The sequence below is a fragment of the Ostrea edulis genome, chromosome 9 (genome assembly GCF_947568905.1).
Source record: "Ostrea edulis chromosome 9, xbOstEdul1.1, whole genome shotgun sequence".
Classification (NCBI taxonomy): Eukaryota; Metazoa; Mollusca; class Bivalvia; order Ostreida; family Ostreidae; genus Ostrea; species Ostrea edulis.
Window position 1 is genome coordinate 62900327 of NC_079172.1, and position 144179 is coordinate 63044505.

The 144179-nt window shown below is 36.2% G+C and overlaps 9 protein-coding genes and 1 pseudogene across 13 annotated transcripts; 5 read left to right on the forward strand and 5 right to left on the reverse strand.

The window, feature by feature from the left end:
- The first annotated feature begins 3717 nt into the window (after positions 1-3717).
- Positions 3718-5491, forward strand: LOC125658786 (uncharacterized). The gene is made up of 2 exons (XM_048890205.2): positions 3718-4077; positions 4742-5491. Exons 1-2 carry the CDS (start codon positions 3931-3933, stop codon positions 5429-5431), a joined length of 837 nt encoding a protein of 278 aa, XP_048746162.2. The 5' UTR covers positions 3718-3930; the 3' UTR covers positions 5432-5491.
- Positions 5492-6569: 1078 nt separating this feature from the next.
- LOC125659174 (extracellular tyrosine-protein kinase PKDCC-like) lies at positions 6570-8254 on the reverse strand. The gene has a single exon (XM_048890763.2). The coding sequence runs from the start codon at positions 7949-7951 to the stop codon at positions 6815-6817; it is 1137 nt and encodes a 378-aa protein (XP_048746720.1). The 5' UTR covers positions 7952-8254; the 3' UTR covers positions 6570-6814.
- A 5397-nt stretch (positions 8255-13651) lies between these two features.
- LOC125658518 (uncharacterized protein CXorf58-like) lies at positions 13652-26735 on the reverse strand. 3 transcript variants are annotated; one of them, XM_048889795.2, is made up of 12 exons: positions 26568-26735; positions 25484-25510; positions 22259-22558; positions 22015-22114; positions 20794-20888; positions 19831-19942; positions 18200-18331; positions 17776-17851; positions 17457-17610; positions 16541-16685; positions 16399-16419; positions 13652-14118 (listed from the first exon to the last, which is right to left on the reverse strand). In XM_048889795.2, exons 3-12 carry the CDS (start codon positions 22528-22530, stop codon positions 13912-13914), a joined length of 1314 nt encoding a protein of 437 aa, XP_048745752.2. In that variant the 5' UTR covers positions 22531-22558; positions 25484-25510; positions 26568-26735; the 3' UTR covers positions 13652-13911. The 3 variants fall into 3 exon arrangements, with proteins under 3 accessions (XP_048745752.2, XP_056005828.1, XP_056005829.1); XM_056149853.1 differs by lacking the exons at positions 25484-25510; positions 26568-26735 and adding an exon at positions 24193-24432; XM_056149854.1 differs by lacking the exons at positions 16399-16419; positions 25484-25510; positions 26568-26735 and adding an exon at positions 24193-24428.
- A 37-nt stretch (positions 26736-26772) lies between these two features.
- Positions 26773-40963, forward strand: LOC125658517 (intraflagellar transport protein 80 homolog). Its single transcript, XM_056149852.1, has 19 exons — positions 26773-26856; positions 27235-27464; positions 28428-28538; positions 28993-29061; positions 29382-29491; positions 29754-29843; positions 31321-31458; positions 31623-31747; positions 31856-32029; positions 32399-32473; positions 33070-33233; positions 33564-33628; positions 35406-35541; positions 36106-36253; positions 37927-38098; positions 38672-38761; positions 39291-39463; positions 39963-40086; positions 40564-40963. Exons 1-19 carry the CDS (start codon positions 26822-26824, stop codon positions 40723-40725), a joined length of 2391 nt encoding a protein of 796 aa, XP_056005827.1. The 5' UTR covers positions 26773-26821; the 3' UTR covers positions 40726-40963.
- A 4696-nt stretch (positions 40964-45659) lies between these two features.
- On the reverse strand, positions 45660-55683 carry LOC125658457 (S-formylglutathione hydrolase-like). The gene is made up of 10 exons (XM_048889722.2): positions 55530-55683; positions 54463-54537; positions 53889-53977; positions 52603-52701; positions 52136-52260; positions 50358-50422; positions 47545-47698; positions 47370-47435; positions 46835-46936; positions 45660-46259 (listed from the first exon to the last, which is right to left on the reverse strand). Exons 1-10 carry the CDS (start codon positions 55583-55585, stop codon positions 46182-46184), a joined length of 909 nt encoding a protein of 302 aa, XP_048745679.1. The 5' UTR covers positions 55586-55683; the 3' UTR covers positions 45660-46181.
- A 95-nt stretch (positions 55684-55778) lies between these two features.
- On the forward strand, positions 55779-74999 carry LOC125658456 (uncharacterized). Of its 2 annotated transcripts, XM_048889719.2 has the most exons (17): positions 55779-55927; positions 56294-56335; positions 56441-56514; positions 58040-58108; positions 59638-59713; positions 61235-61367; positions 62565-62630; positions 64143-64266; positions 65287-65386; positions 65757-65880; positions 67545-67658; positions 67807-67849; positions 69540-69654; positions 70715-70802; positions 71223-71292; positions 72426-72529; positions 72714-74999. In XM_048889719.2, the coding sequence occupies exons 1-17, from the start codon at positions 55876-55878 to the stop codon at positions 73006-73008; spliced, it is 1689 nt and encodes a 562-aa protein (XP_048745676.2). In that variant the 5' UTR covers positions 55779-55875; the 3' UTR covers positions 73009-74999. The 2 variants fall into 2 exon arrangements, with proteins under 2 accessions (XP_048745676.2, XP_048745678.2); XM_048889721.2 differs by lacking the exons at positions 55779-55927; positions 56294-56335; positions 56441-56514 and having other exon boundaries at positions 58041-58108; positions 59638-59747.
- Positions 75000-81683: 6684 nt separating this feature from the next.
- On the forward strand, positions 81684-84174 carry LOC125658306 (zinc finger and SCAN domain-containing protein 12-like). The gene is made up of 2 exons (XM_048889529.2): positions 81684-83565; positions 83685-84174. Exons 1-2 carry the CDS (start codon positions 81718-81720, stop codon positions 84117-84119), a joined length of 2283 nt encoding a protein of 760 aa, XP_048745486.2. The 5' UTR covers positions 81684-81717; the 3' UTR covers positions 84120-84174.
- Positions 84175-85120: 946 nt separating this feature from the next.
- LOC125658309 (leucine carboxyl methyltransferase 1-like) lies at positions 85121-90516 on the reverse strand. The gene is made up of 6 exons (XM_048889533.2): positions 90224-90516; positions 89963-90146; positions 88223-88464; positions 87841-87950; positions 86771-86854; positions 85121-85492 (listed from the first exon to the last, which is right to left on the reverse strand). Exons 1-6 carry the CDS (start codon positions 90422-90424, stop codon positions 85369-85371), a joined length of 945 nt encoding a protein of 314 aa, XP_048745490.1. The 5' UTR covers positions 90425-90516; the 3' UTR covers positions 85121-85368.
- LOC125658307 (DNA polymerase delta subunit 3-like) lies at positions 90510-108205 on the forward strand. 2 transcript variants are annotated; one of them, XM_056149856.1, is made up of 14 exons: positions 90510-90745; positions 92225-92280; positions 93560-93659; positions 95071-95178; positions 96052-96116; positions 96226-96310; positions 99780-99956; positions 100040-100085; positions 101864-101951; positions 102254-102300; positions 102437-102619; positions 104284-104481; positions 107579-107688; positions 107990-108205. In XM_056149856.1, exons 1-14 carry the CDS (start codon positions 90632-90634, stop codon positions 108080-108082), a joined length of 1470 nt encoding a protein of 489 aa, XP_056005831.1. In that variant the 5' UTR covers positions 90510-90631; the 3' UTR covers positions 108083-108205. The 2 variants fall into 2 exon arrangements, with proteins under 2 accessions (XP_056005831.1, XP_048745487.2); XM_048889530.2 differs by having other exon boundaries at positions 102437-102502.
- A 13367-nt stretch (positions 108206-121572) lies between these two features.
- Positions 121573-136313, reverse strand: LOC130050580 (uncharacterized; annotated as a pseudogene).
- Between the last annotated feature and the right edge of the window lie 7866 nt (positions 136314-144179).

Below are 144179 nucleotides of genomic sequence, written 5' to 3' on the forward strand. Positions count from 1 at the left end.
GTAAGTGGGGTCACTTAAAAATCTTCTCGAGAACCATTGGACCAGAAAAGTTGAAATTCAAATGAAAGATTCCTTACAAAATACACAGTGTAGATTCAAATTTCCTCAGAATCGTGGCTCCCGGGAGTATAGGGGTGGGCCATAGTAGGGGATTAAAGTTTTACCTGGTTACAGCCGATGTGACACGATAAAGATTCCTCCCTGCTTAAAGACAGTAAGAGCCGAGCAATTGATTTTGCAGCCCTTCACCGGTAATGGTGACGGTTCCATATGCAGAAAATTCTCGAGAGGGACGTTAAACATGCAATATAAAATCAATCAATCGTGAAAACGCCTAAAAATCCTGTTGTCTAACCTTCTGACCTGGAAATGTACTTAATGATAATGAACATCACTATATCAATGCTGTAATCCCCCTCCCGTTTCATTTCGCAAATTCGATTAAAATTTGTCCGATTTTTATACTGATTAAGTTGCTCAGATTTAAAAGATGGTAAAACTTGAATTTGCTTAAGTCTCTATAACTCTTTGTTTTATTAATTCGTTTGTTCTCGGCTTTCCGCGATATTTTTCTGAAAAGTATGAAAGAGAGCACGCGCATGAAATGAAATAAGAGTCAACACAGAGACTACAGGTCATACAATTCAAACCAATCTCTGCTCGTCATCGTGAACACTAGCCTAGACATGTAACCTGTTATTAAAGTACTTTAAAGTTTAAATTCAACACTTCTCATTTTTCTCTTAGATAAAATAATTACGGTATGAAATAAACCTACTTTAAAAATGAAAGTTATAAATGCACAAGTTTTCAAACAAATTCAGAATTTTCCTATTAAAAGAACAATGCTTCCTAATCCTCGCAATGCTGTATTTTTTATAAGGTGTAAACACAGTCCTGAAATGTAAGCCATGGATTGGGGAAAATTGAGACGATTCGAGATTTGTCGAATGCGAGTTTGATTCGACATAAATGAGAACAACTTAAAGGCTGACCTTCCCAGCATGCATGTCTACAGACGGTCGGACGGACATACTGACGAATGAGATATTGTCTAAATTTTGGAAACACAGGGTAAAATGGATACAGAGTGATATTTGTTTACTAGATATCCATCTCCCGATGCTTGGTAAGGGTCCGGGGTCCCAGTCATCGGCAAATGTACTTGTAGATATGGAAAAATTGAAAAATACACGTAAAAATTTTATGATCTTGTCTAAATGTATCTATGATTAATACCCCCCCCCCCCCTCTCTCTCTCTCCAAAAACAAAATATGCTGTAAACAATTTATATTTTGTTGAGGCATATAATTTATGACGTCATGGTGACATGACCATTCAGGGAAATTGCAAAAATCACTTTTTATCCCGCATAAAATGTTCATAGTTTCAACCACCAGGAAGGAATTAGTTTAAAATTGATTTATTCTAAAAAGAACAAGCAATACTTTATGACAGTAAAGATAATATTGAAAATGTAACACGAGATAATTGCTTTTCTGATATTTTAGTGATCTAGTATTCTAGCTGCGCTCAATAAAAATGTCACTTTAGAAATTTACGGAGTTATGAAAACTTCACAGACCTCAAAAGCATTTACACATAAATTACGTCTCGGTATAGCGCATGCGTTCAGTTCTGTGTATATGCGAGTCCATAAAACTACGGTAATCGATGAATTGTTATTTTAGAAAAGATACTTGGCATTTAGATAAAATAGTAAAGCATGCAAATGACCTCTGGACTTCGTGTTTCCAAATGTGTATGAGAGAGAGAACGAGAGAGAGAGATGAGAGAGAGAGAATCTAATAGTAGACACGATGTCCAATAATTAATAAGGATATATAGCACTAAAACTGACCAACGACACGAACAATATGTAATGTAAAATTTTACATTTACATATTGTTCGTGTCGTTGGTCAGTTTTAGTAATAAGGATATATAGCACTAAAACTGACCAACGACACGAACAATATGTAAATGTAAAATTTTACATTTACATATTGTTCGTACTGACCAACGACACGAACAATATGTAAATGTAAAATTTTACATTTACATATTGTTCGTGTCGTTGGTCAGTTTTAGTGCTATATATCCTTATTAATTATTGGACATGCATGGTTCGTCAATTTAGCAAATCTTAAACGTAAAATTGCCTCTTGCATGTAAGATCTCTTAAAAAAGAAAATTCATAATTAATATTTTGAAGAAAAAAATTAAACATAATGAACAAAATGATACAGAAATTGATATAATTTAATATAAAGAAAATTCAACCTAGGATTTTGGATATTTAATTTCAACAAAATATATCCTAATTGATTTATTTGGATACACCACGATGTACAATATAAAATGCATGGTTCGTCAATTTAGCAAATCTTAAACGTAAAATTGCCTCTAGCATGCTAAGATCTCTTATAAAAGAAAACTCATGATATTTTGAAGAAGAAAATCAACGTAATGAACAAAATGATACAGAAATTGATATATTTTGAAATATTTAAAGAAAATTCAACCTAGGATTTTGGATATTTTGGACTTTTTAGAAAAGATTAAAAAACAAAAAATTACACTTTCAGCAAACGACTTCATCATATTTGACCTTTATCCTTAATATATCACCTTGACCTTCATTATAAGTTTTAATACATTAGACTGTTTATGGAGTGTCCAAATATCAGGTCTCTACTAGCGATACAAGAAAACTTACATCAGGTCTCTACTAGTCAATCAAGAAAACTTACATCAGGTCTCTACTAGTCAATCAAGAAAACTTACATCAGGTCTCTACTAGTCAATCAAGAAAACTTACATCAGGTCTCTACTAGCTATACAAGAAAACTTATATCAGGTCTCTACTAGTCAATCAAGAAAACTTACATCAGGTCTCTACTAGTCAATCAAGAAAACTTACATCAGGTCTCTACTAGTCAATCAAGAAAACTTACATCAGGTCTCTACTAGCTACACAAGAAAAGTTACCCGTTACTTTATGATAGACAGTTAAATCTCACAAAGATGAAATAAATGCATTCAAGATTTAGACTCTCAGTCCTCATATATATTGGATGCATGTCTCCCATACACACAGTGGAATATATTAGTTTGTTCAAAACGCCATTGAATATTAGTGTTAAGGAGATTTCATTTATCAAATTATTGAATTCAAGAAGATATAAGAGAAAACTAATTTTACAGGTGTTTGGTACTACCTTTAATAACTGTTCAGAGGAATTTAGAGATATATACTTTAAGAAATCGATTTCATTTTTTGAGACTACATGAGGTTATGGACTATATAACTCTTCACACCGTCATACTTTATGAAGTGCGTCAAAAACTAAGTTTATATCTAATACTTACAGTCTACCCTGTCGGAATTACCAGCCGTTAAAACAAAGGTGCTATATTTATCAATATTCATACGCGCATTGTTTACAAAGTTCTGCAGCGCATTCATGAGGAAATGGCTATCATTACAATTTGCAAAGATATCAAAGGCAAAAACATGGGAAATGTAAATGTATGTTTTCCCCGGACCACTTGCCTCTGTCACGTGATTCGTTTCCAACCACCACTGCCCTTCTACAAAGTTTGACTATGTACTCTTTTTCGACTGAGAGGTTTAAAGCCATACGGGGACCTAAAAAACCGGAAGTATGTGTTTGAGTACTATTGATGGGTGCTTTACATTATTCTCATCGGACTTTCCACTATTTACTTTTCGTTCACAAACAATATTAAGAACGTACAATACAGTCCACAGAACAGAGAGAGTTTTCAGAATGTCTTATATCGAACAGCACAACCTTCCTACAACTGCCAGTTTTCAAAACTTGTAAACGAAAACCATCCAATAATTTTTCACCTGAAGCGGCAAAATTCTCGCGAAGTGGCAGTGTTTGCACCAGCGTGTGAAATATGTCGCTGGAAAACCGTATTATTCATGCCGTTCTGGACAAACATGAAGGATTTCTTCGCCGTCACCTCGTCCTCTCATCAGCTGCCATAGACAAGCTCAGACAAAGGGTCATTATCACAAACAGCACCAGAGATAGACTGGTCAAGGTATAAAGAGTGATTCAATAACTCTCTCTCTCTCTCTCTCTCTCTCTCTCTCTCTCTCTCTCTTAGCGGTATAAATTCCATTCATTGTATTTGGTCTTTTGCTTGATGTGTGCTATTCAAAAAATATTTTTCTTTCATTGTTAAATTCATATACTTATACTACTGTTTTAACCTTCGATATCTTGACCAATTGAAATGATAGCCATTTTCTCATGAAATGTGCGTATGAATCTTGATAAATGTAGTACAACTATTTTAACAGCTGTGAATATTCCGACAGAAATTGAAAGTAAATGTAAATATAAAAAAAATGAATTTCAGTTTTGAAAATAGATAAGGGCATGAACAGCTAGCAACGCTTCACACCAGCATATTTTTCACAAGGCGCGTTACTTTTCAAGAAGCGCCAATTTCATGAAAACAAAAGTATGCTGGCGTCAAACATCATGCGCGTGCTCTCTTTCATACTTTTCAGAAAAATATCGCATTTCATGCCCTCATGAAATTTACTTCTTAAGTGAATCACATTGAAATGTACATTAAAGGTCAACTGAATCATATCGTTTTAGTCGACAAAACAAGTAAAATATAGGAAATTGCTCCGATGCATGCAATAGGAATATCGGAACATCTCGGACTGACCAATTAGTGATTTTTTCTACAGGTTTCCCCCGACATTCAGATCACGCTTCTGATGGACATCCTTCGTCGTCGGGGAATCCGGACGCTGGCCAAATTTTTATCCATCCTTAAGGAGTCGCTGGACGGGTGGATTGCAGACAAGATATTGTGTACAGATTTACGGTTCCTAGGCGGGTACATCCCAGCAGACGACAGGACACTCGCTGATTACATCATCAGGGTGTGTGGACCTCCAACTCCGGAACCGGAAGTAGAACCGAAAGAAGACCCACCAACTCAGCAGACGACAAAACCCATAGAGAAATATCACACGAAAAGACCCGAAACACCACGAAGGCAACCAAGAGATGACGACAAAATCATATATTTCCTTCCGCCCAGGCCTACACAAATAGCAGAGATCCCGGGCCAGGTTGAACATTTACACCATGTGTTTGAGGACCGAAGACAACAGAATAGCGACACTTTGTCCATTCTGAAGCAAGAGGAACACGCCATAAAAACTATTCTGGAGAAAAACGTCTCAGAGCAGCGCCACCTCAACAAGAATCAGCAGGCTATCCACGACATTAGCAGACGACTTCAGTCCATTCATCACGAGGCGGGGCAACTTCTGAAACCAGCGCCCAATGACGTCATAGTCAGAAACAGACTGGACTATTTACATGATGTTCCTAGGAACGCGAGTAAGACTAGACATAAAAGGATTTGAAAACTCTGAATTTAGTGAGAAATTACAGCTTTCCCTCAGGAGATCTTAGTTTGAATCTCAGTAGTACGTGTTGTTTTCCATCAGTGTGAGGCAAATGTAGAGGTTTTTTTGTTGTTTTTTTTAATTTCCGACTTAAAATGGTTAAAAACAAACGTGAATGTTCTTTTCGTCAACACGGGGTTCTAGTTTAGATTAGAACTTCTCAATGGGATTGTGGTATATGGGGTTCACCGTTTTCTGAAGGGGATAAAAGGTTTAGGTGCCTTTTTTCTACCTTTTTGGCCTATTGAAAGAAATTCAACAATTTTCAGTCAATATACCTTTTTAATACATATTTTTAATCATATGAATATTTGCACATTTGATTGCGTCCGCCGTAAAATGCTAGTAGTCTCCTTGCTTTTACAATGTGGATTTTTAGGCCTAAATATTTACATTTCCAATGTTTTTCTCTTCGATGTGTTTGCCCACTGAAATGATGGCCATTTCCTCGTGAACGTGAGTAATGTGCGTATGAATGTTCATAGATATAATACGATTATTTTTAACGACTGGAAATAAGAGTAAATTTTAATTTAGAAAATACATGAGGGTATGAACAGCAACGCTTGACGCCAGCATACACGTACTTTTCATGAAGTAGATAACATTTTATGACGTATTGTTGGCATAAAGCATCGCAGTTCATTCTTCATGTCTATTTTCAAAATTCAGCTCTCATATATCCTGGGTCTGTTCTACAAAACAACTTACGACAAAGTCGCTAGTCTTAAATTGTATTGCACAATTATTCCTTTAAATGAATGAAGTAAAACTTTTCTGAAGCTTAATTTTTAATATTTTAAAAGAATATTTTGCATTTGGAGTGAATGATCTTACAATAAACTGGAAAGTATGTAATGCTGGTTGTAAGTCATAAGTTCTTTTGTAAAACGCGCCCCCGAGTACTGTCTATAGAATTGATAGAAAACACACACACACACACACACAAATTGAAGTAATTTTGCCTGTATCTGTTTTTAAACTACTGTTGCAATTCTCTAACCAAAAATCGATTCTTTAACCTACAAGTAGATTAAGTAATAAAAAATCCTCCTTACAAGCTTTAAAACTGCTTGTTCAGAATTACAAGACAAAGAGCAAGATGTTTTTTTTATCAAATCTATCATATGGTTCAGGCATTTAGTGACACGCAATTTCCAACTGCCGTCTGTCGATTCACCATTGTGAGATAGGATTTGGGTTTTTTGTTTTTTTTGGTAGAGACAGTACAGGAATTTCAGCTTATAAAACCATGCATTAGGGTAAACTTAAAACATGGAGGTCAATAAATGGAATGAATAATGGGATTTACTCCATAAAACGGGCCCCTGAAAGCAGCCGTTAATGCAGATTAATGACAGAGTTCAATAATTTCGTCAGTGATCTTCGTATACCGTTATAATTCAATGACAATTCGCGCAGACTCTGATTAATGTCCTGTAGCAGTTGAAAACACTTTCTTGGAAAGGCATCAGGGGAGAGGAGATGCCTGAAGAATAATTCGCTCGCCCGCTCCAAGTTGCGTTTGGCGTTGTGACCTTGACATAACCCCATCTCACAGCTGATCCCGTATCTGCAGGGATGTCGCCGCGTGTTGCTCTCCACGGAGTACGCGTCACACGATGGTTCTAAGTTGTCTACGTCATCTAAATCAATCATCTTTATAGTAGAATTCACCATCAGAAAATGGTCTATTTTGAAGTCTCTTATCCTCAATGACCCTAGCGGTGAATTTGCCAAATACTGAAAAAATGAAATCAGATGCAGAGATTGGAGAATTTTATCCCGCACGGGGAGGTCTGTTAATTTTGCTACAGAGATACTCGTTCCTTTTTCATACACTGCGACCACACCGTGTTCTGTCAGGTCCGTGCTGTCCGACTCCTCGCTCCGTACACAGTATCCCAGTAATCTCAGAAATCCTTCATGTTGTAGTTGTTGAAGTAATAGAATTTCTTTCATTAATTTCATTGTTGGAAATATAAAGCACCTTGACCGTTTAAACCCGTCTGATCGAGCACTACCCGACAACCCATCCAAACACTCCCGAGCCTCTTTCTGGTGACGTGTCACCATTTTAACTACCACATTCTCTCCTCTGTAAAACCCGAGAAACGCCTGCTTTGTGACACCGTGTCCTATTTTCTCACGGAGTTCAATCTGATTGATATTTTCGCACGTGAAAAGTGCATTCTTGTATAGACATTTCGTTTTATATCCCTCACAAGGGTTCACAGAATCACTGTCATTTCTACGTTGATATCGTAACGTTTTTTCACGAAAACTTGTGTCAACCGGTTTAGTCTTTCGGAAATAAGAAATAGTCGTTTTGGAGGCGAGAGCTGTGTGTGTTATCTCTTTGTGAACAGCGTCCTCCTCCGACACATTGGCCATGAGCTCGAACACTACGGAAAAGTACAAGTAGAGAACGAGCGGCAGAAATAGCATCGTACATCGCACGAGTCCTCGCCGTGTCATCGTAACTGCATAACTAGTAACTCGTTTTGAATCTGGCTTTTAATGCACATCAATCTTACTTACTTCATAAATCAATTTGCATCGCTGTTTCTTTTCCGATAGTATCCTCTTCAGACATTGTTATGGGGTTTTTCTTGCGAAATCCAACTCCAGTGGGAAGATATTATTTAATAAGAATATGTTGTCCAAAAAGAAACACACTGAGATAAATTTTTTTGTAATTTCCAAATTCTCACATTGTTTAATAACTGTGTCTCAATATAAATACAGGAATGCGATGCTTTATCAAGTTCTCCAAACGCAATCGCCAGGATCCCCCGTGTGACAAACGCCGGCCATTTGTCTGACTGTGGATATCAATGTTTCATTGCAAGCCTTGATTAACTTGAAGAAGGAAAGTCGCGGACTGAACTTAATATAATTATAAGCCCCTCACTCACGATGGCGCTAACGGATCGGTGTCGAGGTGTCCACGGAAATAAGGAAATCGATCTGCAATTACATTTAGTAGCATTTTTCCTTTTACCAAAAAACAATTTAATAAAGTCTATCGTATTTATAGATAATTATTATTGCCAATGCTCACGAGATTACCGTGACTTTTGAGGCAATGAAGAGCGACAGGTCTTATGTCATTTTGGCTTTTAGAGGTGTATCATAATTATATAATTTTGTCAAGTGCTTAGTAAAATTTTCAAAATTGAATCATCTGTCAGAAATTTTAGTTCATGGGACGACATGATGGCGTCAAGAGACTTAAAGAAATGTCTCAAGCCATTGTTTTTCTTTATTCATGAAAGCCTTTCCTTATTTTCCATTAGGAAATTTTGAAATACACTGCATATTTTACAATGTATTTTCAGAAATTCTTATCCATTGCTAAGTTAAGCGATAAGTAGTTTGATTCATTAAGTCATAATCACATATTTAATGCCGTCTGCATTAAACTTTACTATTAATTTCCATGATGATCTCAATAAAAGCTCCAAAGATTTGAGAAATCCTCCAAATTTACAAGATAAATGGTAATAAGGCTTGTCTCGCCGATGTCGCACATCGTGTTTCCGTGTCCACCAGCCCTCTCTGGTGAGGGAGAGAATCGATCAGGAACACCCATGGGCTTCCGATGGTGTGCTAATGTGTTTTATTGAATTCACCTGTATGCAGAAATAAATGACAATGATTAAAGGGGCATGGACGCGATTTGAAATGAAAAATTTCAAATTCTATTTTTCCAGTTTTAATGTTTACAGTGCTTAACTAAACTATTTCTAATGGTCAACCAAAATTTGAATATCAGTTGTTGAGTTACAAGTGAGATACAGCACTCACAATTCTTTGCTATGTAAACAAGACTCGTGCGATGTTTTTGTTTACATATAGATCGCTCAATAGAAAATATAATGTTTAAAACAAAATGAGATGTTCTACATACTAGAAACTATTTAGTTGTGTTCAAAATTAACTTGTAAATTGAAAAACTCTGTTAAACGAAACTTTAACTAGTATATCTAACCCAAGTAAACAAAAACATGGCACGAACCTTGTTTACATTACAAAGAATTCTGAGCTCTGTATCCCCCATGTACCTTGACAACTAGCATTCAAATTTTGTTGACCATTAGAAATACGTTAGTTGAGCATTCTAAACATTAAAAATGGAAAAATAAAATTTGAAATTTTCAGCTCAAATTGTGTCCATGTCCCTTAAAAAAAAGTTAGTTTAAAAGATATCAGCATCATTCTCATTTTACCATCTTTATGTTTACCTCTCTCTTTCTCTCTCTCTCTCTAAACCGATGTTTTATTTTTAACGTTCACTTATATGTCAATTCGATATATTCCTGTGGACTAAAAAATAAAAGATACCACAGGTCTTCCACATCTGCTTCATATTTCGATATTTTATTGAAAATAGATTTTAACAGCAAACTAACAACTCAACTATATGACAACGGGATGGCTTCAGCTAGCTTCTACATCGTCAACTTCCCATATTTATGTAGCAATATTCCATTATCAACTGCACGCGGTGCTTATGTCTCCCAACTGATTCGATACGATAGAGTATGTTCTGCGTATGATCAATTTTTAATTGGGACAAGCTACTAACAAATCAGTTGATGCTACTGGGGTTTCAACGGTTTCGTTTGAATCCAGCATTAAAAATAAACTGCAACTTTAAAAAAATCCTTTTTCTCGAAAGGAAAAGGGTCATGATTAGTCACATTATTATGCAAGTATCCTCAAGTCTTGCAGAGTTAAGTGTGGCTCCCAGAGGCTGTATGAGGTACATGGGTATATGCAATAAAGTCTTTAAGGAGGTACTCTATAACGTCATAATGACTGACTTCCTTTTAAGACATGGATGGAAACATAAATTTCAGCAATATTTGTCTATTCATTTAAAAAATCATTGCCTAGCTGAGTAGATCAGCACGTCGACGGGTTGGAGTCCAGCAGGGATTTTGAATTTTCTACTAAAACTGCATTTCTTTTACTAAAGTAAATTTGAAAGTTTTCAAATTCGTGATATTACTGTACATAGCCTCCACATTTCATCTATATTAAATTTCTTTAGTGTAGCAAATCTCCTTAAACATCTTTTGTATGTTTACATCCATTAAGCCTGATTAGTCATAGATGCAGGCAGTGAAGATTCCGGTTTTTTCCCCTTAAATTAATGCCCCAGGAGTAAATAAAACGAGGATATCATTTAGCCCAATATTTGGGAGAGTAATTGACATGCAGTGTTTCAAAAAATACCAAATCATTTCCACGGAGATAATTGGAAAAATAATTTTTGGACACATTTCTCTGCTATAATGGCACTTTACTAGAGGCTAAAATTTTATTGATGAAAGTGCTAGCTTGAAATCAAGTGCAAACTTTACATTATTTAGCTTCCAGGCAAAGATCAAGTATACTTTAATTCTCCCACTCCTCGTCATTTTAAACTATACAGTCTGAGGCTAGATACAACCTGCTCCGGCGCGTACCGTATCTTTAATTAAGTGCGTATGGGTTGAAATGATTATCAAAGGGAAACTTTCAGTACTGTAATTTTTCGGCAAACGAACATTTACACGAGCGGATCCAAGATTTTTTTTTAATGGGGGGATTCAACAAGTGGGTGTTTGGGACCGCCTAGGGACGCTCCCGTTTTCTGGGAAGTTTGAACTTTAAATCCTGATTTTTTAAGATGACACATATTTTTAAGGGAGTGTACTTTCATTATTTTCAATTACACGTCGCTGGAGGGTGCCCTCGTGGCGGGGGGTTGGGGGGGGGGGGGTGTTACGTGTTGAGAGGGGTTCCCGGAAGCCAAGTGTCTTTCATGGGATGGAAGTCCAGGGTGGGTGGAGATGGCGAGCGTCTGGGGTGGTCACAGGCACCTGAAGTGTGGATAGCTTGTATAGATCGTATGTACATACCCCCCCCCACCCCTTCTAAAAAGAAATTATTTTTATACAGAACCAATAATTTATCCAAAATATGTTATTTCTCCACCGATCACCCTCATCAGTCGTTCTGAAGAGTCAGTTTGTACCTTCTGTAAGCTTTAGAGATGACCACTTGTGAGATACTAATATCCTCAACCGGTTTCAAGACCGACCGACGCCGAGGACGACCATTTTGTCACCTCAAGAGGGTCGGTCGGGCTACTCCCGTCGGTACATATATTAGTATCTCACAAGTGGTCATCTCTGTATACATTACATGCCATAAGACCGTGCATCTACAAAACCATTATGCACAGTGAGGGGTTGCATGAAGAAGAGGGGGGGGGGGGGGGGGTATTTGCATTTTGTAACTTTCAAGATTTCAAATACGATAAGAGTCAATCTCAAAGCAACTGAAGCACTCCACAAATGTTGCATCTTTGATGTTGAAAACCATTATGCACAGTGAGGGGTTGCATGAAGAAGAGGAGGGGGGGGGGGGTATTTGCATCTTTGATGTTGAAAATTTGTTGCAAGTTCAAGAATGGAACACGTTTCAGTTTCAACAATGAATTATGGTTTGTTCAATGTTTCAACCTAAATTTAACGCATTTACAAAGTTATGTGCTCTTTCAATGAGATGATGAAAGACAACGAACAGCGATCAATCTCACAAATCCCAGAAGCAACGAAAAGTAGGCAGCTGGGCAAACAAGGACCTCTGGACATACCAGAGGTGGGATCAGGTGCCTAGGAGGAGTAAGCATCCCCTGTCGACCGGTCCCCCCCCCCCCCCCCCCGTGAGTCCTATATCTTGATCAGGTAAACAGAGTTATCCGTAGTCAAATAGCAGTGGAACCATCATGGAATTCCTTCATTGGCTATTAAGCAGATATTGCAGGAAATAGCAGTGGTACGACAGCTCATGATGGATTTCCTTTTGTCATTTTTTTTCTTTTTATCTTTTTTCTGTTTAACAAAATGATTTTGTTTCTCCAATACAGCTTAAGGAGGTACTCTACATCATCATAATGGCTGACTTTCTTTAAAAACATGGAAGAAAAAATCAATATCAGCAATATTTGACTTTTCCTTTTCAATTTAAATACCTAGCGGTGAAGCTCAGTAAGTCAGCATACTGATTGCTGAACTGAAGGTCGCAGGTTCAAGTCCAGCAGGGGTTTTAAATTTTTTTTCAGATTATCTTCTACTAAAACTGTATTTTTTGACAAAATAAAGTAAATTTGAAAAATTTCAACTTCAAAATATTGTTGTACATATCCTCCACTTTTCATCTACATCAAATTTCTCTGGCGTAGCATACCTCCTTAAGAATTCTATCATAAGACTATGATTGCTATGTAACATCACATTGTCAAATTAATTCGTCACATTCAAATTAACCAGTCACATTCAAATCAATCCGTCACATTCAAATTAATCTGTCACATTCAAATTAACCAGTCACATTCAAATCAATCTGTCACATTCAAATTAATCTGTCACATTCAAATAAAATAGTCACATTCAAATTAATCTGTCACATTCAAATAAAATAGTCACATTCAAATTAATCTGTCACATTCATATAAATCCGTCACATTCAAATTAATCCGTCACATTCATATAAATCCGTCACATTCAAATTAATCTGTCACATTCAAATTAATCTGTCACATTCAAATTAACCAGTCACATTCAAATTAATCTGTCACATTCAAATCAATCAGTCACATTCAAATTAACCAGTCACATTCAAATTAATCTGTCACATTCAAATTAATCAGTCACATTCAAATAAAATAGTCACATTCAAATTAATCTGTCACATTCAAATTAACCAGTCACATTCAAATTAATCAATCACATTTTCTTCAAAAAAATCCTGTACTAGAATAAAATGGTCCACAATGAGCAGACCAATTTTCATAATGAATTATCTCGAGAGTTATTCACTTGTCTGTCTGTCTGTCAGGGTGACATTCAAACTTTGTACAGGGAATTATTTGCCCCCCCCCCCTTTATTCTCGCACCTTTTGCCCTTGTCAATGGGCAAATTAAAGACAAGGCAAACTGTTTTCTTTCTTATTGCTCTTTTAACACAGCTGTGTCTGGGCGAATTTAAAACGGGACAAAACCGTCAGCAAGTGTAGAAAGGCGAAAATAACATGGGGCGAAAATAACGGGGCGAAAATAACCCAGTATACAGTACTAGCATAATTCTAAAATAAAAATCATTCCATCATAAAAACAGAAATTTCTTTCTATAGTTTTATGTAAATTGTAAAAAATAGATCAGATAACCATGGAAACACATTTTGTAAATACATGTACACAGAAAAACAAAAGTACAAACAAATCTGTACAAGTACATGTATATTCATATTTCAAATATTGTGTAACAAATAATAAATGCACAATTGCTTAAAGCATTGTGTCACAATGAATATTATCCATGTGCTCCGACAGTGCTTCACACATGTAACAACAACTTTTGTGCGACCTTTGACCTAAAGGTCACGTTTGTATAGGCAGCCTGGGTGTGGCTATCAAGTCATCGTTGAAGGACAGCTCTTGAGTCCACTCATAAAGCTTGCTGGCTTCTCTCTCCCACTCCTCTGGATCCTCCCCATCGTCTCCTGTGATCCCATACTTATCGAAATAGTCATCGGGTTCCTCCGACACTGCCGTGGGCTCCCGTGAATCCAGCAGTTTGCTTCCCTCCTACCAAACAGAGAAGTACAAAAACTGAAAATATCATTTGTATCAAGAACGTTTTGTGGTTCAATGTTGCGAAGAAAAATATCATAATTTAGGACGCATAACACAATGAAGTAAATCATATTATTAAAAATTGGAAAATGTTCACAACTATATAAAGATACATTACATAATATTGTAGGTATTTTTTTTTTTTATAGGTATCTAGTATTAGATTACATATATTGCAGGTAATTTTTATAGGTAGCTAGTATTAATACATTACATATACTGTAGGCAATTTTTATAGGTATAGCTAGTATTAAATACATTACATATACTGTAGGTAATTTTTATAGGTATAGCTAGTATTAAATACATTACATATACTGTAGGTAATTTTTATAGGTATAGCTAGTATTAAATACATTACATATACTGTAGGTAATTTTTATAGGTATAGCTAGTATTAAATACATTACATATACTGTAGGTAATTTTTATAGGTATAGCTAGTATTAAATACATTACATAATTATATTGTTGGTCCTTTTTATATATATATATATCTAGTATTTAGATACATACTGTAAATTACATAATTATATTGCAGGTACTTTTTATAGGTATAGCTAGTATTTAATACATTATACATATTCATTGTAGGTACTTTTTTTCATAGGTAACTAAGTATGTAATGTATTTAATACTAGATATACCTATAAAATGTACCTACAGTATGTGTAATATATTAAACTACCTATAAAAAAGTACCTATAATATGAAAGTTGTAGAAAACGATATCATAGTTGAAATGTTCACTTTCTTACATTATATGTATAAAAATTATCAACATTTAAAATATCATAATTGTGAACTTGTAATCTTTATATATGTGAATGTATGATCTTTCAATTTCGTTTTTAATGACTTTGTAAACTTCATTGTTCTTCTTTAATTACAATCTACCTGTGCTTTACTCTCAGAGAATACTACTGAGGAATGGCTGTAAAATTGACCATTTTCCCGTGGATTTCAATTTTTCTGTAGAATGAATTCACCAAAAAATTCAAAATGAACTAAAATAACCAATAAGAAATTCTCAACCAATGATGAAATCCCCACACATGGTGTTTTTTTTCTCTCAAACGACAAAAATTTGACCTCGTGAAAATAATTAATTTTACAGTAACAAATGTAGCATGTATAATGTTCACTAAAATACGAGTTCTATTTAAATCATTATTATACTAGAAAATACTTCTCTAGTATAATCCAATACCACGTGAAATAAATGAAACAATGAAAGTCACGTATAGAATGATCATACACTACTGAAGCAGAAACTGTACACTCAACGATACAATCATAAACAGAATCCATGCAGTATCTAAATTTATTATATACCCCCAATAAGCTGTGTTTTTATACTTTTTAATTCACAGAATGTGATCCAGATTTCCACACTGTGGTGATCTGAATCCAGATCATGTCTCTCTGAAAGTGATGATGTCACATATATGAACGTGCTTTTGTGGAAAATTATCGACTGCATCGCAAACAAGTCTGCACACACAAAAAATAATTTTGCCGTATGTTTGTCTTTTTGATAACTAGGGATACATTCATTGTCTGCCTATAAAACTTGTATTTAAAAATATATAGAGGGTTATATAATAAATTTGTCATTTCTACAGTGTTATCCGAAGAGTTGGATCATGTTAAGTTGACAGGCACTGGGGCTAAGTGTCGAATTTGATCTGATGATCCGCACCTATTTAATGTGATCCAACTCTTTGGATCAGGTTACTGTAGTAAAAATATATATACATCTACAAATACATAAAATGAACTAGGAAGATAAAAGTTCTAAGACAGAGTCAGGTTCTCATGAAATGTTCATCCCTTATTTCTTAAATATATTATGTACTCAGAATGAATACATTTTGTAAATTCAATGGTTCTCTAATAGTCTACATGTAAATTTCATGAAGGAAAGAGTGGACATGCTGCAGGTGTTCTGGCAGAGAAGTTGAATTTGTCTCAGCCAATCAAAAGCCGTGAAATCAGATCACTCCAAAAAGTAAGATACAATGTAATTTGAGTAAATATGGTCTATGTGAATGCAACTTTGATCAATAAATAAATTTCATGTTTTAGTCTCATAACTTTTACCATCCCTTGTATAGACTAAAATGTTGATATAACTATAGTACAACTTTACACAGATGAGAAAGTCGATATAACTCTAGTACATCTAATTACACAGAGGAGAAAGTCGATATAACTTTAGTACATCCTTACCGAGTTGGAGGAGGAGGCATTCTAGAAGTATTACATTCACATTTTGATAATCATTGACGGCATGTTTAAACAGCAGATTAATTTACATCACAGGTAGATAGGAAGCAGTCTCTGCTATGTATTGATAAAACAGCCCACTCACCCTATCTAACCCATACATCTTCCGCAATTTGGAGGCCCTTGCCTTGGCCTGCCGGGAGCGTCGACTGGAGACAGGCTGACTGACAAACCCGGACATCTTGGACTTGGGCGTGGTTAAAGGGGCTCCCATGGGTATAGACTCGGACCTGTCAAAATGAAATTCACGTATCTTATACAATCATGCATAACCCTTATCAAAAAGGAAACATTGGTTATGTGTACAGAAATGTTTAACAATGAAATGAATATTGATTACATTTACATGATTTACAGAAATGTTTTATGAGGAAGTGAATAATCCTTTTGCTTTCCTTTGCCTAATTAGCTGCCATAAATTTCACAATAAAGAAATCTGAGATTTTGTGTACGTTTGATTGAGAACCTGGACATCATATCACACTGCCATTGAAGTCTTAAAACCTGCCTGAGGATGAAGATGAATACTGTAGTCTGAGGGTGAAGATGTGAGGGTGAAGATGTGAGGGTGAAGATGTGAGGGAGAAGATGTGAGGGTGAAGATGTGAGGGTGAAGATGTGAGGGTGAAGATGTGGGGGTGAAGATGAATACTAATCATGTGACTAAGGGTGGAGATGAATATTGATTACACTGAGGGTGAAGATGAATACTAATTACGTGCCCGAGGGTGAAGATGAATACTAATTACGTGCCTGAGGGTGAAGATGAATACTGATTACATGTCTGAGGGTGAAGATGAATACTGATTACATGTCTGAGGGTGAAGATGAATATTGCTTACATGTTTGAGGGTGGAGATGAATACTGATTACATGTCTGAGGGTGAAAATGAATATTGATTACATGTCTGAGGGTGGAGATGAATACTGATTACATGTCTGAGGGTGAAGATGAATACTAATTACATGTCTGAGGGTGAAGATGAATACAGTTTACGTACCTGAGAGTAGAAATGGCCCTGATGTGCTGCACTTTAATTTCCTGTGACACTGGTCTCTGGACTAAGATCGGAATTTCCTGTCGCAGTCTGGGAGTTATTCTCTGGTTGTACAGGTAGTCAATCACATCATAGAAAATGGTTCGTCTGGACAGAACTGCAAAGAAATTCAGTCATAATATCATAACTTGTAAAAGGTGAAGGTGTTTCTCCAAATGCAATAACTATCACGATATCTTTATGTACTGTATGTTTATGATTCCTGCAGAAATAAAGGAACAGTGTTAAAACAAAAGTGAAGCGTTCATAAAACTGAATTTACCATCCAGTGTCAGCTTCCTCCAGTAGTTTTCTTTGCCACCCTGTGATGCTGGAGCCTCATCCACATTGGCCAGGTACTGAAACATGGTAGTATACTGTTAGTTTTAGACACATGGTGAGAGTTTGTCTACATTGGACGATACTAAAACATGATACTTCGGATTGTAGATCACATATCGATACGGGGTCTACATGAGTTCATCTGTGAATCCAGTAAAGGGCTGTACTCTGGATACACCTCCTTTACACAGTTTACATTAACACAGTCTTCAGGAGGACCCGCCTCCCCGATTATACCAAGGGAGATCCGAGGGTCGATTGACCACAAATGAAGAATTCATGTATTTCCTTATTGTATGTTCTCCTCATCCTATATACACCAGCTTGTATCTCAACATCCAATACAATTTCAAATCTATACACACCTGCATGTAATCCTTTAGGGTCGTAACGTCGATTTCGTCCGTGATTTTATACTGCTGGTTGTACATGGCATCTTGCAGCATTTGATCATAGAACTTCCTGTTTCCCATATTCCTTAAAGAATCTTCTGAGGCCTGTAAATGTAGACACTTACTGAAATACACTGAATCATACTGAACTACTGAAAACCATATACAATATACTAAATTACTGAAAACCATATACAATATACTGAATACCATATACAATATACTGAATACCGTATGCAATATACTGAATACCATATACAATACACTAAATTACTGAAAACCATATAATTACAATATACTGAATTATTGAATACCATATACAATACACTAAATTACTGAAAACCATATAATTACAATATACTGAATTATTGAATACCATATACAATATACTGAATAAGTTATTTAAAGTATCAGAATAACTAATTACCATTCTGCCAGATTTTATATGCTAGCATTTGTTTTAGTGTTTTTATTTTGGTTTTTCTCTATTGGAGGAGTAGGAGGGAGCTAATGAAGATTAATTTACCGGGGTGAAGGAGCAGACGAGGGCTAATGAAGATTAATTTACCAGAGTGAAGTAGCAGGAGAGGTGGCTAATGAAGATTGATTAACCAGAGTGAAGGAGTAGGAGAAAGTTAATGAAGATTAATTTACCAGGGTGAAGGAGAAGGAGAGGTGGCTAATGAAGATTGCTTAACCAGAATGAAGGAGTAGGAGGAAGTTAATGAAGATTAATTTACCAGGGTGAAGGAGCAGGAGGAAGCTAATGAAGATTAATTTACCAGGGTGAAGGAGCAGGAGGAAGTCAATGAAGAGTAATTTAACAGGGTGAAGGAGTAGGAGGAAATTAATGCAGATTAATTTACCAGGGTGAAGGAGCAGGAGGAAGTTAATGAAGATTAATTTACCAGAGTGAAGGATTAGGAGGGAGGTAATGAAGATTAATTTACCAGAGTGAAGGAGCAGGAGAGGGCTAATGAAGATTAATTTACCAGGGTGAACGAACAGGAGAGGGCTAATGAAGATTAATTTACCAGGGTGAAGTAGTAAGAGAGGGCTAATGAAGATTAATTTACCAGAGTGAAGGATTAGGAGGGAGGTAATGAAGATTAATTTACCAGGGCGAAGGAGCAGGAGAGGGCTAATGAAGATTAATTTAGCAGGGTGAAGGAGCAGGAGAGAGCTAATGAAGATTAATTTACCAGGGTGAAGTAGTAAGAGAGGGCTAATGAAGATTGATTTACCAGAGTGTAGGAGTAGGAGGAAGTTAATGAAGATTAATTTACCAGGATGAAGTAGTAAGAGAGGGCTAATGAAGATTAATTTACCAGGGTGAAGTAGTAAGAGAGGACTAATGAAGATTAATTTACCAGAGTGAAGGAGCAGGAGAGGGCTAATGAAGATTAATTTACCAGGATGAAGTAGTAAGAGAGGGCTAATGAAGATTAATTTACCAGGGTGAAGGAGCAGGAGAGGGCTAATGAAGATTAGTTTACCAGGGTGAAGGATTAGGGGGAGCTTATGACAATGTAGTTCAATATAAGTGAGTTCAGTATAAGCGGAGTATACTGTATACAGATTGTGTTGGGACTTTTGTTGCCTACCTCAGTGGCTGGTTTTATCACACGTCTCCCGCTCAGATACTTCACACCTTTCCCCTCTGTGTGAATAAAAATCTTGAAGAAAATCATAGGAGGGAATTCCTGACCACCGAACCTATTTAGAAAAAACAGAACCTATTGTTAGTTTTACACCTCAGCTCCAACTACTGAAAGTTCCACCAGTACAATTACATGTATCTGATGTAAATAAGCACTGTGTTCCTTCATTATATTCTAATCAATAATGGATCACAGAATGAACACCTGGATCAAAATTATTCTCAGTAGAAAGCATCAAAAAACTATTCATAAATAATTCATTATCATCAGGCTATCAGTTTTATCATACAAACAATTTCTTTTTCCTAAGTACCATAGAATCACTTAAATTTTTGTGGTGATCAGTTTTCGTGAATTGTCAACATTAACATCTGTACATTGAAACAACATCTGAATAAGATGAATTGCATATTTCATTGTGGTATAAATTCATGGGAAATGGGTACCTACGAAATCCACATACTTTGAGCCCCTACAAAATGGAGGAATCTGACAGTGAATGTTACCTGAACCGAACTCGGACTGGAGGAATCTGAGAGTGAATGTTACCCAATCTAATTAAAATTAGATGTTGGATCCACTCGCATACTCGCTACACACACATCTAAAAACATCCCATAGAGGGTCACGTCAGAGGTCAAATTCGGTATCACTCTAGACTTATCGGCTTCAACAAACATTCAATGATTTTGCCAGCGGTGATTTTATTGGTCAATCGAATTTGACCTCTGACGTGACCCTCTACGGAATGTTGTTAGATGTTTGTGTAGCGAGTATGCAAGCGGATCTAACATCTAATTTCAATTAGATTGAATGTTACCTGAACTGGACTCGGACTGGAAGAATCTGACAGTGAATGTTACCTGAACCGGACTCATACTGGAGGAATCTGACAGTGAATGTTACCTGAACCGGACTCTGACTTGGTTAACTTTGTCATTGAGGAGCTCGGCTTCTTTTGGACAAACTTTCCTCAAGATTTCTTTCGACAGAGAATTTTCCTAACAGAAAAAAACATTTCATCAAACAGGTTTTCTGATTTCAGAGCCACAGTGTACGTTAATTTACTGTATGTACAACATATCTCCATCTCATCCACACATTAGGGGACTCCACCTTGTTTTGTGATTTCCTCATAATTTACAAGTAATCGCCCCTACAAGAAATGTGGTTTTCTTGAGAAAAACTGAACATAATCCACACTGAGATTATCAAATAAAACACATTGCCAGAGTAACGCCATGCTGTATAATCAACCATCACTGACATATTCAGATTTCCAGTGCATAAGATAAAATTAACATATTCGGATGTGCAGTGTATAAGTTGAATATTGACATATCTGGACTTGTGGTGTATAAGACAGATATTGACATATTCAGACTTGTGGTGTATAAGACAGATATTGACATATCTGGACTTGTGGTGTATATAAGACAGATATTGACATATCTGGACTTGTGGTGTATAAGACAGATATTAACATGTCTGGACTTGTGGTGTATAAGACAGATATTAACATGTCTGGACTTGTGGTGTACAAAACAGATATAAACATATCTGGACTTGTGGTGTACATAATTAAGACAGATAAAACATATCTGGACTTGTGGTGTGTGGTGTATAAGACAGATATTAACATATCTGGACTTGTGGTGTATAAGACAGATATTGACATATTCAGACTTGTGGTGTATATAAGACAGATATTGACATATCTGGACTTGTGGTGTATAAGACAGATATTGACATATTCAGACTTGTGGTGTATAAGACAGATATTGACATATCTGGACTTGTGGTGTATATATGACAGATAAAACATATCTGGACTTGTGGTGTATAAGACAGATATTGACATATCTGGACTTGTGGTGTATATGACAGATATTAATTGACATATCTGGACTTGTGGTGTATAAGACAGATATTAATTGACATATCTGGACTTGTGGTGTATAAGACAGATATTATATTATCTGGACTTGTGGTGTATAAGACAGATATTATATTATCTGGACTTGTGGTGTATAAGACAGATATTATATTATCTGGACTTGTGATGTGTAAGACAGATATTATATTATCTGGACTTGTGATGTATAAGACAGATATTGACATACTTACAGCTGCACACACTGCATGCTTCAGTAAACGAAACATCTGCTTATCTCTGAATGCAATCCACTGTCTCTCAATGATAGAAGCCGCAGCTTGCCTGATCAATCTAAAATAAAAATTAGGAGATTAATCATTATAATTACTAATTATAATTCTGTAGAAAACCATACATGTAATCATTCTGATTTCATGTCTTGTAACAGTAAGATTTACGTTAATTAGGATTTCTAGTCACTGTATAATATCTTACTCTCTCTCCGATTTCTGTGGCTGACGAAGACCTTTGTTGGAATTCTGATTTAAATTGGAGCGTGTCCCGGCATGGTAATCCTTGGAACTAACTGGAGTGGTGGTTAAAGCCCTGGTTCCAAATTCATCGGGTCCCAGGGCGTCGAGTCCTGGACTCTTCGATGGCGTAGCACCTCTTTTACTTGCAGCTGAGGGAATTTTAACATTTATAGACGTCTTGCTTCCTATACTTTTTGCATCAGGGCTTTTCGTCTCACTTCCTGATTCAGACATCTTTGTAATGTTTGTATGATATTGTTGTCTTGAAACAAACAAAAAAAAAATAAATCAGAAAATGTAGACACAGAGACAGAATAAAAGTATTCAGAGACAATTTTTTTTGCTATATTATTCTATACAAAATGAATTTCTTGTAAACATTGGTAGTTCCATCAACTTTTGTTGTATTAATATAAAATTTCTCCACAGGGTGCAGGTTTGCGTAGAATTTCTTGTAGTTCAGTAATCTGCATGTACATCATTTATTCTTGCATTGTATTCTATAGAACGGTATGAGGTGTTTTTTATATTTTTGCAAATCTTACTTTCCATACTTTTTAATGTAATCAAGTAAATGCAATGTGGGGAAAATTGTTTTGACTTAAAAATTGTATAGTATGAATATACATGTATCTGAATGTTATTAAAATGACCTGGAAAGAAAATTGCAATGATTTATTGAAAATATGACATTCTGTATGAAATATTTATAAGATATTTTCAATAACTTAGTATTGAAACTTCCCAGTTGTATGCAATTAGGCTTGAACTTTAGAAATGGAGATTTTCTGTGGAATTTATGGTAATAAAAATCTTAAAAACTGTAAAAAATATATTAACAGGGCATCTTATCTATTAATAAAAAAAAAAATGGATTTTAGAAATTGTGCTGCTATCACATTTCAACAGAAATAAGATGCAATTCAATTGGTGTTAGAAACACTTAACAATAAATCTTTACAGCTTCATTCGTTGTTATGGTTAGGGTGAACCATCATACAATTTGAAATGTTTATTATGAAAACATAACCTTTTGTGACAGACAAGCAGTTCTCTAATTCTTACTTCCAGAATTAATATGTTGCACTAATGTAAACTATACCTGACATTTCTTACTTCCAGATTTAATATGGTGCACTAATGTAAACTACATGACATTTCTTACTTCCAGATTTAATATGTTATGCACTAATTAATATAAACTGCCTGACAATTCTTACTTCCAGATTTAATATGTTGCACTAATGTAAATTACCTGACATTTCTTTCCAGTGTTTAGTAGAACTTTTTTTCCCAATTGCATTTTGGTCTGCAATATTATTTTTGACAGTTGTATTGTATAAGATACTGTCTTTGATCGAACTTCATCAGAATTTTTTTTGGACACCTCAAAAGTTTTCATCTTTCTTTATTTGAGTATTTACAGTTTGTACAAAAAATAAACTAATTTTTTATCCCTCAGTGATGATGGACAAAGAATATTTCAATATTCCTGGATCCACCCCTGAATATGACCTGCTAGCCTCACCCTAAGGTGTTAAGATTTTATATATATCTGTGTACATCCTTATTGGGCACAACAGTCACTTGCAATCATAAGAAATTGTTTGGGATGTTTTCAGGTGTTTTATTGCTTAATATATCTAACAAAGAACAGGCATCAGATGGAAGTTTATCAACCAGCTAGAAGACCTTGATTACGCTGATGATAGTGCCCTCTTATCTAGTAAGCACCAACACATGCAGGAAAAGACCGAAAGACTATGTACACATGCTGAAAGTATTGGTCTCTGGATCAACACGAACAAGACCAAGGTGTTGAGAATTAACAACAAGGAAACCAATCCTATCACAATCAAGGGAAGAAACGTTGAGGATGTGGACACTTTCACATACCTTGGTGCTATTGTCAACAAGACAGGAGGGACAACAGAAGACATCAAGCACAGACTGAGTTTAGCCAGGAATGCATTTGCAATGCTTAATCCTCTTTGGAAGTCCACCAAATACAGCAGAGCAGCAAAGATCAGAGTAATTAACAGCAATGTGATGTCTGTGCTACTCTATGGAGCAGAAATGTGGAAACTAAATGAAAGTGATATCACCAGATTGGAAACTTTTCAGAGAAAATGTCTACGAAGGGAACTCCGCATCTTCTGGCCCATGAAAGTCAGTAACGATGAACTATACTGTAGAACAAGGACATGCCCAGTAGGTGAAGTTGTTAAATGCCGAAGATGGAGATGGATAGGACATACTCTGAGGAAACCACATGACAACAACTCCAGAGTAGCCCTGACATGGGTCCCAGAAGGTAAAAGAAAGAGAGGTCGCCCAAAAATAACATGGCGAAGAAGTGCAGAGGGAGAACGCGAACAACTAGGATGGCAAACTTGGAGCGAAGCAGTTACAGTAGCAAATGACAGAGTGAGATGGCGGAAGATACTGTCAAGCCTTTAATGGGCCGACCATGGCTCAAAGAGGATAGGTAGGTAGGTATATCTAACAATTGTAAAATGAAATATATGACTTAAAATAATTAAATCAAAATAGGTCAGCTTTTCAATTTCAACAGGAAATAATAAATTCCATCTTTTAGTCTCAAGTCTTTGACATGATAAAGATTACAAGACATACCAAATTTAAAGGGGCATTAGCTGTAGTCATTTTGTCACCAAAAATTAAATTCAATGAAAATTGTTAGAACTATATTTTATATTTCAGTAATAACACCAGTAACTGTATTTAGTTATTTCAAATACTTTTTAACCTCAAAACAGGCACATGAATGCACAGGGTTTTGACACAATCGATGCAAACTGGTATATACAGTATATTTCTATATATATATACCAGTTTGCTTAGATTGTGTCAAAACCCTGTGCATGAAATTCAATGTGTAATTCTGCATGGTGATTAAATAATCATTGTCTTGCAAGACAATAATTCTTCTTTATATATTTCTTTACATTGGAAGCAGTTATCCAATGTAGTTTTATTGGGTTTCTCTTCTTTTTGTACAGAATAAATGTTTTTCTTAGTCATTAATATATATTCCTATGGCATTGAGAGATTTTGAAAAAAAAAGGTAAATGAATTCAATTTTATGGAGCACTAAATTAACACATACTCAAATAATTGAAGATATCATCAATTCAATTATTGTGTGTGATATATGTTGACTTACGATTTGAGCGGGAGTTAGGCCTTTCATCTGAAGAAGAGGTATCAAGGTAAAGGTATGAAACAAAATGATGTAAACAAACGATGAATTTCTGCAAATGTCTCGTCAAGCTAATATAATTCTACTTATGTCTAAATTTCATCCAAAGCCCTCCTTTAAGGCTGCCTATGGCCGTAAAGGCTTGAGTTGGTAAAATAAATGGCAGAATATGACAATTAAAACTGATGGCAATTCAGAATTGTAACCAGGATTTCGATGAAAGACATAAATGGAACTACATTAGCCTGACAAGGTATTTGCAGACATTCCTTCAGTAAATTTGTATATACCCTGTGAATTGGTCTCAAAGTGGGTAGCCCCCTGTTTGTTTACATTAATATTTTGTTGCGCACCATTACATATATATTAGTAGCGAGCAAAGCTCATGTCGCAATGAGTTTGCTCCAATGATTACACATGAGTCACATGATTTGCTCTTCATCAGCTGAAAAAAGATAAGTATTAATCCCCATAATGCTTCTGGAAAAATGTTACCATCATTGCAGTATACATCATTGACAACCCCATTAATAAAATAAATAAAATGTTTAAAAAGTACAAAACGTTTTTAAATTCCAGACAAGCTTTCTCATAGCTTTGTACGTTTTGTTTTTGTTGATAATTGCTTGGTTTGAAATAGAAAACAAAACAAAAAAACATAGCAGCGACAGTAATATATATGATATCACAATGCAACTGTTTCCATCCACGGCACTACATTTCTTGCATTAAATGAAGAGGCAGATTAAATGTCTGCAAGTCATTTTGAAAGACGTTAATCAGGGCTTCGCTTGTCTCAACAGTCACACCATACAACATATTATCTCACTTTATAAACGCTATCCAAACTTCAAGTGTCTGTGGTATGTACGTAAGTTCGACTCTCTCACAATTCCTTATGTAAAAGTATTACTGATTGACAAAAGGAAAATACTAAATATATCACAAAAAAGGGGTGGAAAGCGTGTGTGTTATACACAAATGCTATTCTTTATCAATGCCCCAGTTCTATAAAGTTGTACTGAGGAAATTCGGCTTTAATACTTACCACTACAAAATACGATTCTTTGTGATTTCTTACACCAAATCTAAAATTAAACTTCCACTTCACATCATCATTAGCTACACTGATCAGTTATCAAAATGTTGATCTATTAACGTCGTAAATAAGCAAAATTGTACGTCTCTATCACAAACATTTGGAGATAGCTTCCGTAGAAACCCATCCCACAATGCAACAGATTTACGCTGTGCGCATGCGTAGATGCGGAATTCCATACGGTGAATGTTTTGATGTGAAAAATGAGATTGAAAACTTCATTACAGAAGGAGGCTAAACATATCCTTTATGAGCATTGGTACAAATGAAGAATAATAAGGAAGTTAATGGAGGTTTCTGTCACACAAAGAATCAGGACAGCACTCTGTAGTTATTATCAGATTATGTTGTCGATCGCACTTTTATTAAAAACTGGGCTACTATTTAATATTTCAGTATTTGTAATGCAGTCGGTCGTTTGTGATCTGATGATGAAGGGGCCCTTATTCGGAAATTATCGATTCTATTCTCTGTATTTGTTACAAAGTATTCCTGTACAGAGTCTACTTTCATCAATTCATGCAATTATCCCCACTGATTTGGTTTGTATATATTTTCATGATTTTGTTATTGCAGTTTTGTATTTATTATTGAGACAAATTCCTTAACTCAGAACACATTCAGAACTGGTTAGCTGTGTCGGCTGGACCACACCAGAAGAATGTTACTCCGGAGCAGACGACCATCTGGTCCTTAAGTGGAATCTGAATTCTAATGAGACAACTACACTAGTCAAACTACCAGATGATGTGTTCCCCACAGACATGCACTGGTTTCCCAAATCTGCTGTCGGGGGCGGGGCAGGAAAAAAGGGATCAGACCTCTTTGTTCTCACATCAACAGATGGTACAGTCCATATTTCTGACGCTACGGCTTTGTTTACACAGTCATATATATGCCTTAAATTTTTGTTGCTGAGAAGACCCAAGCTTTCTGTTTAGCCAGTGATTACCAATGTATGCCAGACTTTTCAGTAATCTGATTAAAGTTAGACTTGTAATTAGGAATCTCCACTCCTGTACAACATGCTACAATGCAATACAGTTGTAGCATATTGTAGACGAGATGAATTACACTTCCAATACAATGACTAAGACATACAGGACTATTAAAGTATTAATAGAATAGTACGAGTGTGGGATAGGGAAATTCCACCGAGGGGACAAGATTCGCAGTCAAGGGCAAGGCTTTGCCTAGACAGCGAATCTTGTTCCAGAGGTGGAATTTTCCAATCCCACGCGAGTAAATAATAAAGGATTATTTTTCTCACATTTTACCAACAGTTTAGTGCATAAATTCAAGAGCATCAAGAGAATTCAAAATTATTGAAATCTTGCATTTCAAATTAAATGGAAAAACAGCCAGAAAGAGCATATCCGAAAATGTTTTACACTAAATGCATGGGTAAACTAAAAAACCCAAGGCTGTCCACCTGAAAGCTATATCAAAATGAAATTCTAAAAAAACAATAAAAATATTTTCTTCACTGTGTAACATAAATCATAGAAAATATATGACGTCGCAGCAGTGTGAGACAAAAAAAAAATCTCATATGGCTGTCTCCCATGGGTAATTCAGTTTCACACTGGTGATAATGTGCGAAATTTTGATATATCATTTTACACAAGGAAGACTTCTTTAGACCATATATATTTTCCAGTCGGACCTAGTGTGAATTTATTTTTCTTCTGGATTACTACTGTTATTCTCAAACGTCGTTTTTCTTATGATTAAATATCATCTATACGTGCAGGAATACTTCTAGAAATATATACCTCATGTTTTATTATTTAATATTTTTCTTGACAGGAAAGTTACATTTGATTAGCAAGTCCGGGAGAGTAGAGAAGAGCATAGATGCCCACAAGGGGGCAGTTCTGTCTGGTCGCTGGAGCTGGGACGGCTCAGCTCTGGTTACTGGTTAGTATATACAAAACATCCAGGATGAATATTCCAAACCCCAACAATTTCAAATCAGAAAAACTTTTATTTTGATAGAGAAATTATTCAAATATGATTTATTTAGAGTAATGTATTATGTTAGAATAATGACTAGTGATGTGTTATATTTTGTGCACACAGTGTTTAAAATTATACAAATTATTTAATAGCTATTTGCTTTATTTTAAACTTTGGATATATCGAAAATAATAGGTGGTCAGTTGAATTTCAGTTCAGTGAAGTAGACTGATGACATATTTAAATGAATGCATTCAGAATTATTTACTGTAAATTTGGAGATAAGTAGGAATAAATGGTTTGATGTGAATCTGAAATGATACTTAATCATTTTTCAATTCATCTGAGTCAAAATTTGCGATCATACAATGGGCCATTGTTTGATGTGTGATTTGTTTTTTCTTTTCTTGATTAGCGGGTGAAGATGGACAAGTGAAAATCTGGTCCAGGAGTGGAATGTTGAGGTCTACATTGACACAAAACAGTAAGTGGATTTTGTTTCATTCAATTAATAGAAGAGATAGATTTATACATATGTACATCCTTGTAGTAAACAATGCATACCATTAAGCTGAGGTGTTGTGATGTGATTAAGCTGAGGTGTTGGGATGTGATTAAGCTGAGGTGTTGTGATGTGATTAAGCTGAGGTGTTGTGATGTGATTAAGCTGAGGTGTTGTGATGTGATTAAGCTGAGGTGTTGTGATGTGATGAAGCTGAGGTGTTGTGATGTGATGAAGCTGAGGTGTTGTGATGTGATTAAGCTGAGGTGTTGTCATGTAACCCGTTCATTTATTCTTTGTAGGTAACACAGTGTACGGAGTGGCATGGGGCCCAGATTCAGACCAGGTTTTGTTTACAAATGGCAGACAACTAGTAATCAAATCACTCCAGGCTAACGCCAAACCCACCATGGTAAGTTCATTAAATCACTCCAGTCTATAATGCCAAATGGTAAGTTCACTAGCTGGTTAGTATATCAGCACATAGTAATCACAATTAGTTGTATTCAATGCCCCCCAAAAATGGATATAAAAGAAAAGTGAAATAAAAAAAAAATATGTACATGTGTATTGAATTTGGTTATCAGACTTTGGAGTTTGATCAAATTCTTTTCTAGAGGTACGGTTTATTTCCCGTTGATTTTGGTAACAGAATTAAATAATTTTTTTTTCAGTGGAAAGCTCATGATGGTGTGATATTGAACGTGGATTGGAACCCAGTAAATAATCTCATTCTGTCTGGGGGAGAGGATTGTCGTTACAAGGTTTGTCACAGTACAGTGAAACACACATTATACATTAGCTGCAATAATGTAGCCCTATCCAATTTTTTTTATTCTGACGTTTTCGGGATAGGGCTACAATTCCATAGGATCTCCGTAATGGTGCAAAATAATTTTATGAATAACCGATAATAAAATCTGTGTATTAGTTCCAAATGTTGTTTACACCAAAAGGAGTACCAACTTTGTGCTCGGGCATGTCAAATAAAGGTGTTTTTCATTAAATATAATGTACAGCATGCAAAATTCCTCGTCTGCTCCGCCATGCTTGTTATCGCGAGATCTCGTAGGTGGATCTAATGAAAAACCTAAATGTTGACAATCGGCGCGAAAATGTAGTTACTCGAGCCACTTCGACAAAGAAAGGAAAATCATATTGTTGCAGAAAGAATTTACACTCTGCTGTTCGGTTTTTAACTTGATATTAAATTCAAACCTTTTCAATACCGACGAAATAGCTTTCGCCTCCATACTTGTCCATTGATGTAACTACTACCTTATATGGCATATGCAAATGACTTGACAATCGGAAGTTGAAACTTCAGTACATCAAACATGGCGCACAAATATGAATCGAGAAATTTATCGAAATTGTTGAAAACGGTAGAATAGAGCCTCACAAATCTTAAGTTGCAGGTTGTAAACTTATATATTGACTAAGAAACATAGAATATCATTTTATTTACGTAAAGAAAGTCAGGAAATGTTTAGAATGAGCGCAAATGTTGCGGGAGTGAATCACTCCTGCATTTGCACCTTTACGAGATCCTAAGGAGTTGTAGCCCTCTCCCTAAAAAAAAAAAAAAATCAGAGAGGGCTACATTATTGCAGCTAATTATACATAGTCAAACATGGATATAGAAAACCTCCAGAGCCAGTGAAAAACAATGCCTTATAACCAAACTTCATTATACAGTAAAACACTGTTTTAACAAACCTCCAGGGCCAGCGAAAAACAGTTCATTATAACTGAACTTCATTATACAGTAAAACACTGTTTAAGTAAACCTCCAGTGCCATTTCCTTATATCCATTAAGGTCCTCATAGGGGAATAAATATCGCTTCACAATTGGGGAGAATTCGTTATAAGCATGTTCATTTTCAGCGTGTTTTACTGTAATGCCTATCATTTTAGATACCATCAATGCTACATGTACATGTATATTGATCAATCTAGAAGAGTGGTGGTCTAGAAAGACATTTCTTTAAGACAGGGTCATTTGTGAAATGATGGGAACAGTACAGAAGAATTCCTAAACTTCTATTTATATACTTCATTTAAATATGTGCAGTAACTACATACACTTGCTCTTATTGATACATTTCAACTATTGTATTTAAATCTTCTTAGAAGAAATATCACAGAAATTATTCAAAGGTAAAATTCAATATTCAAAATAAAAGTCACATCGCTATATTTTGGCCATACTTGATGACTTTTTTCTTTTTGTAATAAAGGTATGGGACACGTATGGTCGCATTATGTACAGCAGTTCTGTCCATGATTACCCCATCACCTCTGTGGCATGGACACCGAACGGTGAACTGTTTGCTGTCGGCTCATTCAACACGCTCCGACTCTGCGATCAAGCTGGGGTAAGCACTGGACCTCCGGTTCTACATGAAACATTTCAATTTCTGAAATGGTGCCAAACAGTAAAATCCGAGAAGAAATAATAAGTGTCTTTATTTTGAATAATATCGGTACTTCTCGGATGTCTTAGGGAGTATTGATTGTAGCTTGTTTTTAATTACTTCAGTGGTCCTATTCCCTTGAGAAACCCAACACAGGTAGCTTATTCAAGCTGGCCTGGTCCAGTGATGGAACGCAAGTGGCAGGTGCTTGTGGAAATGGTCAGGTGCTGATAGCTCATGTCATTGAAAAGTAAGTCCTTACAAACACGTTAGTATGACCTACTGTGGGAGGAATGATACTGATTTAGCAGTAAGATATACCATGAACTGGTAAAATCTTGGTTTTTTTTATTCACAGGAGACTAGAATGGAGGAACTTTGAGGCAGTTGTGGTGGGCGGCAAACAGATCCATGTTAGGAACGTTATGAATGAAGCGGTAGAAAAGCTGGACTTTAGGGACCGAGTGATCAAAGTTTCTCTGTGTTTCAATCATCTCGTAGTCGCCACCGCATCACAGTGTTATATCTACAAGTGTGTATTTCAATCAATTAATTAGTTATAATCGTTAATAAATCTCAACTGTTAATGAATCTCTCAGTCTGTTGATCTGTTTTGGGTCATCAGATTTTGAGTGCATTGATCTAACTTGGGAGTTTATAACATGTGGATTTTATTATTTGAAATATTTTCAAAAATTCAGTCTGAAGATTTGCTTACCTCAGATATGTCTTTGTCGTTGATACCTTTGAAGTTGTTGTTTGTCATGAAGAAAAGATTGATGTCGTTGATGCCTTTCAAATTGTTTGTTGATGTCGTTGATATCATTGAAGTTGTTTGTCGTAAGGAAAAGATTTATCAACAATACAGCAAAATCAATCCTTTTATTTTTTTACTTTTCAGTACCAAGAACTGGAATACGCCGATGATATTCGATATGAAGGAGGGCAACATTTCATTGATTCTTCAAGCAGAGAAGTAATTACCTCTTATTATCTAGATAGAAAAGGTTTTCATAATTTGACGTATATTTTGTACATATGATTTTTTCAGACACTTCATGCTCGTGGACAGTTCTAAGACCAATTCAACTTAATTGATAGATTATCATCCCCGCCCACCCCTCAAAAAATGGCCTGCTCCGAATTTATTTATTTTGCGAAACTTGCGATTTTCGGAATATTTTCATGTCCGACTCCGGTATTTACACTTCTTGTTTACATTTCCGGTATAGGAACGTGAAAATTCATGTGAAGAAAGTAGATTTATATGGTTTTCTTAATTTCTTGTGTTCTTACAGACATAAATCTTGAAGAAGTTAGGTATATTTCTGTTATATCCTTAAATTATAGCTTAACCTTGAATTAGTGTATGAAAATAGCATAGATTGATATCCATCTGCCATTAAATGATGCGGATCTGTTGGGGGAAAAAAATCGTTTGTTTTTAATATTTTTCTCAGAAAATAAAATTTAAAAAATAAAATCCTCCCACCCGCCCCATACTTTTTGTTGACCCAGGATGGTAATCTACTAATTAAGTTGAATTGGCCTAATGTTTACAACTTTTTTCAGACACTTCATGCTCGTGGACAGTTCTAATGTTTACATCTACTCCTATGATGGTCGATTGGTGTGCTCTCCCAAGTATCCGGGAATGCGGGCAGACATTTTGAATTATCAGACGGTTGCTCTCAGCAATGACACAGTGGCCATAAGGGACAAAACAGACGAGAAAGGTAGTGTGGAGTCTGGACATTCGACCTATGTAATCTTATTTAGCCAACAGATTTGACCACTAGAATTTCATTTAGCCTAAAGATTTGACCTCTTTAATTTCGTTTAGCCTAGAGATATGACCATTATTTGACTCTATAATTTTATTTAACCTAGAGATTTGACCAATGTAAGGGACATATTGACCTCATACAAGATATGAACTTCATTTTGAAACTTACACTGTTGAAAGAAAATGGCATTTTACTGTTCAGAGAGACATTACATTTAACATGTTTAATTTTTTTTTATTGAAGGTGAGTGTAAATATGTCTCTTTCTTTGCTTTTGTAGTTATCTATGTCTTTGATGCCCAAAATGGAAAACCACTGGGAGATGGGAAACCAATCACACACAAGGTACACCTACAAGTTCTGGAATTCTTGTCTTGTTTTACATTTAATATCTCCTCGCAGTTCAGTGTGAGAGAGGATATACATGTAGTAATGGGCTCATTCAGGTGTCGTTTAGTGGATGTGTGTAACACTGAGTGTGTAGACACTCTACAGACCACATTTTATGCTCTACAGATTTCGTACTTCATGTGTAGTTTTTTTTTAATTAGAGAGTAGAGCCCTATTGATTTTGGAGTCAAAAGTCAAGGTCATTATGGGACTTCGTAGAAAAAGCTTGTAGATACCAGGGCTTTCAACAAATTTAAAAGTAGGAGGCTGAAATGAAAAAGTAGAAGGCGATCCAATGCTTGGCGCCCTTACGGCCGGGGGTCTGGGGGCCGCTCAAGGCCCCCAGAAGCTCTGGGGTAAATGACGCAAAATCCTGCATTCTGGCGGTTTCCTGGCACTTAAATGCAGCTTTGAAATTGTCATTTTTTTGCCTGAAATTTTTACTTTTGCCATGAATTTATTGTTTCATATGTGAAATTTTCTGTTCATGCAAAGACTTAAAAAATTCAACATTGCAAAGTACCAATTTTGATGCAAAATGAAAAATAAAGTGCATCAAGATAACTACATGTAATTATTTTTTGCAATGCTGTATCAATTAATTTTTAAGTGTCTTTGCTTGAACAGAAACTTTCACTTTTATTTCTATATTTGTACTGGAAGTTTATAAGACTGAATTGTTTTGTAAGAAAGTTTCTACATGCAGAAAGTATTGTTGAAATGAACTAAACTGCATGTTTTGCTCACCCCAATATTTTTTTTAATAAAACCCAAACAATCTTTATTACAAATTAATAAGTATATAACATTTAAATGACCTATAATTTTATTTTTCCACAAATTCAAGTTAACAGCTACAGATTTGTTGGTAACATAGCGAATTTGTGCTGAAAAATTCTACTTTCGTTTTTATTTAATACCACATGGGCATTTGCAAATTAAAAAGAATAGCAAGTCTGAAATCTTTCCTGATTAAATTCTGTTTTCGCTTTAAAATTGTTGATTGATATTATACTCGTGTCACTTTCACTTCTGGCCTTTTTAAACCGAAACTGAACAGGGTATTTGTTCTCTTCATTCCGTCAACATCATTGATTTTTACGTTCAGGACTTGTTGTTATCTTTCGGAACTTCTCGTCTGTGTTGTCACGAATTGGGTAAATCCGAGGCTTTCCGACTATTGCAATTGACGTATTATTTTCTACACCAACAGACGACCAATCAGGTGCCGGTATTTACCTGAACTAAATTTAGCGCAAGTAAACACATTTTTACATCCTGGTTGATACGGCCGCGATTTCTGAGTCTACTAAAGTTTGGAAGATGTTTAAAGTTTTATAAAAGTTTTTTTCATTGGACATACATTTTTGTCACTAAAGTAGCCGGCACCTAATGTTACTATAGGCGGCGGAAATCCGCCGGCTACCGGCTACTTTTGAAAGCCCTGAGATACTCATTGCGAGGGGATATGCCCTGCCTTGCTGAGCTCTTGTTTGGTCTATATCCTTGTGATGCAATATCGCAGTGATTCATTTCTTTACCTCAAATTTCCCACATATCTGCAGTTAATACTTTGTTTTGTTGATGTATACTTAATATGTAAACAAAAATAAGATCATTAAGAAAATGATTCTCAGTGCAGTCATGGGTTTGATAACATAACAGATAATTATGTGTTTGCTGCCTGGCCAAATCTGATATCAGAATTGTAATTATTGTATTGTTTCCACAGCTGGAGGTAATGGAAATAGCCTTGGACCAGTGTGGGCCCGCCACAGAAAGAAGACTGGCCATTATAGACAAGAATCGTGACCTTTATCTAACCTCAGTCCGGGTGTTTGGTACAGAGAGGAAGTCCAATAAGCTAGGTAAGCAGATTTGAATTATTCTGGTTTTGAGTATGAAAGACTGAATTTGAAGAGGTTGTGAGATTTCCACATCATAGTTTAGGGATTTTTCTGCACACACTGAGAAACAAATGATTTCATTTCAATTGTTAGATGTTTTAAGTCACAACAAGAACTGCTATTCTTCAATTCAAACTATTCAATAAGAACAGCACTTCATTGCAAGAGGGGGGGGGGGTGTGTGTGTCATAATGGGATGTTTATGAATGCGTGTGTAACACTGAGCTTGTAGACACTCCACAGACCACAATTTTTGCTCGATTGACTCGATGCTTCACAGGAAGCTTTGTTATCAAGAGAGGAAGAACACTACTGATTTCGGGGCCAATAGGTCAAGGTCATTACTGGACTTCATAGAGAGGAAGAAATCTATTGAGTTTGGGATACAAAGGTCAAGGTCACAATGGGACTTCATAGCAAAAGCTTGTAAACACTCATAGTGAGGGAGTATGCCCTGCCTTGTGTAACTTGGGTTGGTTTCATGTTTTGAGACTACTTGTTTAACTATGGTTGGTTTTGTTACAGGAAACATGATCCAGTCGCTGTGCTGGAATGATGCTGCCAACATGTTAGCGGCTCTGGCAGACGGAAAGTTTACCGTCTGGTACTACCCCAACACAATTTACGTCGACCGAGACTTGGCTAGCAGGACGGTGTTTGAAAAGGAAGCAAGGTAGGGCCATCTCAGCTGATAAAGAAAAAGTTCTCAGATTGTTTGTCTAATACAGAAAAAGTTCTCAGATTGTTTGTCTAATACAGAAAAAGTTCCATCATGTAATCTGGTTATACGTGTAATCTGGTTACTGTGTATTTATACATTCAATGCTAACCCTGTGTTAATGTTTGCATTTATTCGTCATTAGTAAAAGGTAAGTTTTTTCACACGCAGTTGCCTATCACTTAATTCTTAGTTCTGTAGCTGCTCATTTATATATAGGAGGGTCTCATGAACACAGTTTTTATAAACTGTTCCTCTTCTCAATATCCAACACATCAGGAACTGTGGGCCCAGTTTTCTGCATTTGTAAGGCACTCGGTGACTGGAAACAATTTTCTATTTATAACTAAATTGTCTCTGTGGTTCCTGGTATAACTTTCCTAATGATAATCTGGGCTATCATGGGATTGTTTGATAATATATATATATATATATGTATTGATATAGAATATTTGGTTACAGTTTTGAAATATAATATTTGGCCATGGCTTAATAAACAGGGACACATGATGAACATTGTAGAGCCCTCTTCATGTTTTCAGTACGGATTCAATTATGACATTTTTCAAACCAGTTATGATGGACACTGTACAAGTTCTGTTATCCTGTAATACATCACGTCATACAAGGATCACATAAAATTAAAAGTAAAAATGTAACACAAACATTGCAATGTAAACTTTGAAAAACATGAGCATTTCACTGTAAAACTCAACGCATGAGGATATATCGGGGCATTGACTGAATCTAGCTCAGATTTATTGAATCTTTATTGGTATACACAGGTAAAATTGCAACATATGTTTAACATATGTTTGGATATTCATATGTTAAACATATGTTATACATATGATTTTATCATCATATGGCGAACATATGTTTTGAACATATGTTTAACGTATGTTTGAAACATATGTTGAACATACTGCAAACTCCAAACATATGATTAACACAAGGTGAAAAATTTATATGTTTAACATATGTTAAACATATGTTTGAAAACACGTTGACCTTTAAGTGCTCCTTTTATATGATTAACATATGTTTGAAAACATGTTAATCATATGTTTAACATATGTTGCAATTTTACCAGTGTAGTAAAGAGTAGCAGGATATACTTTTATGTAGCTTGCTGTATAATTTTCAGAGTTTGATTTTTATATTTATAAGTCAGTCTGTAATGACAAGTTTTATTTATTTGCTTATAGTTTTTTTTCCCTACTGGATACATATTTAAGTTGATAGTTTTAATTCCATCATGTTTAGAAATTGCTTTGCATGACACATGTAGGATAAAAATTATATACATTTTGATTTTGATTTGTTTTTCCCCATCAGAAATTGTTTTAGACTATTCTTAAAATATAAAATCTGTAATATGATTAGATCTATGATTGAATGAACAAATGTAAATTTTTGTTGAAAATCTTTTTAAAGAAATACTGTCGATTTTTGTATTTGAGAGATTTACATGAATCTGAATTTACGATGGCAAACTACTATAAACCTGTCTCTGACAACATGAATATTAATTCGACAACATTCTCAGTCTGTGTATTACTTAAACTGGTACTATTACATAAACTGGTACTTGTATTACGTAAACTGGTACTTGTATTACATTGTAGCGAGTTTGGTAAAAATCCTCAGTTGCTGAACTTTGTTGGTAACCACATCATCATTCGTCGAGCGGAGGGTTCCCTGGTAGGGACGGGTATTTCTCCGTATCCAGCCATTCTCCATAACTACGTTCAGAACTCTCGCTGGGAAGACGCTGTTCGACTCTGTCGATTCGTTAAGGTAACATACCCAGAATCCTCCATAACTACATTGTATGTTTAGAACTCCCGCTGTTCGACTGTCGATTTGATAAGGCAAAATATCTTAAATGTGGACGGATCATTTCTTATGAAACACAGATTAATAATATGATATACATGTAGTTCAGATGGCACTTATTGATACACATTGTTGTTTAAATAGATATACAATGTCTATAATCTGCTATGTGTAATGGATGTTTACTAAAGTTTAGCTGTTAGTTTTGTTTCTCTGAGAATTAGATGTTGCCAGCCTGACAGTTACAGAGTAATAGTAATTTATGTACATGTACTTCTGTGATAGGGATCAAACAGCTGTAGAAACAACAACAAAAAACCCGGATGTATTCGTCTCAGTAGTCTATTTACGAAGCGTATAAACAATGATGTTGTCACATGTTTATGCTAATTCTTAGCTTTTTGTAAAATCCATGACAGTAGCAGAAATATTAGATAATTGTTAACCAAGAGTTGGTGATGGAATCTGGGCGTATTACTACTAGATTAACAGACATTGATTCACTGCACTGAATGGAATCTGTTTATTTCGTAGGATGATGTTTTATGGTGTTGTTTGGCGGCCATGTCTGCGTACGCCAAGGAGCTGAATACGGCAGAGATTGCTTATGCTTCCATCAAGGAGGTAATTTCCGTGGTTATCCCCCTCTCCTCCCCCGCAATTCATTGTGAATGGGAATATAGTCACGGGACTGTTCATGTGAATGTGTAACACAGGTGTTATAGGCACTGTACAGACTACAGTTTTTTGCTCCATTGGTTTGATACTTCACATGTAGTTTTGTTATCAAGGGAAAAAGAACCTTATTGATTTGGGGTCAAAGGTAAAGGTCACTGGGACTTTATAGAAGAGCTAGTAGACACTAATTGTGAGAAGATATGCCCTGCCTCGTGGAACTTTTCTTAATAACTGTAAATTATACACATATATACAAAAGTTCTTCTTTTTAAACCTATTATCTATTAACAAGGGTGTTAATACATGTTAACTACCAAGAAGAAATTGTTGAATGAGATGTTTTATATTTTTTGTTGTTTTTGAATCAATTGTGCACATGAAATGTATATTTGTTTTTGTTTTTTAATCAATTGTACGCATCAAATGTATATTTGTTTTTCTTTTTAATCAAATATATATTTTTTGTTGTGTGCAGGCGGAGAAGGTGCAGTTTATAGTGAACATCAAGGACATCCCTGTTAAGGAGGCTCGCAATGCTGAGATGGCGCTTCTGTGTGGCAGTCCTCAGGACGCAGAGGCTATCTTACTGACGGCCGGTCTCATCTTCAGGGCTATCATGTTAAATATACATCTCTATAATTGGGACAGGTAATTATAAACTAGGTTTTGTATCTCAAAATAGGAATCCAGCTGAATTAAATTAAAAACATACTGTATTCTTGAGATGTTTTCAATACATTCAACAATTAAAAGTTCGGCAAAATGTTTTTTCGGTGTGTTTCAATTAAAAAAGGATCCGGTCCAAATCTTACACAAAATTGTACTTAACTCGATATAACGTGTCAGCAACTTTAACGTGCTACAGATACTGTTTCAGTGTTAGGAAGTATTTCTTAGAGCAACATGCATTAAAATCATGAAAGAACATTTAATCAAATCAGATAAAGCAATGTTGAATGTAGATGGAAATTGTGGGGTTCTAAATTTTTCTACTTTCACTTTGTAAAACTTGCAAGAAATGCGTACAGATGTGAAAGCGTATATACACTTTAAATACATACAATTGATATAGTAAAGTCTGGAAATCTCTTGTCAGATTTGCGGGTGTGTAATCGTTTTGCAGTAAGTGCTGGTATTTCTTTTACAGAGCTCTAGAGTTGGCTGTGAAACACAAAACTCACGTTGACACAGTGCTGGGACACAGACAAAGATACCTGGAGAGATTCGAGAAAAAGGAGAAAAACAAACGCTTCCTGCAGTACAGTGAAGGGGTAAGTGTAAGGAGTAATCTCTGTTATCTATGGATTGACTGTCTAGTTCGTATGAGTGAGGGAATTTCTCAATCCCTTAATTCAAACAAACTAGAGAGTGAAAGTCAAATTGGACCTACATGTAGTTTTCAATTTCCTTATGCTTTGAAATGTTAATCTATCAATGATCTATCCATGCATTTTTTTTATTATGCTTTAAACAGATAGAGGTGTATGCTTTCCTCCAATGATTATTTTCTATATTGATTTTTAGAGCATTTTTTTATGCCTCTGCTATTGGAGATTTGCAAGCATATAATTTTTGGTTGGTCAGTCTGTCTGTTTATCTGCAGCAAAATCTAACCTTGGCTATAATTGTTTAATGCTTAGTGATGGAGATTACATATTTCACATTTATTTCTTTTGACAAGACCATACTTACATGTACTTTGCGGTCATATGGAGGCATGAATGTTTCACAAACACATCTTATTGTAGATTGAAATAGACTGGGAGAAGATTGATGCGAAGATAGAAATGGAATATCAGAAGGAGAGAGAAAGACCAGAGAGAACCCCCGCCCCCTCAACAGCCGGGATTAGTGATCGCCCAGAAAGGTCGGACAGACCCAGGGGCCGGTCACAAGTTTCTGGACACTGACCAGTTGTGAATCTCTAGTTCTAAGTCTGTGATACATCAATTTTTTAACTATTATTATATGTTGGTTTCCATATCAACGGTTAGCATGACAACAGGTACAGCTAGTGCTTACGTGCTGTGACAGATTACAATCTCTCATGTTGACTAATTTTTCTTTATTCCGTCCAGGTCTGCCTTCATGTTGTACTGCAATGATATACATGTATGTATATTATGAAAATTAAAAGAAGAACATGAATTTTGTCTTTTAAATTCTCTTCATTGCTACTTACCCAGAATATTCTCACCAGTAAATTGTCTAAACTCAATGTTTTCATCTCCTTGTGTTGCATGAGGCATACCAGAGATTTTGTCAGTATATGCAAATAATTAATATTTGAGCTTCTCTTGCAAAGTAAAAAATATCGCATTATCTTTTTATTAGCTCAAAGGTTTTCTGATGGAAATCTGTCTGTTGTTGTCATCATAAACTCTTCTCCAAAATCAATGGGTGGATTTCAAACAAATTGTTGCCGAGTATCTCGAGGTGAAAAGGATTCAATTTTGTTGAAATAAATGAAAATCTGCTCCCCTTTCAAGGGGAGATACTCTAGAAAGAGCAAAAAATAGGGTGATGCTACTTAAAATTTCAAAAAACCATTGGACCAGAAATATGAAACTTGCATGAAAGCTTCCTGATCAAGTGAAGTTTCAAATTTGTCCAAATCATGATTCAGGGGTAGGTTTGGTACTATAGTAAAGGAGCAAAGTTTTACTAGGGGTAGGAGATTTTTTTTTCTCAAGAACTGTGGGGCCTTGATTAGTCATACATGTAGTAAAAGGCAAGCATTCTCAGGTATGGCAGATTCCAATTTATTCAAATCATGGCCACAGGGGGTAAGGTGGGGCACAATAGGGAATCATATGGCAATGTTTTTAAAACAACAAGGCCATGGTTAGCATAAAACTCGGGTAGTGTAGATTCAAGTTTGTTGGAATCATAGTCCTGGAAGGTAGGATGGAGTCACTATAGGGGATCAAAATTTTACCTAGAAAATTAATATAAAGCAAATTTTCTTGAGACCTCTGGCAAAGATTAGTCATATTTAGACCCACACTTTTTAGCTCACCTGAGCTGAAAGCTCAAGTGAGCTTTTCTGATCACCCGTACTCCGGCGTCCGTCCGTCCGTCTGTCCGTCCGTCTGTAAACTTTTCACATTTTCAACTTCTCAACAACCACTGGGCCAATTTCAACCAAAGTTGGCACAAAACATCCTTAGGTAAAGGGAATTCTAAATTGTTAAAATAAAGGGCCAGGCCACCTTCCAAGGGGAGATAATCAAGAAAAGGTAAAAATAGGGTAGGGTCATTAAAAAATCTTCTTCTCAAGAACCACTGGGCCAGAAAAGATGAAATTTATAGATAAGCTTTATTAGGTAGTGTAGATTCTAAATTGTTAAAATCATGGCCCCCGGGGGTCGGATGGGGCCACAATAGGGGGTCAAAGTTTTACATACAAATATATAGGGAAAATCTTTAAAAATCTTCTTCTCAAGAACCACTGAGCCAGAAAAGCTGAGATTTATATGAAAGCTTCCTTATATAATGCAGATTCTAAATTGTTAAAATCATGGCCCCCGGGGGTCGGATGGGGCCACAATAGGGGGTCAAAGTTTTACATACAAATATATAGGGAAAATCTTTAAAAATCTTCTTCTCAAGAACCACTGAGCCAGAAAAGCTGAGATTTATATGAAAGCTTCCTTATATAATGCAGATTCTAAATTATTAAAATCATGGCCCCCAGGGGTCGGATGGGGCCACAATAGGGGGTCAAAGTTGTTTTTTTTTTTTGTTGTTTTTTTTTTATATAGTGCAGATTCAAGTTCGTTAAAATCATGGACCCCGGAGATTGAATGGGGCCTCAAGGGGGGCATAAAAGTTTTACATACAAATTTATAGGAAAAATCTTTTAAAATCAACTTCTGAAGAACCACTGAGCCAGAAAAGCTGAGATTTATATGAAAGCTTCCTGATATAATGCAGATTCTAAATTGTTAAAATCACGGCCCCCGGGGGTCGGATGGGGCCACAATAGGGGGTCAAAGTTTTACATACAAATATATAGGGAAAATCTTTAAAAATCTTCTTCTCAAGAACCACTGAGCCAGAATAACTGAGATTTATATGAAAGCTTCCTTATATAATGCAGATTCTAAATTATTAAAATCTTGGCCCCCGGGGGTCGGATGGGGCCACAATAGGGGGTCAAAGTTTGTTTTTGTTTTTGTTGTTTTTTTTTTGATATAGTGCAGATTCAAGTTCGTTAAAATCATGGACCCCGGAGATTGAATGGGGCCTCAAGGGGGGCATAAAAGTTTTACATAAAAATTTATAGGAAAAATCTTTAAAATCAACTTCTCAAGAACCACTGAGCCAGAAAAGCTGAGATTTATATGAAAGCTTCCTTATATAGTGCAGATTATAAATTGCTAAGCTCATGGCCCCCCGGGGGTCGGATGGGGCCACAATAGGGGGTCAAAGTTTTACATACAAATATATAGGAAAAATCTTTAAAAATCTTCTTCCCAGAACCACTAAGCCAGAAAAGCTGAGATTTATATGAAAGCTTTCTGATATAGTGCAGATTCAGGTTTGTTGAAATCATGCCCCCCTGGAGTAGGATGGGGCCACAATAGGGGATCAAAGTTTTACATACAAATATATAGGGAAAATCTTTAAAAATCTTCTTCTCAAGAACCATTGGGCCAAAGAAGTTCATATTTACATGAAAGCTTTCTGACATAGTGTAGATTCAAGTTTGCAAAAACCATGGCCTCCAGGGGTAGGTTTGGGGCCATAATAGGGACTACGGTTTTACATGCAAATAGATATGGAAAATCTTCTGATATGGACCAAGGTGACTCAGGTGAGCGATGTGGCCCATGGGCCTCTTGTTTAAAAGAAAGTTTTGAGTATATTCTACCCTGGTCCACCTGTCCGTCTCACTTTCTTCCTCAAACTCCTCTTTCATTTTAAGTAGCAACCAATTCATCTTTATCAGTATGATGGGTGGTAAGTTGAAATTTACCCTGGGGGTAAAAAAAAAACCAAATGATTTTTCTAAACAAACCTGGTTCCCAAAACTCCTCTTACATTTTACGCACTAGCCTAATCATCTTTTGGAAGATGATTGTTGGTGTTCTGTAGATGTGCAATAAGATTTTGGTATTTTCATTTCCACCCTGGGGACCAAATAGGGATAGAAAACAATGTTTTTCTACAAAATTCCTCATACATTAAAAAGTTGATTTGATAATCTTTACCATAAGGATCCTTTTTGCATTTATTGCAGTAGCCAAATCATCTTTTGCAAGACTATTGGTGGTGTCCATTAGATTTGCATTAAGTTTTTGGAATTTTCTTTCACCTTGAGGGGCAAATGAGGTGGAAAATGACAAAGTCCCAGTGCTCATTGCATTGTGTCATGTGCAACAAGAATATTGAAGGTTGGGAATATCAACCATTTTAAAGATATTTGAACGATCAAAAAACAAGAGTACCGCCAACGGTACATAATACACCCGTGAAAAGCTAATGCTTGTATAGGGCGTTTTTCTTACACCATTTATAGAACTTGGCTTCCAGTAGTATCAGCAATCATCAGGGTTGTGACTTGCTGTTTGCATCGTAAAAACGGACAAATCATGTACTCTCTATGAATGCAATATCCGGGAGCTTAAAGTTTGGTTTGTATCCTGTCTACAAGGTTCTCCTATGACCTAATAAGTAATACTGCGACCTTGAACTTTGACTTCTGACCTTGAAAAACAATAGGCATCTTCCTCTCAACATGGTGATCAACTGTATCAAGTTGTAATATCTTGGAGCTTACGGTTCGGTCTGTATCCTGCCAATAAGGTTTTCCTACCAAGTAATACTACGACCTTGACCTTTGATCTTAAAAAATAATAGGCATCTTTCTCTCATCATGGTGATCAAATGTACCAAGTTGTAAAATCCTGGAGCTTATGGTTCGGTCTGTACCCTACCCAAAAGGTCCGGACAGATGACGCCAACCATAATACGTCCCGTCTTCGACGGTGTATAATGATGGAAGATGGGATGACCCCAAGAAACTTACTGCACAATGAGTATATAATTTCAAAGCATCCCAATGAAGAACAGCTAGGCTAAGGTGACTCTGGTGAGATAGGCCCTGTGTCTCGGATTTGATGTGAATGAAGTAACGGCAATCAGTGACCTACACTTTACTTTTAATAACGCAGGCTTTTGTTGTAATTATACCCCCCGCAACAAGTTGTGGGGGGGGGGGGGTATACTGGAATCGGGTTGTCCGTCTGTCCGTCCGTCCGTCTGTAGACGCAATGGTTTCCGGGCTCTAAAGCATTATCCTTTCCACCTACCGTCACCTTATCATACATATGGACTACCCATGGGATGAAGATGTTCCCTATCGATTTTGGGGTCAAAAGGTCAAAGGTCAAGCGCACTGGACATTGAAGTAGCAATATGGTTTCCGGCCTCTAAAGCGTTATCCTTTCCACCTACAGTCACCATATCATACATATGGACTTACTCATGGGATGAAGATGATCCCTATCGATTTTGGGGTCAAAAGGTCATGCGCACTGGACATCGAAGTAGCAACACTCAGAAAAGAGGTAGTTTATACCTATTAACAACACCCTTTGGGAGATTGGGATAAGCAGGGGGTATTCTTAGTGAGCATTGCTCACAGTACCTCTTGTTTTCACCTAGAATACCCCTCTAATGCACTTCATGAGGTATGTCAGCGTGAAGCATCACATTTCATACCCTCGTGCATTTTCAAAACAGAAATTTATATCTTTATAGTAAAGTTTTATACTTTTTTGGTGAAGCTTGAACGTGCTACTGGTGCTGCATGTTGTACATACAGAACACAAAAAGCTAAGTTTACAATTAGGTTTTATTAGTAGGTACAATTCGGAAATCTGATTGCATCCAACAATTTTCATAACTACAGTATCATTTAATATTATATGTTAATTCATCATCGTAAGTCCTCAAACCGAGAACAAGGTAATAATCATACATGATCAACAAATATAATATTCTCACTCTTACAAGAAGTTCAATTATTCGGAATTCACAATGAATCTCCATACAAAAGTAAAGTTTTCTAGAATTCATTAAGAAAAAAAGAACAAAATTTGTTTTGTACAACAGTTGCTATCAAACTTGGTAAAAAGAGCTGAGGGCAGTGCATGGTGTCTTTCATAACACATTGGTAGTAATGGCAGTTCATTGAATTTCCTCTTGTGGAAGTCTTGTCAGTATTAAATCATCTGAATCAATTTAATCACACAACCCTGGACAGACGGAATCCCTCTAAGTCCATGGACAGACGGAATCCCTCTCAGTCCATGGACAGACGGAATCCCTCTCAGTCCATGGACAGACAGAATCCCTCTCACTTCAGGAACTTGGCGTGGTGTCTCAAGTGGTCCTCCATAAACGTCGCCATGAAGTAATAACTGTGGTCATACCCCTGAAACAGACAAGGACCAATCATCTTCTGTTAGTAACTAATCAACCAATCATCTTCTAGTAACTTATCAACCAATCATCTTCTCTTGGTAAGTAATCAACCAATCATTTTCTAGTAACTTATCAACCAATCATCTTCTGCTATTATGTTTAACAGTGACCAATCATAAATGTTATTTGTTCCCAAATGGCAAAGCCAGAAGGGGACTAATAGTTTTCAATCCATCCATCCATCTATCCTGATACAACTTAGTGTTCAAGATTTCTGTTATCTTAACAGTGACCCATCCTCTTCTGGCATTGTCTTTACAATCAACCAATCATCTTCTGTTACTATCATAACAGTGACCAATCATCTTCTGTTATTATCCTAACAGTGACTAATCATCTTCCATTATTATCTTAACAGTGACCAATCAACCAATCATCTTCTGTCATTATCTTAACAATCAACCAATCATCTTCTGTCATGATCTTAACAATGACCAATCATCTTCTATCATTATTTTAAAACAACAATCAGTTCCATGACTTTTTTTGGGGTTATATTTGGAGAAGTGTAAAAACATGAAGTACCTCTTGCATTCTCATGACCAGCTCCATTTTCGCCTCAGCACATGCGGTGACAAAGTTATCTGGCAGTAGCTGTCCTGAGGGTAAGAAGTTGTCTGCTTTCCCCTGAGATCAAGTATACAATAGATACAGGGAATATTTACATCACTGAGTTATACAGAAACATGCACACACTTGGTACACAGTATTTGAAATGGTACAATCATTTTCCTGTATGATAGTACATTTATGGAAATTCTATTTTAGCAGGGGTTATCATATTAACACCTTTGACCCTGTAGCAAAGTGCAGGGTAAATTTAGATGGGGGGGGGGGGGGGGGGGGGGAGCATTTGGAGTGTTTCTTCTTGAAAGTTTTCACTACGGATCAATCAAAATATCCTGTCAGTTTTTTAATGCAAAAAAATATCTCAGGGGTTTTGGGGGAATTAGGTGTTTGGAAATTACAATCAATGCAGTTTTTTTTCCCAGATATATTAATTTAAAAAATAATGATTGCATTGTACAATATTTCATACTTATGGTATTTAAGACTGTACCTGATCAACCAGAATTTTAAGAGGTGGGCCATTGTACTTCTTGACAAGACAACAGGCATCATACTCCTGAAACAGAAATTTACTCATACATGTAGTATTCAAATGATTATGAGAAATTTCATACAGGCTTCCATGTCAGAACATATTTGTGACGACCTTTGTACTTGTGCAATACCTTCCAGCTCTCCTGGTCGTCTCCTAGGTAACCAGAGAAAGCCTTCTTTCCCCAGGGACAGTTGACGGGATTACAGATGGGTGCGAAGGCACTGACACTCAGATATTTCCCAGGGTTCCTCAGTGCACAGATCAGTGCTCCATGTCCACCCATACTACAGAACAATCAGAAAAACATGTCAAGAGTTCCATGTCCACCCATACTACAGAACAATCAGTGCTCCATGTCCACCCATACTACAGAACAATCAGAAAAACATGTCCACCATACCACAGAACAAGAAGAAAAACATGTCTGTTGATGTGATGAAGTCTATCGGTGGCAGAATTAAAACAAGAGGCCCATGGGCCACATCGCTCACCTGAGTCACCTTGGCCCATATCTGAAGACTTTCCATATATATTTGCATGTAAAACCTTGGTCCCTATTATGGCCCAAACTACCCTTTGCAAACTTGAATCTACACTATGTCAGAAAGCTTGCATGTAAATGTCAACTTCTTTGGCCCAATGGTTCTTTTAAAGCTTTTTTCTATATTTGTATGTAAAACTTTGAACCCCCCCCCCACTTGTGGACCCATCCTACCCCCCGGGGACCATGATTTGAACAAACTTGAATCTGCACTATGTCAGAAAGTTTTCTTGTAAATATCAGCTTTTCTGACTCAGTGGTTATTGAGAAAAAGATTTTAACTATATATTTGTATGTAAAACTTTGATCCCCTATTGTGGCCCCATCCTACCCCCGGAGCCCATGATTTGAAGAAACTTGAATCTGCACTATGTCAGAAAGTTTTCTTGTAAATATCAGCTTTTCTGACTCAGTGGTTATTGAGAAAAAGATTTTAACTATATATTTGTATGTAAAACTTTGATCCCCTATTGTGGCCCCATCCTACCCCCGGAGCCCATGATTTGAAGAAACTTGAATCTGCACTACGTCAGAAAGTTTTCATGTAAAAATCAGCTTTTCTGGCTCAGTGGTTCTTGAGAAGAAGATTTTTCCTACATATTTGTATGTAAAACTTTGATCCCCTATTGTGGCCCCATCCAACCCCCGGAGCCCATGATTTGAACAAACTTGAATCTGCATTATGTCAGGAAGCTTTCATGTAAATCTCAGCTTTTCTGGCTTAGTGGTTCTTGAGAAGAAGATTTTTAAAGTTTTTCCCTATATATTTGTGTGTAAAACTTTGATCCCCCCTTGGGGCCCCATCTTATCCCCGGGGGCCATGATTTGAACAAACTTGAATCTTCACTATGTCAGAAAGCTTTCATGTAAAAATCAGCTTTTCTGGCTTAGTGGTTCTTGAGAAGAAGATTTTTAAAGTTTTTCCCTATATATTTGTGTGTAAAACTTTGATCCCCCCTTGGGGCCCCATCTTATCCCCGGGGGCCATGATTTGAGCAAACTTGAATCTGCACTATGTCAGGAAGATTTCATGTAAATCTCAGCTTTTCTGGCTTAGTGGTTCTTGAGAAGAAGATTTTTAAAGTTTTTCCCTATATATTTGTGTGTAAAACTTTGATCCCCCCCTTGGGGCCCCATCTTATCCCCGGGGGCCATGATTTGAACAAACTTGAATCTGCACTATGTCAGGAAGATTTCATGTAAATCTCAGCTTATCTGGCTTAGTGGTTCTTGAGAAGAAGATTTTTAAAGTTTTTCCCTATATATTTGTGTGTAAAACTTTGATCCCCCCTTGGGGCCCCATCTTATTCCCGGGGGCCATGATTTGAACAAACTAAATTAACAATGTTTATTATATCGTATGAACAAAGTTGCCATTAATTTGTGGCATAAGATGTCTTACAATTGACTTCACAATGCATTTGGCTCCTGTTTCCATTTTGTTGCTATGACAATATTGCTCCACATCATAAATAAACCTATATTTTCTATCTTGATCAAATTACACCTATTTTTTTTTATTATTACAATTTTCTAAATCAAATTGAATAAGAAATCAGAGTAGTTTTATATGATATAAAATATGTAGGGACAGTCGAGCTAATTAAAACCAGATCCTAAGATACGCTCACAATCGCTACAATACCCAAAAGGGGGTTACGTCTGCATGAATTTTCTCTTCGAATATTCATCAGCCAGTCAGATTGCACCATACAGACAATTATGGCTTGTTAGGTAGTTCCCGGCAATTCATAAACAAGTTGCAGTAATCTCTCTCCCAGGAAGTTTATACCACATTATAGAATTGTATATTCTCACATTAGGAATTTTAAACTTTCGCAATAATGCCTAATCTATCCTGTTCATACTAACAATAAAAAGTACCATATAAAATACACCCAAATTACATTAATTGTGAATTGCGATTTATGTACTGTATGAATAGGGATGGGTATGGATATAATTTGAATAGTTTTCAAGATGGTCATTTAATTAACGCGAGGAATATAACGCCAGTCAATGTAATCAATGCATTGTGACGTCACATCTAGCTGCAAAGTGTTTGCTTTCAAACCAAACAATTGCAGTCATTTTCCTTGAAGTGTGAACACCGACGATTTCATAGGTGACGCGCTGATTGGCTAACACAAAGTTCACATGACATGACCCCTAGTTGGGTTTTGTCAGATCTTCTTACACAGGGTATACAGCGCGGATTTGAGAAGTCTGATTGATATTAATTAGATTGTAGGGACTGTTCACACTCTGTTATTTGCAATTTACAATTGAATGCGTAAACTGTCCAAACATCATATCACATAAAATAAGTACAAATTACTTTCATTACTTAAATGAATTGTATTTTAATAAAATAAAAACAAGTACATGTACAGTTCACTCACCTGTGACCAAATATACCCTGCTTATCAGGAAGGGTGGGGAAGTTGGCGTTCACCAATGCTGGGAGCTGTAAGTGTTACAGAGCTATAATAAGCAATGTTAGCTACTTTTACCAATGTTTACTGCATTAAATAATTATCAATAAACAGTTGATCTAATTTTTTAAAAGAATGATAAAATTAACGAGATTTGTTTGTAAAACACTTATGCCCTCCGATTATAACAAAATGGAACTGTAAGACATGATATTTTTGTTTTGAAAATTCCCAAAAAACTAAGTCAATGTCAAGGTCAACAAATCTGGTATCATTGGAAAGACCATCTCATAAAAAGTGCACATGCTTAATATAAAAACAGTACCTCTTTCGATTTGAAAGATATGGCTTATATTGAAATTTTATAAAAGTTGGTCTAAGGTCAATGTTAAGGTCACCAGGTCAAAGAACAAAGACTTCTGGACTTTTAAGCCTCCACTCACTACACTCTCCTTTCAATTACAAGTTAACAGAAATTACAACTTTCATTGTTTCAATAAAATAATGTCAATTAACAAAATGACACATTTGGTTGATTGATTGATTGAATATTGCTTAACGTCCCTCTCGAGAATATTTCACTCATATGGAGATGTCACCATTGCCAGTGAAGGGCTGCAAAATTTAGGCCTATACTCAGCGCTTATGGCCTTTGAGCAGGGAGGGATCTTTATCGTGCCACACCTGCTGTGATACGAGACCTCGGTTTTTGAGGTCTCATCCGAAGGACTGCCCCATGTCGCATCTTACGACAAGCAAGGGGTACTGAGGACCTAGTCTAACCCGGATCCCCACAGGAATACACATTTGGCAAGCTAACATAAAATGAGCCATTTCTAGCAAAAAAGGCCCTTATCTTATCCAACAATGTTTTTCAAAAAAAAAAAACCCATAATCAAAAAACATAACGTCATTTTTTGCATACTCGTAAAGAAAAAGGTCATGATTACCAATCACGAGTTGGTCGTCATCGTTGATTGACTGTAATATTTTAACGACAATCAACATTGCTATAATATTTTGAGAGATGTTCTCTGTAGTTCACACTTTAGCACTAACTTAAGGGCCCTTTTTGTTAGGAACGGCTCAAATGCTTCAATCAGTACATGCTTAAGATGGCTAAGGCACTAGGTACTGTTCTGTAATCTGTGTCCATTCATATGCCATAATACAAATTTTAATCATAGTAACTGTTGAGATAATAATCATTGAAATAGAAATACAAACTACACTGGCCTACTGTAACATTATACATGTACATTTGAGTACAGATGTTAGAACATGGGACAGCTTCATCTGCAGGACTGTTTGACTTCCCGCAAGGAAGAAAAACAAATCCAGCAGGTAAAGCTGGAATAGCTGGGCTGGGCAGGGTCACAAGGAATACACGTGTGAAATATGAAAAGCCCAAGCACCAAGTGTTAAAAAAGTCATGACCAAGGTTAAAGCTTTTGCAGACAAACAGACCAAAAACTATATGCCCCCGAATCTCCGATTTCAGGGGCAAATAAAATCAAAATGCCGGCTAGATTTGTATCACAATCACCAGTTGACAAGTTAACCGACTGAGCTACCTAGCTAAGCAATTTAAATTAAAACTAAGGATATATATACAGATATTGCTGATATGTATATTTTCATTCATGTTTAAAGAGGAAGTCAGCCATTATTGCAATGTAGGATGTATCATTCCTTCTTAAACGGAAAACAGTTTTCACCGCCCACAATGTCCGCTGCCCACTCACCTCCTCTGTGACATAAGCATACATCCTGTAGTTGTTTTTCCATTTGTCCTGGGTTGCATTTACATAAAACCCCGCCCCCGTTCCAAAGTCCCAACCATCCTCCTCTCCTTCAATGTCACAACCTCCTACAAGGAGAAAATATCAACAAAGTTAGAACTGAATTATTTAGTGTATTGTTGGTAACCTTTACATCAATCTTCTTGTTATATACACATTATGTACAGTTGAAGTTCTTTAGAAGATTCTTTTTCTTTGGCTTACAAGGACTGGTGTCACCCCCCCCCCCCCCCCCCCCCCCCCCCCACCCCCCTCCTCTGACTTACTTGGACTAGTGTCTGGTGCTACAACAATAAATCTGCCACCCTCTGAGCTCCAGCCTTTGTGACTTACTTGGACTAGTGTCTGGTGCTACAACAATAAATCCAAGCTCTGCTGCCACCCTCTGAGCTCCAGCCTTTGTGACTTACTTGGACTAGTGTCTGGTGCTACAACAATAAATCCAAGCTCTGCTGCCACCCTCTGAGCTCCAGCCTTTGTGACAAAATTCTGTTCAGTACACGTCAGTCCTAAAAATAATATTTACAAGTTTACAGGTATGCTTTAGTGACACTATACAATTATTATAGACAGTTGTGGAAGGTAGTACTAAATGTAATCTCACTAAAATAAGATTTGTCATGCATTCTGAATGCTGATCTATCCCTACATGACCTGATGAAAGCATCTAATTAATTAGACAGTAATTAAATATTGAGCGACACTGAAAGACAAGCTACCAAGCACATCCTATTACAACCACAAAAAGGGGGTGCTACAAAAAAAAAAGGGGGTGCCACAAAAAAAGGGGGGTGCCACAAAAAAAGGGGGGTGCCACAAAATGAAGCACCACAAAATAAGGGCAACTTGGAATTCCAACAGGAATGAAAGTAAAATGTGATATTAAAAAAAATCATCTGTGTTAGCGATTCGTTAAAAGTATATCGCTGTGAAGCAGTGCAGTTCACACCCTCATGTATTTTCAACAAGAGTACCAGAAACGGTTCATAATACGCCCAAAACAGGATGTACCAGAAATGATTCATAATATGCCCGTCACAAGCTGTACCAGAAACAGTTCATAATACTCCTGTCACAAGCTGTACCAGAAACGATTCATAATATGTCCGTCACAAGCTGTACCAGAAATGATTCATAATACGCCTGTCACAAGCTGTAACAGAAACAGCACATACATATTAATATGCCCATCACAAGACTATGTAGGGTGTTTTTCTCAAGCCACAACTTGTAGAAATTAATCAGCCATCATAAGCTACGCCATACTTTTATGGGTTGTAGAAATTAACTGAGGGTAGTATCAGCCATCATAAGCTACGCCATACTTTCGTGGGTTATACATTATTTCTGCAAGGTATGCGACCTTCATATCTAATTCAAGAAACCAAAAGGAAGCATTTTATTATCAAAGTAACTGAGAAAACATAAAAACAACAAGAGGCCCAGGGTCCACATCGCTCATCCGAGTCACAGAAAACCCTGGATGGACAGCCAGCCAGACAGAAGAACAGACATCGCTGTACAATAATACATCCCGTCTAAAAATGAGCATATAAAAACTGGTCAATATTAATGTTTTTCTTAATTTTGTGAGTAGAAGACCTAAAAATGGGCGTATAAAAACTGGTCAATATTAATTTTGTGAGTAGAAGACCTATGAGTTTATTCTGTACATCCTTTGAATTCAGTAGATTACCTGACAACCAATAGAGGACAGGACATTTTCCACTCTCTGCCTGGGGAGGTAGAAAAATGCCAAACTTCATGGCACACTTTACCTCAGTGCTGAAAAGACAGGTTTCAAACATTAAAAGAACCGAATCACAAACTCTCTTCTAAGTGAATTCTCCTCTTTACAGGGCTCGAAATTAACATTTGCCCGTCAGTCTGTGACTGGTTAAAAGTCTGGCGGACAGACTGACATTTGTTTTAGTCAGTCCGATGGGACTGGTTAATTTTCTAAAGCATCATTTTGGAAAATATACTTATGAAATTTTACATACACATTTGACATGCTTCGATCTGTAGATATCAGAGGTACATGTAATATAAAAATTCCACATCTAAGTGAACATTGCAATATTGTCTGAGGCATATTGAGTTAAATTTCATTTTAATAACATTAAGGAAATATGCTTAATTATTTCTGGAAAACTCTGTTGGACTGGTAATTTTTTCTGCGGACTGGTTGAAATTATACCCTATCAGTTCGGCTGGACTGGTGACATAAAAAGTTAGCTTCAAGCCCTGCTTTAAGCTATGATCCATACCTCTCATGACTGAAAACCTTCTGCTGACCTCCAAACATTTTGTTGTTTGATACTTCTGTCAAAGCCATGGTTGAACTTAAAAAGAGAAAGTATAATATGATTTAATTATCACAAAGGATATTGTAACAAATTCTGGTTTAGTTGTTGTCATTTTTTACCCTTCAAAATTAGACACTTCACAAAAGTTTGAAAGCGATCCCTTTAGCTAAGTGTGTGGTACTGCATCACCTTTAATTCACACAATGCGTTCCACAGACCTAGATATTTAGCCTGCTGTCTAGTTGCTGGGCTAACTGCCATAATCTTAAACAGGTTGGGAACACTTCCCCCTATAGCAAGATATTCTCGCTAAAACGCGATTATCCCTCTCAAGCGAGAGTAAATATAACCTGTACAACCGAGAAAAACACTTGCTTCGTGTTTCACGTGAAAAGAAGAAAAAGTGCTAAAATGTCCGATACTTCTGCAAATATATTAATCAAAACAAAAACACTCACAATGTGTATTGGATTTCAGACTGCTTCCCTCTTACGCATCAATTTTGATATGCAATTTCTTGACTATGTTGTCAATTTCATAGAAACTGTTCGCATCATGTTGAGTGTGTCGCACTTATTCAGCGTTGCACAAGATTTGCCATTATTTTAAATAAAGACGCCAAAACACCTGTTTATGGTAATGTTTATTTCTCGCTAGAGAGGGATAATCGTGTTTTAGCGAGAATATATCTGAGTCACTATAGTGTTCACAACACAGATGACCTCAGATTGCTAATCCAGCATAGTCAAAGTCCGTCATAGAAAATTGTTTCAAAAGTCATAAAATGTACGACTCTTCTCAGCATGTATGTATAGGAGGGTCTGTGACTGTACGACCCGATATTTCGTCCTGTTGTATGTTTGAGGAAATTCGAGCTTAACTGATTAATGCAACGCGTTGGTAATTTTCTGGACTACAAAGAATTTTCTTATCGAATCATTCAAGCTATTCCTTGTGCAACATATCCAAAACATAATGCACCGTTAGAGAAAACCTGGCATATGACATGTCAAATAAATTTTACTCACAAACAATGCCGAAACTCCCACTGCAATCTCTTCAAGCACCGGCAAACGAACAACATATAGGTCAAATATCACTATACGAAGAAAAATAGTTCTCATTTTAAACTGTTCTTTTTCAATCTTAAAGGAATATTCACAGTATTATTTTGATAGAATAATAAATATTATATTGAATTAATTATGAAATTCTTCTTGAATGTAAATTTTTCCAATTGAAAATTAGGGATCACCGAAGCGTATGAATACGTTCCGCCAAATGTTTACTTTCACTTTCGACCCAACTGACGTGGACGAGGTTCTGAATTTTGCAAAATGTAAACACATGATTCTTTAAAGACATCGGTTCAGAATGAGAGAGACACTAAAAAAAGGAGGAAAAATTTTGGTGTATTTACAATGTTGTAAGTAATGGAAATATAATTCTTTAAATCAGCATGTTTATATGTTTCAAATAGAAGACTATGATTTTTTTTATTTTTGGTGGTATGAAAAAAATTGAAGTTTAGGGTGATTTGTATGGAACCGATTATGCAGAAATCACCCGTATGCTTTCATTGTTTTTATACCCCCATGATACAGACAACCCAGATATTTATTCCTTTTATCATTTTTTTCTTTAAAAAATTAAAAATTTGATCACGTCAAATTGAAAGGTTGACCATTGATGCTTTTATTAAGAATTATAATACATTGAAATGTACAGCTATCACCAAAAAAAGCCATTAGTAGATGTAAATATAAATCTTTTAAACCATCCTTGATTGTAGATTTCGTGACCATAGCCACCATATTGGGCACTGGAATACTAGGTATTATTCTCTTTGTAAATCAGCACTTCGTTTTTTGTAGTTTGTCTATCATGTCTATATTTTATATACTTTTGTGAATGTCACTTTCTTCCTTGTTTAACTCAGGTCTTCCTGTGACATTGAGTGAATCGGGAATCTACCCTTTCTTGGTGTCTTTCCTTATCGGTGCCGTAATGCAGGTAATGAAGTCATATTACATTAAACATATGATTTAACTATATCTCTCTTGTGTAACATGAAGGGAGAAAATTCAACAGACCAGACCAGGGTTTGAACCTGGGACCCCTGAATCTCCAGTCAGGTGCTCTACCGAGTTATCTTGCCACTGGTGATCAAACCCACCTGACTACCACATTCCTCCCTTCTTAAATGTCTTCACACTTCAAGTTATCAATGCAGGATCTTTATACCATGGCAAGCATTTTCACCTGTCACTTCCAGGGGCTGATCTACGGCACCAAATGTAACAGAGAGGGGGAAATGCAATAGAACAAACCAGGATTGAAGCCTTGCTCTGTCAGGTACTCTACCAGGGGCTGAGCTATCTGGCCACTGGCAATTGAACCTGTTTGAGTCTTTGCAAAAGGTCAGACAAGTTCATTTGCTGGTGGCCAGATAGCTCAGTTGGTAGAGCACCTGACTGGAGTTTGGGGGGGGGGGGGGGTCGAATTCCAGTCTGGTCCATTGCATTTTCTCCTTTCCTGCTATATTTGTTTCCATTGACCAGCCCCTGGAACTGACAGATAGATATTTCTGTTGGGGGGGGGGGGGGGGGGGGGGTACAGATCCTGGGTTGATGTCTTCTAGGTGTGAAGACATTAAAGTAGAGAGAAATGTGGTGGTCAGGCAGGTTCGATCGCAGGTGGCTAGATAGTTCAGTTAGTAGAGCACCTGACTAGAGATTCAGGGGACCCGGGTTCAAATGCTAGTCTGGTCAGTTGCATTTTCTCCATTCCTGTTATACTTGTATTAAAAATGGCTTAAAATTCTTTGAGGTCAAATTTTACCTGAAGAATGAAATGGATCAAATCTAGAGCAGAAAGTATTTCAACATAAGTTAGCTTAGCTATTCACGTACTAGTAATGTATAACCAAGTCAGGTATTTAGTTTACATGCAAACCATATATCATTGAAAAAAATGAAATAACATGTAGCTTCTAATCCAGTCAAATTTTGTAAATTACAACTTAAAATGTTTAATTTGATTTAGAAGTAGAAGACATTTTCTTACATATTTTGATCATAGCAAACTGCCGTTTATGATAAGCTATAACGCTATATGTTCAAGTTACTGGGTTTATAGAAGGGAATTTTGAAATTGTGATTTATATACTTACTCCTATGACTAATATGTCTCTCATACAAATGTGGTAGACATAAAAACTGCACAAAAGCTTAATCGAAAAACTGAATCTTTGAAGTCCTCAGACAAACTATCAGAGCAAACAACCCAATCAGTGTTTACAAGAATTATAGCATAGAGTGATGGAAATCAATCTTACTCTATCATTTTCAGTTTTTACCACTTTGGAATGGAAATTTTAAAAACTTGTCATTCAGAACTGGATGATTTAACATTGTTAAGTTTTTACAGTTTAAGTGACTGAATTAGCCCTGGTATTATATTATGTGCTGTATAATCACGTAATTTTTTCCCAGTTACTTATGCTGCACACATGTTTATTGGAAGTTTTTTTTTAAAGGTTCTAACAGTTTACTTTTTTACGGAGCTCCTCCAGTTGGCACATGCAACTCAACTTCAGTCTCAAAAGGTAAAAACAAAATTATTCTAAAAGGTGATTATTAATTTCATTGTCAGGTTACATTTTACAAATTTTATTAAAGCACAAAATCAAACTTTTATTTGATAGTTTTGACTATCCAAAATGTTAGATTTGTTCATAATGTTGATTTAAAGATTTATGCTCGTTTCCGAATATTACCGAGGTCATTCCGGAAAACACCGAGCTCTCGAGCTCAATTGTACATCAGATACCTTAATTGACTTTAATAGTTTAAGATTTCATGATTTAAAAACTAACTCTAACATGTTGACTAACAGTCACACATTAGAAGGAGTCTGGTAAATACTTCTGAGCATGTGTCTGTAGATAGAATATTAGTTTCTATAGATAGAGTATTAGTTTCTGTAGACAGAGTGTAAGAGTATTAGTTTCTGTAGACAGAGTGTAAGAGTATTAGTTTCTGTAGATAGAGTATTAGTTTCTGTAGATAGAGTATTAGTTTCTGTAGACAGAGTGTAAGAGTATTAATTTCTGTAGACAGAGTGTAAGAGTATTAGTTTCTGTAGATAGAGTATAAGAGTATTAGTTTCTGTAGACAGAGTGTAAGAGTATTAGTTTCTGTAGATAGAGTATTAGTTTCTGTAGATAGAGTATTAGTTTCTGTAGACAGAGTGTAAGAGTATTAGTTTCTGTAGATAGAGTATAAGAGTATTAGTTTCTGTAGATAGAGTATTAGTTTCTGTAGACAGAGTGTAAGAGTATTAGTGTCTGTAGACAGAGTATAAGAGTATTAGTTTCTGTAGACAGTGTGTAAGAGTATTAGTTTCTGTAGACAGAGTATAAGAGTATTAGTTTCTGTAGATAGAGTGTAAGAGTATTAGTATCTAGATAGAGTGTAAGAGTATTAGTTTCTGTAGACAGAGTGTAAGAGTATTAGTTTCTGTAGATAGAGTGTAAGAGTATTAGTTTCTGTTGATTGAGTATAAGAGTATTAGTTTCTGTAGACAGAGTGTAAGAGTATTAGTTTCTGTAGATAGAGTGTAAGAGTATTAGTTTCTGTAGACAGAGTGTAAGAGTATTAGTTTCTGTAGATTGAGTACTAGTTTCTGTATACAGAGTGTAAGAGTATTAGTGTCTGTAGACAGAGTATAAGAGTATTAGTTTCTGTAGACAGAGTGTAAGAGTATTAGTTTCTGTAGATAGAGTGTAAGAGTATTAGTATCTGTAGATAGAGTATTAGTTTCTGTAGATAGAGTGTAAGAGTATTAGATCATGAGTAGCGATGCCACAGGTCTTTAAAACTTGATTTTGTTTACTACCTACTCCACACACACAGACTTCATGTTTATAATGATCATAATTATTATAACCGTTAGTTCCTACAGTTAACTCCCTTTGTCATTGAATTCATTAAACTGTGAGGTACTCTCATCTGTTTTATAATTCAGAATGCTGGACTTTGGAGTATGTATATGTAAATCATGAGAATAATTTTAGAGACTTGGAAAGTTAATTTTTACAAAGATTATATTTCTTTTATATTTTTTCTTAATTAGGAGGAGTTAGTTCCCCTGAATGATCTGTTGGCGGATGAAACATGTGATGAATTGGAAGAGGAGGATGAAAACAGTGGTGAGGATTGTTACCATGGTAACATATATAACAGGTGTGGGTTGTAACCTTTGTAAGTTATTGTCAATGTGTTCATACAGAATTCCATTGTTTTCAGATTCACGAGGAAAGAGAGTAAGAAAAATGTTGTTTTTCTTTTTTTCTTTTTTTTTAGTTTTGTTTGACAATACTAGCAATTATGAAAAGTGATCTAGCTTAAAATTCATAGCAGCTAGTACATTTACATGACTGTGAATATTACCTTATCACTGATAGTCCAGAAGACACACAGATTCGAATTTTTAAACAGTGTCCTCTAACGGGAGATTGTAACCACACAGATTTTCATTAGATGGCAATTAAAGTAGTAATATTAATGATCCGTTCCTAGCAAAAAAGACCCTTATCTTACCCAACAATGTTTTTCAAAAAAACGTCATATTTTACCTCTCCTAAACATATACTTGTATAATGTGAGACTGCAGTTCAATCAGAATAAGAAGAGGTGTTATAATGAATGTGCAGGTCCTATGGACACTGATCCACAAAAAAACTAGGAAAATTAAAATAAATAACTTTTGTCCGCTATTTTCAATATTGTGTGATAAAGCCAGGCCTGGATTTCTCGAAATAAACTCAAGTCGAAACTTGGACTGAAGTCGGAAGACTTTATTGACTGCTGAAATAAAATAAAACTCGAACTTAAGTTTGAGAATTTTTCGAAAAATCCAGACCTAAGCTGCAGTGCACACGTCCCACACTTCTCAAGTTATTTGTCTCTCGTTTCACTTTACTGTTCTTGGGTAACTTATATTGATCCGAATCATTATTTAAAATAATTTCTAAGTAACTATTCTTTCTAAATACTCTTTCTTATATCTTTGGCAACTAAGATTTGAATTCAGGCAAGTCAAAATTTGCCAGGGTTCAAAGGGCATGTGAATTTAAAAGTTAAAATGTATCCCTGGTGTACAAATTGAACTCTTGATTAAATGATATTGTTTATATTGAACTCTTAACTGAATGATGTTGTTTATATTGAACTCTTGACTGAATGATATTGTTTATATTGAACTCTTGACTAAATGATATTGTTTATATTGAACTCTTGACTGAATGATATTGTTTATATTGAACTCTTGACTGAATGATATTGTTTATATTGAACTCTTGACAGAATGATGTTGTAAATATTGAACTCTTGACTGAATGATGTTGTAAATATTGAACTCTTGACTGAATGATATTGTAAATATTGAACTCTTGACTGAATGATATTGTTTATATTGAACTCTTGATAGATCTTTAACCAAGAGAAAATAAACAACTACAAACAAATTGTTAGATCATTAACCATGAGAAAATAAACTACCACAAACAAATTGTCAGATCATTAACCATGAGAAAATAAACTACCACAAACAAATTGATAGATCTTAATTTATGAAATAAAAATCATGATCATGAAACATAAAAATTTTACTCAATTAAAATAAATGACTTCACATTGCACACACATAACATTTGTTGTATTTTTTGTAGGATCTGTGTTGGCTGGTCATGTGATCTTAGCCAAACAAGACCACGCCCAGCCCCCCAATCTGCACCTCCTGGGAGAGCTCTTCCTTGGCTGTGGACTCTTGCAGGCCTTTGATATTACTCTCGTCCTACAGTTGTATGTGGGTTTTTTCTACTTATCTCCTTGTAATTTTTATTGTACACTTCCATATGAAACCTATACTGCTTTCAGCACCTCTTGATCGTAGTGCATCATTTGTCATTAACTTTGAATTTTTAACATTTCCGGCTTCCTAGAAACTTCTGGACCGTTTGTCATGAGTATCTTTAGGGGAAGACAAGTTGGTCTGACTAGCATATTATTGAAGGGGGGGGGGGGGTAAGGGAACAGATCTTGTAATGTGATGTTATGCCCACTGCCTCCTTTGGGGCAAAAACTTAAAAGCTAAAAAATCATTACTCCAGAATAAGACAGGGTATCTAGTTATAATGAGCCGGGGGCGTCGACCAAATCTGGGAAATTAATGGCTGCAGGGCCGGAGATTCAGGCCCCAGAGTGTCTAGACTAAATAGTTGTAAATGTGTAGTTTATCGTAAAGGTCTTTATTCTAGAACCTTGGCATACAAGCTGGGTGTATTGTAAACCAACTTGTATTTGGGACTACTTTAATTTGTTATTTACCAGTGATGAAATATTTAACGGCGACTAATTTTCGTGACTGAGATGATCTGAAACAAATACAAGAGACATTAATAGAGTGCGTGGTTCACAGTGAGACAGGTTCACGATAATTAGGTTCTCGATATTCTAGTGAAAATTTCTCGCTCACAAAAACAGTTCGTTTATATTATGTAGCCGTAGCTTGAGGGACACTTGATACAAATAAAAAGTGATTGCAGTGGTTGATATATATTTTTTGGTTTTGTTTGGTTGTAATACAAATATAGAATTCCTAAAAAGATAAAAAGACTTGTGAATTTTCTATGATGTTCAGAAGCTGATTCAGAAATACATTAAGCCTCCCTATATAACTCTATGCACAATTTGTGCTGACTGTTTTGGACTTCATTGAGAAATCATGGGAATAAATTACATTCCATATGGTAAATTGTATTCATTTTGCTTATAAAAACATACACTTGTAAATTTAATTTTCGTCATTTTGGAAAAAAAAATAACATGTAGCAAGTGTCATTAATAGATATTGTATTTTACAAACTAAATTTAGAGATTATATTTTACTGTAAATGTGTAACATTTGGCTGTGTAACAGGAGATTCAGTTGAGTCGACAATATGAACTGTTATTTAATGTGTATATCTATATATATTAACCAGATTTTTTTCTTTGCAGTGTAGCACTGTTGATCAGCTATTCGCTGGCAGGAAGTGAAGCATACGCTCAAGTTCTTGGAATTAAGTAAGTTCAATACGTGTAATTCAATATATATTTAAAATGTGTAATACTACAATATATTCATACATGTAATAAAATATATTCATACGTGTAATTAAATAAATTTATTACGTGTAATGCCACTGTACAATATATTCATACTTGTAATAAAATATATAACATGAGTTTATTCAAACTTTTTGTCTAAATTAGATATTGTGTGTTTCCCCTTTTTTCAATTTTCTAAGTGCCCGGGGCACTCAAGAGAATGCATGAATACAGTAATGATTTATTTGATTCAAGTTTATTTAATTCCTGATCCCAGGAGTCATGAAATGGCTATAAAAGGTATTAAGGTAGCTCATTACACCAAGACTTACACTCTTATGACACTTCGTCACAAGAAGGCGATTTGAATGTTATATGAAATTATTTGTATTGATCCATTTGTTTGTCTATCATAGTAGCTCAGTGGATAAAGTATCGGATTACTGACCCACAGATTGCGAGCTCAAATCCGCCACAGAGTCTTTTGTTCATACTTATTGAAATAAATGTTTGAAAATCATGGGTTTTTTTTCTATCTCCAAAATTGCATATTTTCTGCCTTTCTTACATATGCACTTATTTACATACCATCATATCTGAATCATAATTAATTTTGTGCTGATTTGATAAACTCTATGAAGGTGTAGTGAGCAACTTTAATGTTTGGAATGTATTGTCTTTTTCTTGATTGTCTTCTTAAGAACCACAGAAACATGATTTTTTTTTGTCAAATCAATATGCAAGTACATCACAAACTGTAAATTCAGTTTGTTCACATGACATGAAGGGCCAGGGGGTCACCATGGAGGCTTTAAATTTTACATCTCATGATGGGGAAAATTACAGCTATTCAGGTGAATGATGCGACTCATACCATTAAACATCCCAGAATTCCTTGCATAAAGACCAGCTTCCCTATTTCAAGTTTAAATGTAAAAAGTTGAAGGTTGCTGATGGGAAATCTCAAGATATAGCAAAGAGGGGATGATCCACTTTGTGAACCCTTTCTTTAGATTGCATCCTGTTCTTTGGTTGGTTGTATATTGTTCAATGTTCCACTCGAGATTTTTTTACTCATATGGAGACGTCATTGTTGCCGGTAAAGGGCTGCAAAATTTTGGCCTATGCTCGGCACTTATGGCCTTCGAGCAGGGAGGGATCTTTATTGTGCCACACCTGCTGTGACATGGGGTTTGGTTTTTGCTGTCTCATCAGAAGAACTGCCCCATTTAGTCGCCTATTAGCAAGGGGTACTGAGAACCTATTCTAACCCTGATCTTCACGGGACTCCTTATCTTTGGGATAGCTACTTTTATTCATTATTCATGTTATATTTGCTTTTGATGAGGGTTTACTGTGATTTCAATAACAGTTACCTGTATGTACTTTTAGTACTTTGATTATCATAGTTACCTGTATGTGATTTCGGTCTGTGTGATTTTTTATTACTGTTACCTGTGTGTACTTTCAGTACTTTGATTATTACAGTTACCTGTATGTGATTCCGGTCTTTGTGTGGGTCCTGTCCTTTCTCATTGTTTTCGCGCTCCAGCTGGTCCAGCCCGTCGTTTCCATCCTCACGTTCTTCAAAGGTTCACTTCTCCTGGGAACAGTAAGTCAGAGAAGTTCAGTAATATGTGTATGTAACATCAAAAGTTCACTTCTCCTAGGGACAGTAAGTCAGAGAAGTTTATATGTGTTGTAACATCAAAGGTTCACTTCTCTGGGAACAGTAAGTCATGGAAGTTTATACGTGTAACATCAAAAGGCACGTTTGATTGAGCAACTCAAGTAACGTGTGAATTGCAGGAGTTGTAAATAAAATGTGTGTTTCATAGCTCTAGTGTTAAACACGGGTTTGAAACGTTTACTTCTGACTTTAGCGGAAGCATCGAGTGTTCAACATGGCAGAGAATGAAGAGAAATATTGAGTTTGACACGTAAAATCAATATTTTTGAGATAATGCAAAATTACCATGTAAAATGATACAAAGTTTAATTAACTGATTTTTTGTTTTTAATAATTGATATGAATACTTCTACGCATTGTTAGATGTACATGTATGTTTTGATTTCAATATATTGTAGATAAAATCAATTTTTGGGGTGATTGAATTATATATGCATGGTCTACATTTGGTTTAATTTAGACGATATATGCGTGTACATGCATATTCATGTAATAGGAATGAAATACTGCTTGGTATCAAAATGAACTACCAGATATAAATAAATTGTCATTGATACAATTTTCATATCAAATGCCATTTTTCAAAACAATGCTAAAGCAACAGTTGTTGTTTTATTCACATTCAAGGAGTCTAGCTTCTGTGCATGCACAGGCATTACTCTAAGAGTTACCCGAGTCTTCCCAATCAAACGTGTCCAAAGATTTCCTGTCAGAACATCACTCAGCCTTATCTATCAAGTCGACTTGAAGAAAAAGGCCAAATGGTGTTCTGATAGTGCAAGTTTTCTGTCTCTAACTGTGTTAACAAATGACTTCAGACACAAATCTTGCAAACTGCCAAAGGAAATAAAAGAATTTTGTGTTGAAAGAGTTAAATTCATTTAAAGTTTCTTATTTTCTTTGGGTTTATCGTGCATGCTCTAAATTGAACTTTTGTTGAAGGTAGCAGTGACATTTTACGTTGGAGCAGAAATACATCGAGACATTCATAACGACTTTTCAGCGTTCGGCGGACCGTTTCTGATGGGAACTGTTGCATTGGGTAGGTAATAGAGCATGAAGCTTTGTGATTTTTGTATGTCACTGTAAATATCCATCCCCCCCAACCCCCAATAGTTGATTGTTTGTTTGCTCAAAGTAAATGGAGATCATTGTTGTATTTAAAGGAAACACAGACAAAAAAATGTAAAGCGATTGATTGATGTATTTTTGGTTGTTGTTCTAATTCGTTAACTTTGCAAACACTTTGAAAAACATATTTTGAATGTTTGAGAAAATCATGCAGCTGAAAAGTTTTTTTTTAATGATTTTCTATATCTGTATAATTCTCTGTCACAGTGTTTTCATGTAGTTTATAAACTGATTTTGTGTATTTGTAAACATTTATAACAAGCTTTTTCGTTTACCTGTAGGTGGCGTTGCGAACACTATGCCGCTAATGTACAGCAAGATCAGTCCTGTAAAGGACCAGATTCAGAACTTCCGACTCTCCGTAAACTTAGGCCTGATCACGTGTACAGTTCTAAATATACTATGGTAAGTACTGACTATCTCAATTAAAGGTATATAGGCCTGATCACGTGTACAGTTCTAAATATACTATGGTAAGTACTGACCATCTCAGTTAAAGTCTTAGAAGTTATCAGGAAACGAAAAATTGTCTAATGGGGACAACAGCATAAATGATCAGAACAAGCCTTGACTAACAGCATCCTATTTCAATTACAGTAAAACACGCTTATAGCAAAGTGATGGAGATGAACAATTTTGATTTGTTATAATTTAAATTTGTTGTATTCAACAAGTTCATGATATGTTAAAACTTTAGGGATTGAAAATCACTTCACTGTACAAGCATGAATTCATTTAAGTGTGTTTACTATAACCATGTTTTACTGTAAGTGTGAATTCATTATAAGCATGTTCGCTGTAACTGTGTTTACTGCAAGCATGAATTCATTATAAATGTGTTCACTGTTACCGTGTTTTACTGAAAGCATGTTCCCTGTAACCGTGTTTTACTGTAAGTATGAATTCATTGTAAATGTGTTTCACTGTAACCATGTTTTACTGTAAGTGTGAATTCATTACACATGTGTTTGCTGTAACCCTGTTTTCCTGTAAGTGTGAATTCATGATAAGTGTGTTTACTGTAACCATGTTTTACTCTAAGCATGAATTCATTATAAATGTGTTTCACTGTAACCATGTTTTACTGTAAGTGTGAATTCATTACACATGTGTTTGCTGTAACCCTGTTTTACTGTAAGTGTGAATTCATGATAAGTGTGTTTACTGTAACCGTGTTTTACTGTAAGCATGAATTCATTATAAGTGTGTTCACTGTAACCATGTTTTACTATAAGCATGAATTCATTATAAGTGTGTTCGCTGTAACCCTGTTTTACTACATGTAAGCATGAATTCATTATAAGTGTGTTCACTGTAACCATGTTTCACTGTAAACATGAATTCATTATAAGTGTGTTTACTGTAACCATGTTTCACTGTAAGCATGAATTCATTATAAGTGTGTTCACTGTAACCATGTTTCACTGTAAGCATGAATTCATTATAAGTGTGTTCGCTGTAACCATGTTTCACTGTACTACAATGATAAGAGTTACCCTACTGGGTTGCAGTGCAGGAGAAAACTCTGTAGTAATATTCTCCCAAACATCAAGAACAAAGGAATATTCAAGTGTGCGTATGAAACAAGGTGCTAGGAATTCAAGTTCCTCTGAGCTATTAACCCCCAGGGTGAACAGTATTTGTCCAATTTGAAAGTCTTCCTGGCAGGAATGAAATAAAACTTTTATAGGCTACATATTGATTGTAGTTTATTAAGAGACAATTTCTAGGCTCCTTGAGGGGTGTAAAGTACAGGTGTTCAGTAATGGTCTTGGTTGAATACAGGGGCACAATTAGGGTAGTACAGGTGTTCAGTAATGGTCTTGGTTGAATACAGGGGCACAATTAGGGTTCCCAAAGCTTATTAGTCGTATTTATGTCAGAACTTGGTGACTCTGGTGAGCATCATGGCTCGTGGGCCTCTTGTTTTGTAAATGCTCCACTCTGCAATGCTGCTGTGCTATGGACTATTGTTGTACAATCTTTTTGATGTTGTATTTTATCAGGTGCTGGACATCTTTCCGCGGTGTTGTGTACGATCATTGTCAAGTGATATTGTATTTTATCAGGTGCTGGGCGGTGCTGGACATCGTTCCACAGCTATCCTCGTTTCCATGTCCCACTGATAAACACTCCACTGACTCGGAGGGAACACTGTGTTACAGGAACATTTCATTACAAAGGTAACAGTATTTTATGCCAAGCTCCCAAAAGTTTTACCATTTTGAAATCTGACTGAAGTGTTGTTGTTTTTTTCGTACAATGTCTGTGCTCTAATTATGAAATTAAGTTTCTCGGATTTTTATGGGAATATTTCACTTTTGTTTTCAGATCCGCAAGTGAAGGAGAAATCTCCACCATTCCACTAACTAAGGTATGCTTCTTTACGTCAACATTTAGGATACCTGTATTGATTTATGTACGACAAGTAAGGGTCAACTGTCTGTTGAACCTTGTAGACATGGAGAAAGTGCTAACAGTGAATTACGATTGTTTGTCATTCTGATTTTTATTAAGTGTTTATTTCTGTACTGAATTAACACTGTATAAATCAGTACAGCTGGAACCAAATCTCCTAGCAGCATATGACCATCACGTTAGACTGCTCAATAAATGAGTAAAAAAAAACTTTGCTTTTGATGACAATGGAATTCTTGCCATGCTGCTCTAAGATTTGGTTCCGCCGGTCATGAGTTCAGCTCTCACAGGTAGGGGCAAAAGTGAGTATCCATGTAAAAGTGCTTTATATTAAAATATTTCTTCGCTTAGGGCAATTATTTTTATTTAAGGGTTCATTGCAATCTTTGTGCTTTATACAAAATATTTCAAATGCAATGTGTATCTTGTATGATTGTCTTAAATTTCGATAAAGAACTGTTAGTATCCTATTTCCATTCTCAATGACCGTGTAGCATGTGGACTTTTTTTAATTTGCCTAAATGGTCAAGCAGTCTAGTGTGTTGGTCACACGATACTAGGAAATTTGTAACTGCAGAACTGTAGCTCTCTGAAAAAATATTTTGACATCTCTGTTATGTCAAAATATTTTTTCAGAGAGCTACAGTTCTGCAGCAAGGAGATTTGGTTCTGCAGGGCATCAGTTCAACCCCATGCAAGCAAGGGAGGAAATGGGTATCCATATAATTGTGAACTGTATACATGCAATCATACATACATTATGCACTGCGAGAAGATGGCACCTAAAATTATGCTTGGTATTGATTATCTTCTTAGCTCACCTGAGCTGAAAGCTCAAGTGACCTTTTCTGATCACCCATTGTGCGTTGTCTGTCCATCTGTCCATAAACTTTTCATTCTTTCGACTTCTTCTCCAGAACCACTCGGCCAATTTCAACCAAACTTGGTGTATATCATCCCTAGGTGAAGGGGATTCTAGCTTGTTCAAATGAAGGACCATGCCCCCATCAAAGGGGACATAATCACAAAAATGGGAATATTTAGGGAAAATCTTTAAAAGTCTTCTTCTCAAGAACCACTGAGCCATAAAAGTGGAGATTTACCTGAAAGCTTCCTGGTATAAAGTAGATTCAAGTTTGTTCAAATCGTGGTTCCTTGGAGTAGGATAGGGCCACAATAAGGGATATATTTTTTACATAGAAATATTTAGGGAAAGTCTTTAAAAATCTTCTTAAGAACCGCTTGGCCAGAAAAGTTGACATTTACATGAAAGCTTCCTGACATAGTGCAGATTGACGTTTGTTCAAATCATGACCCCAGGGGGTAGGTTGGGACCATAATAGGAATCAAAGTTTTATACATGTGAACATGTAGGGAAAATCTTTAAATATGGACTCAGGTTAGTGATGTAGCCCATGGGCCTCCCTTTTTCCCCATCTCTGTAGATTATAAAGGAGAAATACCTAACCTATTCTTGTTTTTTTTATCCCTGTAGATTATAAAGGAGAAATACCCAACTTATTCTTGTTTTATCTATCCTTGTAGATTATAAAGGAGAAATACCCAACTTATTCTTATTTTATTTTATCCCTGTAGATTATAAAGGAGAAATACCCAACTTATTCTTGTTTTTTCTATCCTTGTAGATTATAAAGGAGAAATACCCAACCTATTCTTGGGTTGCCTTTCTTGTGGAACTCTTCATCATGGTCAGCATCACTGTCTCGTTTCTCACGGTGGGAGCAGTTCTTCATCATACACGTAAGTAGTCTATCAAGGGACCATATCTTACGTAAAGGGGCCATGCATAATGTATGGTCCCTTGGGGTAAAATGCTGATAATGTATGGTCCCTCGAGGTAAAACACTGATAAAGTATGGTCCCTTGAGGTAAAAAACCCACTGATAATGTATGGTCCCTCAAAGTAAAACAAAGATAATATCCCTTGAGGTAAAACAATGATAATGTATGGTCCCTCAAAGTAAAACACTGATAATGTATGGTCCCTCAAGGTAAAACACTGATAATGTATGATCCCTCGAGGTAAAACAATGATAATGTATGGTCCCTAGAGGTAAAACAATGATATTGTATGGTACCTCAAGGTAAGACACTGATAATGTTGGTCCCTCTGGGTAAAACACTGATAATGTATGCTCCCTCAAGGTAAAACACTGATACTGTATGGTCCCTCAAGGTAAAACAATGATACACTACAGTATCTTCATTTTAATTTGAGGGATCATATATGGTAATTAGGGTTGAGTCACTCAGGTGACCAATTGCAATTTGTCTGCGTCTGTCGTCTGTTAACAATTGAACATTTTAACTTCTTTTTGATAAGTATTGTACCATTCCAATTCTTTTAAAATTTGGTATGCAGTATCTTTGGGACAAGAGGGACATAAATTGTAAAATTTAGGACTCCTGCACCCCTTTGGCCTTATGGGTAGGGCAAAACCTGTCAAGATTGACTAATTTTCAGAAATCTTCTCCACAACCAGGAGACATTAATGTTTTATCTTGTTTTATGCTGTTGCTGAATGTTAGAATTAGATATTCAGAACAGGGATTTTTTCTTCTAAATTTCATCTTGTTCATTATAGTGACTAGTGATACTTTTAACTAAATGAATACTCAGCTGGCCGATAAGACCTGTGGGACTCTTGTTATAGCCCCTGTGACTAGTGATACTTATAACTAAATGAATACTCAGCTGGCCAATAAGGCCTGTGTCTTGTTTACAGTAGTTGAAACATTACATACACTGTGTAATCTGAACACTGATTGATGAATTTTCTTCTTTTTTTGTATTCTTCAGTGTTGGGTTGGTTACAGTCTGCTTGGAAGAAAGATAAACTGGCAGAATACCGGAATCAGAATAAAGTCTCGTGTTTCAATACTAAGTGGTGAGTACTGTGATGTATTGTCAGAATAAAGTCTCGTGTTTCAATACTAAGTGGTGAGTACTGTCGTATTGTCAGAATAATGTCGCAGGTTTCAATACTAAGTGGTGAGTACTATATATTGTATTGTTTGTATTAAGTAGGGAGATGACGAAAATATGACAAAAACAAAAGCACCAAATTTTACATTCAACTTTCATATGAATCATTATTGCATATCAAAAATAAAAACCCACAAAAAAAGGTGTCAATATTACAAACAATTTAAAAAAAAATACTACTATTTCCAATGCCAAACTTATTCAGAATAGACAAGGCCTATTACCATGTTAGTAAACACTAAATTTTTAGGGAGCAATTTCTAATTAACCTACTCTGGCTGAGGATTCCTACTAATAGTTTTCTATTGTTCTGTATTTACAGTTTCTGCAGCTCAGTTGTCTCCCTTGTGGTGTTCTCCATTGTGTTTGGTGTGTCGATGTTAGATCCTCAGGTAAACATCAAAATGATTGCTCACTCAATGCATGTATTTATGCCCCCTTCATAGAAGAGGGGCATATTACTTTGCACCTGTCTGTCAGTCTGTCTGTTGGTAGGTCAATCGGTCGGTAGACCACAGGTCCGCTCAATATCTTGTGAGCCAATCACTTGATTGTAGTGATATTTCAGATGTGGGTTGGTTATGAGTAGAAGAGGACCCCTATTGATTTTCAGGTCAAAAGGTCAAGGGTCAATCTACTCTGAACATTGGAAGACACTGTCTGCTCAATATCCTGAGAATCCTTTGCTTGACAGACTATCAAACTTGGTACACTGGTACATGCTTGAGGAGTAGATGATCCCTGTTGATTTTAAGTTCTCAAGGTCAAAGGCCAAGTGTCAATCTACTCTGGACATAAAAAGATATTGCCTGCTAAATATTTTGAATTATTTTGGCACTACTATGAATTAAATGATGCACTTTTACAAACATTTAATGTTCTATATCTCTGATTGTAGTCATTCTGCTATGTGAGATTGTTCTGTCTTGCACTGCTGTGACATCATAGATGGTGATGTCATACAAATTTTCTATGATTTACATTACGATGAAGTGAAATATTTTGTATTGTTTTCTCTAAATTTCAATTTTATATAGCTTTCTGGTGGACAACCTTGGGTTTTGTAGTTTACACTCAACGTGTAAATCATTTTCAGATATGCTCTTTCTGACTGTCTGATTAGTTTTTGCATTTGAGTTGATTGAAATGGATTTTGATGATTTTAAATGTACTAAACTATAATTAAAATGTGAGAAAAATAATCCGTCATTATTTACTGGAAGACGATGAGGAAATTCCATCCGGAGGACAAAGCAAAGCCTCATCCTACACTGCAAATCTTGTCCCCACAGTGGAATTTCCCAACCTCATGCTCTACTAATGAAGGAGTCTAATAATCCTACTCTCTGTGAGGCTCCTTCATTTTACAGAATAATTTACTTCTATGTGTAACGTAAATCATGGAAAATAATGTGACGTCATAATCAATGATGTCGTAGCAGTGCAAGATGGAAAAATCTCACATGGGTCAAGTCAATCTTACACAGGTGATAATGCACAATATAATTTTCTCTTTCTGATTCAGGGTTTTGTTGAAATATTGGAGAAATTTTCATCATTTACCATCAACATAGAAGTGGCTGTTTTCATTTTCTTGATGTGCTTAAATGCCAGGAAAAAAGAACATCTGTATGTATACGCGAGCAATTTGTGTTTTTGGTTTTTTTGTTTGTTTGTTTTTAACAATTTATTGAACATTCAAGAGCAATTTTTTTTTTTTTAAATTCATTTTACAACTCATTGAACATTACAGATCCTATGAAAATTCATGAATTAAACATTTAACCTCCATTTAAATGTTGTGATTTTCTAGGAAACATCGGATCCCTCTACCCATTCCATCCATATTTGGAAAGCTTTTGTACTTGATTCCATTGTACTTTGGATTTGCTGTGATATATGATGTAGGATTGACTATATATATTATAGTAGAAGAACATGTAAGCAGAGAGAACTATCCAAGCTCAAGTTTGACTTCTCCGCTCCCTGTGACATCATCAGTGACTACGGCGGCCATGCTCAATAATGTGTCGACAGTGACGTACGCAGAAACTTCCACAAGCATTGAGGAATACATCACAAATGTGTTCAATAAATCTGGAAGATGAGTTGCTGATATGTTGCCGTGAATGATTCATTTTCTCTAGTCAACGTTTTAGTAACTTATGGATGGAATTTTTACTCAGATTTGTATTTGGTACTGGAGGGATTCGTTTTTAGTTTATTGTACAATAGCTCATTTCTGGGGGTGTAATTTCTGTGGTTTGCTATGTTACGTTTATATCCAGTCTGATGTAACAACAAATTTCATTCAAATTCTCCATGACCTCAAAAAACCAGTGAACAACCAGCGAAAAAACTCCGACAACTCCCTTATCTTGTGAACATGCTGTTTTCTTCTCAAACCATGAACACTTCGTGAAAATTTAAACTTCATGAAATAAAAAGTCATTTGTACAGTTTTATATTAAATTTTACATGTATCAGTAGACAACTTTTAAAAAAAAAATTTGAAACAACTATTCTATTGTTTGAACGAGAAGACCCACAAACCAAAGTTTTTATATGCTGTACATGTATAAACATTATAAAGATGTGCTGACTTAAAAGGTTGTCTGTCACTAGTTTGACAATTTCCACTTCTAGAAAAGAAACATTCCACTTCTAACTTTGAGCCAGGAAAAATGTCCACTCCTTTTATTGGCAGCAGTAGAAATAATTTATTTTGTTATAGAAGTCGTATGTACTTACAGTGCCTTGACAATTCATTTTAGCTTCACTATTTCACATTTTAGCTTCACTATTTCACATTTTAGCTTCACTGTTTCACATTTTAGCTTCACTATTTCACATTTTAGCTTCACTATTTCACATTTTAGCTTCACTATTTCACAATTTAGCTTTACTATTTCACATTTTAGCTTCACTGTTTCACATTTTAGCTTCACTGTTTCACAATTTTAAGGCCCCACTAAAATAGTGGGTGCCCTACAGTAATTACTCTGTCTGTCTTGCAACACTTTCTTTGACATGCGATAACTTAAGTTTCGGAGGAAGATTTTCATATATTTTACACACAATACTTAAATTGGGCAGAGGAAGTTTCCTTTCCAGAGTTATGGGACTTAGATTTTTTTTTTTATATCAATAATAGCATTTTTCTACGGCACTCAGTTATTTGAGATTACAAGAGAAACTTTTCGTAAATCCTATATGTACTACTCCAATTTCACGAGGTAGATCCCTTCACATTTCTGTTTGTATTGTTTCACATTCTAAGTTTGTTATTTCCAACTGATATTTTTTATTTTCTGTAATGTTAATATCTGGTCTTTTTCTCTCTGGGGCTACTTACTTACTTGTTTACATAATCTCTAACCTCACATTTGTTTTGACATAGAACATCATTAAGACACACATTTATCCCCCGCAGTGAAATACACCTTTTCTTCAGTATCACTCCAACAACAGAACTCCTCCTCAATAAAGTTATTGATTGGCAAACACAGCAATTTTTGTTTGGCATGCTTTTTATACGTTGATATAACAATTAACACAACTTCCCCCCCCCCCCCCCCTCAAAAAGTTCTCCCCTATAGATCTTTTATTTGGATACCCTGAACTGATCCTTTGTCTGCATAAAAAAGACAAAATGCATGTAATATTGTATACTTTGAAAACATGAGATGTGTCCTTTAAGACTGATTTGTCAATAGAGTGAATTAATTAATGCAGTCTTCAAGTCGGTTACACACTTTTTAACATTATAGTTCAGTTATTTGTCTTCACTTACATGACTCGGGCTTTAGAAAATATCACCAACAAAATAAACAGTTCAAAATGAAGTGTTAAATCTGTTATGATTTGAGACATGAAATATAGAGTGTTATAAAATTTCGTATTTTTCTTGTTGTTGGTCTATACTACATCTGATGTATAGAACATGAAATTTTGGTTAGACTAATTGGGAATTAAAGTGAATTTCACACAGAGGGTAGATCTAATGAAATTTCAAAATACATGATTATATGCAAAAGATATTTTGATATTTGTTGATTTATTTACAGATATGATTGAAATAAATTAATTCATCATTTAATATAGCAGTCCCTTCTTTTTTTTTTTCCTGATTAAAATACAGATCTCTCAACTCTCAGATAGTGCTATTTGAGAGATCTGTATTTTATGGAAGCCGGTGTTATATAGTGAGACACCCCCCCCCCCCCCCCCCAGAAGACTGGCTATATAGTGAGCAGCCACCCCCACCCCCCAAGAGAACTAGCTAGATAGTGAGACTCCCCCCCCCCCAGAAGATTGGCGATATAGTGAGACACCCCCCCCCCCCCCCCCAGAAGACTGGCTATATAGTGAGACACCCCCCAGAAGACTGGTTATATAGTGAGACTCCCCTAGAAGACTGGCTGTATAGTGAGACTCCCCCCCCCCCCCCCCCCCAAGAAGACTGGCTATATAGTGAGACCCCCCCCCCCCCCCAGAAGACTGGCTATATAGTTAGACTCCCAGAAAAACTAGCTATATAGTGAGACACCCCTCCCCAGGAGACTTGCCATATTGTGAGCACACACACACCCAGAACACTGGCAATATAGTGAGACAGACTGGCTATATTGTGAGGACTTCACCCCCCCCCCCCCCCCATTACACTGGCAATATAGTGAGACACCCCACCCCCCAGAAGACTGGCTATATAGCAAGACACCCCCTTACACCACAAATCGTTGCTCCATCCCAAATTGTCGCCGGCGACGAATTGGGACAAGATTGCACTATCATTACAGGCGACGATTTGGGATGTACTTTTATACACCCCAAATCGTCGCCCGTCCAAAATCGTCGCCTGCTAATATTTTATTGACGTTTTTAGGATAGATTACACAGAAGTTATTTTATTGTACCCCCTCTTATATGGGGGTACATAGGTTTCACTTGATCTGTCTGTCCGCACCCATATCTCTGGTGTTTGTCGACCTATTGGAATGCAATTTTGTATGCAGATTACAAGTGACCCTCTGACATGCCTCCCCAAAAATGAGAATTCTGGAATGAGAGCTTAAAGCGCCGCGAGCTCTGCACAATTTTCAGCAACTCTGCAATGTCTCTGGTGTTCGTGAACCGATATGTGGGTTACATGTGTTCCTGGAAAGTAGAAGAAAGAGGAGGAGAGGAGAAGGAGTTAACAAACAGGGCCAGTTTGTATGTAAATGATGTTTCCAAATAGTTGCAGCAAGGGGGACGACAATTTGAGGGATGAGGTTATGCCCAAATCGTCGCCGGCGACGATTTGGGACGGGCGACTATTTGGGGTGTTACATAAGAAACCTCAAATCGTCGCCCATCCGACGACGATTTGGGGTGTAACCCCCCCCCCCCCACCCAGAAGACTACCTTCCGGAAGTCTGGCTATATAGTGAGACACCCACCCCCCTCTGGAAGTCTGGCTATATAGTGAGACACCCACCCCCCACTGGAAGTCTGGCTATATAGTGAGACACCCCAGCCCCTCTGGAAGTCTGGCTATATAGTGAGACACCCCCCCCCCCCTCCCTTGGAAGTCTGGCTATATAGTGAGACACCCCCCCCCCCCCCCCTTGGAAGTCTGGCTATATAGTGAGACACCCCCCCCCCCCCCCTTGGAAGTCTGGCTATATAGTGAGAGACCCCCCCCCCCCCCCTTGGAAGTCTGGCTATATAGTGAGACACGCACACACCCTCCGTAAGTCTGGCTATAGAGTAAGCCTCCCGAGGAAGTGTTACCATGTAACCAGACTTACAGAGAGGAAATCTCGCTACATCTACATACCCGGTAGCCAGTCTTCCCTCTTTATAGTGACCCCCCATCCCCTTTACTTTAGTATCCGGAATAGCCCTTATACCTATAACTTAAATGTGCTTATTGAACTTTTATGCAGTGTTTTAATTAATTAAGTTTTCCATAACATAATGTCCGGAAATTAGGTACCTATAAAAAGGGCGATTTTATATCAGTCGATATGGCTTCCCGGAAAGAGCATGAGGTGTTAGCAATGAATATATTCCTTATTTTAACTTGACTCCTTTGACATCCGAATTAAGGACGCCCTCAAATTGAAAGGTCACAATATAACCAATCTGTATGAAAAGAATCTATAATTATGGTTCGCAATCGGGAGTGGTTGCAATGTTTCAGCTTGCGGGAGGGGGAGTGGACTCATCCTCGGGGGCAATGACTTACGCTTCCAGTGTGGCAATGGTTAACCCCTTGGGGAGGAGCATGGGATGAAGCACCTGGTGTTATAGAGTAAATCCTCCTCAGTAGATTCCCCCTCCGGAAAGTCTACTTAAGGCCTGTCATTTATTATTACTTTAAGAGAATTTCGGATAATGGAGGATCCAGAGGGGTATTTACGACATATGTTGAAAATTCAAATGTTATTCTCTATTCACCATTTCATTAATCATCTATCACCCTATGAGAGTCCCGTTACATTTACATTAAACTAAATGTTAATGTTTTTAGTGTAAAAGCAAGAAAAACTCCTCCTATTTTCCCCTCTGGGTGTTAGGTTGCAATACAACTTTACACGTTAGGCTCAAACTCTGAAAAAGAATTGATGTGGTGTATTTTTAATTGTTAAAAAACAATGGAAAAAAGAGAAAAACCCGCAAAAGGTCACTCAGGTGACTTACAAAGGTGAAAATATCAAAATAAAACAATGATGGCAACATTTTTTTGTATGAAACAAAGACAAATACTACCGCCACAAAATGTACCTGATTAAATATGTTACTCATTCATTTTGTTTTTCACTTTAGTCTATAACCACTTGGAAGCGAATGAAGGCCTAGCCAAAACATGGACTCTAATATTTCATTTCTATCTGTTTCTTTCAAATAATCGTATGGTCTGGTGTACTAGATTTTCCCGCTGTATCTCCCATTGAATTCCAGTTTACAAACAACAGCCCCATATTCCTGAATCAACGTAACGTGTTCTGGGGTAATTTCCAGGTATGTAAATATAATCAGAAATCAAAAAAAAAAAAAAAAAAAAAATAATTTTCAAAATCTTCAAAAGACATTGGATTGACAATCTCAGTAAATATTTCCAAGATATTACATGTGTATTCATCAATAGCAAATATAACAAAACAAAAGACTCGTATGGAGCTAAATGATTGATTGATTAAATATTGTTTAACGTCTCTCTCGAGAATATTTCACTCGTGGAGACGTCACCATTGCCGGTGAAGGGCTGCAAAATTTAGGCCTATGCTCGGCGCTTACGGCCTTTTAGCAGGGAGGGATCTTTATCGTGCCACACCTGCTGTGACAAGGGGCCTCAGTTTTTTGCGGTCTCATCCGAAAGATCGCGGACCTAAGATCACCGAGTGCTACGTACAACTACTGGTGAGGAAGCCTCGGACCTGCTTATGGAAGGCAGCCATACTCTCATGCCTTTACCAACCTAAGTTTGATTTGCAGCTTCCATTTTTTTTTTTAACTATGTACATGTATTCAGATTTAATGTTTGCTCACCTGAGCATCATTATCAATAATCAGCAATGAATGAAAATTATATTCCTCTGAATCTGAGGGAAAAAAATAAAATAAACTTTGCAAAGTCTGGTACTGTTTGGTCAAATGGTTTTCGATAAAATAGTAACCGCTGAATATAACTTAGTTTGCGATTATCTCCCCTTGAATTGGAGAGAGCAATAATTGAATTAATGCGCGCATTAAATCAAATATTGCTCTCATTAATTCAATTGATGTGCGCATTAATTCAATTGATGAGAGCAATAATTGAATTGATGATATCTTCAAATAATTAAAGATATCTTCAATTATTTGAATTTATGTTAATTTGGCGCTCCATACTGGTGAGCTAAAAACTGAGTCAAGTACGGAGAAGGAAACCAGAATTTTTAAATGCTTCCTGTATGGTCTAAAGGGCTCTAAAATAAATTGACTATTGTTAAAAACAAAAAGATAAGATAGTCCAATGTTGTTTTTCAGCTGGGGTCAGTCGCTCAGAGAATATTAAAGTCTCAGCTTATAATCTGTAAATTACGGCAGTTCTGAATAGTTCATGCACGTACACGAAATGGATCAATATCAAATAATGTTCTTACAGTCTGCTTGCAAATAATTCCAAGTGATACATTAGGAAATGCTATATATCAGATGACTCTAGTAGGAGTTCTCTTGTATGCTGTCCTAGTACGTCTTCATTTAAAGCTATATTTATCTTAAAAAAAAAAAAAAAATGTCTGCTTTTTCCATTAGTTTTGTCAATTCTGGTTTTATCTATAGGTAAGTATCATAAATGGGTTAATGAAATAAATAAAACATTATCTAAAAACCGAGACCCGCGTGTGGCACGATAAAGATAAAGATCCCCCTGATCAAAGGCCACAAGGGCCGAGCATAGGCCTTAATTTTGCGGCCTTTCACCGGCAGTGGTGACGTCTCCATTTGAGTGAATGACATTTTATTGAAATTTGTCTTACAGAACTGAACTTCACAACAACTCTGACCAACAAATCACTGTTAAACTATACTGCTAGGTTGTTTGTCCTTACAAATAAAGATACATTGCTGGATCCAGTAAATGTTCTATCAAGCCACTGTCTTTGCTCCTCACGAAGATATTAGCAGCTCTGAAGGAGAAACTTCATACTAATGTGTCACAATTTGACATAAGGTGTAAATTGAACGTGGATTCTAAAACATTCTAAAGAACTTTTAGTAGATAAATGACAAAACTTTCCTCAAATTAACAACATCAAAATGTATGACTTTTCAACACTTTACTCGATCATTCCTCACGATAAATCAAAGACTAGAATTTTTGACATCATACGCAATTGCTTCTTCAAAAATGGAAAAAGGAAATATTCATACATAGTGATCATTCACTCAAAGAATTACTTTGTTAAACACCACTCCGAATTTAGAGTAAAGTTGATATTAAAAATATATGGCATGCCAAATTCACAAAAATGAGCTAAACATAGTTTCACAGTTGATAAACTAGGTTTATCGACTGTAAACTATAGTTTACGAACTGTAAACTATAGTTAACGATTCGTTAACTATAGTTTTCATCCGTAAAACCATATTTAACGGTTGTAAACTATAGTTTACAAATGCTAATCCAAGTTTATCTGTCTTTAAATAAACGTTAACAATAGATTTTGCTGATAAATACAGATTCACATTTGTAAACTATAATTTACATTCGTTAACTATAGTTCACAATTGTTAATCCTAGTTTCACAAATTGTGATACTATATTTATCAGATAAACTTAAAAATAGTTTAGACTTGTAAACCGTAGTTTACAATCGTGAAACCGTATTTATCAGATAAACTGTGTTTTGCAATCGCTAATGATTGTTTTCATTGTTAATTATAGTTTACGCTTGTGAAACATAGATTATCTGTTAACTATGGTTTACAGATGTGAAATATAGATTAACGTCGTTAACTATAGTTTACGATCCGTAAACTATAGTTTACAGTCGATAAACCTAGTTTATCAACTGTGAAACTATGTTTAGCTCATTTTTGTGAATTTGGCGTGCCATAAAAATATGCTGGATTTCCTCATTGACAATGTTTTCGTAGTCTTTAGTGATCAGGTCTTCTAACAGTTTGTTGGAATCCCATGGGCACAAATTGTGCTCCTTTTTTAGCTGACCTGTTTTTATCTTCTTAGGAGGCAGAATTTATTCAAAAACTTCTACACAAGAAGAAAAACCCGCTAGCTGTGACCTTCAATTCGACATAAATATAATGTTATATATATCAACGGTTTATCTATTAGGAATAAAAAATTTCATTCAGATGTTGATCAGATATACACCAATGAACTCAAAATACAATACATCTCGGAGTATTCAACATCTGCTTCGTACTTAGATATTTTATTGAACATAGATGTTAGCGACAAACTAAAAACTCAACTTTATGGCAATTAAACTGTATGACTTCAGCTTCTCCATCGTCAACCTTCCATATAGATCTTTCCATTATCACCTGCATATGATGTTTATGAGTCTCAGCTAATTCGATGCGCAAGAACTTGGTCTGCGTATGATCAGGTTTTTTTCTTTCAAAAATGGAGGTAGGCTATACTGACAAATAATTAAGCTGATGTTACAGGGATTTCAACAGTCTTGTTTAAATTAAGCCAGCATTTCGCAACTTCTATGTCGTTATAGCGACCCAATTAACCGATATAAACCTTTCACTGGGTCAAATGCTGTCTGACGTGTTTCATACCGCTCTTTACACACTGATTTTGACTACGGAGTACACCGTTTATCGGATGAAAATATAGGGCTCAAATTACGGTGGGTGTGATCTTTTGACAGTGGATGTTTACTCCTCCTGGGCACCTGATCCCATCGCTGATATATCCAGGAGTACGTGTGTGTCCTAAGTACTATTAATTTTGTATTCTATATAAATAGGAGATATGAGATTGATCACTGTTCACTATCTTCACCTACTCAAGATCCAGGAACAGGTATCTGAATTTTAACCAATAAATAGAAAGAAAGAAAAACTCAACTGTATAAATAGAGTTTTTCCTTTTATTTATTGATAAAAATTCAGATACCTGTGATCCAGGCCACGGGGTGTTGACACAATCTGAGCAAACTGGTATATATAGTATACCAGTTTGCTCAGATTGTGTCAAGACCCTGTGATCCAGGCTAGTTTATTTAAAGTCGGGATTGATATTCACACACGTTATACACCTGTATGCAACTTCCGTTTACTTTCGATTTTGATGTAAACAATGTTGCATGATGGATTCTGAAGGAATAGAAATTTCGTTGCCCGTGAATTTCCTCCACGAGGCATTGAAATCCGAGTCCAGTGATAGAATTCGAACATGTCTTTTTAATACTCATTTGTGTGATATTAAATCGAGAATACAGATCGCAGACACCAACGAAGCTGCGTTATGTTTGTTCGTATGCAAAACAGGACAGAAGGTCGAATGGTCGAATGCTTTAAAGATACATATTACCAACGTCTGTCTGGACGGAAATGAAATAAATGAAAAACAGGGATGTCAATTTGACTTTGGGGTGTCGAATACTTTATCAAGCGCCGTTGTTAAACCTAACCTGTCGTTTACCCAGAACCCGGGTGTAAAAGTGCCAAACAGAAAACGAGGTAGGCCAAAGAAGTCATGTGCTTCAAATGAAACAAAGCAGAAAATGCCGACATTGCAAACAGATGGGAAAAGATATAGTTTACGTGGAGTTCAGATTTCAGAGTCCATCATGAATGCAGAAAAGGGGATCGAATGTGATAATAAAGAGGAAGAGTATGAAAGTAAAGGTGAAGAATGTGAAAGTAAACGCGGAGACGAGATTTCTTCAGTGTCCAGAGAGAGTGAAGACGGAATGAATGCTTCAGATTATTGTGGTATTGATGGCAAAATCGTAGATGATTTAGAAATTTTTGAAGGCGAGGGCGAATTAAAGGTGACAGAAAGTAAAGGCCAATCAAAGCTCATGACACAAGAAAGCAATGGACAAGAATCAGATAAACGTCAACAGATTGATACCAATCAAAGTAATTCAGTTTTGCAGGAATTTACAGCTGAATGTTTCAGCAAACTTTCAAAGAAAATGGTGAACAAACTAAAAGACAACAAATATGTTGAGGTCAAACAACAAAGTGAAAGTAATAAACAAAATCTAGACCAATCTTCTACATGTCCTCGTTGTGGAAAGTCTTATAAGAACTTTCAGACCCTGCGAAATCACATCAGATATGTGCACAAGACTACAGGCCAACAAAATCAGTGCACACTTTGTCCCGCTAAGTTCAAACATATGTCCGTGTTAAAGCAGCACTTTGATGAAATTCACAACAAGAAAGTGAACTATACGTGTACCGTCTGCAAGAAAGACTTCAGCAGGAAGAATCAGTTCAACAGGCACATGCTCTCTCACGGAGTGGATAAATCTAAACATTTAAAATGCCCACAATGTGACAAAGGTTTCTGGTTCAAGTACAATCTAACTAGACACATGGAACTGGTTCATAAACCAACAACAGAAAACTTCCATTGCTCATATTGTGGGAAAGGGTTCAATCTTAAGGCTGCCATGGTTTCTCATGTGCAACAGGTACATTTCAACATTTTCCCATTTCCGTGCAGTGTGGAAGGCTGCAAACTGGTGTTCTCTCGACAGAAGCAGCTTCTTGATCACATGAGGCAGACGCACTCCGATGTGAATTTTGAACCTCCCAAACACTTCCGGGGAAGATACAAGTATGGGAGAAGTGACGAGGACCTGTTCTTCTGTTCTCACTGTAGAGTTAGCTTCTGTTACAAGGCCAAACTGGTGGAACACATGCACTTTGCTCACAATGACTCCTTTCCTTTTGTGTGTGATCACTGTTCTCAGGGATTTGTTGAAAAATCCTTCTTGCTACATCATCTCAAATATGCCCACAAACAAGATATAGACAGCAAAGCAATTCAAGAAGCAAGTAAAGGGAGTGATGAAGATTTTGAGTTCACAGAATCCGAGGAAAGCGACGCCAACTGTAAAATTATAATGGTGGATGAGGCAGGGAAAGTCCTACAGATTTGTCAACCAATCACCAAGGATACCACTGCTACATTAGAGGTGTGTCCCGCATAATAATTGGAAATTACAAGTTTTAGATTTAGATTAGTTTTATATTCTCTTTGGAAATTACAAGTTTTAATGTAAAATTGATTGTACTACAATTTATTATTTTTCAGATACCGGGTAAATTAACAGAATCCTCAGAGATGGTAACACTGTCATATTCGATGACATCAGAAAATCAGGAGGGGACAATAGAGTGTGTCATTCAGCCAGATCAGACGGCAGTCATTCCCCAGGAAATTGCAGATATGCTCGTCTCTGGTGGGGAAACGGTAATTGCCCATCAAACTAGCAACAGGTCAGAAAGTGATGACATCACAATCCACACAGAAAATAATGGCATCGCTGCTTCAGATGACAGTACAAATTTTGTTGTACTGAGCAGTCAGCTAGACCAAGTCAATGAAATCTGCGAGTCAAATGTTACAATTTCTAGTGAAACACAAGCTGCAGCAAGCAGCAGTCTGGATACAGACCCCGCACTAGACTCCACGGACAGCAATCCTATAGAAACTGTACAATATCACACAATGAGTGAATTCTTATGAATATCAAATGTTGATGAGAGAAAAATATTTGCAATAAATCTCATTATGTAGTAAATTACTTTCTACTCTTGTAAGATTTCTGGCACTATTAATGCTGCTTTAGAAGGTAGACAAAATTAATGGCCAGTGAGGTGTGTTAATTGCAAACTCAGAAATCATTGGAGGGGGGATACTTCCCCCTCTCCATTTTGCTATTTGCTAATATTTTCACATAACATTTCAATGTGTCACTTTTTTAAATTTTTTTTTTACAAAATTCAGCATTGTGCTCTTTTATACTGTCAAGGGTTGGCAAATTTGTGTTAACGAGGCCATCGTGCAAAGATGTTTCAGTTCAGTGAAGAGATTTAAGTGCCAGTGCTTCAGTCTAAAATAAGAAATGATGGACAAATCAAAGTGGCTTTGGTTCTTGCGTATCTTTGTCTCCGATGAGTGAAAGAGGCACATTTAAATTAAGAGAATATGTTTATATGTTATTTCTGTCTGGGTCTTGTGTGGAACAGTGACTGATTTATGTCTCTGCAGAGAATCTAACCCAGGACTTCTGGCACAACAGTCCCGTGCACTATCGATCAAGCTAAAAGGTTAACCCACTAGCCAGAGTTAGTAGAAATGCCATATTCCTAACCCTACCACACGAATCAATATATTGCTACATGTAACCACATGTCCCCCACTGCCACAAAAAAGTTGAAGCACAAAAGTCTCGTAACTCTTGTAAAATTAATTTGTCATATCAAAACGGCAGCAAAATATGAGCAACTACATATGGTGACTAACAATTAATCCTTCATAATTTGAACAAAATCCGTACAGTGGTTTTGAAGGATTTGCGTTTTCAAAGTGAAGTGGGACGGACTGCGCCGGTACGCCGATACTTCTATGTCCCCTTCCACGCTGTGGTGGAAGACAAAAAACTAGAAGATGTGTGACATGCTTACTAATACTTCCTGCTAACAGTAAACTAACAAGCAGGAAGTAAACAGAACATAAACAAAAAACCGAGCAACAACAATTTACTTTGTATTCGTCTGAACATAATGTTAAAAGCAGCGTACCACATTACATTATCAACAAGTCTTGAATATAATCCGAAATCACAACACAGCAGCCGGCAACAACGTACATACACTCTGTATAAATATGTAAATAAGACACGAAGCTGTGTAAAAATCATTGTAGGATTTCATGAAGCGGCGTAAACGTGGGGTTGGCTGGTAAGGACACAGAGTTATTCCCCTTCTTTTGATCATGTGACATCAAGATCGGCTAATCCTAAGTTGTTCGGGTCCTTCCAGGCCCAGACTAGGCAGTAATGACTTAAAAGCTGTTCTAACAGTTCTTTTTCATCCATGAACTCTAGTTTCTCTATCCTGTTTAAAAAGAAAAAAAACGTTTTCAGAGTGTATCTACTTTAATTAACATTCTGTATGTGGAATTTTATATATATATTGTAAACCTTACCCTAAACATTTCAAAATGCAATAAAATTAAAAATCCATATGATGTTTCAATGTACAGAGACATTAATATTCAAGAAATTACATCCAACAAATTTTGGCAATCTACAAAAATCATCTCCCACGAATTTTATTGAAAAAAAGAAGATTCCTGAGAAGAAGATATTGTAAAGAGTTATCCTATATAACCCCATATATCCTGTAGTGCAGCCCCATCCTACCCCCGGGGTCCTATATATCCCCTATTATGGCCCCATCCTATCCCCGGGGTCCTATATATCTCGTAGTGCGGCCCCATCCTACCCCCGGGGTCCTGATTTGAATGAATTTCAAACTGCACTACCTGGGGATGTTTGAGAGGTAATGCCCCTGCTGTAATATTTTTAAAGATTTCCTACATATACCCACGTAAAACTTCAGCCCTGTGGTTCTTGAGAAGAAGTTGAAAATGTTAAAAGTTTAAAGACAACACGATAGAAGCCGGACAAAAAGTGATCAGAAAAGGTCACTAGAGCTTTCAGCAAATGTGAGCTAAATATTGCAGAAAACTGAGTATTTGCGTTAATTTCCCCAAGTCCTGGCAAGAGTCATAATTTGGCATACGATAAACAGATAGATACATGATGTACCAAATATCAAATGAATATCTGCAAGCAAGACAGAAACGAGGCCCAAAGGCCACATCACTCACCTGAGTCACTGTGGCCCATATTTAAAAAGATTTTTTCCTATATGTTCATACAGGGTTTAACACTAAGGTAGCGTCATACTGACCGAGTCTACTAAATGATAGGTCCAGTCAGGTAAAATGTCAATTTACTAGTCCAACTGGTTGTGTTGAAAAAAAAACCCAACAAGAAACTTTACTTTAAACTGTAAGACATTTTATTCTTAACAAAAAAAAAATTTAAAAAAATTCTGAAGAGTTTGTGAGCAATTTTGAACAACATAGTCACGATCTGAAGTGATGTTTTACAACATCTACTCGATGTTAATATGTGTAAAGGTAGAAGACAAATCAAACAATAATGTTTAAACCCTCGGGGAAGTGGGTGGGAGAAAACGAAACTGCATTAAAGATGCAATGTACATCTATCTTCCTATTCGAATATACAGAAAGTTTGCATGGAATTTTCCTGAAATTCATCTTTCCTTTCCACTTGAAAATAAAGCTCTGTGGATGCAGCTCACCTCTGAACATCAGCCTGTGGCAGACATTTGTAGACTTGTAGCATGTCCATTGCATCAGCACCCTCCCAGCCAACATCTAGAAACCTAAAAAATCATCATCTGTGATTCAACAGCTTTTAAATACAAACAAATGATATACATGATTGTATTAAATTTTGACACTACACTGTACTTTTTATCCTTCATGTTGTATATTATCAATTTATACAGAAATAGATGTTCTGCTTCTGCTCATTGGAGTATAATATAAATTGTGGATTTCACTGAGATTTAAAGTATTGGAAATTAGGATACCCATGAAATATAATGATACATCTGAACACTGCCACATAAAACACTTATCCACAGAAAGATGGTCACCAAGGATATCCGACGATTCATATCTAGTATGGGGGTATCCAACGATGCGTATTAAGTATGGGGGTATCCGACAATGCATATTAAGTATGGGGGTATCCGACGATGTGTATTAAGTATGGGGGTATCCGATGATGTATATTAAGTATGGGGGTATCCGATGATGTGTATTAAGTATGGCGGTATCCGACGATGTGTATTAAGTATGGGGGTATCCGACAATGCATATTAAGTATGGGGATATCCGACGATGTGTATTAAGTATGGGGGTATCCGATGATGTGTATTAAGTATGGGGGTATCCGACAATGCATATTAAGTATGGGGGTATCCGACGATGCGTATTAAGTATGGGGGTATCCGACAATGCATATTAAGTATGGCGGTATCCGACGATGCGTATTAAGTATGGGGGTATCCGATGATGTGTATTAAGTATGGGGGTATCCGATGTATAACACTACTGATGACACACTGTGTACTTTTTAAACTTCCACTTTTAGAAGAAATTATTTCTCTCAAAAATTACTAAACACTGTCTTACACAGCATATCGTCAGAAATACTGTATAAACTCCCTGTGATACATATAATACACATGTTACAGTGTATAAAATACCCCTGCCTTTGTTTTATATTTGTGCCCTTGTTTAATACCTGTGCCTTTGTTTAATACCTGTGCCTGTGTTTAATACCTGTGTCTTTGTTCAATACCTGTGTCTTTGTGTCTCTAAAGTTTTACAAGCATCCACTCCTGCTAGAAAGCAATCTCGAGACTTCAAGTTTTCTATCATTATGTCACCAAACCGATCTGCCATGTTTACCTTCAATAGAACACAAAATCGTACAAAGTTATTCCTCTCTGACCAAAACATTGATGGCATGACGGAGCAGATATTTCAAGGAACAGAACTGCACGGGTGCAAATGTCAAGTGTTTTTAATCAAACTCATAAGTCTCACTTCAGGGATAAATCATATATCTGTCAAACACAAACAGATTTAGTGCTATAGTACACAGACTTCTACAGGACTCTGGATAAATGTTTATTTTATTTGTAATTGTGTAAAGACATGTATAATTTTATATTGCCAACCTGTTCATAATTGACAAACAAGGCTGTAGGAAACTGGTGAGCGATCCATTTCAATAATTCTGTGCTTTTACTGCTGTCAATGTACACCAGGACGCATTCTGCCAGGAATATGGTGGGTAGACTCTTATCGATCCCGGATTCATGCAGCTTCTTCTCCACTTGTGACAAAACTGACAGATCCGCGTTTACCAGGTGGTAATTGGTTCCATGGATTTCTGACTTGCTAAGCCTTATATCATCCTCTGTAAAAATACCAAACATTGATGGTCGTGTTTAATGCTCAGGATTCATTTAGTGATAGGGTTTGATGGACAAAATGGGAATCTGTCTTTTGAATTGTAATGTTCAGTTAGTATTTCACATTATTAATTCAATGCAGGTGTTGACTTTAATTCAGTCTATTAAATGAAATTGAAATTTTTTCTAATCATTCGGACACTCTATGCTCCTTTTCCAGCGTAGAGTATTGGAGCAATTAGAAAAGACCTGATTTTAACAAGAGGTACTGTGAGCAATGCTCACTAAGTAACCCCCCCCCCTCTGCTTACCCCAGTCTCCAAGAGGGTGTTGTTAATAGGTATAAATTACCTCTTTCCTGAGTGTAAAAAAGAAAGGGCATGACAAAACCTTGGGTAGTCTCTTCTCTAAGAGTGAGCTTGACCTTTGGACCCCAAAATCGATAGGGAACATCTTCGTCCCATGGGTAGTCCATATGTATGATATGGTGACTTCAGGTCAGGTCAGAGCCCAGAAACCATATTGCTACTTCGATGTCCAGTGTGCTTGACTTTTAACCTTTTGACCCCAAATTCTATAGGGAACATCTTTGTCCCATGGGTAGTCCATATGTATGTTATGGTGACTTTAGGTGGAAAGGATAACGCTTTAGAGCCCGGAAACCATTGCGTCTACAGACGGACGGACAACCTGATTCTAGTATAACCCCCCCCCCCCCCCCAACCCCCAATTAAAAACTGGGCACCACCACATATTAACTAAAAAATTGGTGAGTGTGGTGGAAAACATCAATCAATCAATCACCCCCCCCCCCCCCCCCAACTTTGTTGCGGGGGTATAATTAGACTAAGCTTTTAATAAATTATGGATTACACTGTTATAGACTGAAATCCCACTGATTCAGGAAATTCATAATGACCAAGCAGTCGATGAAATAGAGAAAACACAGTTATTAATAGAATAGGCAATAACTGCTTATGAGTAGGAATCTACATGAGATTTGGTTTGGCTGTGAAAAAAAAATCAATTTGAATTGATGCCTATTACGGCACCAAATGTAACATGAAGGGGAAAATGCAACAGACGACACCAGGATTCAAACCTGGGTACTATGAATCTTTAGTCAGGTGCTCTACCAACTGAGCTATATGGTCACCGTCAATCGAACCCAGCTGATCGCTACAGTACACTGAAACAACAGTAACTTTACTACATAGAGAACAATATCTTTCCCATCCTGTGGAGATCCGGGTTAGAATAGGTCCTCAGTACCCCTTGCTTGTCATAAGAGGTGACTTAATGGGGCGGTCCTTTGGCTGAGACCGTAAAAACGGAAGCCTCATGTCACGATAAAGATCTCTCTCTCTGCTTGAAGGCCATAAGCACTGAGCATAGGCCTAAATTTGCAGCGATGGTGACGTCTCCATACGGGTGAAAAATTCTCAAGCGGGACATTAGACTACCTTAAACAATACATCCATCAATACCTTCTCTTTCTCTCACCTTCTGATGCAATGGTTTGGAGCAGTACATCATGTCGTTTTATTTGGCTGACTTTCCTTGCTGTCACTGACTGGAAATCTAACTCAATGAAGGACTTTGGTATCAAATTCAAATCCTTTAGCAACCAGTAATTTGTATCGGATCCCGCACCGAGATTGACAACTTGACAGTTGTTACCCGTCAACTGGAAATATAGAAATACTCTGTCAGCCCTTGAACACATGATTTTATAAGAATATGGAGACATTTCACGGTACGAACCTTCAAGAATTTGTGTAGCAGCAAACGCATGGCTGTCACCCTGGAATAGTACCCTCTACTGATCTCGGGCGCATGTTTCGCGGAGCTCCTTGGCGTCATCAGAGAAATGTAGCGATCTTCCCAGTACTTCTTCTCTACTGCGAAACGTTTACACTGTGCTGCATCGTCGTTTGTTAAAATGACACCATCATCACTAGCCATAACGAGGAAATGTAGAAAGTGTTCTCAATTTACTTTGAAAAACAACACATTGGCCACCATGACAGTTTACATCTCTCGAAACTCTCGGAAAGTACGCGATGATATAGAAAAGTATGGAGATGTTGTAAAATGCTTTTTGTGATAAATTCCAACACAAATTTACGTAACAGGGCCTATATTGTTTTCTGTTAAATTTATTACCATTTTATGAAAATGAAAGTAGCAACCGGATGTAAACAAATAGCGCGGGAAGTAAAAATGGCGACAGATTCCATGTACTTAGATAATTTAGAAGAATATGTCAATGATGAGGGGAAGATTGTGAGTGTCTCTTCTTTATTTCGACTTTAGATAGCAGAATAAACGTGCCTTTATAGCCAAGTACACTCCCCTTGTAGTGCAAGTTAAAACGAAAGTAGATATTTTGTCGTTAGAACTGAGTACATGTACAGGAGCTAACTTGAGAGGGTGTTGGTGACTCTCTCTAAACTTTAATTATAAGATCGGATGAAAGCTACCCTTGCCACAGCTTAGGTCTCTCTCTATATATATATATCCCTCTCTATCTCTCTCTCTCATTAAATTATGTAGTTATATAAAGATTTGCTTTTTTCAAGCTCTATCTTGATTTTGAAAGAAGAAATCGGTGATATGAATTGTCATTAATAAGCTTAAGGTAGAGATAACCATCACTGTAGGGAGAGCATCCAAAGATTTAACTTCAAAATGAGTATTTCCCCACTTGATTTCCCTCTTCAATTCTCGTCGGATCCACAAAGGTACAATTTGTCAAATTTACTAGCATGCAAACATTCTCCATTAGTTTAGATTCTTTACACTGTAGCGGTCAACTGGGTTCGATCACTGATGGCCAGATAGCTCAGTTGGTAGAGCACCTTACTAAAGATTCAGGGGCCCCTGGTTTAAATCATGATCTTGTCCGTTGCATTTTCTCCTTTTCTGTTACATTTGGTGCTGTAGACCAGCCCCTGTAACTGACAGGTGAAAATACCTGTAAGGGGATTAAGATCCAGAGTTGATGTCTTCAAGTGTGAAGACATTTAAGGAGGGAGGAGTGTAGCAGTCAATCGGGTTCGATCGCCGGTGACCAGTTGGTTCAATTGGTAGAGCACCTGACTAGAGAATTCAGGGGGCCTGGGTTCGAATCCTGGTCTGGTCCGTTGCATTTTTTCCCCTTCCTGTTACAACACAATAGACAAAGATTAATGCAAGACTCCTCTGACTCTTCTCCCCGCATTTGTATTGTGACATGCTGGGGAGACGCATCTAGACTTTCCTGCACGTGTGACAATGTAAGAGTGAAGGCAAGGGCCAGAGGAAGATTTACAGGAATGCATAGTAGGAAAATTCTTTTAAAATCTTCATAACCAAATGGATTTATAAACTGTGTGGTTGAGGTCATACACAAGCATTTTCAAGTAGTGGTTACTTATTTGTTTCCCATGAACCCTGTTGTTACAGTTACTGTAATGGATGTGGCCACAACAGGGCTTGATATTTGTTATGTGTATTCATCCAATGAGTTTGGAATTAATGAAATCTTTATTTCAAAAACTTAACAGATATATACCATAAATCTTATTAGTATGGAAGCATGGCTAAATTGACCTGTTATAAAACACAAATTCATGAAATATAACTTAAACTGTGGTCTTTGTTGCAGTGAGATAAATGGGCTTTTGTCCACCATTTGTTTAGAATTAAATTTTAACAAGAAGCACTCCAACAAATGTAGTTAACAGATTTAGAAAGTTAATTTGTTGGTTTTATTTCTTGCAGGTCACATACAAATGGGTTAGTCTGAATCTACATGTTCATGTCAATGAAGCCAAACAGTAAGTAAACAACAAAGTGTTTCTCAGTATTATTCAGCGCTCCAAGTCACGACCGTTTTACTCGCAACTTGGAGCGCTGTTAAATGTTTTTCAACTCGTTTATAGAAGAAAAAATATACCCATAGAAGAGTACTAAATACAGTGGATGCTGTCTAATCTGACACACTGTCTAATCCGACATACTCGTGTAATCCGACTCACCCATGTAATCCGCTTCACTGTGAACGCTGACCCTCTAAAGCTCATTTCTTATCCTTGTTCTTCTGTGTTCTTTATGTTCTGCTGTTTCATGCGCTCTCATTTTAGACGTAGAATTTGTGTTCCAGTGTCTGTCAGATTAGACAGGTTTCACAGAATCGGATTAGTTTTTATACGCCCGTCTTTAGATGGGACGGATTATAATGCAGTGATCTCTGTACGTCTCTCCATCAGTTCAGGGTTTTCTGTCTCTATTTTCATTTCCCTGTCACATATCAAGCTGAAACTTGCTGTGTATCTTCTTCGTAGATCACTTCAGATAATGTTGAAATTTGGATCCATTTTGACCTCCCTTGCAAGAGTTTTGCCCCTTTATTTGAAAATTTAATGTTATATGGATGGTACATGATTTGTCTTTCTAACTCCTCCCATAATTTTCAAGTAAGGACTTTCTTGTTTTACAGAGTATGGGTAGTGAAGATGTACATGTAGCAAGGGTTTTGTTTTTCTTCAATTTTTAAGAAAATTACAGGTTGTTGAACTTTGTCACTTTTTTGGAAATATTACAAAGTGAGTACATGGTTTGTCCATCTCATTCCTTTCGGTTTTCAACCTAAGGCCTTTGTAAACAATGTGCGTATTGCAAAGATTTTGATTCCAATTCCAATTGCCTGTTGGACGGGACAGGCGCTTCACTAAATCAGAGTAGCTTTTCCCTTTATATTGTACTGGGTGAGGGTTAGATTTATATTGTGCATTGTCATACAACTTCAGAATGCTGTATACTTTTGTATTGTACATCATCAGAATGCTGTACACTTTTGTATTGTACAACTTCAAAATGCTGTATACTTTTGTGTTGTACAACTTCAGAATGCTGTATACTTTTGTATTGTACATGGTTGTACAACTTCAGAATGTTGTATACTTTTGTGTTGTACAACTTCAGAATGCTATATACTTTTGTATTGTACAACTTCAGAATGCTGCATACTTTTGTGTCGTACAACTTCAGAATGCTGTATACTTTTGTGTTGTACAACTTAAGAATGCTATATACTTTTGTAATGTACAACTTCAGAATGCTGTATACTTTTGTGGAGGAACAGAGAAAGAAGAAGGTGGACATTACCGCGACTTATTTTGTGTCCGGAATCTCCAGACCTGTAAATGGCTGCCAGGTCAGAATATACCACAGTAGTTTTATGTTGTAATTTGAACTCACTGTGGCTATTAAAATATTCAAAAACAATTAACTCACTTTAGCTAAATAGAGAAAAAACAATAAATTCCTAACTGAATATGGAATGACAATCAACTCACTTAAGTTAGCTTAAAGGTATATATGCCATATTAAACAGTATTTTGTTCGCTGTTAAAAACCGAACCCAAATTTTGTCAGTATGTTAAACTATGAAAAATAATACGCTTTGACAATTTCGACAAATTATTGAAGAGTATTAAAGGAGTACTGGTCTACTCAAGGTAGGGAGAGAAATGGGGATTTTCAAATGCATATTTATTGAGGTATGAGGTTTATAGTGGATGTGTACAAACGCTCAAGAAAAATATTACTAGAAACATCAGTGGCGATCAGGATTTCGTTTGCAGTATGTAGTCGTACTGAATTGTGGTTGCATTTAACCCCCTCCATCGCTCAATGTGGTGCTCTCTACCCTGTCTTCCGTCTGACTGACGTTTATCACTGAACGTGTCCCGTCAACAGCCTGCAGGACGTCCATGCTTTCATATCACCATGTAAATTGTTTACTTTCGAAATTCCACATGCAAAGTCTCTTGATCAGTAGACATGAATATTTCGATTCCCATGGGGATCTGGGTTAGAATAGGTCCTCAGTACCCCTTGCTTATCGTAAGAGGCGACTAAATGGAGCGGTCCTTCGGATAAGATTGCAAATTCATAGGCCCCATGTCATAGCAGGTGTGGCACGATAAAGATCCCTCTCTGCTCAATGGCCATAAGCGCCAAGCATAGGCCTAAAGTCTGCAGCCCTTTACTGGCAATGGTGATGTCTCCATATGAGTGAAACATTCTTGAGAGGGATGTTAAACAATGTACAATCAATTAATCAATATTTCCAAATGCCCGGGGCGTTCACTATCTGACTTGGAGAATACATTATTACATAGGAAATTAACTTGATTACTTTTTAATCCTATTGAGTTAAATCGCATAATTCGCATAAAAGGTAATAACTTACGTAGCTTAATTGATATAAAACACATGTTTTTATTCCTACGATAATATCCAAAAATAACGGCACAAGTCATATAGCTTAGATGTAGAAAACAATTAGTTCATTGTAACTAAATATAGAAAAACAATCACTGTAGCTAAATATTGTAAAAATTTACTCATTGTAACTAAATATAGAAAAATGATTAACTGACTGTAGCTGAATATAGAAAAAAACCAATCAACTCGTAGCTAATTGTAGAAAAGCATATATATCCCATGTTTCTAGTTAGAAAATTTTTATCAGTCAACTTAAGATGTGAGTACTTTTACTGTTTTACTGTCAGTGAAAATGTGAATACTTATACTATATAGTCCCCCGATTTAATTTACAGACATACACATGTACTGTTGTACCAGAAGAGGAACTGGACAGTTACAAGAATTCTTTAACCACCATTCACAGCATCCATGTGTACAGTGTCCAGAAAGCCACGTTGAAGGTCTGTCGTCTGGTATCAAGCTTGTTATTAGCTCACCTGAGCTGAACTTAGCTTTTCTGATTGAAACTTTCTGTGTCTGTCGTTAGCCGTCGTTGTTGTTGTAAACTTTTTTCACTTTTTCATCTTTTTCAGAACCAGGGGGAGATAATAGCAAAAATACACTGACAAATTTAAAAAAAATCTTCTTTTCCACAAGCAGCTGGCCAATTTCAATCAAACCTTGTACAATTCATCCTGGGGTAAAGGGGATTCAAGTTTGTTCAATTGAAGGGCCATGCCCTCTTCAAAAGGGAGATAATCGCAATGCCCCCTTCAAAAGAGAGATACAAGTAATCGCAAAAATAGAAGAAAAAAATTGGTGTGGTCATTTGAAAATCCCCTTTTCAAGAACTTGTCTAGACATGTTCAAATTCACATGGCAGCTTACTGACATAGTGCAGAGGGGGGGGGGGGGGGGGGGGGGGGTAGAGTGGGACCACAATAGGTGATCAAAATTTTACATGCGAATATATTTGGAAAATCTTAAGATATGGGGCAAGGTGACTCTGGTGAGCGATTGGCCTCTTGTGTTTACAATTTATTATGTGTCACTTCAAAATTTACATTAAGTATGGAATCATTTAACTTCCGAGGGCTAGTTTTCATGGAGTGGAACAATTTTCAAATTAGCTTTTCTGTTGCTATGTACTTTCTTGGACGTGGTTTCTGTGCGTTGAATTTTTGTGTATTTCATTCAGATTTTAAATACAGTACTTGGGAATGGTGTCGGCACAGAGTCCACAAATATTGAAGCCCATGTAATATATACGTGCCGAAATTCCACTGTATTTTTATTTTCATGTATGAGTAAATTGTCAAATTTTTATTCTGCAGGATTCTAATTCACTATATCTAGCTGATTATGACTGTGTCAAAGAAAATCTGTGTGATCTTCACAAGTAAGAGCTACGTTCTAGTCTGATGACATTGCTGAAAATACAAAATTTACCTGAGATCTATCTTAAATTAATATGTTTGCAGATAAAGTCTTCTTTGAATTTCTTCAAGGTACAGTTCAATCAAGTATGTCAAGGCCAAGCAAACTTCTGATGTGCGGGGACCGCCAGTGAAAACTGTGAAGGCAGAACCAAATGTTTGTTTACTATCTCTCTTCAACTTTAATTTGTCTACGAATCTTGGTGACCCAGAAATTGCAGATCAGGTTTTTTCCCTGTGTCTGTCTGCAACTTTAATCTTAAGGCCAGAAAAAAATATATGTTGGTTTCCACTTTCACCTTAATATTTTTAAGGGTCAGTAGGTAGGTAGTGGTTTTTTTTTTTTTTTGTTGATTTTATAGGTCGGATTATTTTTTAATGATTTAGTAGTATTCTACTATGCATAAAATATAGCGATTATCTAGTAACCAAATACAACTTACAAGATGAATCGAAACATTTCTTCCACTGCACTGTAAACAAACTTGCATTTCTGTGTTTTGGAATCTGTCTAGTATTAGTGCATAATAAATAACTTAGTAAATCAATAGATATATACTCTTTGTGGTGATGACATTCGCAAAATCTGTGAGAATGGAAAAAATGCGTTAGAGTCGGCAGACATTTTTAGGGTCAATTGGGAAACTGGAAACCAACATATATTTTTTTTTTTGCCTAATCATATTATTTTGTAAACTATTTAGGACAAGATTTTAGACTTGGTGAACTGAAAAATGAAGGTTACTGCTATGTGATTGCTAAAGGTCAAGGTCATTCTGACTTACATCAACTGAATGTGTTTACACTCAGGAGCATTGTACTTCATAAAAGCCATCTTGATTATGCATAGCAGAAGAGATATAGAGTTCTCAGATAATGTTACAAGTAGAGATATAGAGTACTCAGATAATGTTATATGTAGAGATAGAGAGTGCTCAGATAATGTTATAAATAGAGATAGGGAGTGCTCAGATAATGTTACAAGTAGAGATAGGGAGTGCTCAGATAATGTTATATGTAGAGATAGGGAGTGCTCAGATAATGTTACAAGTAGAGATAGAGAGTGCTCAGATAATGTTATAAGTAGAGATAGAGAGTGCTCAGATAATGTTATAAGTAGAGATAGAGAGTGCTCAGATAATGTTATATGTAGAGATAGGGAGTGCTCAGATAATGTTATAAGTAGAGATAGGGAGTGCTCAGATGATGTTATATGTAGAGATAGGGAGTGCTCAGATAATGTTACAAGTAGAGATAGGGAGTGCTCAGATAATGTTACAAGTAGAGATACTGAGTGCTCAGATGATGTTATAAGTAGAGATAGGGAGTCCTCAGATAATGTTATATGTAGAGATAGGGAGTGCTCAGATAATGTTAGAAGTAGAGATAGGGAGTGTTCAGATAATGTTATAAGTAATACGCCAGTTTTGAGATTAGAGTTCTCTTGTGTAGGAGGTACATTTAGTATAACTTTGAGTGCCCAAGTGGGACTGAGTGAACCTTCGGTCAGCGAGGAAGACGATAAAATGTATTAAAAGTGGCTCCTCTTTAAATATGTAAATGTAGGATATACAAAATACTATTGAAAGAATTGTTTTACTAAAGTAGAAACATAAAAACAATATCATATTTGAAAGTGATATCCTGGATATGATACCTACGACCAATGAAATTACATGATATAATAAGAATTCCTTAATTACTCCTTGAATACTTATCAGTTGAATTCAGGTGATGAAACAGCGTATGAGAAAAATACAGAGTACATTTACTTATGCAGTGATGAATATTCGTCCCACTCTCGCATGTAAACAAGTTGTTTCACACCTTACTATGTACGAGAGTTCTTCAAAGAGAAATAACTCAAACATATCTCGAAACCAGCGTATTCAATCCGTGGAATTATGCTTCACAGTTTATTTTGTATGTTGTTTATCATGTAATTAATTCATGAATTATTAATTCTTTTATATCATTTGATGGTTTGTATTTTTGCTTCTATTGATGTAGGTTATAAATGACCATTATAATCAATTCCTATTTGTTAATTGTCAACATTAATTTCCATATCGAATCAAGATAATTTGATTAGATGCATATTGAAGTAATATAAAGAAGAATTACTGTGCGTTAAACACCACTTTTTTGAGAGAGAGGGAGAGATATCACATTGGTAATTAATGAATATTTTAAACCTTTACAAATAGTGTTACGAAACTATGTGGCAAAATATTTTTCGTATCTGTTCTTAAATTGGACTCGAGATCCCGCGAGGCTGTGACCAAAATTTCAAGCATTGAAGCATATGGACCTTGTAGTTTTGTAGTTGTCCAAATCACTTTAGTATGATTAACTAATTCTCCATAATCTTGACTAATTAATATTCATCTGAACTTGTAAATCAGATTTTACAACAATTCAGTGTAGAATTTACATTTATAGTCAAAATTGCCCAATGAAAGTAGAAAGTAATTCATAATATAAATTTTCTGGAAAATAAAAGATATATAATTCTGTTCATCAAGTTGAAAGATGTGAAAAAGCTTTGTAGCTGAATGCATCATTTACTGACAGTTCAAAAAAAAAACTTTTTGGACACAGGGAAAGTCGATGATTTACAGCTTTAGAACAACCGCTATTATTTCATAGACAATTTTGGATTCAAGAATACATTGGAATGGTTCATTTACATCATTTAACATAGAATCCAGGTTTCAATGTCATTTTTATATAATCTTGTATAGACATGGTGTGGCACGAAGGGTATTAGGGTCTAACTTTTAAGACAAGGTGGACATCTTTTGTATTCGAAATACACATACACCTTGCCGTGCTGTGTCCATGGTGTAACTCGGACCATTTTACATCGTGTGTGTTTTCCACTGTGTAACAGGAAGTATTTGTGGCCTGTACGTTATATACAGGTATACACAGCTGCATAAAGAATTGGATTATTGATTGTAACTGACCGATATATATACACAGCTGTATAAAGAGTCGGATTATTGTAATGGATCGGTATATATACACAGTTGTATAAAGAGTCGGATTATTGTAACACCGGTATATATACACAGCTGTATAAAGAGTCGGATTATTGATTGTAACTGACCGGTATATATACACAGCTGTATAAAGAGTTGGATTATTGTAACTGACCGGTCTATATACACAGCTGTATAAAGAGTCGGATTATTGATTGTAACTGACCAGTGTATATACACAGCTGTATAAAGAGTCGGATTATTGATTGTAACTGACCGGTATATATACACAGCTGTATAAAGAGTTGGATTATTGTAACTGACCGGTCTATATACACAGCTGTATAAAGAGTCGGATTATTGATTGTAACTGACCAGTATATATACACAGCTGTATAAAGAGTCGGATTATTGATTGTAACTGACCGGTATATATACACAGCTGTATAAAGAGTTGGATTATTGTAACTGACCGGTCTATATACACAGCTGTATAAAGAGTCGGATTATTGATTGTAACTGACCAGTGTATATACACAGCTGTATAAAGAGTCGGATTATTGATTGTAACTGACCGGTATATATACACAGCTGTATAAAGAGTCGGATTATTGTAACTAACTAATATGGATGTACTTTCAGGTCAGTGGGAATACAGTCTCGTCAGCTAATGGTCACGTGACATCAGGAACCAAAAAAGAACCAAAGAAAGGTGGTATTGCGAGCATGTTTGCAAACGCTACCAAAAAAACCGAGGACAAAAAATCAGTGGAAGATAAAACTGAAATTAACGGGTCCAAGGACAAAAAACCACAAAAGGTACTCACTACTTGTTGATGTTACCCAGTCCTTCTGAAGTAAAAGCACAAGATGTTACAATTCCTCTTTATTTATTCTTTCAGGATTCCAAGAAAGGTGGTGTTGCCAATTTCTTTGCCAATCACACAGGTACACTTTAATAATATTATATATTACACAGGTACACTGTAATAATATTATATATCACACAGGTACATTGTAATGATATTATATATTACACAGGTACACTGTAATAATATTATATATCACACCGGTACACTGTAATAATATTATATATCACACAGGTACACTGTAATATTATATAATACACAGGTACACTGTAATAATATTATATATCACACCGGTACACTGTAATAATATTATATATCACACAGGTACACTGTAATGATACTATATATTACACAGGTACACTGTAATATTATATAATACACAGGTACACTGTAATAATATTATATATCACACAGGTACACTGTAATAATATTATATAACATACAGGTACACTGTAATAATATTATATAACACACAGGTACACTGTAATAATATCATATAACACACGTACACTGTAATAATATTATATATCACACCGGTACACTGTAATAATATTGTGTAACACACACGTTCACTGTAATAATTACACACCGGTACACTGTAATAATATTATATAACACACAGGTACACTGTAATAATATTTTATAACATACAGGTACACTAACACACACGTACACTGTAATAATAATATATAACACACAGGTACACTGTAATATTATATAACACACGTACACTGTAATAATATTATATAATACACACGTACACTGTAATAATATTATATAACACACGTACACTGTAATAATATTATATAATACACACGTACACTGTAATAATATTATATAACACACGTACACTGTAATAATATTATATAACACACGTACACTGTAATAATAATATATAACACACAGGTACACTGTAATATTATATAACACCGGTACACTGTAATAATATTATATAACACACACGTACACTGTAATAATATTATATAACACACAGGTACACTGTAATAATATTATATAATACACACGTACACTGTAATAATATTATATAACACACAGGTACACTGTAATAATTACACACCGGTACACTGTAATAATATTATATAACACACAGGTACACTGTAATAATATTATATAACACACCGGTACACTGTAATAATATTATATAACACACACGTACACTGTAATAATATTATATATCACACAGGTACACTGTAATAATATTATATATCACATCGGTACACTGTAATAATTACACACCGGTACACTGTAATAATATTATATATCACACCGGTACACTGTAATGATATTATATAACACACAGGTACACTGTAATAATTACACACCGGTACACTGTAATAATATTATATATCACACTGGTACACTGTAATAATATTTTATATCACACTGGTACACTGTAATAATATTTTATATCACACAGGTTCACTAATAATATTTTATATCACACTGGTACACTGTAATAATATTATATATCACACCGGTACACTGTAATAATATTTTATATCACACCGGTTCACTTATGGTTTTATAATGTAATTGTATAACACATTTATACATGTCTAGCTTTTACTGTCAAAATTAGTTCAATGGCAAATGTCAAATTGAAACATGTGTTTGATTGGTTAATGCATGTAGTAATTTGTATAGGATATATCATGCACCCAAAGTCACTCATGAAAGATTTCAGGATATTGTTTTCAAAAGTTGGATGGTTTAGTCTGCCTCGAATAGGCATGAGGGATACAGTTGACTGCATACTTTTGACTGATTTTGCAGAAATATCTCACGTAAATTAGAAGTTTGGCAGATATACTCATCATGCATGTGACTTTTACTTAGGTAAGAAAGGTGTCCCACAGAAAAAGGATGTGGAGAAAGAAGAGGATGAGAGGGAAAATGAACGGAAAAACAATTCACAGCCCAAAAAGTGAGTAAGATATTTTATTTGAATGGGAAAGTCACATTTGTGTAGATTAATTTCATTGGTGGTTTTTAATGTCCATTTGTTAAGGGAGAAAATGATACATTTATTCAGGAATTACGCGGATCTTTTTTGTATTCTCTCTTGTCTCAGTGTTTATTCAGGAATTACGCAGATCATTTTTGTATTCTCTCTTGTCCCATTGTGTTTGTTCAGGAATTACGCTTAGCATTGTTGTCTTGTCCCAGTGACAACAAGTTGTTTATGGGAACATATACCCTAAGACTTGATTGAATTTGTTGTTTTAGAAATGATAAAGGAAAAAGACCCAAGAAGACCCGAGACGTAGATTCAGGTACTAATATACAATTATATACTAATTCTGTTAATTAGTGGGTTAAATTCAAACCCTGAACGGGTTAACATCGGAATACCAAAGTGTTTGGTGTAAATCAGTGTTTTTTGACTGGGGTGATGAATTGTGTATTTAGATGAAGACGGCACTAAGAAGAAAAGAAGAAGAATCAGAATGGAGATATCTGACAGTAGTGAAGAAGGTAAACTTAGAATGGAGATATTTGAGAGTAATGAAGAAGGTAAACTTAGAATGGTGATATCTGACAGCAGTGAAGAAGGTAAACTTAGAATGGAGATATCTGACAGCAGTGAAGAAGGTAAACTTAGAATGGTGATATCTGACAGTAGTGAAGAAGGCAAACTTAGAATGGTGATATCTGACAGTAGTGAAGAAGGTAAACTTAGAATGAGATATCTGACAGTAGTGAAGAAGGTAAACTTAGAATGGAGATATCTGACAGTAGTGAAGAAGACAAACTTAGAATGGTGATATCTGACAGTAGTGAAGAAGGTAAACTTAGAATGGAGATATCTGACAGTAGTGAAGAAGGCAAACTTAGAATGGTGATATCTGACAGTAGTGAAGAAGGTAAACTTAGAATGAGATATCTGACAGTAGTGAAGAAGGTAAACTTAGAATGGAGATATCTGACAGTAGTGAAGAAGGCAAACTTAGAATGGTGATATCTGACAGTAGTGAAGAAGGTAAACTTAGAATGAGATATCTGACAGTAGTGAAGAAGGCAAATTTAGAATGGAGATATCTGATAGCAGTGAAGAAGGTAAACTTAGAATGGTGATATCTGACAGTAGTGAAGAAGGTAAACTTAAAATGGTGATATCTGACAGCAGTGAAGAAGGTAAACTTAGAATGGAGATATCTGACAGTAGTGAAGAAGGTAAACTTAGAATGGAGATAGCAGTGAAGAAGGTAAATTAGAATGGTGATATTGTATGACAATTTTTACATGTACTGTTTGTGTGCATTTAATTTATTCTCATCCAAATTTCCGAGATAAATTTTTACAGTATTGGCAGATAAGAATAATCTTATGTTTAGAGAAAAGGAAATGGGAAATGCAAGCTATTTAGCTACATAAACTGTATAGATATCTAGTGGTCATCAGAACGTTTTAATACTTGGAAATTTTAAAATATTGCTAGTGTTCACGTGATGCAATGGTTATTGTGTACCTGTATATGATTTAAAATGATGAAGCAAAATATAATATTCTTTGCTCTCGGACCAGAAATATACAGACATCAGTTCGTTTATCTGGATCAGAAATATACAGACATCAGTTCGTTTATCCAGATCAGAAATATACAGACATCATTTCATTTATCTGGATCAAAAATATACAGATATCAGTTCATTTATCCGGATCAGAAATATACAGATATCAGTTCATTTATCCGAATCAGAAATATACAGACATCAGTTCGTTCACCCATTTACCCGGATCAGAAGTATACAGACATCAGTTTGTTCACCCGTTTGTCTATCGGCCTGTCTTGTTGGTGTTGTATTGTTAAAAGTTAAAGTCAACATTTTGCAAATTCTATGGTCGTTATAACGATCTAGTTTGCCAATACTACCTATCATTGGGTCGAATGCTGTGTGACGTGTTTCATACCGTTCTTGGAACACTGATTTTGACTACAGATAACTCCGTTTACCTGATCAAGGTATAGGGTTCACGGCGGGTGTGACCGGTTGACAGGGGATGCTTACTCCTCCTAGGCACCTGATCCCACCTCTGGTGTATCCAGGGGTCCGTGTTTGCCCAACACTCTATTCTGTATTGCTTATGGGAGTTATGAAATTGATCACTGTTCGTTATCCTCACCTTTCATTGTTATGAGAAAGCAGTTGTAGGCAGGGCATGTTCCTTAAGTCCATTAATTTCATCATTCAACTAGACACAGAAATATCCTTGTCGTCCATAACAATTCTATAAAGTATTAACAAATATTGTAGAGATGGACTATGAAAGCCCTGTCCCTAGTCCTGTCCCCAGCCCTACAAGGGAACCCTCACCAGTCCCAGATACACCTGAGAAAGACAGTCCCAAGAAGGTGGACAATTCGGAAAAGCCAGCACAGAATACAGAAAGGCGGAGAAAGCGTGCACGGAAGTTGGTTCCCAAAACATTTATGGATGAAGATGGTTACATGGGTAGGTATTCTGGAGATATACATACAATGATTAATTATTGTACGCCCGTCTTTAGACGGAACATATTATAGTATGGCGATCGTGTCTGTCTGTCCTGCTTTGTGTTAGACTCAGAATCATCAAACCTTTTCAGTGGATAACATCTTGGGTAGAGGGTGGGTCGCAGTTTATTAGGTCACTGTGACCTTTGATTAAGACGGTATGACCAAATATGGCAAAATCCTGTCCGACTTGTAACTGGACAATAATTGGTGTAGAATCATCAAACTTGGTCAGTTAATGCATCTTAAGAAGAAGGTATGTCGCGCCCTAAATCAAGGTCACCATGACCTATAATTAAGATGATATGGCCATACATGGCATAACCCTTTTTGGGGGGGCTCATGTACATATAAGTTCCAGAATCAACAAACTTTGTCAATTTGTGCATCTATATAAAAATGTAAATTGTACCTTTAAAAAAGATAATTAAAACTTTTTAAAATGGTAAGTATTTAAAAATGTTTAAGGGAGGTAATCCCTACATATGTTAATTCAATAACCCTGTTCACTGATCATTACTTCAAGAAATACACAATTGTTTTTCATAAAATGTAGCTACATAGCAATTAATAGGAATACTTGCTTTGTTTCTAACATTCATGATATATAAATACAGTGGAACTCCGTTATTACGTTCCCCCTTTAATACGTTAGTTCGCATATTACGTTGAAATTTCAAAGCACAAAACCATTTCTTAACAAACCTATATAAAATAGACCTCATTATTACGTTGCCCTAAGATGCCGGGACTCGGTATTACGTTGTAAAAATTCCGACAAAAACGTAATAAACCCCTAATTATTCAATAATGATTCTCAAAATAATAAGCCATTCACACCTTGACTGTCTGAGGCAGTCACCACGTAAATTTCCTGGTCTGTTTGGGGATTAGAGACGCTTGACTGATCACGCTTCGATAGATCTAGCGACATCAATACAGGTGAATACCTCGTATCGAAGCCAGTAATAAACAATTAAATAATGTTTATTTAGACATTGTACTCTATGAAATTTACTTCATTTTTCATATTTTGATAATCGAAGAAATAATTTCTCAACCACCTGAGTGTTCAGTATAGTGTGATTACCTTCGCTATTAAAACTCTATTTACGGACAGCTTTGGTACCGAACATGAAAGACAAGATTTATCATAGCATTGTTAAAACCGCTTGGGTAACTGCTTGGACATAGGTGACGAAAGGTGGTCAATTAAAAAATTGTCCGTTGTTTGGACATGCAGCTTGGGTGTTCGTAAATTTCGTCCATACATACACCAATCAAACTGTCCTGTGTTCTCGGCCGATTCGCGCATGGCATTTACCTCAGTGAATATTCTAAAATCCCTTGATGCGCACGTGATTTTAGTGCCATCATTTAGCGTTATAAATGAAATCTTCATGCATCATTATATATTTTTTTTATGTGGATTGCGCTTAAATTGTTCTCCGTGTTTATCGTTGGTGAGAAAAGTGTGTAAGTGTTGGGTATCGTGTGCGTTTTGTGTCTATAGTTTTGTTGTTTTGGGGTGGGATTTTTTTTTTATTGTGTTGTGTATTGTGTAATTAGAGAACTTAATAAAACGATGTTTTGTTATTTTTTTAATACGAATGTTGAATACGAACCGGAACGAGTTATTGATAGAAATTTACATGAACGCATTGTTTTAAAGTTGAACAAAATGGCGGTCCAAACGAATGCAGAAAAAACAACGTTTATCAAAACATCCTTATGTATCCTACACCAGAAATAAAGAAAAGAGATAAGAACATGAAGAATTACAGACATTAAAGATAAGATGTAAATAAAACAAAGTATAATAGTCTTTTAAACAAAGAAACAGTAAAGATATATTCACACACCCCTTCACGGAGTACCAACGGACGATATACAATTTCCAAATGATATTTTTAACGGATTTCACTGGGAACGTTTATTACGTTGCCCCCGGTATTACGTTATTTTATCGTGACAAAATGGAAAACGTAATAACGGGGTTCCACTGTATATGCAGTATTGTATGACAAAATTTGCAAAGACTTATCAAGCACATCACAGAACAGATAGAGGAATTGTCTCATGGGAATGATTATGGTGTGTAAACAGTTTAATCTTTCTGTTCAATTAAGATTCCATTAGCCCTTTGCGAGTAAGCCATGGTGTTTCAGAGTTCAGGTGGAGATTCATTCAAGATCATTTTGACGAGAGCTAAATTACATCAGTCCAGTTAAAGATGAATTAAAAAGTATAATCTTTGTACAAACCAAGATAAGTAATTCATACCATGTGAAAGAAATTATATAAATATATGTAATAAAAATGAAAATATGTGATGGAATATTTCTGTAGTTATTTGAACAATTCAAAAGACATATTGACAAGTCCATTGCAATGTGCAACAGACACATTAAAAGGAATAATCTTGACCTAAAAAACAAAGATATTGGTGCAATCTTTGCAGCAACAAAGGTAGACACGATTTTGTGTCATGCACTTTTATCTAATGATAAGATTTTTTATGTTTCTTTGTATTTATTGCTCTCTGCAAATAAATTCTACATAATGTAAAAACGTTTAACATAGAGCAACAATCTTCTCACTTGTCCTAAAGCCGAAATGTTGCCATACCCAGGATTTATACATTGGGGGTGCATTTTTCAACTCGACTGCGTCCATTTTGATGCAGCAAAGTTTACTCGTATGTTGATTCGACAATTTTCAATTCCATTGGCTAATCAGAAACCGTGTTATCAAGAGCAATGTGTGCTATGATTTTAGAACCGTATCGAACCGAAAGAGACCCCGAATAAATCGAACATCGAATCGAGACCACTAAATCGTGATTTGGCCGCATCGCGATGCATCGTTTCACCCCTATTGGCGGTGCACTTTACGTTTTCAAAATAGAATTTGCAAAACGATATTTCAAATACAACCTGCTTTGGTTAAAGGCAAACTGATTACCTGTCCACAGTGCTGGATATTTCTTTAATTTGCAATGGATCAGACATAGACAAAAGATGAAGTGGATTATAAACTGAAATGTGTTCTTGTAGTGACAGAGAAGGTCTGGGAGAGTGACTCCACGGATGCCTCGGATACAGAGCCGCCGCCGGTTAAGGAGCCACCCCCTGTCAAGGATCTGTCTAAAGCTGGCTCACCACAGGTGTGTATTTTACTCACAGATCTACAGGTAATAAAGTTAGATAGATAAACTTTGTTATATCCAGTAAAATGTTCGTTATTTTCCTCACATAGGGGAATGAAATATCACTTCCGCAAAAAGCGTGAATTCGTTATAAGCATGTCCATTGTAAGCAGGTTTTACTGTATTTCCTGACCATGAGAATCACTGATGTCTTCATACAGTCGGGTGGTGAAGATTAATCAATGTGTAGGGACTGGTGAAAGTCCATTCTGAAAAATCACCGAATCCTAAGAATAAAAACTAAACACTATTTTTGCAGAAAAAGAAACCCTCACCTAAGAAGAAGTCTCCGCCTTCTGCAGGAAACAGGAAACAGATGTCCATATCGTCCTTCTTCACAAAGAAATCCTAGCTTGTTGGTGGACACATCCTAGAGCTGGTGTTTTCCTTATATAGTCATCATGTATTACAGACTAGTCTAATTTATTGACTTGTCTTGTTAAGTCTTAGTGCTAATAAACTGTATGTCACTTATGTTTCTGTTGATTAGTTTTATGATTGTATAGACATGAACACACACACACACACACACACACACACACATTCTTGTATACACCATCAAATGACTACACTTGAAGTTTTACCGGTATCTCACTACACTGATTTAGAAACATGATAGACTAAAAGTAACTGCAGAATATATCTATTTAATGTCATAGTAACATACGTGTCTATTGTGATTTTGAATAATTCTAAAATTAAGCTGTTGCAATTTTCCAGGAAACTCACTACATAATTACACTCTTTGTAAACACACATGAAACTCACTACAAAGAAATCGACCTTCAACCCACTACATAATTGACAACACACATGAAAATCACTACAGTATATCTGGAAGAATGTGTGCTTCAAAGAAATCAAACTGTATAGGTATCTGGCCTACTGCAAACAATGTAGGAGTTAACATGGGGTGTGCTAACCTAAACGTGATCAAGAAATTATACCTTAACCCCATTTGTATCTGTATTATGAACTGCACCACCTGATCAACACATACATACTAATGTCTATTGTTTCAGCTGAAGATATTCAAGATATCCATTGACAGAGTTATATGATTTGATTTGAAAGAGAGATATTGAATATTCTTTTAAAACTGTCACATACGACAGCATCTTTGTGCCGATTAAATAGACAAACTAAAATCATAAATCGCTCTAACGGAGTACTAACAATTCGTAAAAGCGACTTGGACAATCTCGAGAACAGTTTAGAAAACATAGAGAATGTTAGAATAGAGTCATGAACATTTAAACTTGTTCAAACGAATTTCTAAAGATTTGTATAAAATTGTTAGAAATATTTAGAAAATCGTCAGAAGTATTTAGAAATATATTTGAAGCTCAATTTGGGCACAAATTCATCTAATGTACATGGTATAGTTGTGAAATAAAGTTAAGCACATCTATATACTGCAGGGTAGTATACCCCCCCCCCCCCCCCCCCCCCAATATTTCTGTGTTACATGTAAAGTGGACCGTTTCGCTCAAAAGAAGCCCACGTGCTTACTGTGATTTTGATACACTCTGTAAACACACATGAAACTCGCTACAAGGAAATTGACATTCAACCCACTACCTTACTGAAAACACATGAAAATCACTACAGTAAATCTGGAAATGTGTGTGCTTTAAAGAAATCAAACTATGGGTCTCTGGCCTGGTGCAAACAGTATGGGAGTTGATATTGGGTTTGCTAACCTAAACGTAATGGTATACCTTCGCCCCATTTTTACCTGTCTTGCATGTATATGTGGATATTAGCTATTCCAAAGAATAGGAATATGAACCGCGCCCCTGTGCTCTACACACACACATAAAAGGTGAAGATAACGAACAGTGATCAATTTCATAACTCCTACGGGCAATACAAAATAGATAGTTGGGCAAACACGGACCCCTGGACACACCAGAGGTAGGATTAGGTGCCTAGGAGGAGTAAGCATCCCCTGTTGACCGGTCACACCCGCCGTGAGCCCTATATCCTAATGAGGTGAACGGAGTTATCCGTAGTCCAAATCAATGTGCCAAGAACGGCCTAACAATCGGTATAAAACATGTCGGACAGCATTTGACCCAATGATAGGCTGTATTGACGAACTAGATCGCTATAACGACCATAGAATTTGCGAAATGCTGACTTCAATCGACACTGCCGAAACCCCTGTACCATCAACCCGCCCGCCATAAAATATGTCCAAATTGAATTAACGAATTTTTAGACATTTTTAAAATCGTTAAAAATATATAGAAAATCGTTAGAAATCTTTAACAAATATGCTGAACGCTACATTAGGTCACACATTAATGTACTGTACCACGGAAAGTTGTGAAAAAAAGTTCAGGACATCAACTTGGCATATTGCTCAGTAGACCCCCTCTCCCTTATAGGTAAGGTGGACCGTTCCGATCAAATGAAGGTCGAGTGTCTTGTGACTTTGAATGATTCTAATATTAATCTATTACAATTTCCAATTAAACTCACTACATAATTGCACTCGTTGTAAACACATGAAACTCACTACCGTACATTGAAATTGGCCTTCAATCCACTGTACATAACTGCCAGGTCCCCTTGGGATCCGGGTTAGAATAGGTCCTCGGTACCCCTTGCTTGTCGTAAAAGGAGACTAAATTGATTCCTACAGACGAGACCGCAAAAGAGGCTACATATTACAGCAGGTGTAACACGATAAAGATCCCTCCCTGCTCATAGGCCGTAAGTGCCATGCATATTTCTGAATTTCGCAGCCCTTCACCGGCGTCTCCATATCAGTGAAAAATTCTCGAAAGGTACGTTAAACAATATCCAATCAATGAATCAATCACTACTGACAACACAAATGAAAATCACTAGAGTAAATCTTGAAGTGAGTGCTTTAAAAAATCAAACTACAGGTCTTTGGCCTGGTGCAAACAAGGTATAAGATCTTATAAGTCTTGGGGGGATGAAAGAAATATCCCTTCGCGCCACTTTTACCTGCCTCATACATTCTATGTGCATATTAGCTATTCCAAAGAATATGACTATAACCTGAACCGCACCCCCGTGATCTATCTTTATACTCTTTGGAGTAGCAAAGATCCACATATACATGCAAGACAGGTAAAAATGGGGCGAAGGTATACCATTACTTTTGTGTTACCATACCTCGTATCAACTCCAAGTGATTTTCATGTGTGTTATCAATGAAGTAGTGGGTTCAATAACCATTTTCTTGTAGTGAGTTCCATGTCTGTTAACAAAGAGGATAATTACGTAGTGATAGATTGATTGAATATTGTTTAACATTCCTATCGCGAATCTTTCACTCACATGGAGACGTTCACTATTGCCGGTGAATGGCTGCTAAATTTATTCCTATGCTCGTCGCTTATGGCCTTTGAACAAGGAGAGATTTTTATCATGACACACATACTGTGGCAATGGAACTCGTGTTTTGGGGGTTTTTTTGTATTTTTTTTTTTTTTTTTTTTTTTTTTTGCGGTCTCATCCGAATGACCTAAGCTAAGCAAAGGATACTGGGGACCTATTCTAACCCCCAACCCCCCTCCCCGAGAATAATTACCTAGTGAGTATGGCACTCCAAATTCACAAAAATGAGCTAAACATAGTTTCACAGTCGATAAACTAGGTTTATCGACTGTGAACTATAGTTTACGGACCGTAAACTATAGTTAACGACGTTAATCTATATTTCACATCTGTAAACCATAGTTAACAGATAATCTATGTTTCACAAGCGTAAACTATAATTAACAATGAAAACAATCATTAGCGATTGCAAAACATAGCTTATCTGATAAATACGGTTTCACGATTGTAAACTACGGTTTACAAGTCTGGTAAATATAGTATTCAAAATTACAGTAGGCATGTGATCTTCATTGACCGGAACCTATAAGGAGAGGGGTGTCTACTGAGTAATTGCATGTTGATCCCCTGAACTTTCTTTCACAACTTTCCGTTGTGCAATAGATGGATTCGTGCCCAAAAGTAGCTATAGAAATATTTTGTAAATATATCTGGCGATTTTCTAAATACTTATAAATCTTTAGAAATTCGTTATTTTGATATAGATATGTTTAATTGATAAACTGAAAAGGATCTGAAAACAGACACAACATGCATGAATGTACTCCCTCTTAACCCTTTAACTACCAGAAATTTTCGAGTTTTCCTTCAAAGCTGATACAAATATTTCAAATTGAAATTAAAGCATTTTCTAGTCATATTTTCGTAATATAACCTATGCATATTCTGAAAGGAAAAATCTTGAAGATTTTAATTATGCACTAAAATATGGTGTAACGGTTGCCATGACAACAAAAATACTCCATAAATCCCAAAGATGTGTATTTTCACCATTTTCGTCACCTAAAACACACAAATTGAATGTTTATCAGCCTTCATTTAAATAAATTTTAGGAATAGTTGTATTCATATGCATGTATAACATGCATTCATAAAATTTAGTGTCATTTATTGTAGATGTACATTAACATTGAAGTACAATATGCGCATAAGTTACAGTAGACTTATAGTACCTGTAATTATTGTAAAATGTTCCTTAAAACTTGATAAAGAAAAGTTTTAATGAAAATTAAAACTCTCTCTTCGTATATTTTTAGAATATAACTCATAAAAATTTCAAAATGAAAAAAAAATAAGTTTCTAATTATGCAGTGTAACGAATTTTTACAGTTACCATGGCAACTAAATGAGTCCATGAATCACAAAAATATGTTGTTGGGTTTTTTTTCGGTACATTTTCATTGTATGTTGTTGGGTTTTTTTCCGGTACATTTTCATTGTTGATTTTCATCCCTTCCTTCACATGAAAATACAAATTAACCAGTAAACTGCTACACTAAGTTTTGAATTATGTAGTATGACCTGATGTTATGGTTGCCATGGCAACACAATAATCCATAAATCGCTAAAATGAGTTTTTCATCCTTTTCTTCCCTTGAAATAGAAAAATTGTTCAATAAACTATCACAATATTTACGTCATGTACGTAATGATATCATGAAAACTAGCAGTACAAGTTCAAATATACATGTAAGGTTTATAAACCTACAATACATACAAACCATATGCCTATAGAAATTAAATACCTTTACTCTCCAAATTCTAATATAATATTGTTCAGTAGATCATAAATGCGTCAATAGCTTGGTTCGTTTATAATACAATAAGCCAACTACAAGTATATTGCATCCGCGCTAGTCACGCTTACTAAGTCCGGGAGTACCGAACGTATGAACATTAGGCGTGGTTTGCGACGGTGAATATACTGATAAAACAGTGTACCATATATTTAGAGCGTTATATGATCTAAATTGTTACTGATTTTTTTCTATTTATATTATAAAAATAATGCGTACACTGTCTCGCCTCGATCACGCATAGAGAACTACACCATCGACACCGACGCTTTTTTCGCTGGTGTATCTCACATGCAAGCCGTTTTCTCATCGGACTGAAGAAGTTTCCGATCAGACACTGGCCAACGTCTAGTGAGAAATCAATTAGAGAGTAATGCCTGTAAGGTTTCACGGTACCTGGGTTGTTCAACCATAGAATATAAAACGTGTTTCCTGCAGGCACGTATAATAGGGGAGGGGGTGTTGCCATCCCCCAACTTTTCTCAACACCTTTTAATGTTAAAAGATATATTTGGTGACCCCTCCCATATTTTATAATAGTATTGAAATATAAAAATGTAACGTCGAAGTTATGAATTGAACTTGTGTACATGTATTGAAAGGTGCGAAACCCCCTCCCCCTATTTAAGAAGTCGAAGTTTGGGATTTTTTATGAGTCGACGCTAATACATGTAACATCCCTCAATTTTAAATTTTCGGAATTTTTTAAAAGTTGCACGTTACTCCCGCATCCCCACCTCGAGTTTGGAGAATTTAAGTGCTGATTGTCCTAAAGAAGAACTTTTTGAAAATGTTTTTTTGGTTTATCTATTCATTTATCCATTTATTAATTTTTATTTGCTCGTCAAGAAATTTAGACAATGGTGTAGGAATTTTTTCCGGCTTCCCCTCCCCCTGTTGAAAAATTATGCTACATACATGTACGTGCCTGTCCTGTATAAAATACCTGCATGTCGTAATGCGGTTATCCTGCAGGTCCCTGTGTACTGAGTGTGTACCGTACATAATAGAACCCCTTTTTACAAAGTAGTTTCCATATGAGTGAAAAATTCTCAAGAGGGACTGATTCACAATTTTACCCAAAATTTTGTTTTTCACTTTAAATGATCAAAATCTTCCGTCTAATATGTTTAGAAGGTTTCACAATAAAATTAAGGTTATTCGTCATGACAGAAGCTCATTATATAGAGTTTATCATTTGTTTTGAAAACAAAGATTGAGGTGTGTTATTGTTTTTGAAGTTTTAAAATAAATGGATATTGATTCAAGTTTATTATATATATCCCATTTCAAGTATACTTCAGGTAAAATGTGTCATTTAAAAGTTAAAATTTGTAATTGTACAAAATGAAGATGCTTTAAATTACAAAATTAATGTTTCATTGGTTTGTTTGTTTACATAAAAAGACTCGAGTCTTTGTTTACATAACACAGAATCAAAGCTAAAATATTCCTTTTATCCTTGCATTAAGACGGTCCAAATTTTGGTTGTCAACTTTAAATTAGTTATATTTTTAATTTTTAACATAAAAAATGAAATACATTTCTTACGAAAAACGTGAACCAGTCCCTTTAAATCTCAGTATCTCTATTTTAACGTTTTGAAGATGTTTAAATTTTCTCAAGATTTTCTAAATCGTTCTTACAACTTTATACACCGTTAGCAGAAGATTAGATATTTTTTTAAAGCAATCGTTAGATGTATTTGCAAAATGATTTTAAAGCTACATTAGGGCACGAATTCATCTGCTGTACAAGTGAAAGTTGTGAAAGAAAGGGCGTTGATATGCAATTCCTCTGTAGATTAACCTCAGTAGACGACCCCCCGCCCCCATTATAGGTAAGATCGTAAATGAAGGCCACGTGTCTGGTGTGATTTTAAATCATTCTAAAATTAAACTATTGCAATTTTCCATGAAACTCACTACATAATTACACTTTTTGTAAACACACATGAAACTCACCACATAATCAAACTCTTTGTAAACACACATGAAACTCACTACATAATTACACTCTTTGTAACCACACATGAAACTCACTACATAATTACACTCTTTGTAACCACACGTGAAACTCACTGCATAATTACACTCGTTGTAAACACACATGAAACTCACTACCAATAACTGCATGACAACACACATGAAAATCACTACAATAAATCTTGAAAAGTGTGTGCTTTAAAGAAATCAAGCTGTATAGATGTCTGGTTTGGTGCAAACAATATTGGAGTTGATATGGGATATACTAACCTAAAAGTGATGGTATACCTTCGCCCCATTTTTACCTGTCTTATACATTTTTATGTGGATATTAGCTATTCCAAAGAATATGAACCCCACCTCCGTAATATACACATACACACTAAAGTGAAAGGTGAAGATAACGAACAATGATCAATCTCATAACTCCTATAAGCAATATAAAATAAAACGTTGGACAAACACAGACCCCTGGATATATCAGTGGTGGGATCAGCTGCCTAGGAGGAGTAAGCATCTCCAAGTTTAGCGATTCAGCTGAAGAAATTCAAGATATATGTATTCGTTGACAGTTTTAATTAAATACTTTTATTTGAATGAAAATATATCCAATATTCTTTTTTAAACTTTCATATTTTTATATACGAAAAAAGTTGTGTGTCGTTTGAATTAAAAACTAAAATTTTAAATCGTTTTAACAAGCTACTAACGATTCATACAATCGTAAGAAGGACTTATAAATATATATTGAGCATGTTTAGAACGTTAGCATAGAAACATTAAAATTGAAATTCGTTTAAAGTAATATCTAAAAATTTATAAAATTCCTTAGAAATATTTAGAAAATTGAAAGAACTATGAGTATTACAAATTATACTTCAAGCTATACCAGGGGCAATACGACGAAAACTCGTGAAAGAGAGTTCAGGGCATCTATATCCAGTTGCACAGTAGACGACCCCCCCCCCCTTCCCATATTTCTGTGTTAGAAGTAAGGTGAAACGTTCCAACCAAAATAAGGCCAAATGTCAACTGTGATTTTGTATAATTCTAAAAAATTCAAAATTTTTTCATTTCTCATATGGAGACGTCACCAATACCGGTGAAGGGCTTAAAATTTTAGGCCTATGCTCGGCGCTTACGGCCATCGAGCAGGTGAAGGGTCTTTAGCGTGCCACACCTACAGTGACACGGGACATCCGTTTTTATCGTCATCTCCGACGACCCGTTGACATTCACACCTGATGCCGAGCGTTTGACGATGGAACTGTCACTACCTGTTTTAACGACTTAGGTCTGTCGCGACCAGGATTCAAACCGCGACTTTCACGGCGGGTGTGACCGGTCGACAGGGGATGCTTACTCCTCCTAGGCACCTGATCCCACCTCTGCTGTGTCCAGGGGTCCGTGTTTGCCCAACTCTCTATTTTGTATTGCTTATAGGAGTTATGAGATTGATCACTGTTTGTTATCTTCACCTTTTATACAAAGGAGGGGAATCTGTGTACCCCCTTTGTAGGTGGTATGACTCTTCATTTGAACAAACCTAAATCCCCTTCACCTTAGGATGATTGGTACCAAGTTTGATTGTTTGAAAGTTGGAAAAGAATTCCATTTTTTACGTCATTTTCCACTATCATAATGACATAGGCCATCAGTCAAACGTCTACATTGTCCAGAAGTTTGTTGATAATCTAGTTAAAATCAGATCCTATGATCCGCTCATCTATTATCGCTGACCGGGTCATAAGATCTAATTTTGATTAGATTGGATCGGTGAAGGGTTTCAAATTTACGGCCATTAAGCAGTGAGGGTTCTTTAGCGTGTCACATCTACTGTGTGTAAGATTTGTTTTTCAGGGCATCTCACTGAGTTTTAACCTAAGGTTAAAAACATTGGGTTAACTAATAAACGTGTTTCAAAAATCACCGGCAATCATGAAAATTTTAAGTGAGAAGCCGGGAGGGTATAAAATAAATTATTCCAGTAAGTACATTATATATATATATATATATATATATATATATATATACTTTGCAAATCCAAGGACACCCCACCCCCCGACTGTAGATTCACGCATTGAAGCAGAGTAGGTCATTTTCACGCGCACTTTTTATGGATCAGAAATTTAGATTGATTGATATTCTATAAAAATACCTCGTTGAAGGAAAACCTGTCAGTTATGATTAAATTCGAAAATTCTCCTTCTTTGTACATGTATAAACTTTCATTTAACATCACCCAGATTTATTTAACATTTAAATATTTTCTTTATAAAGTAATGCTGGGGTGCTTTCAGTTGAAAGGAAATTTTTAGTAAATCTAGGGTAAATCATGGTGTTTTGTTTACAAAACCAACAAAAGCAAAAATATATATACCGTATATAAATAAATAAATAAATGAATAAAAATAAAAATAAATAAATAAATAGAAAATAAAAAATAAATAAATAAATTGAAAAAAAAGCAACTATTTTTTCTGCTCTCAGCGAAACGAATGACAAGATCTTACTTATAAGATAAGTTTATTATAATTTTGGGCCCATAGGGCTGGACATATCAGTAGGACAGCTTATGAGGAAGGGAATTTCAAAAAAGTTTAGAACATTAACTACAGGCTATATGAACTGTAAACTACATGTGATATATTGAAAGGGCTTCCATTTCATTCAATTTTTTTTTTACCCGTATTATTTTATCAATTTCATTAAAATGACGCAAAATAGTAAAATTGACTATATAGAAGACATATTTCAAGCCCTTTAAAATTCAGTGGCCCATTTCACAAAAACAAATCTTAATCTTAAAGCACTGTACATAATTTTCTTTGATAATTCTTCACCAATAAATCCCTGAATGAGTAAAATTAAGTACACACTGTATAAACACAAACGCTAAAACTTGCATTATTAGTTTTGGCGTAGTTACGCTCATATTTGGGTAAGACAGAAATAAAAATATGTATGATCTTAGTCGTAAGAAGTTTTGTGATTTTAAATGACCACAGGAGCTTGCGGGGGCTTCGCCCCCTGGGCTGCAGCAAGGCTTCAATCCTTGGGCCCCAACAGGGCTTCGCCCTGGACCCACTGAAAGTCTTAAGACAGACCCTTGCCTCGTGAAGTTATGCCCCTAATTTCAATTTCTGGATCCGCACCTGGATTGGTATCCCATCAGGGTATATATCAAGAAATATAACTCCTACAGTTTTTACTGTTTACTACGTCACAGCAAGAGAAAGGTTGTCTTTCTTGATTGATCAGACGACACTTGCATCCTGTCAGACGAAGGACTTGCGTTGGAGAATAGTACTTAGTGATTGTCAGGTAATGTACTGTTAGGTAAGTTATAATGACTGGATTACGTCATGTTTTTATTTACTGCAGAATATGATTTAAATGAGAGAACTTCTAGTCCAGCTAAATTCATGCTGTACAGTCAAGATCACAGGCATGGCACCTGAAGTATGAAAGGTGAAGATAACGAACAGTGATCAATCTCATAACTCCTACAAGCAATACAAAATAGAGAGTTGGGCAAACACGGACCCCTGGACATACCAGAGGTGGGATCAGGTGCCTAGGAGGATCTGATGCAATCTGATTAAAATAAGATCTTTGATCCGCTCCGTTATTGCTATGTTGCTACATACGGGATGTCTTCAGATCTTTGTGTAGCGACATATCAATAACGGAGCGGATCTAAGATCTTATTTTAATCAGATTGCTGAAATATGGATACTAATAACCCCCCCCCCCCAATCAAATTGATAATTTCTCTGAAATGTGTGCATTCCCTGTCTCTATGATAAAATGAGTCGGTAGAAGGCCAATCTCTAAAGCTTTCAAAATGCGTGAAACGATTCCATAAATCGAAAGAGGGATGAGATAGACGGGGAATCTGCACATTTCAGAGAAATTATCGCCGCAAAAAAATTATCAAGGGGGTGGGGGGGGGATCAGTATCTATACTTCAGGTGTACACCTGTACTCGAAAAAAGGCCTCATTTTGTTCCATGAACATCCTCTTAATCTTGTACTGAAGCGCCTAATTAATGTAAACGCAGATAACTGAAGACATTTTTAATTATTGGCGCCCTTACCTGCATGTAAAACTTTGATCCTCTATTGTGACTCCACCCTAACCCCAGGGCCATGTTTTGAACAAACTTGAATCTGCACTGTCTCGGGAAGCTTTCACGTAAATTTCAACATGCCCGGCGGTTCTTGAGAAGATTTTTAAATGACCCCATCCTATTTTTGCATTTCGTTATTCTTTCCCCTTTGTAGTTGGTATGGCTCTTCATTTGACCAAACCTGAAGCCCCTTTACACAAAGGATGATTTATACCAACTTACCAAGTTTGATTGATATTGGTCCAATGGTTCTGGAGAAGGTGAAAATGTGCAAAGTTCACAGACAAATGAGAGACAAAAGGTGATCAAAAAAAGCTAACTTGTTAGCTCAGGTGAGCTAAAACTAACTATTTCAGGCAGTGTCGGATTTAGAGGGTGTATAGGTGTTTACCCCCACCCCCACCCCCCACTTTGCCACTCCCTATTTTGATCCACTTTAAAAAGGTGTTTCTTTGTCAAAAATCTGAATCAAAATGACGATTTATTCATATATTCGTTTTTATTTTTCAAATAATTTTTTTGTGGTTCCAAATAATTATGCTGTTGATTTTTTCATTTAAATACAAGGAACCCTGTTCTTTTAGGAATTTATCTGATATCATATGATAAAACATTTCTTTTGATAGATCTGAGAGATTCTGGTTGAACTCGAGTACATGAAAATCAAAGTATGGTGCGAGGAGACGATTGGATGTATAGTTCTTCCCAAATCGCAGGACCCACACCAAAGCCAGTCTCCTGGACTTATTCTTCATAACGCTCTGACCATTCCACAAAATTCATTGATGGTCAGATAAGTGACTGGTTAGTCCCACAAGCAGGGAATTTTTTTTTTATTTGAATCTGAGAATAACTTTGTTTTCCATTGAATTGTTAATTCTTGTAGATTATTCATCAGTCAGAAATACAAAAACAAAATATGTCAGAATATAACATAGCTCGTCGGAAGCACGACTCTACTTCACCACCACCCCCATTAGTTCAAAAGGTTAAAGTTTTTGAAAATTAGGCCAAAGTCCAAGGTCAATAGGTTTTGATACTATATCTAAGGCTTGGTCATGAGACATGTAAATATGAAATATCAAAGTCATTTTACTTTTGGTTCAAAAGATATAACAAAGTATAAAGTTTTTGAAAAGTAGGTCAAAGTCGAAGGTCAAGTTTACAAGGTCAAATGTCAAGGTACCCAAACAAATGTCTCTTCATGAAGTATCTATATGTGAATATCAAAACCCTATCCCCTTTGATTCAAAAGATGTAGCCCAGGTTAATGTTTTCAAAAAGTAGGTCAAATGTCAAGGTCACTAGATAGAAAGTCTCGGTACCAAATGAATGTTCCCTTATAATGCATCTGTGGTCTAGAGGGAAAGCGTTCGCCCCACATGTGGAAGGTCGGGGTTCGAATCTTGGCCGCGACAGACCTAAGTTGTTAAAACAGGTAGTGACAATTCTATCGCCAAACGTTCGGCATCAGATGGAATGTCACGGGTCCTCGGAGATGACCTTAGAAACTGATGTCCCGTGTCACAGTAGGTGTGGCACGCTAAAGAACCCTCACTGCTCAATGACCGTAAGCGCTGAGCATAGGCCTAAATTTGAAGCACAGGGGCTCGGTTGTCAGATATTGCAGTTTTGCATGATTTGTGTCCGAATAATAGATTATATAAATAAAATCCACCACCAAAATCCTTTTTTCCCCGAGGTTTTAAAAAAGGTGTATCATGTGTACATTAAATATGTACACATGATACACCTTTTTTAAAACCTAAAAAAAACCCCGGATTTTGGTGGTGGTATTTATTTATATAATCTATTATCCGGACACAAATCATGCAAAACTTTAATTTATTATTCGGGAACAAATAATACAAAACTTCAGTATCTGACAACTGAGCCCCTGTGGTCTGGAAATCGTCCCGGTGAGCTAATCAATTTACAAAATCTGATGATAAATCATAGTTTTACCACTAATAAGTGCAGCATTCTGTGCAGAATTGTTCAGATAGGCAAAATGAAGGCTGTACTTTGTTGAGGTAAATTAATACAATATTCTTGGAAATTGAGTTTGATAAGATTTCTATCTGTCTGTGTTGATTTTGTAGGACTGTGGAGATACGTGTTGTGACGTCATTGATGGTAAACAGAAGACTGTGACCTTGGATCAGAAGACTGGATGTTTGGGGGTCACACTCTGTTACTGTACTACACACAATCTCTACCCAGAGTTATCGTTCCCGCTACACTCCACTAATACCTCTGTCAACGTCTAAAAATCATATCAAAACGTACTAAAACTAACTTAGCATATCAAACTGTAATGATCATATCTAAGCAAATCAAACACTTGTCTGAATTTTATAAACGCAGAAGCTGGTAAATATGAGACACCTGAGCGAATTAAAAGGTTTTATATAAATATTCATTCATCCAATAATACTAAAATAATCATGGAATTCGTTGTTTTTGTGAACTTACTCTAAGATCTTAAGCTTAACACTAAAACTTGTAAAATCATACTTTATAATGCAATAGGTAGAAATAAGTTTTGCCAAGAATCTTGACATTTAGACGTTGACAGAGGTGTTGTCGCGTAGCGTAATACGCCCTCTGGTGAGAGATTGTACTACACAGCTAAGTAAGTACTCAGTCATAATGTAAGATGGTATTCTATGAATGTTTATCTATAATATATACATTGAAACATAATACAAATATCAAAAGATATACACTGTAGTTTAAAACTTGACAAACAGAATAATGTTCAATATAGGCCTAAGATAAATATAACTTTATCAATACACATGTTAATTACACAGCATACACACTTTTGTAAGCATCACATAGTTGTAATGACTAAGTTTTAAACAGGTCCAGTCCAAAGACTATTTCTACCTACGTAGCTACTTCTAGCTACGTAGGTATTTAAACCTTCTCCAGGTAGCTATTTTTACCTACTTTTTCCTTTACTTGCATTTCGTGGTCAAACGCAGGAACGGCGTAATATGGCGTGTACCAGATATCTTGATTCACTTACACTGACGATGAATACCACAAAAATATTGGACAAAAAATGTTTACTTTCTAACCTTTCAAATTTGCATCAATAACAACACCCAGTTCCATTTTTTAGCAGCTTAGAATCAAAGCTACGTGATAAAGAGTGTAGCATGTCTTACAAATCTGTATTAATTTTAAAGTCTACCTTCATGCATTTTTACATTAAAGGTTTTTGGGGCGAATTTTCATGCATTTCCTCTGCATTCTCCACCCTCATAAAGTATTCAAATTTACACTCCGAATTTTGCCGTGCACATGCACAACATGCTACATAAAACGACTGACCTGTTTAAAAGATGCGCCTTAATCATTATTTATTTATATTTTCTAAAACAGGTAAAAGTAAGTAGAAATCGCTACTTTAAGTACATGTACCTGTAGGTTTAAATAGCTAGGTAATTAACATGGTGTTTATATCTGTAATTAACACCGTGTTTGGATCCGTAATTAACACTGTTGAGATGTGTAATTAACACTGTGTAGAGATGTGTAATTAACACTGTGTAGAGATATGTAATTAACACTGTGTTTATAGATATTGGATTTTCTTCACTTTAGCAGTGCCACACTCAGCCACAAAGAGGTTGTCTCTGATGTCCACACATAAACCCCATGGAGCGCGTAAATCACAGTGAATGTAACGGAGGAACTGTCCGTCCTGATCTAGGATGTGGATACGGTGATTGTTAAGGTCTACTGTCAGGATGTGACTCTGGCTGTCTGTAGTGATGCCGCGTGGATCAAATGATTGCTCGGTATTAGAGGGATGACCAGTGTATCTAAATCGGAGTTTTCCTGACTGATTGACCACCACTACTGCATGAACTCCCCAGTCAGCCACACAGATATCCAAGTTCCTGTTCTCACTGATGCGACGAGCAGATGAATAGAGAGGACGACCCTGATCATCAAACTGAATGCTTTGTTTCTCTGTGGAGCCGGAGTAACGCACGACTTTGGATTGTTTTCCATCATCACTGATCATGGTAACCAGGAGATCATCAGAGGCGGTATGGCAGACACCGTGAGGTCCCCACCCCTGTAGTGTGATCACGGTCTGTATCTGTTTATTCTTGACCAGGTTTATAGTCTTATCATTATAGTCAGTATAAACAAGATCCCCGTCCCGTGTCACTGCTATGTCCTCTGGTGAGTTCCTTGACTTGGTTTGTATTGATGTCAGTAGTTTACCCCGGAGGTTGAGGAGCTTCATGATTTCGTTATCCCCGCGTGTCCAGACTTGTTCTTCACTGACACAGCTAACACTGTATAGTCCGTATCTATACCCAGTGTCTATGCTGGCGGTGACGCGCGGTTCATTAAGCAGTGGTTTGACTGGAGGAGACGACACAGCTTCTGCTGACTTCATTGTGTAGCCTTGTTCTTCTGTGTTAATGGATAATGGCGGCAGAGAACCAAACATTTCACGGAGCTGTTCTGTGTTTATTTTCTGAGCTGACAAACTTGGTAATGTAACTTGGACTTTTGGTGGTAATCTCCTGAACTCGGCATTCCTAGATTTGTAGGTAGAGATTAGGGAGACGTCATTGGATTCCAATATTGCCTTCAGATTTAGAATGATTTGTTTGAGTTTAGTAATACTGTGTGTGATTTCATCTGTGTTTTTATTTAAGGCAGCTAGATGTTTAGTTTTCATCTCCGCAATGTCGGATTTCCGTTTGTTGACAATGGCGGTGATCTCACGGTGTAAGACTTCTCCATGTTGGTCGGCAGCTGTGGTCAGTTTCCCGTACTTCGTTTCTAACTCGGCTTTCTCAGTTTGGACATTGGAAACAATTTCTTCATATCGAGGGAAAATTCTGGTCTCAAGTTCTTCCAAATCTTTTCGTAAATCTTGTGTTTTAGCGCTGAGTTTTTTCTGAATATCTGATATATCGTGACCTTTATGTTTACCAAATAAGGCGCAGGTAGAACAGACGGGAAGGTCGCATTTCTCACAGTGAAGTTCACATTGTTTGTCAGGGTGGCTTGGACATTTTGGGTAGTTGGGAGTAGAACTTCTCTCTATGAACGGTATGACGCGGTGTTTTCTAGACGAATCCAAGAGATGTTTTCCTACACAGTTAGTACAGAGATTTATATTACAACGTTCACAGTGACTCTGTAGGGGGGCAGTTTCACAGGAGTCGCACAGTAGGACCTCCTGGGCACTGCGCCGGGGGTGCAGCATGTCTGGTGTCTGGGTCACATGAGTAGTTCACTGTTAATAGAGAAATGAATATTATTTTTGAGTGTCAGTTTTCAATTGCAGGACATGAAATAAACATTGGATATAAATCGTTTAGAAATAAACATTAGATATAAATCGTTTAGAAATAAACATTGGATATAAATCATTTAGATGGGAACTTCAAAAAACTTGCTACAGATCTAAACAATTTACACGCTAGAATTATACCAAGATAGATTATTATTACATGTATATTATCGTCATAGATTTATATGTACGTATATTACAATAGTACCTTTTGCGACATCACCCCCCCCCACCCCCCAAATTTCTAAAATTCACGTTAAAATGACCAGTGTCATCAAACCTAATGTCTCATTAATAATTCTGATCAAACATATACCATATACAACAAACATATACCTTATACAATTATAATGATTTGGTGACACCGTGATGTGTATATAATAGTAATAACTTTGTCTCACCTGTAAAAATCCAACATGGCTTCCCTGTTCTTTCGACCTTCAGTGTAGTCCCGTGCTTTAAATACCTGTACGTGACGAGATCGACCCTGTATACACTACCTAAGTACGTGTCATCTACTGCTTCAATAGATTTAAAGTCCACATTGTTATCAAATCTTTAGACTTCTAGTTGATGTAGTTACAAAATAAAGGGGGGGGGGGTATTAAACATGACTATGTACAAATTGGCAAGTGCGCGTCATACAAATAATAAGACCTGATCTTGCATTTCATTCGTAATGTCACAAAATTCTGCTGTTATAAGGAGATATGCTACATCAGAAAAATTTGATATGGATATAAAGTAGAGGATATTTACAACACTGTTTTGAATTTGAAAACTTTCAAATTTACTTTATTTAGTCAAAAAGAAAGCAATCTGATAAAAAATTAAAACCCCTACTGGACTCGAACCCGAGATCTTCAGTTAAATAGTCGACGTTATGAATTGAACTTGTGTACATGTATTGAAAGGTGCGAAACCCCCTCCCCCTATTTAAGAAGTCGAAGTTTGGGATTTTTTATGAGTCGACGCTAATACATGTAACATCCCTCAATTTTAAATTTTCGGAATTTTTTAAAAGTTGCACGTTACTCCCGCATCCCCACCTCGAGTTTGGAGAATTTAAGTGCTGATTGTCCTAAAGAAGAACTTTTTGAAAATGCTTTTTTTGGTTTATCTATTCATTTATCCATTTATTTATTTTTATTTGCTCGTCAAGAAATTTAGACAATGGTGTAGGAATTTTTTCCGGCTTCCCCTCCCCCTGTTGAAAAATTATGCTACATACATGTACGTGCCTGTCCTGTATAAAATACCTGCATGTCGTAATGCGGTTATCCTGCAGGTCCCTGTGTACTGAGTGTGTACCGTACATAATAGAACCCCTTTTTACAAAGTAGTTTCCATATGAGTGAAAAATTCTCAAGAGGGACTGATTCACAATTTTACCCAAAATTTTGTTTTTCACTTTAAATGATCAAAATCTTCCGTCTAATATGTTTAGAAGGTTTCACAATAAAATTAAGGTTATTCGTCATGACAGAAGCTCATTATATAGAGTTTATCATTTGTTTTGAAAACAAAGATTGAGGTGTGTTATTGTTTTTGAAGTTTTAAAATAAATGGATATTGATTCAAGTTTATTATATATATCCCATTTCAAGTATACTTCAGGTAAAATGTGTCATTTAAAAGTTAAAATTTGTAATTGTACAAAATGAAGATGCTTTAAATTACAAAATTAATGTTTCATTGGTTTGTTTGTTTACATAAAAAGACTCGAGTCTTTGTTTACATAACACAGAATCAAAGCTAAAATATTCCTTTTATCCTTGCATTAAGACGGTCCAAATTTTGGTTGTCAACTTTAAATTAGTTATATTTTTAATTTTTAACATAAAAAATGAAATACATTTCTTACGAAAAACGTGAACCAGTCCCTTTAAATCTCAGTATCTCTATTTTAACGTTTTGAAGATGTTTAAATTTTCTCAAGATTTTCTAAATCGTTCTTACAACTTTATACACCGTTAGCAGAAGATTAGATATTTTTTTAAAGCAATCGTTAGATGTATTTGCAAAATGATTTTAAAGCTACATTAGGGCACGAATTCATCTGCTGTACAAGTGAAAGTTGTGAAAGAAAGGGCGTTGATATGCAATTCCTCTGTAGATTAACCTCAGTAGACGACCCCCCGCCCCCATTATAGGTAAGATCGTAAATGAAGGCCACGTGTCTGGTGTGATTTTAAATCATTCTAAAATTAAACTATTGCAATTTTCCATGAAACTCACTACATAATTACACTTTTTGTAAACACACATGAAACTCACCACATAATCAAACTCTTTGTAAACACACATGAAACTCACTACATAATTACACTCTTTGTAACCACACGTGAAACTCACTGCATAATTACACTCGTTGTAAACACACATGAAACTCACTACCAATAACTGCATGACAACACACATGAAAATCACTACAATAAATCTTGAAAAGTGTGTGCTTTAAAGAAATCAAGCTGTATAGATGTCTGGTTTGGTGCAAACAATAATGGAGTTGATATGGGATATACTAACCTAAAAGTGATGGTATACCTTCGCCCCATTTTTACCTGTCTTATACATTTTTATGTGGATATTAGCTATTCCAAAGAATATGAACCCCACCTCCGTAATATACACATACACACTAAAGTGAAAGGTGAAGATAACGAACAATGATCAATCTCATAACTCCTATAAGCAATATAAAATAAAACGTTGGACAAACACAGACCCCTGGATATATCAGAGGTGGGATCAGCTGCCTAGGAGGAGTAAGCATCTCCAAGTTTAGCGATTCAGCTGAAGAAATTCAAGATATATGTATTCGTTGACAGTTTTAATTAAATACTTTTATTTGAATGAAAATATATCCAATATTCTTTTTTAAACTTTCATATTTTTATATACGAAAAAAGTTGTGTGTCGTTTGAATTAAAAACTAAAATTTTAAATCGTTTTAACAAGCTACTAACGATTCATACAATCGTAAGAAGGACTTATAAATATATATTGAGCATGTTTAGAACGTTAGCATAGAAACATTAAAATTGAAATTCGTTTAAAGTAATATCTAAAAATTTATAAAATTCCTTAGAAATATTTAGAAAATTGAAAGAACTATGAGTATTACAAATTATACTTCAAGCTATACCAGGGGCAATACGACGAAAACTCGTGAAAGAGAGTTCAGGGCATCTATATCCAGTTGCACAGTAGACGACCCCCCCCCCCTTCCCATATTTCTGTGTTAGAAGTAAGGTGAAACGTTCCAACCAAAATAAGGCCAAATGTCAACTGTGATTTTGTATAATTCTAAAAAATTCAAAATTTTTTCATTTCTCATATGGAGACGTCACCAATACCGGTGAAGGGCTTAAAATTTTAGGCCTATGCTCGGCGCTTATGGCCATCGAGCAGGTGAAGGGTCTTTAGCGTGCCACACCTACAGTGACACGGGACATCCGTTTTTATCGTCATCTCCGACGACCCGTTGACATTCACACCTGATGCCGAGCGTTTGGCGATGGAACTGTCACTACCTGTTTTAACGACTTAGGTCTGTCGCGACCAGGATTCAAACCGCGACTTTCACGGCGGGTGTGACCGGTCGACAGGGGATGCTTACTCCTCCTAGGCACCTGATCCCACCTCTGCTGTGTCCAGGGGTCCGTGTTTGCCCAACTCTCTATTTTGTATTGCTTATAGGAGTTATGAGATTGATCACTGTTTGTTATCTTCACCTTTTATACAAAGGAGGGAAATATGTGTACCCCCTTTGTAGGTGGTATGACTCTTCATTTGAACAAACCTAAATCCCCTTCACCTTAGGATGATTGGTACCAAGTTTGATTGTTTGAAAGTGGGAAAAGAATTCCATTTTTTACGTCATTTTCCACTATCATAATGACATAGGCCATCAGTCAAACGTCTACATTGTCCAGAAGTTTGTTGATAATCTAGTTAAAATCAGATCCTATGATCCGCTCATCTATTATCGCTGACCGGGTCATAAGATCTAATTTTGATTAGATTGGATCGGTGAAGGGTTTCAAATTTACGGCCATTAAGCAGTGAGGGTTCTTTAGCGTGTCACATCTACTGTGTGTAAGATTTGTTTTTCAGGGCATCTCACTGAGTTTTAACCTAAGGTTAAAAACATTGGGTTAACTAATAAACGTGTTACAAAAATCACCGGCAATCATGAAAATTTTAAGTGAGAAGCCGGGAGGGTATAAAATAAATTATTCCAGTAAGTACATTATATATATATATATATATATATATATATATATATATATACTTTGCAAATCCAAGGACACCCCACCCCTCGACTGTAGATTCACGCATTGAAGCAGAGTAGGTCATTTTCACGCGCACTTTTTATGGATCAGAAATTTAGATTGATTGATATTCTATAAAAATACCTCGTTGAAGGAAAACCTGTCAGTTATGATTAAATTCGAAAATTCTCCTTCTTTGTACATGTATAAACTTTCATTTAACATCACCCAGATTTATTTAACATTTAAATATTTTCTTTATAAAGTAATGCTGGGGTGCTTTCAGTTGAAAGGAAATTTTTAGTAAATCTAGGGTAAATCATGGTGTTTTGTTTACAAAACCAACAAAAGCAAAAATATATATACCGTATATAAATAAATAAATAAATGAATAAAAATAAAAATAAATAAATAAATAGAAAATAAAAAATAAATAAATAAATTGAAAAAAAGCAACTATTTTTTCTGCTCTCAGCGAAACGAATGACAAGATCTTACTTATAAGATAAGTTTATTATAATTTTGGGCCCATAGGGCTGGACATATCAGTAGGACAGCTTATGAGGAAGGGAATTTCAAAAAAGTTTAGAACATTAACTACAGGCTATATGAACTGTAAACTACATGTGATATATTGAAAGGGCTTCCATTTCATTCAATTTTTTTTTTACCCGTATTATTTTATCAATTTCATTAAAATGACGCAAAATAGTAAAATTGACTATATAGAAGACATATTTCAAGCCCTTTAAAATTCAGTGGCCCATTTCACAAAAACAAATCTTAATCTTAAAGCACTGTACATAATTTTCTTTGATAATTCTTCACCAATAAATCCCTGAATGAGTAAAATTAAGTACACACTGTATAAACACAAACGCTAAAACTTGCATTATTAGTTTTGGCGTAGTTACGCTCATATTTGGGTAAGACAGAAATAAAAATATGTATGATCTTAGTCGTAAGAAGTTTTGTGATTTTAAATGACCACAGGAGCTTGCGGGGGCTTCGCCCCCTGGGCTGCAGCAAGGCTTCAATCCTTGGGCCCCAACAGGGCTTCGCCCTGGACCCACTGAAAGTCTTAAGACAGACCCTTGCCTCGTGAAGTTATGCCCCTAATTTCAATTTCTGGATCCGCACCTGGATTGGTATCCCATCAGGGTATATATCAAGAAATATAACTCCTACAGTTTTTGCTGTTTACTACGTCACAGCAAGAGAAAGGTTGTCTTTCTTGATTGATCAGACGACACTTGCATCCTGTCAGACGAAGGACTTGCGTTGGAGAATAGTACTTAGTGATTGTCAGGTAATGTACTGTTAGGTAAGTTATAATGACTGGATTACGTCATGTTTTTATTTACTGCAGAATATGATTTAAATGAGAGAACTTCTAGTCCAGCTAAATTCATGCTGTACAGTCAAGATCACAGGCATGGCACCTGAAGTATGAAAGGTGAAGATAACGAACAGTGATCAATCTCATAACTCCTACAAGCAATACAAAATAGAGAGTTGGGCAAACACGGACCCCTGGACATACCAGAGGTGGGATCAGGTGCCTAGGAGGATCTGATGCAATCTGATTAAAATAAGATCTTTGATCCGCTCCGTTATTGCTATGTTGCTACATACGGGATGTCTTCAGATCTTTGTGTAGCGACATATCAATAACGGAGCGGATCTAAGATCTTATTTTAATCAGATTGCTGAAATATGGATACTAATAACCCCCCAACCCCCCAATCAAATTGATAATTTCTCTGAAATGTGTGCATTCCCTGTCTCTATGATAAAATGAGTCGGTAGAAGGCCAATCTCTAAAGCTTTCAAAATGCGTGAAACGATTCCATAAATCGAAAGAGGGATGAGATAGACACATTTCAGAGAAATTATCGCCGCAAAAAAATTATCAAGGGGGTGGGGGGGGATCAGTATCTATACTTCAGGTGTACACCTGTACTCGAAAAAAGGCCTCATTTTGTTCCATGAACATCCTCTTAATCTTGTACTGAAGCGCCTAATTAATGTAAACGCAGATAAATGAAGACATTTTTAATTATTGGCGCCCTTACCTGCATGTAAAACTTTGATCCTCTATTGTGACTCCACCCTAACCCCAGGGCCATGTTTTGAACAAACTTGAATCTGCACTGTCTCGGGAAGCTTTCACGTAAATTTCAACATGCCCGGCGGTTCTTGAGAAGATTTTTAAATGACCCCATCCTATTTTTGCATTTCGTTATTCTTTCCCCTTTGTAGTTGGTATGGCTCTTCATTTGACCAAACCTGAAGCCCCTTTACACAAAGGATGATTTATACCAACTTACCAAGTTTGATTGATATTGGTCCAATGGTTCTGGAGAAGGTGAAAATGTGCAAAGTTCACAGACAAATGAGAGACAAAAGGTGATCAAAAAAAGCTAACTTGTTAGCTCAGGTGAGCTAAAACTAACTATTTCAGGCAGTGCCGGATTTAGAGGGTGTATAGGTGTTTACCCCCACCCCCACCCCCCACCCCCCACTTTGCCACTCCCTATTTTGATCCACTTTAAAAAGGTGTTTCTTTGTCAAAAATCTGAATCAAAATGACGATTTATTCATATATTCGTTTTTATTTTTCAAATAATTTTTTTGTGGTTCCAAATAATTATGCTGTTGATTTTTTCATTTAAATACAAGGAACCCTGTTCTTTTAGGAATTTATCTGATATCATATGATAAAACATTTCTTTTGATAGATCTGAGAGATTCTGGTTGAACTCGAGTACATGAAAATCAAAGTATGGTGCGAGGAGACGATTGGATGTATAGTTCTTCCCAAATCGCAGGACCCACACCAAAGCCAGTCTCCTGGACTTATTCTTCATAACGCTCTGACCATTCCACAAAATTCATTGATGGTCAGATAAGTGACTGGTTAGTCCCACAAGCAGGGAATTTTTTTTTATTTGAATCTGAGAATAACTTTGTTTTCCATTGAATTGTTAATTCTTGTAGATTATTCATCAGTCAGAAATACAAAAACAAAATATGTCAGAATATAACATAGCTCGTCGGAAGCACGACTCTACTTCACCACCACCCCCATTAGTTCAAAAGGTTAAAGTTTTTGAAAATTAGGCCAAAGTCCAAGGTCAATAGGTTTTGATACTATATCTAAGGCTTGGTCATGAGACATGTAAATATGAAATATCAAAGCCATTTTACTTTTGGTTCAAAAGATATAACAAAGTATAAAGTTTTTGAAAAGTAGGTCAAAGTCGAAGGTCAAGTTTACAAGGTCAAATGTCAAGGTACCCAAACAAATGTCTCTTCATGAAGTATCTATATGTGAATATCAAAACCCTATCCCCTTTGATTCAAAAGATGTAGCCCAGGTTAATGTTTTCAAAAAGTAGGTCAAATGTCAAGGTCACTAGATAGAAAGTCTCGGTACCAAATGAATGTTCCCTTATAATGCATCTGTGGTCTAGAGGGAAAGCGTTCGCCCCACATGTGGAAGGTCGGGGTTCGAATCTTGGCCGCGACAGACCTAAGTTGTTAAAACAGGTAGTGACAATTCTATCGCCAAACGTTCGGCATCAGATGGAATGTCACGGGTCCTCGGAGATGACCTTAGAAACTGATGTCCCGTGTCACAGTAGGTGTGGCACGCTAAAGAACCCTCACTGCTCAATGACCGTAAGCGCTGAGCATAGGCCTAAATTTGAAGCACAGGGGCTCGGTTGTCAGATATTGCAGTTTTGCATGATTTGTGTCCGAATAATAGATTATATAAATAAAATCCACCACCAAAATCCTTTTTTCCCCGAGGTTTTAAAAAAGGTGTATCATGTGTACATTAAATATGTACACATGATACACCTTTTTTAAAACCTAAAAAAAACCCCGGATTTTGGTGGTGGTATTTATTTATATAATCTATTATCCGGACACAAATCATGCAAAACTTTAATTTATTATTCGGGAACAAATAATACAAAACTTCAATATCTGACAACCGAGCCCCTGTGGTCTGGAAATCGTCCCGGTGAGCTAATCAATTTACAAAATCTGATGATAAATCATAGTTTTACCACTAATAAGTGCAGCATTCTGTGCAGAATTGTTCAGATAGGCAAAATGAAGGCTGTACTTTGTTGAGGTAAATTAATACAATATTCTTGGAAATTGAGTTTGATAAGATTTCTATCTGTCTGTGTTGATTTTGTAGGACTGTGGAGATACGTGTTGTGACGTCATTGATGGTAAACAGAAGACTGTGACCTTGGATCAGAAGACTGGATGTTTGGGGGTCACACTCTGTTACTGTACTACACACAATCTCTACCCAGAGTTATCGTTCCCGCTACACTTCACTAATACCTCTGTCAACGTCTAAAAATCATATCAAAACGTACTAAAACTAACTTAGCATATCAAACTGTAATGATCATATCTAAGCAAATCAAACACTTGTCTGAATTTTATAAACGCAGAAGCTGGTAAATATGAGACACCTGAGCGAATTAAAAGGTTTTATATAAATATTCATTCATCCAATAATACTAGAATAATCATGGAATTCGTTGTTTTTGTGAACTTACTGTAAGATTTTAAGCTTAACACTAAAACTTGTAAAATCATACTTTATAATGCAATAGGTAGAAATAAGTTTTGCCAAGAATCTTGACATTTAGACGTTGACAGAGGTGTTGTCGCGTAGCGTAATACGCCCTCTGGTGAGAGATTGTACTACACAGCTAAGTAAGTACTCAGTCATAATGTAAGATGGTATTCTATGAATGTTTATCTATAATATATACATTGAAACATAATACAAATATCAAAAGATATACACTGTAGTTTAAAACTTGACAAACAGAATAATGTTCAATATAGGCCTAAGATAAATATAACTTTATCAATACACATGTTAATTACACAGCATACACACTTTTGTAAGCATCACATAGTTGTAATTACTTACAGTTTTAAAAAGGTCCAGTCCAAAGACTATTTCTACCTATGTAGCTACTTATAGCTACGTCGGTATTTAAACCTACTCCAGGTAGGTATTTTTACCTACTTTTTCCTTTACTTGCATTTCGTGGTCAAACGCAGGAACGGCGCAATAAGGCGTGTACCAAATATCTTGATTCACTTACACTGACGATGAATACCACAAAAATATTGGACAAATTTTTTTTTACTTTCTAACCTTTCAAATTTGCATCAATAACAACACCCAGTTCCATTTTTTATGAGCTTAGGATCAAAGCTACGTGATAAAAAGCGTAAAATGTCTTACAAATCTGTATTAATTTTAAAGTCTACCTTTATGCATTTTTACATTAAAGGTTTTTGGGGCGAATTTTCATGCATTTCCTCTGCATTCTCCACCCTCATAAAATATTCAAATTTACACTCCGAATTTTGCCGTGCACATGCACAACATGCTACATAAAACGACTGACCTGTTTAAAAGATACTCCTTAATCATTATTTATTTATATTTTCAAAAACAGGTAAAAGAAAGTAGAAATAGCTACTTTAAGTACATGTACCTGTAGGTTTAAATAGCTAGGTAATTAACATGGTGTTTATATCTGTAATTAACACCGTGCTTAGATCTGTAATTAACACCGTGTTTGGATCTGTCATTAACACTGTTGAGATGTGTAATTAACACTGTGTAGAGATGTGTAATTAACACTGTGTTTATAGATATTGGATTTTCTTCACTTTAGCAGTGTCAAACTCAGCCACAAAGAGGTTGTCTCTGATGTCCACACATAAACCCCATGAATACTCTAAATCACAGTGAATGTAACGGAGGAACTGTCCGTCCTGATCTAGGATGTGGATACGGTGATTGAGACAGTCTGCTGTCAGGATGTGACTCTGGCTGTCTGTAGTGATGCCGGCTGGATCAAATGATTGCTCGGTATTAGAGGGATGACCAGTGTATTTAAATCGGAGTTTTCCTGACTGATTGACCACCACTACTGCATTAACTCCCCAGTCAGCCACACAGATATCCAGGTTCCTGTTCTCACTGATGCGACGAGCAGATGAATAGAGAGGACGACCTTGATCATCAAACTGAATGCTTTGTTTCTCTGTAGAGCCGGAGTAACGCACGACTTTGGATTGTGTTTTATCATCACTGTTCATGGTAACCAGGAGATCATCAGAGGCGGTACGGCAGACACCGAGAGGTCTCCACCCCTGTAGTGTGATCACGGTTTGTATCTTTTTATTCTTGACCAGGTTTATAGTGTTATCACTATAGTCAGTATAAACAAGATCTCCGCCCCGTGTCACTGCTATGTCCTCTGGTACTTTCCCTGACTTGGTTTTTATTGATGTCAGTAGTTTACCCCGGAGGTTGAGGAGTTTCATGATTTCGTTACTCCCGCGTGTCCAGACTTGTTCTTCACTGACACAGCTAACACTGTATAGTCCGCTATACCCAGTGTCTATGGTGGCGGTGACGCGCGGTTCATCAAGCAGTGGTTTGACTGGAGGAGACGATACAGCTTCTGCTGACTTCATTGTGTAGCCTTGTTCTTCTGTGTTAATGGATAATGGCGACAGAGAACCAAACATTTCATGGAGCTGTTCTGTGTTTATTTTCTGAGCTGACAAACTTGGTAATGTAGCTTGGACTTTTGGGGGTACTCTCCTGAACTCGGCATTCCTAGATTTGTAGGTAGAGATTAGGGAGACGTCATTGGATTCCAATATTGCCTTCAGGTTTAGAATGATTTGTTTGAGTTCAGTAATACTGTGTGTGATTTCATCTGTGTTTTTATCTAAGGCAGCCAGATGTTTAGTTTTCATCTCCGCAATGTCGGATTTCCGTTGGTTGACAATGGCGGTAATCTCCCGGTGTAAGATTTCTCCTTGTTGGTCGGCAGCTGTGGTCAGTTTCCCGTACTTCGTTTTTAACTCGGTTTTCTCAGTTTGGACATCGGAGACAATTTCTTTATATCGGGGATAAATTTTGGTCTCGAGTTCTTCCAAATCTTTTCGTAAACGTTGTGTTTTAGCGCTGAGTTTTTTCTGAATATCTGATATATCGTGACCTTTATGTTTACCAAATAAGGCGCAGGTAGAACAGACGGGAAGGTCGCATTTCTCACAGTGAAGTTCACATTGTTTGTCGGGGTGACTGGGACATTTTAGGTTGTTGGGAGTAGAACTTTTCTCTATGAACGGTATGACTCGGTGTTTTCTAGACGAATCCAAGAGATGTTTTCCTACACAGTTAGTACAGAGATTTATATTACAACGTTCACAGTGACTCTGTGGGGGGGGGGGGCAGTTTCACAGGAATCGCACAGTAGGACGTCCTGGGCACTGCGCCGGGGGTGCAGCATGTCTGGTGTCTGGGTCACATGAGTAGTTCACTGTTAATAGTGAAATGAATATTATATTTTAGTGTCAGTGTTCAATTGCAGGACATGAAATGAACATTGGATATAAATCGTTTAGAAATAAACATTGGATATAAATCATTTAGATGGGAACTGCAAAAAAAAAAAAAAAAAAAAAAAATTGCTACAGATCAAAACAATTTACACGCGAGAATTATACCAAGATTATTATAAAATATTACATTTTATTTGTACATTACATTTGTACAATTATTACGTATGTTACAATAGTACCTTTTGCGACATCAACCCCAACCCCCAAATTTGTAAAATTCGCGTTAAAATGAGCAGTGTCATCAAACCTGTTTCATTAATAATTCTGACCAAACATATACCTTGTACAATTATAATGATTTGGTGGCACTGCGATGTGTATTTAATAGTAATAATTTTGTCTCACCTGTAAATCTAAATGGCTTCCCTGTTCTTTCGACCTTCAGTGTTGTCCCGTGTTTTAAATACCTGTACGTGACGAGATCGACCCTATATACACTACCTAAGTACGTGTTATCTTATGCTTCAATATATTTAAAGTCCACATTGTTATCAAACCTTTAGCCTAAAGGGGGGGGGGGGGGATTAAGCATGACTATGTACAAATTGGCAAGTGCGCGTCATACAAGTAAAAAGAACTGATCTTACATTTCATTCGTAACGTCACAAAATTCTACTGTTATAAGGAGTATGCTACACCAGAGAAATTGTACTGTTATAAGGAGGTATGCTACACCGGAGATATTTGACATGGATAAAAAGTAGAGGGGATTTACAACACTATTTGAATTTGAAAACTTTCAAATTTACTTTATTTAGTAAAAAAGAAAGCAATCTGATAAAAATTTAAAACCCCTACTGGATTTGAACCCGAGATGTACGTCAATAGTCGACGTGCTAACCTACTGAGCTACTCGTCTAGGCATTAAACTGCTAAAGGGAAGTCAGCCATTATCACGATGTAGAGTATCTCCTTACAATTTCCCGCGGGACATCACCTCTGGACTTTATGATAATATCCCATCTACACACTGCTTCTATGAAATTTCATAGAGCTGTCAACCCGAATATCTAAACATTTATTCATAAAAGGACATTTTAAACGAAAAGAAATTAAATGACAACAATATCGTTATGTTAGTTGAACAATTTATTTGGAATGTACCAATATCATTTGCCATAACTTGAACTAAGATAAAACGATACCCTTTAATATCAAATGTTTTTCTACGACAGATTCGGGAGCGGATCGTTTGATTTTTTCTTGATTGATTGATTGTATCTTGTTTAACGTCCCTCTCGAGAATTTTTCACTCATATGGAGACGTCACCAATACTGCTGAAGGGCTTCAAGTTTAGGCCTATGCTCGGCGCTTTGAGGGTTCTTTACCGTGCCACAACTACAATGACATGGGGCGCATCTGTTTTTAGCTCACCTGATTGCCTGTCCGTCTGTCTGTAAACTTTTTACATTTTCGACTTCTTCTCCAGAACCATTGGGCCAATTATAAGCAAACTTGGCCAAAAGCATTCTTTGGTGAAGGGCTTTCAAGTTTGTTCAAAGAAGGGCCATTCCCCCTTCAAATGGGAGATAATCACAAAAATGCAAAATAGGGTGGCCCTTGGGGTCATTTAAAAATCTTCTTCTCAAGAACCACTGAACCAGAAGAGCCGAAATGTAGACGAAAGCTTCCTGACATAGTGGATATTCAAGTTTATGAAAGTCATGGACCCTAGGGGTTGGATGGGGTGACAAAAGGGGACCAAAGTTTTAGATACAAATATATAGGAAAAATCTTTAAAAATCTTCTCAAGAACCACTGGGCCAGAAGAGCAGAAATTTACATGAAAGATTCCTTACATAGTGCAGATTCAACAAATCATGGTTTCTGGGGGTAAGATGGGGCCACAGTAGGGGATCAAAATTTTACATACAAATATATAGGGAAAATCATTAAAAATCTTCTGAAAAATCACTAGGCCAGGAAAGTTTACATTTATACGAAAGCTTTCTGACTTAATGTAGATTCAATTTTGTAAAAATCGTGATCCCGGGAGTAGGTTCGGGTCACAATAAGGATCAAAGTATTATATGCGAATATATAGGAAAAATCTTTAAATATGAGCCAAGGTGACTCAGGTGAGCGATTTGGCCCATGGGCCTCTTGTTATGGTTATCTCCGAGGACCCGTGACATTCACACCTGATGCCGGGCGTTTGGCGATGGAACAGTCACTCCCTGTTTAAACGACTTGGGTTTGTCAATCACTTTGTCTTGTCTTTTTTTTTTTTTTTTTTTAGAAAATATTTTATTGATCAAATCAAAAGGATTGGGAACAAGTTCTAACAACTTAAGTCCCTCTCCTAGGTCTGTCGCGACTGGGATTCGAACCCCGACCTACCACATGCGGGGCGAACTCTCTACCTCTAGACCACCGCGGCGATTATAATGTTTTTTGAACATGGCCTTGTCAATGTGGTGATCATATTTATTAACAAAATCTAATCAATTCATCCTTTTCAAATTGTGACATATTTACAACTGTAATTACAGGTCTTTGTGTGAAGGCACGTATACGTTTGAAAATACCCGACCCATTCTACCAAGCAAATTGAAAGGTATAGTTTTATGTACTTTGTGACAGTCATGTGATATTCGATTGAAACAAAAGAACTCCATTAATAAGGCTGATAAAATGAATTCGTTTGAGTTTATTAGTAAGTTTCATTTCATCTTTATTCAGGAATCTCATTTGTGGATGTGTATTCAACACTCATTGAAGAGTAGGAAGACCTACCTGAACAATATTTCCTCTACATATATCATCGAATGCACTTGGTCACGTGGGATAGTGTGATGATCTTGAGCAGTGAAATCTTGTCAATAAAAGTTGTCTTTTCGAGAATAAATGAAATGTAATTGCATCAGTATTAACTTATCTTATAATTAATCAATACGAGGACAGAAAAGATTATAAAAAGTAGGTTCGATTTCGAATTGGGATACCCATACGTGCAGCGATCTTACAGGTGCCCGCTCTATTTCACAATAAAGCGAATGGAATATTTAACCCGTTATCGACATAAATTCAACCTATCATCATATCATTATAACATAACTATATCCCGATAGTGGATTTACATAAGCCATTGCACGACTTGCTTCCCAATCGATCTCTGTTGTTACTTGCATTTTGTAATTACACTGTACATATTATAATAAATGCATGGACTAAGTAGAGTATTTGTTAGATGCGAAACGAAATCTACCGTAACGAAACAGATTGTATAACTGAATTTTTTAAATTATAGTAATTAAGAATGGCATCTTAGGCCCCTGTGAAAGTTACCACATATAAATGAAATTCACCTCCCTAAAATTGATGTAGTCTTTCGGGTTGACTGATACATAGTTTTTAACGTTGGAAATCCCACTCCCTCTTTCCCAACGTATGGGGGTGGGGGTAGCCGGCGTCGGATCCGCCTTTGGGCAAAAATACGTCTTTTAGTATTTTTTGCTCTAAAGACAAATATATATATATATATATATATATATATATATATATATATATATATATATATATGAGTGTGTGTGTGTATATTGTTGGTTTTAGAAGATAGACAAATAAATTGGTGCAAGACTTTAGTTTTTATGAGTTTTGTTAAAATGCCGAACTGAAAACGTAGGGTTTCGGTCATACGGGGAGTGTGGTGTGTATAAAACAACGACAAATCGTGATCTTACTGTAAGTGAACAAGTTGAACATCTTGTGTTTGATTTTATTATTTAACTAACAGCGACTGTCTAACCCTATAACCTAACAATGGGTGAAACAACCAATGTATACACATGCACCAAGATGGAGTTAATGACCCCAGTAAGAGGAATTAAAGAGGTTCACACCTGACTTCCTGAGGTTTGGAGTAATGTAATTTTTTGGGGGGGGGGGGGGGAAGTGTATTTTTAATGTCTACATTGAATTACCGGTAGGAGAATTGGGAAGTTAAAAAGAAAAACTGGTGTCGCAATGCTTGTTACATCGTCGCAAGCCACGGCTGAAATGTACGTTCCTCTTCCCTTTCACTCTTGAAAGGGATGAGGAGCGTACGTTTCAGCCGTGACTTGCGACGATGTGTTTGTTATTGAGCTACAGTGTTCTAAACATGACCGTTTTACACTGAAAGATTTATTCAATTAAACTTGATTTGTCTGTTGATGTCAACACAACATAAGTAACACAAATAAATCAACACATAAAATAGATACTTGATCATCTTCTAACAAAAGTGATCAATAAAAAGTTTAATACAAGTAAAATGGAAACGAATAGTGACATTTTTGCACTTGAGATGCCAAAAAATTCATGATGTCAAACTTGAGAGTTTAAAAGGGCAATGTCTGTTTCTCAAATTTCACATAATTAACTAAAAAAAAAAAGAGGGGATTAAAGATTAAAAAAAATTAATTATTGGTGAAAATACTGAATTTTACGGTGGTATATTTAGGACACAGAATTTTTTTTTTTCAAAGATACTAGGCAAAAATTATTTCGTGCGCACGACATAATATCTCGTGCGCACGACTTATTATCTCGTGCGCACGACATAATATCTCGTGCGCACGACTTATTATCTCGTGCGCACGACATAATATCTCGTGCGCACGACATAATATCTCGTGTGCACGACATAATATCTCGTGCGCACGACTTATTATCTCGTACGCACGACATAATATATCGTGCGCACAACATAATATCTCGTGCGCACGACATAATATCTCGTCCGCACGACTTATTATCTCGTGCGCACGACTTATTATCTCGTGCGCAGGACATAATATATCGTGCGCACGACATAATATCTCGTGCGCACGACATAATATCGCGTGCGCACGACATAATATCGCGTGCGCACGACATAATATCTCGTGCGTACGACATAATATCTCGTGCGTACGACTTATTATCTCGTGCGCACGACTTATTATCACATGTTTTCTATATAAAAGCTTGATTATAACCCTTTCCTAGCTACATAACCGTTAGACCAGTCAGTTTCGATTTAATTTGGTACATGCAATTTGTCCTCAGTAACTAAACATTAATACTTTCTTTACAACAGTATGCTAGTGCTCTTATGCATTTGCAGGTTTACATACAGGTTTTCCCCATTCATTGCGTGAGAGAGAGAGAGTGTGTGTGTGTTAAAAACTGCGCTGAATATGGTGTATATGAACAAGGTAATTATCCTTGTGTTGTATACTTTCAATTTATAACAGGGTCACAAGAGGAAATTACATCATCGTTATGTGGAAACTTTACAGCCACATACAATTTTAAAAGTAGAAACAGTGAGAAATGACCAGTGACCCAGGAGCAGGATTGGCCAATAATGGCTTATAAAAATTGATTACAAGTTATTGGTATTTATTGAAATCGTTTGAATTGGGTAAGCATTGTATATAACCTATAAAAATCTTCGTTGGAAACCCACGGGCAGTCTCGCACACGTGAGCCAACACATTGAACTTTTCTCATTTTAATGAATTATCCACCAATGAGAAAGTGAAACTCGGTATGAAAACGAAGATCATGTTATGAAAAAAACCCAGTTGTTTAAGATAAATCCGTAAGAATTAACACGATTGGAGAAATTTCCTTCACAAAAGTGTGAAGAAGCCAATCGGATTAGGGCATAAATTAATCATAAGAACAAGAAAAATTTAATGAGTTGGCCCACGGTCAGTAAGCATGTGCGAGACTGCCCTAAGGATAGCGGCAAGATGAAACCTTGCATCGCCTTTTATCTTTTCTTCAATTTGAAGCCCTATGACAACTTATTAATTTCACTTCCTTTCATATTTCTTTTTTTCATACTAGTATCTCTTGATATCGATAAAAATCTCATAAACATGTATGATATCAGTCTGCAATTATCCATAACGCACTATCTGTCAATCACTTAAACAATTTTATTGATACATTGGCTGATTTAATTCTATATCAGTACAACAACCTCCACAGTTTTTCTTTTAGTTTTCCATACAGTTCCCGGCCAGATGAAGCACAGTCTGGCATTTGCCAGCCATTTTCTTCCATCAGAATGCGACAAATACTATCGAAATCCGGATCATTTGTATTTAAATTAGGGTGGTTAAAAGTACACTCATTTTTGCATGCATTTAAAAACCGATCATTAGACAGCCACAAATAATCCCTGGTGCCGTAATCTTCTGGTGACGTGTACATTATAACTGGACGTCCATGGAGTACGTGCTCGTTTCTTGACCTTCGAATCGGATGCAAATTTCAAAGAAGCTGGATGTCGTTCAATTCCTTCTGATAAAAACACATAAGAATACGAGATAATAAGTCGTGCGCACGAGATATTATGTTGTGCGCACGAGATGTTATGTCGTGCGCACGAGATGTTATGTCGTGCGCACGAGATGTTATGTCGTGCGCACGAGATGCTATGTCGTGCGCACGAGATAATAAGTCGTGCGCACGAGATATTATGTCGTGCGCACGAGATATTATGTCGTGCGCACGAGATAATAAGTCGTGCGCACGAGATAATAAGTCGTGCGCACGAGATATTATGTCGTGCGCACGAGATAATTTTTGCCTAGTATCTTTGAAAAAAAAAATTCTGTGTCCTAAATATACCACCGTAGAATTTTTATACAAAATTTCGAGTAAATTAATTTAAACTCTTTTAATAACAGAACACCTGTTTGGAAAAATATATCAACCAAATTAATAAATTATAACATTTGAACTAGTTCCAAGACTCAAATACTTGTTATAAATTGTAAAACTGAAATACACGTTTAGGAGTATGAAAATAGGAGATATATTTGATGAAACAGAAACTGTAATTATGCAGATTTAGAACTTTTTGATTAATCAATCTTCCGCCACAAAAATATAGTCCCTGTTAAACCCTTTCAAAATGTGAATTGACTTACATTTTTTTTAAGCTGGATAGGGTTCAATAATAGATGTGTAGTATAATTGCACCAATGGCATCAGTATTGAACCAGTAATTACTTAAATTAGTTGTAGCATCCTGCGCGGTTGTGATCAAAAGCCCAGGAACCAACTTCCTTAACAGATTTATTTCATAATATATGAAATAGCTAAAAGGCTAACAGAGAATTTATGATTGAATTAAAAGGTCATCTCATTATCAATCTAAATAATAAGATACCAATAATTAGATAAGGAATCAACTGGTAGAAGGTTTTGACTATTTAGTATTGGAGTGCTGTGGTCATCCAATCGCTGTTAGTTAAAGAATAATAAATAAAACACAAGATGTTCATCTTGTTCACTTAATATTATCACTATCTGAGATCGTTGTTTTATACATAACACACTCCCTGTATAACCGTATTACTGAATGCTAAAGATACAGACCCTGAAGCGTACTACTACACCACTTGCACGGAACGGTACGAAACGCTTCTTGCATGGAACGGTGAACGGTTTGCACGAAACGCTGACCACTTTGTAGGCGTTGCTTGCACGCTTTGTGAACGGTCTGCACGAAACTGTAGGCGCCCGGGGCCTGCACGCTTTGATTTTTTCGGTATTATTTGGTTCAAATAGTTTCAATATAATTGCAGTATTCTAGATACATGTATTTAAAAAAGGTTGAGAAAGAAATGATAATCATTCATTTTAAAATGATTGCTCATGTACAACGCGGTATATTTCATTTTTGCTTATTAGATCAATGACTTAGTATGAACACGTTGGAATGAAAACAAACGATTTTTTTTAATTTCGGAAATAAAAGAAAAATATGTCAAAATCATATCGTCAAGGAATATTGGTTAATCAAATTTTATTGATTCATTGCTCTATTAAATTCATGAAACTGAATATGAAATGGTCGCGTCTGTTTCGCTGTTTTTGTACTTTCATTCTGAGTGTCATTGAAATACATTTGCAATTTGTATTTTCCAGGCCTCTTCCCAAAGACAGATGTTGGATAAACCTATACATTTTATATACATGTGTACGTGTATGAAAACAGATAAAATGATTTAAAGAAAAATCTCGTCAGGAAAGATTGAAACATTTTTGTGCGGGGAAAGGGTTGTGAACGGTCTCCACG

What these genes read in the sequence shown, in the direction of transcription:
- LOC125658306 (XM_048889529.2), top strand. Translation starts at nt 81,718, where the DNA reads ATGATGGATTCTGAAGGAATAGAAATTTCGTTGCCCGTGAATTTCCTC. An exon ending in ATACCACTGCTACATTAGAG is followed by an intron (nt 83,566 to 83,684) that starts GTGTGTCCCGCA and finishes ATTATTTTTCAG; the next exon opens with ATACCGGGTAAATTAACAGA.
- LOC125658517 (XM_056149852.1), top strand. Translation starts at nt 26,822, where the DNA reads ATGAGATTGAAAACTTCATTACAGAAGGAGGCTAA. An exon ending in CTAACGCCAAACCCACCATG is followed by an intron (nt 29,492 to 29,753) that starts GTAAGTTCATTA and finishes TTTTTTTTTCAG; the next exon opens with TGGAAAGCTCATGATGGTGT. An exon ending in TCCTGCAGTACAGTGAAGGG is followed by an intron (nt 40,087 to 40,563) that starts GTAAGTGTAAGG and finishes ATCTTATTGTAG; the next exon opens with ATTGAAATAGACTGGGAGAA.
- LOC125658307 (XM_056149856.1), top strand. Translation starts at nt 90,632, where the DNA reads ATGAAAATGAAAGTAGCAACCGGATGTAAACAAATAGCGCGGGAAGTA. An exon ending in ATCTGACAGCAGTGAAGAAG is followed by an intron (nt 102,620 to 104,283) that starts GTAAACTTAGAA and finishes CAAATATTGTAG; the next exon opens with AGATGGACTATGAAAGCCCT. An exon ending in GGATGAAGATGGTTACATGG is followed by an intron (nt 104,482 to 107,578) that starts GTAGGTATTCTG and finishes GTGTTCTTGTAG; the next exon opens with TGACAGAGAAGGTCTGGGAG.
- LOC125658309 (XM_048889533.2), bottom strand. Translation starts at nt 90,424, where the DNA reads ATGGCTAGTGATGATGGTGTCATTTTAACAAACGACGATGCAGCACAG. An exon ending in TGTTTGTCAATTATGAACAG is followed by an intron (nt 87,951 to 88,222) that starts GTTGGCAATATA and finishes GTTCTATTGAAG; the next exon opens with GTAAACATGGCAGATCGGTT. An exon ending in CCACAGGCTGATGTTCAGAG is followed by an intron (nt 85,493 to 86,770) that starts GTGAGCTGCATC and finishes CTTTTTAAACAG; the next exon opens with GATAGAGAAACTAGAGTTCA.
- LOC125658786 (XM_048890205.2), top strand. Translation starts at nt 3,931, where the DNA reads ATGTCGCTGGAAAACCGTATTATTCATGCCGTTCTGGACAAACATGAA. An exon ending in CCAGAGATAGACTGGTCAAG is followed by an intron (nt 4,078 to 4,741) that starts GTATAAAGAGTG and finishes TTTTTTCTACAG; the next exon opens with GTTTCCCCCGACATTCAGAT.
- LOC125658456 (XM_048889719.2), top strand. Translation starts at nt 55,876, where the DNA reads ATGAGAGAGACACTAAAAAAAGGAGGAAAAATTTTGGTGTATTTACAA. An exon ending in TTTGGTGTATTTACAATGTT is followed by an intron (nt 55,928 to 56,293) that starts GTAAGTAATGGA and finishes CCTTGATTGTAG; the next exon opens with ATTTCGTGACCATAGCCACC. An exon ending in GCCAGGAAAAAAGAACATCT is followed by an intron (nt 72,530 to 72,713) that starts GTATGTATACGC and finishes GTGATTTTCTAG; the next exon opens with GAAACATCGGATCCCTCTAC.
- LOC125659174 (XM_048890763.2), bottom strand. Translation starts at nt 7,951, where the DNA reads ATGACACGGCGAGGACTCGTGCGATGTACGATGCTATTTCTGCCGCTC.
- LOC125658518 (XM_056149853.1), bottom strand. Translation starts at nt 24,236, where the DNA reads ATGTCTTCTGTTGTCCCTCCTGTCTTGTTGACAATAGCACCAAG. An exon ending in TTGTTGACAATAGCACCAAG is followed by an intron (nt 22,559 to 24,192) that starts GTATGTGAAAGT and finishes GTTTGTTTCAAG; the next exon opens with ACAACAATATCATACAAACA. An exon ending in TGATAAAACCAGCCACTGAG is followed by an intron (nt 18,332 to 19,830) that starts GTAGGCAACAAA and finishes CTACATTTACAG; the next exon opens with GCCTCAGAAGATTCTTTAAG.
- LOC125658457 (XM_048889722.2), bottom strand. Translation starts at nt 55,585, where the DNA reads ATGTTGTTCGTTTGCCGGTGCTTGAAGAGATTGCAGTGGGAGTTTCGG. An exon ending in TGTCCTCTATTGGTTGTCAG is followed by an intron (nt 52,702 to 53,888) that starts GTAATCTACTGA and finishes TATTATTTTTAG; the next exon opens with GACTGACGTGTACTGAACAG. An exon ending in AGCACCAGACACTAGTCCAA is followed by an intron (nt 52,261 to 52,602) that starts GTAAGTCACAAA and finishes TTCTCCTTGTAG; the next exon opens with GAGGTTGTGACATTGAAGGA.